Here is a 127,337-nt window from a genome sequence, read left to right as displayed (position 1 = left end):
CAATGCATTATGGATGACGTGCTTTTCCCAATTTACCAAACGAAACCTCTGCGTCCCATTTGAGGACAATTTTCTGTACTGTAAACGGTAGTGTTTTGCCATTAAATCAGCGGCAAACTTATTCATTTGTTCACTCTAAAAGCAGTGGTCAAGAATCAGCCGAAACCATATGTCACCGCGTCTCTAATTGCCTCAGCCGAGTGCAAACAAAATATTTACGCATTTCAGGCATTCAAATTGTTTATAGAGACGTGTTTCGTCCTATGCTGGCCTTCGAAACGTTCGAGAATATTCCTAGTATAAGCTTCGTTAACTGTTGAAGGGAGCTAAAGCACAGTCAACAAAAAAAAAAAAATTGACGGATTGATTGGAAGGGTTTGACCGTGTCTAAGCGGAATTTGTTGCGTTGCGGCTTAACCCGTTCGATTTCCTTTCGACTTAGGAATTTTTAATTTTTAATTTCTTTAAAGAATATAGAATCCATCCTGCGCATGTATATAACGGGCGTGTAAAAATATTTTTTTAATAAATAAAACTAATTTGAAGAAAATGAGGCAATATACGTCAAAAAAATCCATTGCTTCGTTTTTTTAATAAGAATTTTCCCCTATTTTTTCAGGATACTGTCGTTATTTTAAGGATTTGTAGGACTACAAGAAACTTTTGCGTATTTTGCATATGGTGAACAGCTGATCCACTCGTAAACTACTAATTTTTAAGCGAACCATAAAATTTGACTTTTTTTCAACAATTATGAGAAGAGGGTTAATTTCTCTTTGAAAACTTATTATAATGACAACGAAGAAGACAGGTAAAAAGCCTGTTACGAAAAATTGAATCAAAATCAATAGGTGGAGCATTATTGATGGATTTCAACGCGTTCAAATCCTTTCCCGTAGGAAAAATTGAGAGCTAAAGAAGGCTAAAGCTAATTAAGCACTAGCAAAAACTTTGTCCAGTTAATTATCCGCTTTTTTAAAACCATTCACTAAATCTTCATTCCCAACAGTAATTTTTTTCCCAAAAAAAAAATGCTTTGCTAAAATTTTTATGCATTTCTGAGCACATTTAGCAAAGTTCTCTTCTCTTTCTTCTTTTTTTTTTGCACGGAGAAAATTCGCAAAAATCGATTCTCGCAAGTTTTTATTAGCACAAAAAAAAAACTAAAATCCATCCTAGACACGAATAAGCGAACATAGAGGTCTCACGAGGAAATACATAAGGCCTCAATTACTTGTAAGGTAAAATTTGATACGACTAGTCTTCCGGAAACAAAGCAAAAGATCCATGGAATTAAAAAAAAAGAAGTGAAGTACCCAACTAATCACTTTGAAATAAAAACGGAACGAGCGAAATAAAATTCCTAAAACTGTAAGTTTTGTGCTTTTGTTGTAGAATGGAAAAGATAAGCATGGAATATTACGTATTTTTGCAGTGAGAGAAATATAATCATTATTATGATGCTGTACATTTCAAAGCATTGTAGAATTGTGACTAGCCTAGCTAGACGTGGAAATCGATTGTGAGAAGATCAAAAGCACTGAGAAACATGATCAATTTACTATCGACTACATTTCTGATGGGTTCACGTGTTTCAAATATAGTTTCCATATTGTAGCTCCGTATCGTGCCATACAATTAAGGTTTATAAATGAATATTCACACGCTTCCAAAGAATATCCATTAACTTCATATGAGAACAATGCATAATCCAATCTGAAACAAACATCTATTGAGATCAGTGCTGAAAGCTTATAGTTTGGTGTGAAAAATGTCTAATTAACACACAAATCCGAGCGTTCAAAGGATATTACCGATTAAATACAAATAGTAATGTAAAAATAACAAAGCAATCTCCGGAAATCAAAAAAATGTACGAGATCTTACCACTTTATTATTAAAGGCAGCATATCACGAAATTAACGCTGCGGTATCTGTTGGACAATATAGAGTGCAGGTTACGAGTATTGATCCTCAATTCCTCAAAACATCCTCAATTCCTCAAAACCAAAAGAAAAATGTATGAGATCTTACCACTTTATAGTTAAAGGCAGCATATCACGAAAACGTTCAGAAAAAAATGCGTGGGAACAGCGTTCGTTCCTACGAGGTACGTAAGAACGCTCCACCCGACTATACGCCCCGCGCCCGCGAGAGGGCGTTCAAAAATCAATAAGGCCTCCTCAGCAGCCCGTTCAACTAGAATCAATGAATAGGCTGCTGAGGGAATCGGAGCGTTTACTAATTCAAAAACACCTCGTAGAACTCAGGCCGTTATTAGGGACGATTTGGGGGCAGAAGAGCAATTGAGTGTGGCCACGTTCACTACTCGTAATCTACAATCCGAACACTATTTTGTTCCACAGAAACACCAACATAAAATCTTACATCTTACATAAAAAGGCCAAAGCTGGACATCAGACTTCTGGTACATGCTCGTTCCCACTCGCTGATGAATGGAAATCAAATGTTGTGGCATTATCCGAAAGTTTAAAGCGGCGGGTGATTCCGTCCATTTCTTCCTAATTGCCGTAAAAAACGGCCCGGAAGATACGGCTTCAGGCGTTCTGGCGCACTATTTTCTACAGGGAGTTCGACTGGAGCGCGCCAGCCTTGTGCGGCGCCGCATCTTCCGGGCCGTTTTTTTACGACACTTAAGAAGAAATGGAATCACACCCCTCTCCATAGTCTCCCATTCCGTATACAAATACTCCACCTGAAATCTGCACCACCTCAGATTCATGGGGTGATGCCTTTAAGCATTTACGAAGTGATCATGAATTTAAGTAATGATTTCATGGTCTTCTACCTAAGTATGTCAGCATTACATCTGGAGAGCATTCAAACTTGATTTTACACATATACAAATACATTCTTACGGTGTCGAAAGAATACAAATATATTCTTTCGACACCGTAAGAATTTGGGAACATAATTCGAAACATGACTTTTTCTTCTCTTTTTCTACAACAATTAGCGCAGAGTAATGTGCTGACGTAAAAAGACATCAACGTCATCGTCGTAATGATAAAGAAGTTTCCGCGTCAGATTATGTAAACTGTTATCTACAACCTAAACAGCCTTTTTCATGTGTATTTCCAATTACTGAAGAAAGAATAGGACCAGCCTGAGGAAAGCGGGCGGTGTGAGTAGTTATGCGGAACAGTACAGGGGTGAAATTGTAACAACAGCTTCCATGCGCACAACATTTCGTTTACTGCGGTACTACAGTTCTCCGGCGCTGTAAGACCCATGTGGTGCATTTTGCTATTTTCTGACGCTGGCGCACTAATTCTACATCGTGGGATCCGTAGCACCACACAATAATGGTTATTCGAGTCGGTGCACCAATTTGACGCTGTTTAACCCATCCCACCCTATTTCATAGCTTTTCGGGACATTAATTCGACGACGTGGGACCCGTCCCACCCTAATTTACCGTTTTGCAGCGTTAGCACAACTATCTAACGCCGTTGAACACGTCTCACTTCGTTTTGGAATTTTGTCAAAAAAAAACACACACACACGTGACAGAATAAGCTCGTTATTGTATAGCAAACTGCGAACTACTGACCGATAACGAATATATGAACTAACTCTGCGATTTGATGTAGTAAGGTCACGTGCTGTATTGGTTTGCCATGTATCTCCAGGAGTATCTAAAACTGAAAGGTCGGAGTTTGAAGGAAAAAAAAAACTTCAAAAATTCAGCAAGAACGAGATAAACTAATAAAAAAAACTTTGTTCAGATTAAATCTTTTCAATAATTTCTGAAATTCGAATCTTCGTGACAATCTTTTCAATATCCTAAATTTTTATCCTTCATTGATAGCAAAAAATCGTGATTTCTTTTCTACATACGACGAAAGTCGTCGCTCACCTGACAAACTGAGAATCTTTGTAAAAATGGTATCAGTGTTTTATGTTCAGCATATTCTATGTCCATTTTGAGAATCTCTGCGTATGTATCCTTGTTCTTGATTAGAAGATCGCCTAAATAAAGGTGGAGATTATTCTTGGAATTCGCTAGGATTTAAGAGTGGTAGATCACTATCTTATTAGCCAAAAAAAAAGCAAACGAAAGTTGGTAGCTAACCTTTTACATTATATTGTGGCTGAGGTTCCGAAAGTCCTCATTGCTATTGTTAATCCACTCTCAACCACTTCCATTACATTATTGCAAGGAGAAGATACGGGCAAAGAAAAAAATGGTGAAAAAGAAAGAGAGAGAGTTATAAGGAGAGATTTCACATCTTTCTCATACTTTGAAAGAATCTTACCAGTACTTTTCTCAACGAAATTATCCTATTTTGAACGATTTGTAACTTCCCATATAAAAAAAACCGCAAAAATACACGTAATTTTAAATTCCAAATATATAGTGGAAGTTTTTTCTTCATGCACGACCTATCTTTGAATCCCATTGAATGGATTTGCGAACTTCCACTCACCGAGAAAATACTCATTTTTCGTAACGTTTGTCTTCGGTGATATTGTAACACTTTCAACTTCCCCATTCACTTCTTTGTAGCGTATCGAAATTTCAGCTGCTTGGATATCCTGAAATACTGTCTACCAATGTTTCGGAGTACCGTAATGCGATAAGCCGACTGAAAACAAGATCACACTATTTTCCTCACCCTATCGTATCCATATATCCGGCAAGTATAGTTATTGAACTCTTGGATGTCCACGTCAAAAGAAATTTCATTGTTCAGACCAAGTGAGTATATACTAAATACCGTTCTTACGGAAAAACCACCACCAGTACTGAAGAATTTTGCGATGAAGGTGAGCCCACCTACAATTTTTTGGCATATCGTGCGGATTACATACAAATTTTCCCCCATCCAACACAGTGCCCACTCGAACCAAAGCCGGGCAGTACACCTAAAGATGAAAAAACTACGACACAAAACTGAGGAAAATAATTCCAGACCTCTAAGGTAAAAGAAAAGGCGAAAGGAGGAGAAGGGAAAGCCGCCTGAGAAAAAAAAAACAAACAGATTCAAATAAACCTAATTGTTGACCACTTTAAAGTACTTTGAAGTGATACCTGTAGCTAAATTTTTGTAAATTACTTACCTCAGGTACCATTGTGTTGTACAATGAAGCAAAGTTAGTAATGCTCCCTGTAATTGTATCCAAAGCACGAATTCTATCCGCTGCTTGTCTAGAATAGTACTCCCTGACCCAACTTCTGGTAGTTTCGGAATCTTAATGTAAAGGAAAGATTGATTCAAAGAGTAAAACTATGGGTACTTCCTTGCTGATTCTGTTTGATGCAAAAAAACCCTAATCTACTGATTAGAGGTTAATTTTGAATAAAAGCGACTATTACAGATTTCTGGATAACAACGATAAACTAGGCGAAGATGACAACAGACCCACCAATGTTATAGAAAATATGTCTTGATTATAAGTTACCAGTCCGAACGGACTTGAGACTTCTTGCGGTGCTTCACTGATCAATAAAAATTAATAGAGGGATTTTCTGTAGGGTGAAATTTAGATTTCTCCCAACAACGCTTTCTTCTTTTTTTTAAAGAAGTTTAAGCGAGATTTCATAGCTCTCTTTCCGAATACATTAGTCCTGCGTTACCAAAGTGTTCAAACTTGATTTTACACCTATATTCCTTTCATTCTTTATTCTAAACAAAATCTGAAAACATTATTCGAAGTATGAGCGTTTATCTCCTTTTTTTCCTTAACAGTTAGGAGAGAATGATGTGCTGACATGAACATTATCATCTTACTGATAAGTTGTGGTCCTGCGCCGTATCATGTAAACTGTTAGCTACTGATTAAGCAGTTGTTTACATGCATAATTCTAATCTCTGAAAAAGGATGGTACCAACTTGAGGCCAACGAGCAAGGAAATAGATATCCGAAGGAGCAGAAAGTGGTGAACCAAATGCATCCAGCTGTCACGCCAAGAAACGGTTCGAAAAGCATTATTCACTCCTTACCAAATATAAAGTGTCAATGAAGGCGAACACGCATTACGTGGTACTGGTTCTGTTTTAGGAGACATCAAAATCTTTAGATGAGTGGGAATTTTGGAAGAGCCGTCATCATCTTCACTGATGACGCGGTGCCATATCGCGAAAGCCACTACGTGCAAGGCGTTGCAGTTTTCAAGCACTTGCAAATGTGAGCTAACTGTGAGCTGCGTAATGTGACTAACGGCTTCCATCCAGTTGGACAGTCAAAGATTGACGAGATCTCCACATCATCAATTAAATAATCTGATGGGGGAACCGCAACGTGTAGGTGAAGGAGCGTTCAAACGTACCTCGTAGGAACTAAAGCAGTTTCTACGCCGTTTTTTTTATGTTGGAGAGGGAGAAATGAGCGGAACCACGTCGGATACCTACCAATCTGCAACCCAATTTCTTATTCTTCCTGCGGACTCGTTCATCACGTCAGATTCGTGGTATGGTGCAGTTCCATAGGGAACACGCCTATTGTACTAGATGTATAGAGAGTACAGTCGAGCTAAGCATGTACAGGGTGGCGAAATACAATAGTATGAGCACGAGAGTTAAGACCAATTTTGCTTTTTAGAAATGACATTTTGGAATAAATGCTTATTTAATTGACAATATATATCTTAACTATCACCTATCCTCCCAGACAAGTCTGGTACCAATTTATTGACCCCGGAGGGAAGAAAGGCTTGGTGAGCACTAGGGCGGATTCGAACCTCCGATCGATCGTGCAGGAAGCGGAACCTCTAACCGCTACACTACACCCACCCCTTAGCTTTGATACTGGCGTAAAAACGCTTCTTCAGTTAAAAGCATCACCTCACGAATCTGGGATGGTACGGGTTTTAAGTGGGTTATGTCTGTAAGGGCCGTAGATTGTGGGAAGAGGGTGATTCCGTTCATCCCTTCCTAATTGCCGTAAAAAACTGTCTGGAAGGTGCACAAGGCTGGCGCGCTCCAGTACAACTCTTCGTAGACAACAGTGCCCCGGAATGCTGGAAGCCTCATCCTCCGTCGTTCTTTACGGCGATTAGGAAGAGATGAACGGAATCGCCTTCTTCCCCACAATGTACGACACCGTATAGGCATAATCCACCTAAACCCGTACCAACCCAGATTCGTGGGGTGATGTCTTTGAGTTAAGCGGTGCGCCGAAGGTATAAAGGGTCAAGATCGAAATTTTGTCAAGCTTCTTCTTCATTCTTAGTTGTTCTTCTATTCTTCCGTTCTATTCTAAAACCAACTGAATTCCTATGAACTGAGATCCAGGAGTGTTGTGGAGTACAGATCCTTGGTTAGATACGGCCCAATTTTCGTTTTTATACATTGTAATGTCCTTTTAGCACCGTGTGCAGGAGCACGGTCTTGTTGGAAGATCAAGTTTTCGTGGCTTTACTTCAAGGCAACACAGCCCTGTCGAGAATCTCATTTTGACAAATTAGAGTTGGAAATCAACTGGGTCTTCCGGTTGTCGCCCCGTACCGTCGAACTTTTTGAAAAAAGAAAACTCCTTGTAGTAACTCTACGGGTATTCTTCAAAGCTGGACTGAGAAGCTGTCGATGATTTTTTCATCTCCTCTTTCGTGGTAAAAACCGTCTCTTCGTCTTGTCTTCGATGCGGCGCTCAAGCAGTTTCTTGGATTTATCCTTCTTTCTTCCTTGCTTGATCGCTGATAACTTGTTTATTGAGTAGTCGACAGTTTTTGAATCCCAGCTCTTAGCGGACCATCATCCAAAGAGATCTTCGTAAAATTGCCAACACTCTATCCATTTTCGTGAGACTGATTCCATCATTTCTTTGAATCCTTTTTTTAGACGATTCCACGTATCCTTATAAAAATAGCAGCCACTGGGCGGTCTGATTTCTATTTAACGACAATGTTCCCAATGTTTAATAATCTTTTGGAAAGTTCGAAGCGGAGGCTTGAGTCGACTGCTCACTTGCCGCCAAGCGAGCGATCGCTTCTAGATTAGGAGAAACACAAATGTCAAGAAAAGATAGCAAGTCAAGTACATCCGGAACTAAATCTCGGCTCAGAGATCCTGAAGAGGATACGGGCCTATACTTCTTCGCTACCCTGTATGATACGGTTTTTCTCTGGGGTGCAGTTAAATCAAAACGATCCAGAGCTTTGTGCATTTGCTTGGGCGGGTGCGGCTGCAAGTAGTGCAGTGGAACTAGCGGATGCGACCGTAGCGGACCTTCACTTGCTTCAATCGAACTGGTGGGATGAGTAGATCCATGGTCCAACAGCTTACGTAGCCGCACTTTCTGGTCGTCTTGACCCGACTACAGCACCAAAAATGAATTAAACTATACTTTCTGCTGCCTGGAAGTGTTATAGTAATTGTCATCTCTTTGATTACAAGATATAAAGCAATGTTGAGAATCAACAAGAAATCACCATTTGCTGTTTGCGCCACTCCGAACATTTGCGTCAAGTTGGAAAGTCTTGTATATACCGAATCGACCGCTGCTAGTCGTTTGTCGCCGTGATAGGTTAAAATGATAATGACAGCAAATATTATCAAAGTTGCTCCTAAAACGACACCCTTTCTAGTCATCTGAAATAGGAGTTATTTACTTTTAGCTGGGACGATAACCGCTACAATGAGAAAATAGAACACGATGAAAACTTGTCGAACAACTGCAGTCACCATTAGTCATTCTTCTAGATACCTGCACAAAGACATTAAACGTCACGAAAAGTTTCTGCTATTTGGTAGTAATAAGTTTGTTCTTAGCTAGATAGTAATATGGCCCGTCTTCACTGGACGTGCGGGCCCCGGCATCTTCTCCACTCGTTTCGTTCCCTCGTCATTGTCATAAAAGAGGTTCTCAAGTTGCGGGAGCGACGTTGACGAGTTCCATCAGCCGTATCCAGCTGATCCACGATATCACACCGTCTCGTCGGCGACCTTCCCCGAAAGCATTTAGCACATCTTGGGGTCCACTCTAGCGTTCTTTTAGTCAATTTATCGTCGATTATTCTTTCAATAATCAGCCCATCTATGCTTTGCTTTCGAATTATATTCCGCGGGGTTGCGAAGACGGGACAATGCTCTTGATTCAGAGCTCCGAAGATCGGCTAGGTGTTGTGTGCGTCACTTAATCTTCAGAAGACATCCTTTAAAGGATCTGTAGGTAGTGAATAGCTTCCTAGACGTGACAGCAGTGTCTGCCCTCCTTTCCGCTGCGTAATAGAGCGTCAGAAGAACTGTGAAGGCAAACAGATGTGCAGGGAGATCTTGATCCTTCAGTTGACCCGTATCTTCCCCTACGGCTGCGAATGTTGCCCACGCTGCTCCCATTCTTCTATTTAGTTCCTTCTTTGCTCTCCGCATTCACAGAGCGTCCTAGGTATACATATGACAAAGTTCACGTTTTGAGAGCCTTCAAGTTGTACTCTTTCATCCTCGCAGTAGACATTCTTCATGAACTGTGTCTCCTTTCTGTTTCTTCGCAATCCTATTCTCTTCCATGCTTCGTTGAACTCCTTGAATATCGTTTCTACTTCACTGGTACTTCTCGAAAAGAGAACGATTTTGCCCGCAAAACGAAGGTTAGATAGTAATCTTCCGACAACACGTATCCCCTTTCTTCCCGCGCAAGTGATTTCATTATCCGTTGTAATGCAGCCGCAAACAGCTTCGGCGATACAGTATCACCTTGTCGTACACCCTTTCCAACAGATATGGTGAGGGAGCGCTAGAAAAGCTGTATCGTAGTGGTGCATCGATCGTAACAATTGGCTAATGTCCTCACTTACAAACCACCCCCACCTTGATCGACAAGCCCTGACAGCATTGCATTCGTTTCTACGCTCTCGAAGGTTTCCAGCTCCACCTTGTTCTTGGATGAAATCCAGCTTGTGAATATTTCGAATGTTTTGTGGATATTTTGAATATTTTGTACAAGACGCTCGTATTTCTTTAGACAAGTTCTTTTTTGTGCTGATTCCAGAATCATCCTTCTGCCTGTACCTTGAAAGACTTTCCTGCAACGCCTTTCTGCAGCTAGTGCTTGCTAATAACCGCACAATGCGCGATGCATTCGGACGTTCAGCATGCTCGCAGTCCTCTGAGCAGCAGCTCGTAGTCCAGATTTGAATCCTCCTCGATGCGTCAGTCAGCGTGGGTCAAAGGGTACTCGAATATGCGATAGTCGTATACGACTTCTTCCTTCCTTCGTTACCGATAGCAGATGTTCTTTTAAATCGTGTGGTTAAGTCGTATTTTCGCACGAAGGAGATCATGATCAGAACCTTTGCAAAAGGATGGTGCTAAGAGACGTCAAGGAGACACTATCTCCGGTAGTATGTGGTAGATCTCCGCACGAACCGCGGCGTTGGGCGAATCCCATATCCACCGACGATGATCTTCCTTTAAGAGAAGAAAATTTCTGTGGAAGTGGCGAGGGGCGGACATCAGCACGGCGAGACGATTGCCCTTTTCATTCCGGTCTCCTAGTCCAGGTCACCCACGCCTGTATTCCTTTTCTGTTGACTTTCCTTCTCGTTGCTGATGTTGGTGGCAGAACTAAACAACCATGTCCGCACAAAACATCCGTCTGTACAAAACAACGATGAGTTGTCAAAACTAAACAACAAAACGTCAAAATAAAAAGTGAAAAACATTAAGTAACCGACTGCAAGGATAAACATTGAATTAGCTTTCGACACTGTTTATATAGGCCAACTTCGTTATCAACGTTCTCAAACATGTTCATCGCTGAAATCCCTGCTGAATCAAGTATAGCTAACGGTGAAAGGAGAATTATAAAAGACAGTAACGAATAATAATGCAAAGAAGAGAAGACTAGAACAGAGAACAGAGCTCAGAATACCACAAAAGTCGCAAAACAGGAAGTTATAGCGCAAAAGCAAAGGACAAAGTATGAAATAAAGGTACGTCCACAAGACACAGATCTCAAAGAAAAGAAGACAGAAAACGATCCGCAAAGAATAAGCTGTTTCACTTTAAAACTCTATTGATGATCTATTGTTGATCGATTGAGAAGATCTATTGTTGAACTATCTTCAAAGTAAAATAATTTATTCTGAAAATACCGCGCGATGGACACGACAACACAAAATTCTGGTTTTGATTAATGCTAGACAGTTGCGACAATGGGAACTAGATAGTGGCTCTAGAGAAGATCAGTGTGCTGTAAACAAAATTCTGTTGAATAATTCTATTTCAGTGTCGCTCATCGCTCGCCAATGCAATGACTTTCACGACTGCAATATTAACTATGAGTCATTTTTGCAATGACTTAGATGAGAACAAGTGAACACATCAAAGGAATTGAAATCAGCGTTGAAGGAAGCGCATCATGAAATTGACGATGCTGGGGACTCTGTGAGCAAATATAAAGTTTGGGGTTCCACGGGTATGACGTGGCTAAGCTTAACTTTTCCTGAAAAACGGTATGGGAACCGAATTAGTTTCTTCGAAGTACCTTAGAAAGCGCCACCTATCTACGCGCTCCAACTCTCTCAGCTGTTCATTCATTGAATATACCTGAATAGGCTGCTGAGGAGACCTCATTGATTTTCACCTGCTCGCTCATTGAAGCGGCGCGTGCGCAAAGGTCTAACGTGTCTCGCACGAAAAAACGCCGTTTTTCAGAAATACAGATGAATCAAAATAAGTAGAAGAAAAGTAGAAAACTGACTTGCATTCGCTTATCATACTCCTTAGGATCAAAATCCCCTTCCAAATCATCGACGCTTATTGGAATGCCATCTCCAGGCATCATTTTGAGCCGTTCAAGCTTCTTTCTCATTTCAGTCTTTTCACCTTCTTCATCTCATCCTCTAGAGAACAGGGATTATTGGCATTGATCTAATAATAGACGAGAATTTGAAAACACTTGTTGCATTTCCTCTTCTCCTCTTTTCTTTCCTCTTGAAATTACTTCTCCTAACCGACTCTCCAACTGTCCTCGGAAGGCAAAACGTAGTGGGTAGGGGAGGCAGCCCTCAACCCTATTGTAATCGGATTGCACTTTGGCGCACGAAAAAAAAAAGAAGTTCCAAAAGCACAAAGACCGTTCTTAGCTGTCAAATGTGGTTTGGGGGGAAGTCATATCTCAAACCATTTTCGGTTCCCTTGAAAGTACTGCATGGGAGGACTTAGCTGTTCACTTCCAATAAGCCTCTCTAGAGAATCTCTAGAGCCTCTAAAATCAAAGCATTAGTAGTTCTACCCCTATCTTCCTTTTTTCTCTTAGTAGCTTTAGTCTACATGTCACCAATCATCTAAGACTAATGCCCAGGTTTTAGGGCTCTGATTGACTCAGCTATTTCATCCCATTAATGCACTGTCGATTGATGAACTATTGCCTTCTCAAATGGGAAAGCCATCTGTCAGTTAAGAACGGTCTTTACGCTCCATGGAAGTTTTTCGCGATATAAGTGCAGGTCGAGTACAGTTCAATTAGAGCAGGGTTCGACTCGCGACTAGCTTTTGCCCATCAAATATCATTTTTGCAAACTACATTGAAAGCAATATACCACAAATCTGACGTGGTGGGAGAATCCGCGGGAAAACCAGGAGATTGGGTTGTAGATTGCGGTGGTTCCTCACATCTCTCCCTAATCGTCGTAAAAAAAACTTCCGGGAAAAGTTCCAATTTCTATAAACCACGTTAAAACGCGCACTCTTCTAAATCCTGCCGTTTCCACAGCAGCATATCCATTAGTCTCACATGAATAAGATGGTTGTATCACTTACGACCGCTCGCACTTCGATGCGGCGCATGCGCAAGGGTGGCGCGTTGCAGCTGAAACCGTGGTGAAAAACGGCCTCTCCCGTTCCATTTTTTATGGCGATTAGGAAGAGACGCGCAGAACCACTTCGGATCCCCAATCTACCAACCAATCTTTCGCTTTTCCTGGGTGTTTCCTCACCAAGTCCGACTCGTGATATGTTGCCTCTAAAGTTGATTATGTCGAAGCAACTTCTCACAGAGACGCTGTTCCCGAGAATTTTTGACTGATAAGGCTGTTATAAATTATGTTCATGTTGTAATTCATGATCAGGAGGATGGACGTAGCAGATCTACTGATGTCATGCCACACCTACGTCAACAAATATCTAAACGAAGTGGTAGTAAAAAAAACACCATTGCCGGGTCATAATAACATGTAACTCGGTACAATTACTTATGCGGCTGCGCTCGAAACAGGGCATTGGAGCGTAACGGTTGGGATTGAGGAGGGACCTTTGCTAGCACTGCTCATCGCTACAGTTCGCGGTGATCCCACCACGATCCCAACCGTTACGTGACATTCATCGCGCCACATCGAGCGCACCCGCATATACAACTACACCGAGCTTCACTTCCACTCGTTTTGATCCGACTCGAAAGCGTGCTAGAAGAAAGAAGCTACTCGTGACGAATGTTTATTTTCCATGCATGGAAATCCAATACATCATATGCAAATTCGTGAAATAGTTTTTTTTTTTGCTGTTAGATGTTACTTTAGTATCGTCTTATTTTATATGGGTGCAAAAAAGTGCAGCAGCGCTTTGACATGCTCACGGCCACTGGAACATAAACAGTGGATAGTACTGTAGTTAGGCTTTAGGGTGATCAAACATAACAGCTGTCGTTCTCGTGAAAGAATCAAAGTTTGGTCATTCGTTATTTACCCTTTTACTTAATGTTTTTCAGATGTCTATGAGTGATATATACTGTGCAGATGAGGAACTCTACGACTCGCTCAGCTCTTTTTCTTCAGCTCTTGGAAAAACAGCGAAACACGGGAAAAATGCCAACAGGGAGGAAATCATAGAAGTTCGTCTGTTTTTCAATGTTTTCACTCTTTAATTCTAATTTAATAGGAGACTATTAGGACCAAAGTTCAGCGCTAACACATAGTCACAGGTAGGTTTTTCATCTAATCATCATTCATTCAATGTATTTTTCTCATGTAATTTTATATTGGACTCCAACTGCTCCACAATATCCATTCACAATCCCTGTTTCTGATTTCTTCTTTTTTCTTTTTTTTTCTGTTTCTCCGCATGACAGAAACAAAACTGCGTATGATCCTCATTTCTAGTGTGTCATTCTCTATTATCAAAACCTTTCAGCTGATATGCTCTCTCGATTCTCTCCTCAGTCGCATTCAGCAGAGTGAATTTCATAAACATCATCTTTCTTCGTTGCAAGTAGCGCGGGAACTTCTAGAAGCCACACTTCATCAGCATGATAGAAACGTGAGTTTCTCTTACTTCCATATAGAACTATTTGTACAGCTATCCTTGACAGCAGCAAACATTCCACTTCATTACTTTTTTGAAGTACGCTTGCACACAACTAATTTCTATCAGAGTAACATTTCAAGATCATTTGCTTGCTTCTTCGTAGTTCTGTCGAATTTCAAGACTTGAGTTAAAGTGCTTAGCTCATACTTCCATAAATATGTTGTCAGAATCCAATCTATCGAATTCTGATTTTAAAAAAACGCAGACATTTTTCTGATGATTATAATCAAGCCTCTAGCAGCTAATATGGGCACAATTCGTATTTTACACTATATAAGATTCATATTTATTCTACCTGCATTGATTTGCGTTTGGTTGCAGTTGACGTCCGATTCTGATCAAAAAATTGAAGCAGGCAGCATGAAAAGTGACGTTCTTATGGAACAAAAGGATTTTCATAATTCTCAGAACACGAGTACTGGTTCATCGAGGTAGTTCTTTTTCTGCTTCATGTGGATTTAGGAAGTTTCTTGTAATCCAACGTTGTTTACGTACAATAATTGTGTGTATCCTAAGAAATTTAGGATGTCTCCCTCTTTGGCCGATTCAAATAACAATAGCTCCAGAAAAGAAGAGGAGCTGGACAATTTTGCCGCTAGTCGCAGGTTAAGCCCAGTTCGCTATTAACTTAGTTTTCGGATAGTCCGCCCTACTTACACATGGTAGAATTCAGGCAAGCTATAGAGTCCACTATTCTGCGGGATCTTGATAATATTCCGAAATTCAGTGATATTGCTGGTCTTGCTGAGGTATAACATCATTAATTTTATTCAAAACATTATAATTTGTTTCCTTTGCAAGTGGACTGTTGATTTTTTTTCCTCTGGTGATGCTGCTAGGAATGCATGCCGATTCTGTTTTCAATTCCCATTTTCGTAGTAGAGTTTTAGGCGAAATCTGCTCTTTTCGAAGCATTGGTAGATCCATTTCAATACCCAGAATGGTTCAAATCTTCTGATTTAAAACCGTGGAAAGCCGTGTTACTGTATGGGCCGCCAGGAACTGGTAAGTTTGGAATTAAATTGCATGATGCTCCGCCTTAATCTTAATTCCTTTCCATATTTAGGAAAATCTGTACTTTCACAAGCCATCGTGCGAGAGAGCAACTCATTATTGTATCAGGTACATTCTTACGCTCTACACTTCTTATACATATGATAAGTGTGATTTTTTTTACGTGAAGGTATCATTGAATATAACCTCCTCCTAAGGTTTCCTCTTCGGATCTTATTTCAACCTGGAGCGGGCAATCCGAAAGGCTTATTCGAGAGCTCTTTGATCATGCTATTGCTCAAAAGAAAAGTTAGTTTGTCAAGGACTCTTTATATTCTGGAGAAGTTATTTCAATGACATATTTCATTATTAAGCCTTTAATTCTCTTAATCTACAAATGCTGAATGGTTCCTACTCAGACAAATATAAAGAATACCTGAAAAGCTTAGCGAAATCAAATAAACACAGGCTTTAGTGCATGTATGACTTCAAAGAAGGTTACGATGCTGAAAATTTTATATATATATATATATATATATGTATATATATATTAATTATTTCTGATTATTACTTGTGCAAACTGTCTGCACGGAATGCAGAAAGAGGAGTAGATCCTTTCCGTTTGTAAATTTTTCCTCAGAAGTGGACCGTAGATGAACGGATAGAACAGCAATTTTTGGAAATTTCCACAAAATGAAGACTAACATCATCTTCTTGTTTCTGTTTAATTCGCGGGTACTCTCAGTTTTAACTGCATCGATTTTTGCAGTATCTTTATTCAAGCACGTTCGCAGTGGCTTCAATCGTATTATAGAATATCGAGAACAGGCATGTTTTTAAGCTTGTTTCTAAGCTTTCCTTGTTTCAGCCGCTGTAATATTCATAGATGAAGTGGACAGCCTATGCAAAACGCGATCAGCGGGCGAGGATGATGCCAATAGAAGAGTGAAGGTACGGAAGGGTCAAAACGACATGAAGCACGATACAGTACGATACATGAAGCGTAAGCGGCTGCGCTCGACCCAGTGCGGTGGGGTGTAACGGTAAGGATCGAGTGAGGAGCTTTGCTAACACCTTTCTTCGCTACAGTTCCCAATGGTCCCACCCCGATTTCAACCGCTAGCTCCACCGCGCTACATCGAGCGCAGCCGCATAGGCAACTGCACATGCTTCGTGTCGTTTTGACCCTACTGTAACAGTAGAACTTTACTGCAGATGCTTGAGACATGCTAGAGTTCTTGATGCTGGCTCTGTTCATCAATTATTATTTGAAATAATCTTCCTACATTAAGAAATTCCTCACGCCGCAGCTGTTTTTTTTTTTGTATGAAAGAAAATATTTATCTCGTTGATTACAGACAGAACTTCTCGTACAACTCCAGCGTCTGCAGTCTACGTCGAACATTGTTTTGGTATGTGCTACAAATTGTCCGTGGGATCTCGATCCAGCTTTTCTGAGGAGGTACACTATAGTTGAGTCAAAACGACATGAAGCACGGACAGTTGCGCAAGCGGCTGCGCTCGAAGCAGAGCCGTGGAGCGTAGCGGTTGAGATCGTGTAAGGATCCTCGTTACCGCCACCCATTTCTGCATTTCGCCATGGTTCCTCGATTTCAACCGCTGTCTCCATCGCACCGCTTCGAGCGGAGCCGCTTGTGCAATTGTCCGTGCTTCATGTCGTTTTGGCTTGGCTATAAGTTTTTTTTTTTTAATATGTGATCATTCGTAATGTGCCCATTCAGGTTTTGTTTTGTTCAGATTTGAGAAGAAAATCTACGTGGGCCTTCCAGATTTTGAGGCAAGACTGGCTATGATAACTCAACGACTTTCGGTGAGTCCCAAAATAACTCGCTTTTGTTGCCTCTATCTCTTAACGTTCTTGCATATATCAGGCTAAGAGACACCGAGCTATAATACTAACGGATGTTTTTCTTATTCTTCCATAGTAAGTAGTTTTTCTTTCATAGTAAGTAATTTCTTTTTGTTTCATAGTAGTGTCGGTGTGTGGAAGCGGTTTTGTATAATAGCTTTCTCCTTATCTGTGTTCATTGTGTCCAAGTCATTGTATAGACCAACACGCGTTCCAAAACCTCAACGATTACGAATTCCAGTAAAACGCGTTGGCGCATCTCAAGTGGTTTGATACGCCAGTGACTTTATCCCTTTTTTATCTGTGTTCAGTCTCAATTACACATACTCACGTCGTTTGTCTCATTGTCAACTTATTACCGTCTTCAGATTTGAGTGTTTGCGACACTGCAGTCCTCACGCTTGCGTCACTTATTTCTCTTGTTGCTTTTCTCATTGCTTATCCATTTTTATTTTGACATTGTGCAATATTAGCATCCCCTTCTCAGCATCACTGGCGTGTTTCTGCTTGTTTTTGATTCCAAAAACTTTATACAATCTTTCCAGAACACAACTATGGAGTCCGTCGTTTCTAAGGAATGGATTGCCGACATGACAAATGGCTTCAGCGGAGACGATATTCGAAGATTTGCCAGTGAACTAGCATATACTCAGTTTCGATATTACAAAGTCAGTTATACAAAGTGAAACATCCAAGACTTTCTAATTTTTATGCATATCAATGTTTTAAAATGTTGTTAGTTCAGGAAAGCATGCAACACAATGCCGGTAACAATTTCCGTCGACCTCTTTCGCGTCAAGACATCGAAACTGTACTGGCTTCATTTTCTCCATCTGTAAATGAACATCATCTGGCTCGCTTTGAAGAGTACAGAAATAAGTAATGCTTTGTTGTTCTCTTTTATCTTTCCATTCTCGACATAATATTGGAACGCGCGGAATTGCAAACTAAGATTTGTAGAAATTGATTTTGTTACTTTTATAAGTTCCCTGGTGAATCACTCTGTCTCTTACTAGCAAACAGAAAAAAAAGAGAAGAAAGAAAAAACTATTCACTATAAATTTTGCGCTGTAACTGGTGATTTTACTCGAATAAGTTTAAGATACCAATAAATATCTCAATATTCCCCTATAACACTAGATAAAAAGGATGTCGTAGTCTTAGAAGCACTACTGATCGATCTCTAAACCTACAAGGTGATCTCTTTGAATTGTAGTTATGATTCATTTCAAATAACACTTTGTGGTTCCTCGAATTGAGTTAATCGTATTGTATCGCAATCGCCTGCATGCATTTTGTGTATTGTATCAAATAGGACAACTATTGTTATGATTGCTACGTTTATAATTCCAACAGTAGAGAATAAAGAATGTGGAAAATGCTTCCTGATTTTTCAAACGTACTGCCTTTGGGACGAGGGCAACTTTTGAGAGCTGGAGTAAGTGCAGCTATCTGAGTGTTTTCTTTCTCGTTTCATCCTTCATTTCATAAGCCCCTGTGGGTCGAAACGATCTGGAGGTTGATAAGGGCAGCGCAATAGATCTAGCGATTGCGATCGAGGTGGAATCCACGCCACCTCCACTCGGACTGCAGGTACGAGTGAAGCCACCAGTGGTCTCATCTCGATCGCAACCGCTCTATTGTATAACTCCGAGCGCAGCCGTTTACATAACTGTATAGTTTGGTCCAAAACGACATGAAGCACTGACAGTCACATAAGCGGCTGCGCTCGAAGCGGTTGAGATCGTGTAAGGATCCTCGCTACCGCCACCCATTTCTGCATTTCGCCATGGTATCAGCTCGATTCCAACCGCTGTCTTCACCGTGCCGCTTCGAGCGCAGCCGCCTACGCAAATGTCTGTGCTTCACGTCGTTTTGACCCCACTACGTAGGCCTTCGGGTCATTTTGACCCGACTACAAAGATAGCGACCGTACTGCAAGCGGATTAAGGTTTTCGTTGATATTAGAAAGTTTTTCTGTTCAGCACGAAGACGTGAGCTATAGAAGTAAGAAGAAGTCGATGTGTTCGGTTTGAATTTCTTATCTCCCGCTCTTGCTTTGAGTTGTTGGTTAAATGATGACGATGAAGTTGATGTGGCCATTCAGGCCTTCCTCGTTATTCCGAGAGAAATATCATCGTATTAAGAATTTTACTGGAGAAATGGGGAAATGCTCATATTGCACGCAACATATCCTTCACTTGTTGACCGTCAATTTTTCCTTGTTGTGAAGGGTGACTGATAGTGGCCATTTGTTTTGTCGAAAGCTAACTTCCCGGTAAATCTCCATTTGTTAGTTGGAACTTTGGTGCACGGTATACCATGGCAGAAACCTCCCCAATTATTATTCAATTGGACATAGGAAAGGCCGTTGACAAGTACACTGTAGCCAAGAAACTTGGAGAAGGCACATTTGCAGCAGTATATGCGGTACGTTGGTGGCATTCACTGGGAATACGACAAAAGTTGCTTTGTGTTTAGGTCCAAGATGCAAAAGGAAACAAATATGCTTTGAAAGCAGAAAGTGTTAACGAGAAAATCCCGGTACAATCTAATTTCAGGAAAATTCTTTCATTAGATACGAATAGGTGACAAAAGTGAAGGATAACAAACAGAAGTGTTGTTTCAGCTTCTACGCCTTGAACTTTTTGTTATGCAACGACTTCAAGCGAAAAATGCTGTACATATGGCCGATTTAATCGATAAGGGCCGCGTTGAGAATTTCAACTACATCGTAATGAAACTTCTAGGGAAGTCTCTACAGGTGTAGATGATTTGCGTTCTGTTCACATGTGATCAGTGCAGAGAATCTGTGTTATGTGCAAAACTTCAGGTTGCAAAGAAAACAGGTCCGGATCGGCACTTATCACTTGGCCCAGCAATCGGATGTGCTATTCAATGTTTAGAAGCTTTGGAAGAACTTCATTGGATAGGGTTCTTACACAGGTCAGCGGCAAATACTTATGGACATGTCATTCTGAATAAAATCAAATACGTAATCTCCTCTGGGTCTTCCTTCTCCAATGTCCATGGCTGATGTACTTCGGTCGAAACGACATGAAGCACAGTGAAGTTGCATAGGCGGCTGCACTCGGAGCGGCGCGGTAAAGCTACCGGTTGGAATCGAGCTGGGACTATCGCCAACTACAGCGAGCAATCCTGTCAGGAAGCGTCCCCATTAGATTCTAACCGCTACGCTCCACTGCGCTGCTCCTAGCGCAGCCGCCTACGCAACTGCACCTTGCTCTATGTCGTTTCGAGCCGACTATAGCACGGTATAGGTATAAGAATGAATAACTGGATGAGCAAACCAGCAAACTTTCAATAGTTCATTCGCAGCATAACTGATAAGACGGTTGGTTGAATTCTTAGAGACAATTACAAAAAGAAGATAGAAATGCACTGTTCTAGAATCGAAGCAAGATTTCTGCTTTGTTTGTTTTTTCAGATATAGAAAGATCAGCTCTGATACAGCTGTATGTATTCGTACCCCTATATTTATGGGGTGATAATCAGTTCGTCCCACTCTCACAAAAGGTGGTTTCCCAACTCAGAATGAATCAATCAAGAACTCAATCAGAACTCAGAATTTCAAAGTCAGTATAATCAGAGCATGAAACTCGTACTAATCTCAAGACGACAAGAACTCGTTTTGGATTCCGGGCGAACGACAAGCCGGATCTCAAGCTTCATCATTTTTCACAGTTTTGCTTGTCATAAAACCAACCACTACAGTCGGGTAAGCGGCCGCACTCGAAGCGGTGCGGCGAAGCGTGGTGGTTAGAACCTAACGGGATACCTGCTGACAAAATTCGCCACTGTAGTTCGCGATGGTCCCATCTCGATTCCAGCTGCTATCCCCACCGCGCCGCTTTGGGCGCGCACTGCTTCTTGTCGTTTTGGCATTATCTTACTACATATAGTGGGGTCATGGACCACGTACGCAGTTGCGTACGCAGCTTCTCTCGAAGCGCTTCGGTGGAGCGTAGCAGCTAGGGGCGTGGTGAAACCCTTGCTGACACCACTCATCGCTGCAGTTTGCGACGGTCACCTCGGTTCAACTGTTGCCTCCACCGCGTAGTTTCGAGCGCGTACGCAAATGCACCGCAACTACACTCGTGATTCATGTCGTTTTGACCCGACTATCTCTTGTGATGTGAGGGCAGTCTTTTCTTTTACAATGCGGACGGGATTTGCAGTCATAAGTCCATCTAATTGAAGCCAGCACTCCATCATATTTGAGCTCCCAAGCCGACGTCAATAGAACTACAGTATAGACCGTTCAGTAACTAAGAGAAGATTAGTTAGAAGATAAGGGAAGTCAAGAACGGGAAAAAAGCTTCGCGGGATTAAAAAAAAGTAGATTGAAGCAAGGAAAGCATTACGGAAGATTCGAATAAGTTGGTCGTATTTGATTGGTCGGACGTATCAAGTGCTGAATGTATATTGGTAGTACGAGCGCGTAGCTGTCCATCGGACGAACGTATTTACGATTAGATAGAATATTAAGCACAAATCCACTCGCTGTAGTACCGCTAACACATCAGTTAGTAATATATGGCAGGACAGGTTGGTAATACATGGCAATCCGCAGCGCTCCTTTGGTGGACAGCTCTGTAGTGTACTTCAACGACGTATTTTGTGTTTATCCCTGACTTGAACAATGAAAGGTCAAAATTGAGAGAAAAGATGGAATCTTGTGAATATCGCACTTTCAAAATACTTGCTTCCTCAGAGATGTCAAGCCAGGCAATTTTGCAATTGGCCGAGCAGAAACGGGAGAACTCCGAAAGTTGTTTATTCTTGACTTCGGCATGTGTCGAAGGTTTGTGAATAAAGAGGCGAGTTTTCGGATGATATCTCTTTAGAAAAAACATTCGTCACAGAACTCTTCTAAATTATTATGGGATCGTAAAAAGAAGTGTTATTATCTTTAGAATGTGATGCTACAACCAAGGAAAAGAGCCCCGTTTCGAGGCACTCCCCGATATGCACCGATTGCATCCCACCTGGGCAAAGAACATTGCAGAAAGGACGACATCGAAAGCTGGTAATCATCGAAATTCGAACGGAACTTTTATTATTTTTAGACTTATAAGATTCCAAAAATTCCCTCAGTTCAACAATCGGTTGCGAATTCTTTAACGTATAGTTGACTCAGGTTCTATATGCTCATCGATTTTACAAACGCCAAACTACCATGGAAAGGCACTACGGATATCAGAGATGTAATATTCGAAGCACTTCAAATAGCAACTAATTTCCTAGAATCAGTCAGTTTCAAGGTTGGAAAAATGAAAATGGATTCGCGCCAAGAGCCAGTTTTGAGCGAATTGATGCAATTATGTCCGGTAGAGGAGTTCAAGCAGGTCCTCGAGTAAGTCGTGTAGTAGATTTCTAAACAAAATAAGCCAAATTGGTGCGATTGAACCCCGATTCTATTTAGTCAAACTAGAGCAAAAGGTAGCCGATTGTACCACATTGCAGCTACATTGATGGGCTTACTTTCTTTGACGAGCCAAACTACGATATGATCTACATGACGTTGCGAGAGGCAATGAAAAAGAAAGGAGTCAGCGAATTCCCGTACGATTGGGAGAAAGAGAACGTTATTTCTTCGTGAATACATACATAGAATTCTATTGAAAAACTAAATATATACTTATTGGGAATGAATAAATTGTCTCCATTTGTAGTACATCTAATGTAAAATTTATTATGAACAAATAAAGCACAACTGTAGAAGTTAACGTTAGAAATCTGGGAACAAAAACTACAGAGCAATAGCTTTAGGCTGCTTCCGGGATTGGTTTCATCTTAATTGCAGCTGCTTCTGCCTGGTGCTCAGGATGAGGCAGATCTCGGCAAATAATCGATATCCGTCTAGTCTTCTCAACTCTCTGCCCATTGAACATGGATTCCTCGTTAGACAATACTTCATGTGTGAACTCATAACGACCTTCCTCTCTGAACAACGATATCCATTCTCTGGTAGCCTCTCCGAATTAGAGCACTAACTACTTAAATTTAATTACCCCATACGATACAAGCACCGACGAGGGAGCATTAAATCAACAATAAGCTCATTTTTCCTGTCTTTATGTCGCAATCGCATCACGGCGTCAGATAAAAGACATACACCGGTGATCACATCACCGCAATACTGCAAAATACTCTTTTCATGAATAAACATTGAAAAATAAACTAAATAATTATTGAATTCAGTCTACAGTCAATTAGTCTATCTCTCTGATTGTTGAGACACAGCACCACAAACGAACTGCTAAACTATAACAATAAATAGATAGGATATCCGTGATCACAACTTATCCTTATTTACTTACTTGAGTAAAACTACTTACCCTAATACTATCAATGTGAGGCTTGATTACACCATCTTTGTGGAGGTCAAGAATGTGAACATAGGTCAAATGCTGGGCGTCTAGTGGAAATGAGGCATCACTACAAAATGACAATTTGAGGTTAAAATGCAGATAAAAGCATCGGCGAGCTTGTTTGTCTGGACAAAGAGAATGGCAAAGAAGTGGACAACGAGAATGGCATAGAAGTCGTTCGGGAGCTGCTGCGGACGCAGTCGTTCGGGCCGTCACAACGACCACACAAACTATTTAAACATTTCCAACACTATTTCAACACAGTGATTTAAAAATATAACAGTTTGTGCCTACCTGCCTATAAAAAATTGCATTTTATGTTTTGTTTTTCTGCTGTATCAGACCAGGAAAAATGTGGGGGTTGTCACAAATGAAGCAATAAGGAAATTGCTAGCTTGCATAATAAAGAAATTGTTGCAAGGTAAGTGAGGAAATCGGCTTTTCAAATTGATCCCCAAAAGAACCTCGCGAATGTAGCTCAGGTGCAGTTCAACGGATGGCTCTATCCTCTAGAATGTTTGCTAGGTGACAGTCTAACTCCTTGATTAATAACGTTCGCGTACAACCATTCTTTCAGTACACGCTACCGAAACAACAGAAATAAACAAAACCAGCACACGAAATTCAAAATCGTAAGAAAAAATAAAGAATGAAGTTCCTGGCGTCAACTGACCGCTTTGAGGGAAGTTAACACTTTTGTTTCAGTAGAGGGTCAACCGATTCGTCGAGTCAATCCCCTCTAACAGTCAAGCAAGCTGACATCAATTTATTGGCCAATGAAATGGCGAGAAGTTTAACTGTCATAAAAGGGCTTCCAGCCATCTACCGTGCCAACACTGTGGCACTGTAGATGGCTGGACAATACTTCTTATACTCTACCCCCTCCTTATTTAAAAAAAAGTTATAGAAAAAATGAACTCGCGAAAAATTCCCAAAATGCCACAGGAGCCGCTAGTAACGTTACACTGATATTCATACGGTTGCTCACGAACGACTAAAAGTATCTTTCTGCTAGAACTGCCACGCTATCCTGTACCAGCAAAAGAATTTAAGTCTACAGCTGCCCTCTATTGACCTGGTCGTTTGGCTTAAAGACGAAATTATCCAAAAAGCTGCAGTTCTGCGGGTTTTTTTTTCTACGGAACTGCTCGAAAATGCATTATACAGATATTATTTGTAAAACATGAGTGGTGGGATCACGCACTTCTCGGCACACATCTGTAGAGCCTCAAATCGCACGTTCCTAAACACCAAAAAGGTACAAGGGTACGTCCACATCTATAGATTAACCCGAAGGATAACATGATGCCAACATGAAAGAAATCGAAACGAACCGTATTCGTTGGATGACAATTTCATTTGCCGGCGACCATTTACGTTGTTCACGTTCTCGGTACAAATGTATCGCCTTAAGACAAAAAAGTCCCAACAAAGTTTGAGGGGGAATGGAGGCACTACTTCTTAATCATAAAAAGAAAACTCGCTAAACACTTACATCATCCCAGTGATTCTTCTCGTAGCGCAATCGTTTCATATGCGGTTCGACCTCGCGTAACAGTTCATTTTCTTCTGCTTCGGTTATAAACGAAGGAGTGACACGACAACTGGTGGCTACAGCAGCTCTTAACTCATTTGGCCAAAGTGTTGGATTGTGAAAGTGCACCAAAGCCGAGCATAGCCGGCTGCAGATACGCATGACCACACTGAAATGAGTGGGTTCAAACTCAACTTAGAAGCTCTGGCCTCTGTCGTGACATATCGTACGTGGATGTCGGTCGAAGAGTTATTACTATTGCAGCAAGGAATAGAATGAAAATGGATGCTATCAGGGACCACAACAGGTGGTGGTAATATTATAAGGGTAAGGCAAATAAAGTGGTCCGGGGAAAAGAGTTCCAGGCTGCAAAGAAACTCATCAAAGGAAAGGAGATAGGGGAAAATGTAGTTGGGGAAGGGGGCGCTCAGAGGCGCTTCAGCTTACTTTTTTGTTAGTAACTTTAGTTCAGTGTCATAAATCCTCTAAGACTAATGCTTAAGCCCTAGGCCCCAATTGATTTAATTATTTATTTACCTCCAAAAATAATGGCGCCACTAAGTGTCCCCTACCCCAATTAGATTTTACCCGGAGATAGTTCGCTAACCTGCTTATACTGTAGCAGATGCTGCAAATGAATGTTGTTCGGACGACTGGCTACACTTGGAAATGGATCTTTTCTTTACTTCTGATGAAGCCTGGTGTCAACTGAGTGGTTATATCAACTCATGGAATGACAGGTACTGGACAGCGGATAATCTGCATAGCTTCCACCATACACCATTGCATGATCTGTAGGTTGGTGTATGGTGTTCAGTGTCTGCGCGCTGCATCATTGGTCCCATTTTCTTTCATCAGTCGGTGAATTCAGAGTGTTACAATTCCAACATTTTGAATCCATTTCTGTCAGTTTGACTGAGATTGCAGCCATTCCAGCAGTCCAGCTTCGATCTGTCTTCCGCAACATGCTGATCAGAGTTCAAAGGTGCCAAGAGAAGAATGGTGGTCATTTTCAATATCTCCTATAAGCAGGTTAGCGAACTATCTCTTTTCCTTTGTTGTGCTTCTTTGTAACTTGGAACTCTTTACCCAGGGCCACTTTTATTTGCTCCATACTGAACCGAAGACAGCAGCAACCAAAATGTTCAGTACTGACTTGTAAAGTATTCCAGCAAGAATTTTGATAGAAGCCTATGCAGGAGAAACAAACCACTTGAAGAACTACTTGCAATTAAATGTCAATTAAAAAATAAAGACGTGCCGTATCTACGGTCGGTATAAAACATGCTGCAACACCACGACGCGACACGTCTTCAGTGAGGGCAACTTTCATTTTTCGAGTAGTAGTACGAAGAAAACTCTTTTTCACCAGGATCTTTTTTCGTTCAGAAATTTCTATTGATTCCAAACCACATTCTGTTCGCTGTCATAAATAGCGAAAAACCATAAAAAGCAAAAGAAGAGAAGTGGCAGGTTTTCGCATACAGTAGAGGCAGCTCTGTGTAAGCCTTCTTCATCAAGGACGCGTCGCGCCATCATTTTATAGTCGGATCAAAACGATATGAAGCCCGGTGGATTTGCATAAGTGGCTGCACTCGGACTGCTGTGGAGCGTAGCGGTTAGGATTTAGTGGGATTCTTGCTGGCACCACGTACTGATGGAGTTCACGACGGTCCCACTTCGACTCGGACTGGCAGCTCAACCGCCCTGCTTTGAGCGCAACCGCATACGTAATTGAGTTCCGGTTGTTTTGAGCCGAATATGGTAGTTTAAGGATGGAAAAACTGATCAACTCGTGTGAAGTTGGCGGAGTTTGGGACCCGTCCGTTAATAATCGTAGAGAAATTTGTCTCGCGTCGCCTTAGTTAAACTAAAACGAAATCTATGTCGTTTCGACTAAACAACACATTTTACGTCTACTGTACACAATTAGGCCATTATGTGAGGCTGCTCATTTCGAGATTCTTTGAGAACAACCGCACGTCATGTGTCACACAACTTAATCATTAAATCCCTTCATCATATAGTAGGACGCAGAATTTATACGAATTCCACTAACGATTTCATTATTAAGTTCAAAACTTAAAAACAGATGTCAGCTTCATGCATTTGGAAACGAATTGTCACAAATGTGCAGCTTAAGAAGGAGCACGAACGAAAAAGGATATTGGGGCCACCTCAAAAGGTGCTCCAATCGCTACCTATGCAGGTTGCTTGTGGTCTGAGCCACTAAACGGGGTACGTTGACTTGATCCATTCTTTCAGTTTTAGCCTCTATCCTTTTTCTCAGTGACATTTTGGTTAATACGTTAATTAGACACCTAGATTGACCAGTTATCTTTTTTTTTTGTCAAAGTTCGACGTAATGGCTTCCTAACCCTCTGTTGATCGCGAAATATTTTCGGAAATCGTCGTATACAAGACGGAATCAACGGAATTCATTTGCAGAAGGGTAAAAATGGCTGCTGCTAACTTCCTTACTCTTCGTGAATTCACTCTGATTACTATGTGGTTGAACTTGCATCGCAGTCCAAAGGGGAATTCAATGAATGGCTTGCGTGGATTCCTGCGGAACGAGTGACCGTGGCCCATCAGTGGAAACTTATGGAGCGGGCGAGCACGAACGGTGATGATCCGCAATGGAAGCTCGAATGGGTGCAGACACGATTTTATGTTAGTTATGCTAGGTGCTAAGTAAACTAAAACCAACCAACCTTGTGTAATGGCTCAGACCTCAACAAACTTACTTAGATAACGACTAGAACACTCTTTGGGGTAGCCCTCCTTAACTCCCTTTTTCCGAAGCAAGCCTTTTAGGCAGGTGATAAATGCGATAGAAACGGTTTAAAAGAAATGGTTGATCAAGTGTTTGGCTCGTTACAAACTCTCCACGATCACAAGAATCACAACGTTGAATCATCTGCTTTTCTTTAGTACAACAAACCCCCGCTCCTACAATTCTGTTTGGAAATAAGGATGTCCGTTGGGTTCTAGATCGTTACAAAAATAGCATCAGATGTTCAACTGTGTGGAAAACAACAAGAGCTACATGTATTACTTTATCTTATAAACAGTTTTTCTCGCTGCCAACGTACAAATTACAGATCTGTGGTCAGAAAACAATGGTTTGCAATTCTATACCAAAAATTTAGCATGTAATTATGCACAACTGCATCAGAAAGTAAATTAAGTATACCAGTGAAGCGACTTCATCTTTGCAGCAATATGAATGAGTCATGTGTGAAGAGCTACGTGGAACTAAACGACAATGGGTGAGCACAGTAGTGTCAAACATATAACTAACGCAAATCTGCGAATTGATAAAAAATCAAATACATTAAAACCGCTTAGAAACTCCCGAGAACTTATGGCACATAAAAGAGATGAATCTTATGAAACTAGTATGTACAATCATTACAAATTCAAAATTAAAGACTGGCAATGCATTCTCAGAACTATGAAATAAGAAATCATGACATTTTTCGAGGTAGTGCTCGATAAGAACTTCATTTAGCTGGTTCCTCGAAAAGAGCTTTCATATCTCTTAGCGTGGATTGTAACTCCTCACGGAACTGCTTCGAACTCTGGATACAAAGTGGATAAGATCAATTGAAATATTGAAAAACAAACATGAATTTGCACGAAAAATTATCCAACAAAAGATACCGTATTATCTGCAGATCGTTTGCTAGAAATATGGAACGAAATTTGATGTTCACCAGCAACAATGTAAGAAACTCCGTATCCACGATCAGCTACTGGTCCAAAGCCACCTACAAAACAAATTTGAATGAAACTCGATGCCCAATCCCTGCTTAGAAGAACTTCAGAACAAATGTCTAGTTGAATCTTACCACCAGCCGTTGTGAGTTTCAACTTCTGCTCCTCACTCATTCCGTACATTTCAGTCTCCACTTGATTCAGTGGGGTTTGACTTGTCGATAATAAGTACATTGGAGGGAAGATTTTGTCGAAAAACGGTGATTCTTCTTCGAGATAGCGCTTGATCACGTATCTGAATTTCCGAAGCTAGTAAAAAAGGGAAATCATGTTAAAAAAAAAGGAAAAAAGGGGAAAAAAAAAACTAACAGTGCAAATAAATGTCGGTCTACACCTTTACCGCACATAGCATCCCTATACAGCTGTTGATGACGATCGCACGCTGTTCTGAGCAGATTGAGACGCTCAGCACGCTGAACTTTTGAGAAACACATTTTGAGAATTACAATCACACTTCGAATAGAAGATCACTTGTTCGATACACAAAAACTCACAGTTTTTGTGGGGTCCATCATGGCTTTTACAAATGCTACCGACTGTATTGTACACGAGCGGACTGTTTCAGTGCGACCCTCACGGTACAAACGAGTCATAGATGCCTCGTAAGTCAGGGAGAATTTGTTTTGATTCTAAATATGAAATGTTTGCACATTAATTAGAGGACTGAAACTAATTTGCAAATCAGTGGTTCCAAGAGTGGCATGAAGTAATAGCCTAATTTAAAAAGTGAAAATATGCGAAATAATTGTTTAGTTTAGCTTTACTCCTCAAAACAAACCTTGAAGTAAGTGTATTGCAGACACATCTGAAGGAAAGCGTCCGGAGAAACATTCAGTTTCTTTATGAAACCTTTCCCATAATCTGTCCACACTAGAAGGGCCATTTCCACATCATCGATCAAATTCTGCGCGACTTTCATAGACACTTCAATTGCATCCTATAAAAAAAAATTTTAGATACTTAAAGTACCCGTCCCTAAATCCTGACCAGCTAGTCGTTAGACAGTATTTTGCATACCAATGCTGCCTCCGGAATATTCCACTTCAGGCGCTCGGGTTTCACGCGAACAACAGGTTCTCCCTTACAGTTTCCATTCTCGTCGTACCCCAAAGACATAATGTCTTTCAACGACATATATTCCATGAAGTGAGCAGTCACTGCAGCATCACCCCTAAAAATTTTCTCACATTAGATTCCACTGTACTGCTTACATCTTGAAAACCTTGCTATATTTTAATTTTACTGGTCATAGCATTTCGCTCCCCAGAGCTCCAGCGCCAATAAAAAAACACAAGCGCACTTCTTATGGATGAACACTGACTGGGTTTCAAACATAATCACAGACAGCAACTACAAAAGGACGAGTTTGCGAATGTCCATGGATACCGCAAAGCTAGATGGCGCAGGAAATTACGAAAAAAAAGTGATGTTCCTAGGAGATAATGCGATACAACAGTAAATGCTATCAAGGGTTGGTTTGCTGGCCGACTCCCGTCGGAACGCAACTCTCAACCAATATCAGTATTCCTACTGATCTTGGTTTAGAGTTGCGAATGCACAACCTCCTCAAATGAGAGAAGAAATTAAACGGGTAATGCTCTTAGAAAGCAGGACAATATTCTTATAAAAGATGATACATTTACATAACATATAGAAAAACTTCCATATAACTCATGAAGAGAAGTCTGAAGCGATACCAGAATGCGATAAAGACGTACCAAGAATGTTCAGTATTACATCCTATACGGGCATTCTTCGAAATAATGATATTGAACGATTTGTCGAACCATCGATCGTATCCTTTTCCATGGAGTAGAACATGTGCCCAACGATCCAATTTGGTGGAGTCATTCTAAAAATCTCACGAAAATTTAGCATATATAACATTTTGCAATAGTCTAATCATCATTGATAAATTTTTTGAACAAAGAAAAAGATAAAAGAACTTTAAGAATTATTTGTGACACAGCTAAGAGTTGAATGTACAGAAAACAGCGTAAAAGTAAGCACAGCAGGATGATAGTGAAACATACTATCGGTTCAATAAAATTGTAAGGAATTATGGATGCAAGTGCAGAACACACGATGTCACCTATATAACGGCACACAAACCTTATCGTAATAAACTTCCTCATCATCGAGTATAACAACGAACGCAGCTCGCTCAATGTCATTCAAACTGGTTCTATTGATACCGGAACGGAAATACGCTCGACGAATTTGTGCCCAATGTGTGCGTTCTCCAGCGGTGAGAGCGGCTAGATGTCTCTGCAAAGAATCTCCGAAATACGTTGGGTAATCAAAAGCACCGGAAACTTCGAAAGCTAACCTACCTCCAGTGGAAGTGGCTCCACCTCTTGATTAAGAATGGCATCATATTGGTGTTGAATCTCACACGGTTCCAGTAGCCTACATTAGGGAATTTAAGAAGCAACATCACCATCTACCTCTACGATCATTGGTGACACCGAAATATTTCCAGGAAGATCTACGCATGTCAATGTGACTTGATTAGCTGTTAAAAAATGAGACCAATGGGCAAAAAATATGCCTACCTTTTTCCATTGTGCACAATTACTTTGAACCAGCACCCTCTGTTGTACACGGCTACATGCTTAGCATCATCCCAGTGGAAGAACTGATCGCACTAAAAGTAGCATTGAATTTGAAGGAGATTTCAAAGCCAAAGATTTTTGACCACGGAAACAACTATTTTGCCGGAAGCTTTTAAATTTTGCACCAGTCTGACAAAAACTATATTTACTAGTTAAAGAAGTTGAAAAAAACGGTCCCATTGACTTGTACAGTTAGTACTAAAATTCACTAATATATAAGGTGAATTTCTAACGACAAACACTACTTTCGCTTGCGGTTATCACTATGAACAGAAATAATTTTCTCATAATAATAATAGACAAGTAGAAGTCTAATAGTAGACAAAGGGAAAATGAAATGAAAAAGTAACAGGCACTGTTTAGTTACCGTATACAGCTGGGAATTGAAAAAAAAATGCAACATTTTCTTCCCCGTTCTCTTCACAATTGTTTATATCTAAACCTCAAAATTTACCACCAAAAATATGCTCAATGCATTATGCCACGTGTGCCTCAAGCAATGGTAGCACAAAAATGGAAGATTTTCAGAAGCTATAAGTTAGCTACAGACAATTATTGGTAGATAAAAAATTTGCTGTGCCAATAAATTATCTGGAAAGGAAAAGGGCATGTCTACTGTTTTCCCTCTTCGCCTATGTTATCCATCAGAAGTAAAATACGACGGCTTATTTTCTTTTCTTTTAATTTTTTTAGAAATATCAACATATGTACCATCATATCAAATTGATGGATTTCAATGACCAAGTTCACAGTTGTCCAACATAACATCGAAAAATACCTCTTCTCCAGGCACACGGCAACTGTTAAACAGTCGTTCGTACTGCATCGTACAGAATGGGACCTTTGTTCGAGGTGCGATGGAGAACTAAATTGTGCCATCATTAAATCTGACTTCGTTACTAGAAGAAGCCATAATGTTACTAACAGGTGACACTTCTTGTCGATCCACCTGGCGACGGAATTGCAAAGCAGCGTAGGTGACGTTTGCGGCGCGAGCACCTTGATTCATGGTTGGCTGTTCATGCAGTGTGCCCTTAAAATGCGCAGGTGAGGTGTTTTTTTTTTCGCTTGGTAAAAAAAAGAGTGTGCCAGAATTACACGAAGACAACTCACGAAACCATAGTAATTGCTGTTGATCATTATAGGGCTACGCTGGCGCATATATACAAATTCCTCCCACCAATCGGTGACCTTAAAGTGACACACAAACGGTATATTATTCACGAAAAAAAATATTAAAACGACTTACATAGTTAGTACTTAGCCAAGATTTGAGCGACAAATATCTCTGCAGTCTTCTACCAAGTCCTTTGCGGAAGACTTCTGACAGATGTTCAAGCTCCTCGTACTCCTCATCATCCAGTAGTGGTCTCATTGAAAGCAGATGCTAAACTATCCCAGTAAAATGGTATATTTTAAAGCTCGTGATTTAAGAAAAAAAAAACATACCCTCTCTATAGTTTCATTAAGGGATGGCAGGGGTAGATGAGGTAATGCTCCTTGATAAGAATGCATCATGGGTCCAGATTTTGACATTAGGTTCAAAACACCCTGAAAGAAGTATTGAAAATGACCAATGAAAATGTTTTTCGTACTTTCCTCTAGTTGATCATTCCAAAGTAAATTTCGAAGTGTACCATAAGTAACTTTCAGAAATTGTGCGAACAGAAAATTAAGAATATTCTATCCCTGTTTCTCTTCAGATAACAAATCTTGCAGTAGATGCTACTACTATTACAAAACATTATATAAGCGTGGAAAAACCAAATTTTGGTCCAAGCAACAAACCCCCCTCCCCCACCGAAGTATGATCAAAACGACATGAAGCACGGTGTAGTTGCGTAAGTGGCTGTGCTCGAAGCGGCGCGGTGGAGATAGCGGTCGAAATCGAAGTAGAACCATCGCGAATTAAAGCGAAGAATTGTGCTAGCAAGAGTCCTCCTTGAATTCTAACCGCTACGGTACGCTTTCGCACTGCTCCCAGAGTTTAGCAACTGCTTGTCGTTCTTCATGCCTTTTTGACCCTCCTATACCTTACCAGTTAGTGAAATCGGATTTAGTGTAGCTTGATCTTGAGCTAAATAGTATTTGGGAACTCTGGAAGAAAAACATACCAGCCATAGTTTAGTAGGAGTAGATATCGCTTTTCCAGGTTGTTCATACATCCATCCCTTATAGGAGAGAAGTAGCTTTGTTGTTAGTCTCAAAAGTTGCACTAACACAAACCAGACAAAAGCGCCTGAGATTAAAAGCGAAACACAGAAGCCCAAAATACCATCTCTGAAAGGGAGACATTGGAAATAGTAACATCTAATCACAATGTGAAAAACTAGTCCGAATCTAAATATAATTTACCCAAATAGGAAGTAGAGAATGTGATACTCTATCAAAGGAAGTATTCCAAACGAAAGGTCGTGATGAAACATAGAAAAGATAGAAATGGCACCAACTACCAGTGAAATCGTGAGCGAATTGGCCGGAAACATTCCAGCCATAAAATTATTCTGAAAAAAAAAGCGAAGGTGAAGAGACGTCAAAGGTGGATGAGATGAAATTTTACCTTAAAACGTCCAATTCTTCTTTTGTACCCGCGTTGAAACGCATGCCAGATGTCGTGCAGTAGCTCTTGATCATAGCTTACAGAAACACCGTCGTGAGTGACTGAAAGATGAAAAAACTATACTTGAAATTTTATTCTTAAAAGAAAACTGAAGCAACAATGTCCCAGTGTTTTTCTTCAGAGTTAACAAAAAAAACGCAGATAAACTAGTAGATTAAGTGTGACTTTCTACTTTTGTCATCAGTAATTTTCGTTGAGGAAATGGACAAGCAATTAAAAAGTAAGTGGCTTCGAAAACCCGTAACTCTTAAACTAAATGTAATTAGCAAAAAGGGAATAAATGTATACACATAGTTCGAATTTCCTCACTTATTTCTTTTATTTGTATGAATGTTTATGTAAGAGGAATTTCTTTAATGTTTTGCTTGCTAAAATTTATTTCAAATATTATTTTTTCAGCTTCTCCAGTATTATATTTTTTCGGCCACGCCTCTGAGAAGAAAAATTATGTGATCGCACTAATACATTACATATATTCATGACATATAAAATGTATGGAACACATTATGCAAAGAGACAACGATCAAAAATTTTGACTCATAGTGTAACATCATGTGATCGGAGAACACGCAGTGGTTCACAAATATTTGAAAGAATTGCATATTTCAGAGAAAAAAAAAAGTACGTGCATCATCGAGAAAGAGGGAGAGAGAGGAAGAGAGAGGGAAAGAGAGGAAGAGAAAGAGCGTATGAACGAAGATCTAATATGGAAACTGGTGAGCTAATGGTTAGGATCACTTCTCGGATGATTGGAGAAAAACTAAACGTGAAAGGAAACTAGTAATAAATAGAAAAGCATTTGGAATTTGCACTCATTAGATGTAAACATGTTGGTAGTGATAGAAAATTTCAAGTTTCAATGACAACCAGTTGCAACGTGACACGTTTTTCGACGCTGCGTTGCCTACTCACAACCAAATTTTTTGGATCGAAAACTTTGAATTCATTCATTGTTGTGTCCAGAAATGTAGATAATTAGGCATAAGCGGTCATTGTAGCAATAGCAAACTTGTAGTGATTTTTACTGACTTGGTACTGGCTACCAGTTGAAAGCTTAGGTTCTGTACACACACGTTTAGCAAGTTCAACTTTTCAGATGGGATAGAAGGAATTCAAAAGAGATAAGAAGAGCTAAAGGAGAGATGACAAGAACAAAAAATGAAGAGAAAAGTCGAATAATTCTAACAGATACGAACAAACTTGATGACCTTTTCTTCGTTTAGCACATTTCACAGAACTGTTTATCGCAAAAATATTTTGTCAGTTACGGACAACCGTACTTCATTTCATATTTTTCGAGGACAAAAAAAAACCGCCAACAACTTTGATGTTAATTTAGAAAAAAAGACATATCTAAGCGGAATCTTTGGCTTTGAATCTTTGTTATTCTACTATTCTGTAGTTCTTCTATGAATATTCTGTTTGACAAATTGTTCAGCACCTCTCTAAAGACTATTATTAGTGGGCAAAATGTTGTTAAGTTGTTATCGAAGGAAGCGTTTTGATCAATGATGTGGTCGCTCCCCTCAAAGAGGTTCTACAAATCATATGGGGAAACACCTAAAATCCTTAATTTCGACCTTTTTCTTTTAATTTTTCGTCTTGAAAAATTGTATTGTCGTATTCAAAAGTGGAACTTCCAATTGGATTAGCAAATAAAGTACAAATGATAAAAAAGCTAGGAGCAAATCCGGAAAAAGGGGAGAAATAAACACTCACCGGTGAACGAAAGTGCAACAGCACTATGGGCTTCAGCCATTGTTACGTCAAGTTGCTAATTTTCTTCTGACAGAAAACAGAAGGAGGTGTTAAACTGCAGTACGTGAGCGAGACGTGTTGAATGATAGTGAGGACGTCGATGTCTGCAAAATACGACAACGTAGTAGTAGTAAACAACCAACGAGCAAAAAAAGATCAATAAAAGTGGTAGACGGATACATGCAAGCAGCCGAATTGTCAACCGAACCGAACCGAACACAACAACATGGAAGTGACTGGAATTCGAGGAGGGTAAAAATGCGTAATGACCGACAGAGGACAAAGTACAATCGGCGAAAAGTGGGTGGATCCTCGCGAACGATCATCGGGGTTGTGTGTGTAGAGGACAGGTTATTATTATTGCTCGTGCTAACGAGAGAACGATAGATAAGGATCATTTCAAAACATTTATTTCCAGGATTTGATCCTTATAGAGAAAAAACTGAGGACAAAGATTAGTTCCTATGACATCATGTAAGAAATCTTTTTCATCTTCCGTTTTTTTTTTGTTCCAGAGTAGAACAGTACAAAGAACGCGCACATATGGGCTATTTACACTCCTCTTATAAGAGCGCCGATAGCACAGCGGTCGAGGTCAAGATAATGTCTATGGAGCTCGGACAAAGTCCATCCTGTCAAGGCCAATGTGTCGTCGAATGATCGTTAATTTTAGACGGAACGATACGCGAAGAGACGTAACGTTAGTCAGTAAAGTTCCGCCGCTGTAAACAGATCCAGCGTTGCGCACACTCGACATCGGGACAGCAGCCGCAGCGTAAATGACGTCGTGATCAAAGTACGATCGGGGCGGATCCATGGATCATCACGTGCCGACATCGATCTTGTTTACGACCTCTTTGATTGCTTGTCGTTGACGAATATCATCAAACGTACGTATCTGCTATACTCATAGCTGTTCTATCCGTCTTAATAACCTCAAAAGATCAAAAAATCAAAGATGAGAACAACTACGAATCCAAGGGAACAATTGGAACAATATTTTCATTTTCTTATCAGTATTAATTTTTATTAAATTTAAAGTTATTGAACCGAAATATTGTTTTAAACTGGTTTAAAATCCTGAGATATTTATTTGCTTCGAATACACCCTCAATAGAAGAATAAATACTAAATGAAACCGAAAATGAAAAGAAGATTCAGATTTACTAATCCTCACCCCGTCTATTTGTTCTTTCTTTTTTTTGATATCGACTAACGTCGTAAAGTTCTATTATCGTTCTACGACGTTGTTGCACATAATTCTGCCATAAAAATCTGATCTATTGTGCAATATTACGTGAACTTTTATGCTCGGAGCAGGTGCGGTTCCTTTTTTTTTTGTAGACTTGCTGACTGAACTGGATTAGAAACAGTTCTTTAAATAGGTGTTTTTTTTTTCTTTCAGTTTTTTTTTCGTTACAAACCACAAACACCTAGCAAGAAGCGGAACTGCAGCGGGCGGTATCCCAGACCCCTATCTCTGCGCGGTCGATTCGCGTAATATGGACACGTGACAAGGGAAAATAGCACAGTGACCGTAAACGTATGCTGGACTGTAGCTTATGTCACCGCTCCAGAAATTTATGACATTGTATAATTTTCACCGTCTATAGGCATGGTCGACCTGATAAGTTGGTGGTGATAAGACCAAAGGGAACTGAAGAGTGAAACACTCACGACTTTGTCGCCAATTTACGGAACGCTTCACTTATAGTACATGGATATGATCAGGTAAACTGTCATGTACGGTTGCGGATAAGTTCTTAGTACCTTAAATTCAGGAGACTGCCTTGTGGGTTAATTGAGGAACACGATCAGGGCTCCAGTAGATCAGCAGATCAAAAACTTTCGTTCGTTCGCTATTCTGGCTACAATGTCATCGCTGTATTCCTGGATTCCTAAGAAATTCTACCTATCGCCGTCTCTAGTCTCAGCCCCATTTTATCGAAGCGACCAACGACCTCGGAAAGATTGGACAGAGATCACTCGCATATGATGTCTGTCCAGAGACGTTTCGCTCGGCTATGAATCCATAGGGAAATTGACTCATTGTCAGTGTAATAAGAGATGGTCGACTAGCACGTTTGAAAACTGCACATTTTCAGTTCGAAGGATTTTTTCGAATAGACAGCACTTGCTTGGCTAGCCAACCACAGGGTCGAAACTGAACTTGCCGTCGCGCCAGGACATTAAGCGTCTCGCTCATAGAAGAAGAATGAGAAAAACTTGTTTGCAACGGGACAGCTGTCTGGATCAACAACTGCAGGCTCTAAATAATCATTGAAGGTGTTATAAATAAGTTAATTGTGTTCCTCACATATGACGTTAACAGAACGTATGAAACATCCTGGGACTACATTCTCTATCTCAAAATTATAATAATAATAATTAAAATCGCGTTTTACACATATTTTTTTACGAAGCTTTTTAAGAAAGATACAAGATGATACATCGCCGCAATGCTTTTATAGTCGGCTACATGCGGATTCACCCAGACGAGCGTGACGCATCCACCGCAACGCGGTGCCAAACGCGTCTGGCGCCGACTCTGCACTACATATCGCTTTACCTTTATCTCATGAAACCTCGAGGTTTTGGTAGTTTCACATACTAGACAATTTGCTTGATCAACGTACTTTTGTAACACTTTCTCTTTCAACACCGTATCGAATACCACTTGAATTGGCCCGTGTCTTCTGGAAGGTTAGATTAGTCATGAACGACATTCGCCCATCACAATAGAGACAGACAGAAAATTGGCATTCAGTTTACAGCGTTTTTTCTTCTTGAAAAAAAAGGAAACTGGAAGTTCTGGGGTGTTCTTTTGGAACAATAATCTCACCTTCAGAACACGCGGAAATAGTGATTCATCATTGATGAACAGTTGTTACTTTTTTCAGCTGTTGACATTGTTTTTTTTTCCTGGACGAATGTGAAAAATCTCACGAGAGATCATGTTGTGATGTGTTGCAAACTCTATTTCCTACACCAGATTGTTTACAGTGGAAAGTTTGTTGTTGAAAAGGTTTAATCTTAATGCTCGCTCATCCCGTATGTTTTATACCAAAAAATTACTTGAAGGAAAACCAATAAAATTCGTCTGGATTATTCCCGGCAGCGTAGCGATATTCGCTGTCGAAATTGTCGAAAAAAAAGCAGGAAGTGCTGTTCTGCGACATTTATTCTTCACAAAACGGTTCTCACCGCTATTGGCAATCCACAGACACTGGAATAATGGTTGGTTTGGATTGTTCTGACGAGAAAATTGTCATTTCTAAGATCTCTCGTGCAGCTAATCGATATACTATAGACGCACAGACGCCCACCTTCAACAATTTGCTGGAATTTGAAAAATAGGCCGGTTCTATTCGTACACCTTCCCACCCATCGTGCAAATGATCGTTCAACAAAGCGTTAATTCATGGACATATTCGAAAAAGGAACTACCAATCCTAGAATTAATAGACACGCGGAAATGTACACGGCCTACTGCAAACAAGCACCGAACACCATTCTCGGCCTAGTTCTTCGCTTTCGGAGCAGGTTTAGAGCAACTTTTCTTTCTGGGAGCCAAAGAACATCATCTATAGTAGGGTCAAAACGACATGAAGCACGTACGCAATTACGTACGCGGCTTCTCTTGAAGCGTTTCAGTGGAGCGTAGCGGCTAGGAGCGTGGTGAAAGCCTTTGCTGGGCCATCCTGCAGTTCGCGATGGTCCCACCTCGATTCCAATCGCTATCTCCACCACGCCGCTTCGAGCGTAACCGCTTACGCAACTGCACCGTGCTTCATGTCGTTTTGACCCGACTATATTTACTTTCTTGAGGTACATCACTCAGCACTATCATTCGTCCTACGCCAAACCTTACGTGTGAACAAAGTAGGAAGTACAAAGTACAGTGCAAGACACTCACAACCGGCTCATTCTATGTAGTCGTAAAAAACTGCTGTACTTTGATAACTGTAGCGTTACATCAACGTTTTCAAAAGAGCTTTTTACATAGTGCAGGGAAACGTGCGCGATTGCGTACAAAGTGACGCAGCTCGTAGTTGTTATTTTCCGTGACTACACAAGGTCTTAAAGGCATCACTCTACGAATCTGAGGTGGTACAAATTTCAGGTGGAGTATTCGTATACGGGATAGTAGATTATGGAGAGGGGGTCATTCCGCCAATTTCCTCATAATTGCCGTAAAAAAACGGCCCGGAAGATGCGGCTTCAGGCGTTCTGGCGCGGAATCACGGAAACGGAATCACCCTTCTCTTCATAATCTACTATCCCTCATAAGAATACTCCACCTGAAATCTGCACCACCTCAGATTCGTGGGTTGATGCCTTTAAGGGAGTGATCACTAAATTCTAACAGTAGGTCCTTCGAATGTAATAGAACGAAAATCGCGAATCCTCGCCAATTTGGTAATTTTACATTACAGTTTCATTAAAGAAAAGAGAACTAACGCATAATAATTGTAATAATAGGGTCCCAACGCGGTTTTAAGCAATCGAACGTCCACAATATAGCTAACTTCTTGACAAAATCATTCCTGGATAAACCATAGAGTTCTTAAGCACTAGTCACACAACTGATAAGATATTAGTAACAAACACGTTGCTGCACTTTCTCATTCCACCTGGCGTCACCTTCTATCTACCATAGCGCGAAAAAAAAATGTCTGACACGAAAGCAGGTGAAGGACCTGACCACTGCTTTGCCAGTTTCCTTTCACCCTTCCAGAAAATATCAGCTAAGGGAATCTCCGCTCGACCCAGACCTCACATGCCACTTTTCCTATAATCTGATACTATTTCCCCTAAGAACCATGTTCCAATGTTACAATTGCTATCCATCGTACCTACAACTAATTATCTGAAAACGTCGATGCAAATCAACCGTCGATTTAATTAGTGAGAAAACGAAACAAAAGAAAAGAAAAAAGGCCTTTTTTTAGGATGACTGGAAGGACTTGTACCGTATGTAACGATAGAAATGCAAGAACCCAATCAATGTGAAAAGCAATGTGGTGGGTCTAATTGTAATCAACTATAAACAACAACTCACTGGAATGTTGCCTGAAAGACAACCAGGCAGTTGCTAGTGAACAACAACAATAGCATTTGTCAAACCATGAGGTTGTTCGATGTTGATTCAACACTAATCATTACGTGCCCCATTCCCGCTAACCCTTTGAGAGTATACAGAACAAAAATAATGAGGAAAAAGAGATATGCTATGCTAATATAAAGAAAACCTTGAGAAAGGTGATTGTACTCGATGAATGTACTACTAAGTAGAAGAATACTACGCCCTTAGACATCGAGGTAAAAATTACTGAACATGCGGTTACAAATCAATGTTCTCTGGATCGACTTCACTGAAGGAAGAATCTGCACTCTGCTCTCTATCAGAGGAGTTGTCCTTTAACTTGGAGTGCTGAGGTACTTCTATAGGTTCCGAGCGAATTGAAGACAGGTATGGTACGAGGCGAACGTGAGGCGGAATGTAGAAGGCTCGAGGATTTCGGAATTCGGTAAGACGTTCTCCGCTTCCTCGCACTGATATGCCTAAAATTATTCACATGCAGATATTACTCTACTATTTAATAAAAAAAGAGCGCTGGCTAAAAATCTGTTCTGCGAAGAAAACAAAACCACGAACTTTTTGATTTCAACATGAGAAACTGCGCCACGGCATGTGCTAGTGCTCTTTCCAGAGAGTTCTCAAAAACGCCAACATAAACGGCATCATCCTTGCCAGAATCGGGAGAGGTGGAGCAGAAGAATGACAACAGCTCACCTTCGAGTTGATCGATGAAGCCCTTAAAAAGTCGTTGAAAAGATAGAACAACTCTCTATTTCTCCAAAAATTAACGGTGAAATACCCAAGGCAGGCGTTTTTCGGAAAGTAGTCGTTTACTCCGGCTGCTCATACGGTCGAAACAAGCTTTGCCATAGTAGGCAGGATGATCTAAAAGTCCAGATGAGAAAACATAAAATGGGTAATAGGGTTAATTCATTACTTCTAAAACCAGGAGAGGCTTTGCAACTCAATTTGTAGCAGGCTATCATTTATTTTCAGTCAACACGACATGTTATGTCGAAGCGCTGACGGTGTTTTTATGTGCTAGTGATTGTTATTTAACATAAACACCCACCTAGTGTTTTAATGCCGTACAAATTACAAGATTAGTGAATATTGTGGCAAGAGCAATAACTTATCTACTCCTAGTTTTTCTATTCACAGTCACAGTTTTCCTTATAGGCTTTTAGCACACTGGAAGTAAACTCATATTCTAAGATAAATACGATCGGAGGTATTTAATCTTTCTGGCGGCAGCACTTAGGTGGATAATTAAGAGCATACAACGCTTGTCTCAAATTTCTTAGAAATATGCTCGTTAAGTTCAAAGGGATAAGTGGAAATCACGAATATGCCTTTATAATTATTATAAAACTACATAATATATGTGGTTTTATATAACATTTATAACTATACGAAATTAATTATAGAACAACAAAAATAGAAAATAAAACAAAACAGAACCAGGGTGTAATGAGGTTAGATATGAGTTAAGTGAACAGTTCTCACGTTTTCGACCATCCACGTCCAAGGATTTCGGCGATTTTGAAGTCCCCGGCTTTCCACCAACGACGAACCACCCGCATCCATCGCTGGATTTTAACTCCCCTTCCTCGAGAATCTGCCGCTGCTCTTCCTCATCACGTTCGATAAAGTCGTTCCACATCTACAACGATCGGCAATTCAATCTCTGCTAATATTTTGGGGACTTATCCGGTTGTAGACTTTTTAACACACAGTATACATTTTACCTGCATGCTCTTCTCATCTAAGAACAGTCTTTCGAATGCACTGACAGTATGTGGAACAAGATCAGAGAAGTCTGTACAAATGTCATCCTTATCCGCAAAACTCATTAGAATGCGGACTGCAATAGAAAGCCTAGGAATAATATATTTCAAATTAGATTGAAAAAAAAAACGTAAGCGTAAGCGTAAGAAAGTATGCAAACGTAAGCGTAAGAAAGTATAAACGGCAACAAATAAAAACTAACCACTTTCAAGGCGTCGCTGTCTTCTCGATCCCATGGAGCTCTTCACAACTACCCCAGTACTTTCAACATCCAAAAAACGACGCATCCTGAACATAACTCATGGCTTGAGGTTTAAATTTATTAGAACAATAGCATGTACATGGAGTAATGTCCTGGGTGACAAATATCATTAATGAAAGGATAACTGCAAAAATCCTAGGTAGTTCTAGTGTAAAATATTCAATATGGATTTTCTTTGAGCGGAAATCTCTTATTCTGAAATGTTAGCCAAGTATATAAATAAATGTACACAAAATTTTTTACTTTCTTCATGCTGTCACGGACCAGATATTTATGTTTTTATAGAATAAAAAAGATAAGGGCGCTAAAGCTATGTAACACACAAGAAAATTTTCACATAGTGTGCAGTAAAGAAACTGCTGCCGCAAAAAACTCATGTTACACAAACTATAAGTAGCCTCAATGATCAAAACAAAGCTTCCGTGAAAAAGTACAAACGACTGTGAAAAATAAATATATTACTTGCGTTCGGCTCTTCGCTCCTTATTTTTTCTTGAACGAGAAGCAGGAAATTCCATTGAATGTGTGAGATCTCGCACATTGTCAGACAACTCGTCGCCACTTTCCGAGAAGTCAAAACTAGAAATATTATGTCAAATAATTAGACTAACAAATCCGTGTTTCTGTGCTGCTTTGATCATGTTTCAGTGAAGGAGATCACTGAAAAGAAAATAGGGAAAGATTCCCAAGAGAAAAAAAGATTCAAAAAAGTATGTTTTGAGTTTAACGTGAATAAACTGAATCATAGACGGTACGTGAAACAGAAAGCATTGCAGCTGAGTGCACGGCAGAGAAGTGAGTTAAATGTGAAAATAATGGAGACTCCACACTTTCTCTTTTCATACCATGCTCAACGCGCGTGAAAATGTTGTCATCATCCAGATTTCGAGCATATATACACAATCTAATACATAATCTAGTGGACCTGGTAGCTCTAAGCTTGGCAGTGTTCGCTATTTACAACTTGTGACATCTCGAGAAGTAAAACAGTTAAACCACACTGTAACTGTTTTGTACGCGAAGATTTCTTTGAAAAAAGCTTCGAAAACAGAAGCACTCATTAGTTCTAGCTTGCTAAGGTAGAATCCTGCAACAAAAACGTGACTTCACACGGTACTCATAAGCATGCTAGGTTTGAGTTTGCGGTTGGAACATATTTCTACCTCAGAAAAGTCCCAACTCAGCGGAATACACTAGGATCGGAGTGAGAGGTGAGAATTTCAGACAGCTTCGTAGAAAAAGATGAAGGAAACCCGTCAAAACTCGATAAAGGGTAGCACACCACGACTCTGAGATTAATTACATAGGTTATAGATTGCAGAATCTGGGGTGGTTCCACTCCTCTCTCTCTAACCGTCGTAAAAAAAAAACGGTGTGGAAATGTTTTAGTTCCTACAAGGTACGTTAGTCTGTGCACACGTCCCGGTCCCCTCAGCAACTTCTTCATTGGTTTCACTTGAGTTGGCTGAAGAGAAGATATCATTTATCTTCGACCTCTCGCATGTGAATGCGGCGCGTGCACAAGGGTGATGCGCTGCAACTGAAATCGTTTTGATGAAAGGCGTCTTCCACGTTTCTTACGACGATTAGGCAGAGATGAGCGGAACCATCACCGTCTCTTCTGTCAGATCCCTGATATACTGCCTTTAACAACTCCTAACAGGAAATTCACTGACGAAAAACAATTGCTTTGAAAAGAAAAAAAAAAACACTGCAGAAAAAACGCCTCTCAAAAATAATGAAAAATGCAAGTAATACGGCAGTTATTCAAGGCAATTTAAAAGCAGCGTTCTGGGAATTTTCGATGTTGAGTTCTCCGCAGTAGTGAATAGGGATCGAGAATTAATTTGCAATTATCTTTACCGCGGGACACTCTCCACAAATCAAGAAGTCAGGTGGGTCAGGAGCTTCGGACTGATTATTTTACCCTTTCTGGATCATCAAAGGATGCTTTGGTTTCTTGCTGTGATACGTGCAAACTACATCCCGAACCTTCTTTGTTATCGGAGAGAAGTTAACATCGAAAATTTTCGAGGACACTACACAAAATGTGAGAGCGGATTCCCATTAAAAACTGACAGGATTAGAACCAGTTCCTAACAGAAAACAACAGAAGAAAAAAACATACTCGGCGTAATTAAATCTGTCGACCACGCCTTCCTCGTCTTCGTCGACTTTGATCGGGCGAAGTAAATCGGAACGGCGAGTGACACCCATCGATGATAGCACAAGAAAACTGAAAATAGTAATGGAGTTTAATGTGCATTAGTTATTTCTATCCTTAATAAACTCAACTAGATTTTAAAATCTATACGTCCTAGAGGTTATGTTTATCGAGAAAAAGGGAATCACTTTCGAGTAAAGAAAAGAAAATGAGTTTTGAAAAAAGGACATCTTCTCACTGAAATAACAGCAAATATTTCTAGGGACGTTCCGAAAATTTTTCCATGAAATATATCCGTTTTTGATTCTTAGCCGTTCATGCCACGTTATCCACGCACGAAGATGTATGATACATGCAACAGCGAACGCTGAGCATGCTGGCACAGACAGGCACGACCAATTCCAATGGAAAAAACAACAACTCTTGGTTCAGTAAACATAACTCTATATACAAAACTGGATATTTTTCGTTCTAGGACGATTTCCCATAAATATATACATAGAGCGTGGGAATTTTTTGTTGTTTTGCTATGTCATACAACGCAAAAATTCTCAAATGGAAGCGAGTTCATAATAACATACACTATTTACACTATGTAACGTGATTGTAAAAGTATTACTCAGATTACTGATGGTATAAATTTAGCAATCTCTCCAATTAGCTCGATTAGTGTTTCCCTAACCATATTTATGAACGTATCAAAACGGCAAAACCATATTAGTGCACACAGCAAAGCTTTTTTTTTACAAAAGAAAAACCATCACATTCTAAATGCGAGCACATAATGGAATGTTTCACTGTGTTTTGTTCCAAATTAAAATATATTATGCAGGTAGAGAATGAATTGAGCAGGCAATGATGGAATTATTGAATGACAAAATTTCGACAGAACGTTGTGAGAGAAGTTTTTGTTGCATTTCACCACTTCACAAACGAATTGAACACTTAATTTTGCACTCATTCAAGCCACCAAGTATCTAATTAAAATTTTCTAGTCTACAATACTTCTTTCTAATAGCGATGCAGGAGTTAACGAAGGTTTCCTTTTCGAATAAGCGGTTATATATTCATCTTCGATCTAAGTTGCAACGATAAATCAGTTCTAAAGCGACGAATTTGTCCTAGAGCGAACAATGAGATATATTTAGCATTGCAATTTATGCTTTGAAATTTCCATATTATTATTTCTCTTCTCCATGAGTGTTCAAACAATTTCAAGCAAGAAATAAGCCTCAAAATAGCAATATGAACTAGTAGAAACTGAACTGGCAGGACTTTTGCTAATTACTAAAACAATATCAAGAGTTTTTTCTTCATGAAAAGAAATCAAAACGTAGTGCTCATATCTAGATTTTGATCTTTAGCTCCATACAGTTGATATCTACTGTAGTTTTGCAGCTATGGAATCATTTATGGAAGTTTTGCTTTTTTCAGCAAAATAATTAGAATCAAATGAAACAAATAGAAGTGACTTCGACAGTGAAAAATTCAGGGGAAAATATACTTGGGGAGGGGCACTGGGCACCTAGTTCTGAAAGCTCTATCTTCCTTTTTTTCTCTTAGTAACTTACCTTACATCTCAAAGATCTCAACGCCTAAGTTTCAGGTCTCCCCGCTGATATAATTATTTACTTCCAGAAATGAGTACGCCACTGAGTGCCACACCACCCCAAACTATACTTTCCTAAAATACGTATGATGCGTGGAATAGAACGAAGAAAAGAAGGATATGCGGTGTTCTGGGAGATCAAACGCGAAGTCATACGGATGTCAGCTGGTCGATATGTCGATACGTGGAGCGAGTGGTGGTGAGAGGTGCGAGCGAGCGAGCGCCGACGTCCAACGAAAGACCGCTGCAGGACCGGAGAGTGCGATCGAGTCGCGTTTCATCAACGCTCCGACGACGAATCTAAGGCGGTCAGCTGTGAGAAATAAATATTTGTCCGTAATTAACGATCAGCTGACCCATCCTACGATAATCAATCCGTGTTCTCATGGATCATCGCTTTTGTATGGTTACGTGTTGTTTCGTGAGGCCGATGTTTACGATGTCACGATAAGATACGACAACATTAGCTGTCTTTCGTCCTCCTTCTGTCTTTCGTCTTCCTCTCATTTATTAGCTTCTCTTCCACTGTTCCATTCGATATGTCGTTTGTTATGCTGCATCCATCGATTAATCTCAAAACAAATCGCTAACAAACGAATATTTGCACCTTTAGACGTTATTTTTATCCGCCTCAAGTTTCCTTCTCTCAGATTTTCTCGAATGACGAATGAAATAGTTCTTTTACTGACTTTGCTTTACTTCTCCTACTGAATAGAGTTGATGGAAGAATTCTGGTGCTGTTAACGTCAATTTAACCCCATCAAAGATGCGCTTATCCAGATTCAATCCGAATTTTAAAAATTCTACTTGAGTAGGGAATGCTTTCATAATAAGCTATTGATAATAAGTGGCTCTCGAGTAGAATGTTACAGCCGAGCATGTGGAAGGTCCTTAAAGGCATCACTCCACGAATCTGAGGTGGTACGGATTTCAGGTGGAGTATTCGTATACGGGATGGGAGACTATGGAGAGGGGGGTGATTCCGTCCATTTCTTCCTAATTGCCGTAAAAAACGGCCGGGAAGATAGGGCCTCAAGCGTTCCGGCGCGCTATTTTCTGCAATGAGTTCGATTGGAGCGCTCCAGCCGTGCGCACGCGCCGCATCTTCCGGGATGTTTTTACGGCAATTAGGAAGAAATGGACGGAATCACCTTCCTTTCCATAATCCACGACCCCGTATAGGAACTCTCCACTTGAAATATGTACCACCCCAGATTCGTGGGGTGATGCCTTTAAATTTGTATCTGCTGACGCAACACGTTGGACGAGGTTTTTAGATGTGCATTCTTGTGTAATCACAGCCTCGGACGAGTTCAGACATTGTACGGGCGAGATCAGACACCAAAGCAGGGACGAAATTAGAGCGTAGGGTGCACACGTGTCCGGAAGTATAGTACAGTATGACAGTATTGAAAGAATGAGAAATCTGCGAGCAAATGTGCATTTCTTGGGTTGCTGCTATGTTGTTGGTTTCAAAAATAATCCAGATAATTGGTCATGGGCTAGTTTGGAGTTTTCGTGCGCATATGAGTGCATAGTGCGACGACCAAAATCATTATACTGGTGGCACGGATTTCAGGTAGAGTATTCGTATACGGGATGGGAGACTATGGAGAGGGGGGTGATTCCGTCCATTTCTTCCTAATTGCCCTAAAAAAACGGCCCGGAGGATACGGCTTCAGGCGTTCCGGCGCACTATTTTCTACAACGAGTCCGATTGTAGCGCGCCAGCCGTGTGCACACGTCACATCTTCTGGGCCGTTTTTCACGGGCAATTAGGAAGAAATGGACGGAACCACACCCTTCTCCGTAATCTACTATCCCGTATATGAATACTTCAACTGAAATCCGCGCCATCTCAGATTCGTGGGGTGATGCCTTTCAATTTGCTCACTGTTTTATTCGGGTGATGAGGGATTTTTGATCGCGCTGTCTGCATCTACTTTTTGGATTTCTTGTACGTTATGTTACTTGGAGGTACCTCGGTCACAATTTGCTTTTTGAAAAGAAAAAAAAAACACCATTGCGAAGGAAAGGAAATTCCCCGTCACCTTGAATTAATTACTTGGCGACGTAACGATTAACACCGCGCATTTTGATAGCATGAATTTTGACAGTAGATCTTCCCTTAACTGTACGTTGTTATCATTTGTTTGCATCGAATGTAACTCTCACATCCCCATTCTGTAAAAAAAAAATATTTGCGGTCACACCAGTCTGCTGTTATTGAAACTGTCTCCAATATTTACATTTGCACATGTACGAGGGAATCGAGACATTTTTTTTCTCGTTTTTCTCGCGTTCTATTTCAATACGTAGTCGAATCGGCCGCTTACATAACTGCACCGAGTTTGAGGTATTTGACCTGAGCACAGGTAGAAAAAACTGGTTGAAAAAAAGAAAAGAAGTTGATAGAAATGGATCTACTTATTAATAGGAAGATAGATGTTCCAAGCACCTCTGTGGTAAAATGTAGTTGGGGCGAGGGACACTCAATGGCACTCTTTTTTCTGGATGTGAATAACGGAATCAGTCGGGGCCCCTAATACTTAAGAATTAGTATTAAAGGATCTATGATATGTAAGCTAAAATACCATCGATAATAGTGGTCTCAGTAGTTATCCATTTAAGCAGAAACAGGAAAAACCACAGAAATGTTTCAGTGCACAGAGCTCCCTATACTGTGTGTATCCTCGGAACTTTTCGTTTTTTTTTTCGTGTTTCATATTTTCATTATTCATTTCCATATTAGTGTGATAATACAAAGATATTCTCAACAAAGTCCTTTCTTATTTTATCGTTAGTTTTGCTGTTAAGATGTCACTAAGTTAGTGAATCCCTTAGTTTAACGGGATACGATAAAATGGTTTCTGTCCCATTTTTGTGTAATCGTGCATGTTTATAGTTGGCTATAATCGGATTCATAATAAAGTCACAAAAAATCCGCCCTAGAGGAAGACTTACTATGCACAACACGCAAGGAGGGACGAAAAAGTCAAGAAGTGATTTGGAAGAGGACTTCACTAAGGCTGTAATTTTATTCATGCACTGTTGTAGAGAAGAATAAAAAAACCATAGAAGAGTTAAAAGAAAGGAGGTCAAGGTGGAGTTCTCCATTCTGTAGAGAGTGCTCATTGCAAGCTTTCACCGAAGACACGTTGCGCCGTCATTTTACTAAACGTTCTACCCCAACTGTAAATAATATTGAATAAAATGGTGGGAAGAAGATGCCGATGATTTTATTTCACTCTTATCTAATTTCAATTTATTGTATGCGAGGTCAGTAATCTTTGTAAATACCAAATGTTGAAGAGCAAAACTATCCATTTTTTCCCTATTTACTCTCTTTTCTTAATTCATTTTGGGGAATTTGCTATCTGCAAACAAAAGTCCACCTGCAAATTGCTGCGTTCAGCTCTTATCAGTTAGACGGGTCGTAAACTGAAACACCCGAAAGTTCGGATAGCCTCTGTTGAGAAAGAGCACTGCTTGTATACCTGTCGTCCGAGGGAAGTCATTATGCTACTTCGAGCGATTGCGACGCGTTCACAACTCACATTATCTGCCAGACTTCTTCGGCCCTTTCCCGTGCTCCAGTCGAACGTGTTCTGCGGTTGGCCACCCCAACATAAGTATAGTCGAGTCAAAACGACATGAAACACGGACATTTGCGCAAGCGGCCGCGCTCAAAGCGGAGCGGTGAAGCGTAGCGGTTGGGATCGTGTAAGGATCCACGCTACCGCCACACACCTCTGCTGTTTGCCATGGTCTCACCTCGATTCCAACCGCTGTTCCACCGCACCGCTTCCGAGCGCGGCCGCTTGCGCAATGGTCCGTGTTTCATGTCGTTTTGACCCAACTACAGCGAGCAATAGTTCTCCTGTAGAAAAATGATGTAGTTGAATCAGCTCCTCCTCGTTAAGGCATTTCTATGCTTCTTCATTTCTACTGTCTTCGTAATTATAGACTGTGTTTCTCAATTTCTGTCATTTTTTTCCAGATCAAGTTTAATATGGACGTGTTGCATAAGGGATGGTTCACAGAATTTTCACCAGACGACTTGGAGCGAATGAAACAGGAAGGTGAGGTGTTGTTCTAAACTGTTGTTCGTAAAAGTGGTAGTAGTATGATAGTGAAAAGAAATTGATGTTAATGTGATAATGAAAAGCCCTTGTTAAAGGCATAACCCCACGAATCTGAGGTGGTGCAGATTTCAGGTGGAGTATTCTTATAAGGGATAGTAGACTATGGAGAGGATGGTGATTCCGTCCACTTCTTCCTAATTGTCGTGAAAAACGGCCCGGAAGACGCGGCGCCGCACAAGGCTGGCGCACACCAGTCGAACTCCTTGTAGAAAATAGTGCGCCAGAACGCCCGAGGCCGTATCTTCCGGGCCGTTTTTTACAGCAATTAGGAAGAAATGGACGGAATCACTCCCTCTCCATAATCTACTATCCCGTATACGAATATTCCACCTGAAATCCGTACCACCTCAGATTCGTGAAGTGATGCCTTTAACTCTGTGGAGAGTCACGGAATGACCGAATTTGTTATTCAAGTTTTTCAGAGACTCTATCTTGTCTGAAAATTTGTGATATTCTTAGGAAGCAACGTGCGATGAATATTTTCAGGATCGGGTGACTCGAAACAATTGAAATCAGACGGGATTTCGATGGGTGGAGCCTGGCCTGGTCAGGCTTTCTCTCTCAAAGTGAAGGAGATTTTATTCCATGAGAAGAGTGAATACCAGGATGTGCTTGTCTTCAAGAGGTAGAGGTACTCTTTTTATTCTAAAAATTTTAGTAGGAATTGAAAATGCCTCTAGTTTTTGTAGTGGTTACTAGTGCTGAGTGCTAAACCTGGATAAGGATCAACCAAAATAGCCAGCCAAAATTCATATGGCTTATCGCGCCTTAAAGAAGCCGCAACATCAACTTTCTTACCGCTTGACACCCACCCCGCGGTCGATCTGTCCTTGCGCATCGCGGCCGTTCGAGCAAACATAAGTCCTGGCTCCTGTTTGTCTTTTCCCCTCTATGAACAATTCGTGTTGGTCAAGCATAAGTAGGAATACGCATAACACAAAAGTGCCTATTAATTATTATGAACAGTAGAACTTTTCGATTTGTGACACTAGAAACTTTTTTCTTGAAATTTCGCCCTTGCAGATTGATGATAAATGTTATGGTATATTGTAAAAGGATTTAGTTTCAGCAGTCAACTTTTGATCAACTATTTTCAGTGAAACATATGGAAATGTCCTGGTTTTGGACGGAATCATCCAAGCAACAGAACGAGACGAATTCTCTTACCAAGAAATGCTCGCTCATTTGCCTATGTTTGCTCATCCCAATCCAAAGAAGGTAATTGACTCATTTTCGTTTTTCTGGTGCATTGTAACATTTGAAGAAAATGCCTTCTCCTCAGCCCACACTTCCTCGATTTTCTGTGGTTATCTGACCCCGCTTCCACGACCACGCTCTTTCGATTGTTGTGGGTGCGAAAGGGCGAATTTGACGAATAATGTAAAGTAATAGCGAGTAAATAAGATATTAATTCAGGTTTTAATCATTGGTGGTGGTGATGGTGGAATTTTGCGAGAGGTTCTGAAACATCCAGAAGTGGAGCACGTGACGATGTGCGAAATCGACCGAGTTGTGATTGACGTCTCAAAAAAGTAAGTTTATGATCTCTTTCCAAGATACAAGTTATTTCGTGAAACGTAGGGGACCTAACCCGGCTGCCACTAAACGCTGTGTTATTCGTCGTATTCGTTACCTAGTTGCCACCTTACCGTTAGTGGTAGATTTGGTTATCGCGCGAACAGCTCATCAAGTCGACTTTAATTGAAATTGACGGATTCGCGCTCTTTGCAGGCAGCTTACATTCCTTCTGATAACACTAAAATAGATGCCATTGTGATCACAATAGTACAACAGATGCAATCTTGTAAGACAGCAGCGGAATGGAAAATCTGCTTCTCTGCTGGGAGAAACGGATTTCCCACTAGGATTTGTACAATCGTATCGAAACAAAAGAAGCCTGATTTGACTGCGGAGGTGACCGCACTTGAAATGGCGCGGTGGAGCTTGTGGTTATGATCGAGGTGCGACTCTCGCTTGCTGTAGTCGGAAACTGATCATTCGAAACAAAAAGACCATACTGTGATGAGCTTCCAATTAAAAACTGCATAAAATTGTAACGAAGAGTAGTTCATCACAAGAAAAAAATTTCTACATCAACATTTCAGGTTCCTGCCAGGCATGTCTTGCTGTTTCTCCAGTCCTAAGCTGAATTTGTTTTGTGGTGATGGTTTCGAGTTTTTGAAGAAGCACAAGGTGGTTTTTGGTGGAATTTAGGATAAAATAAAAGAAATGAAGGTTGCAGGGCGTTGTAGAGTGGTTGACCGAACTTATTTCTTTGAAAGTGTTGATAGGAGATTTTCTCTGCCTTTTTTGAAAATCGCCAAAATAACTGGAATCATGTTGATTTTTCGGAAAAAATTTGAAATAACGTTTTCTCTTGTCGAATATTTAAGTATTGACTGGCTGTAATCTCAGTTAATAGAATTTGTTTTCTATGGAGTTAATACTGCACAATGCGCACTCTTGTCGTTCTTCAATCCCATTCCCCTGTTGTAGGGGTTCTGCTACGGAGCTACCATTTCTTCAAATTTTTTCGATGAGAAAGAATGAGATTGACGTTGGCTTGACTTGAGTTCAGACTGACGTTAGCAAAATGCGCTATTTTTGCACCGATATGTCGATTTTTTGGGAGTATTTTCATGTTCGAGATAGGTAATTCTGATACCTTTTGGTGTTTTGTACTGGTATTATTTCTGTTTTTTATTTTTTTTAATGAGATTCATGACGCAACAATTCGTTGTGATGCGTCGCTTTGCAATAATTCTCTCAAGTACAAATGAGTCTTAAATTTTCGAAAATATAAAGGTTGTAATTTCTTGGTTGCGACACACAGATTTCTCAATAGTCCTCATTCATTTTCGGCGCTGTGACGAAAATCCTATAATTATGCTTTATTGTTTTCCCAACAAAGTTTTAGTAAAACTTTGTTTATTGTCTGACGTTTTGGCAACTTTGTCTTCGTAATAGGCCTGAAAGCTGTTTGAGGTTTTTGATGCTATCCATATTCCATGACACCTCTCTCTGTCCTCATCTCCATTAGTGCACCGCAAAAATGAGAAATATGATGGAGATGTGTTCGAATTAGCAGATGAGAGAGAAATATCTGGTTGAAAGGAATTGGAAGTATTCTGGATTTCTGCCAGAAATAACAGAACTGAACGTTTATCAATCACTAACGCTTTTTTGTCGTTCGTAGCACTCAGTGAGCTATAAGATTTCCTCCCATACAGGTCCTTAACGCTATCCAGACATCAGTACTTGTGCAGTGCATAGATTATACTGCACAGTGCGTAGATCTTATTCGCTTTGGTGAAGGTCTCTAAGAACGCGGTGGTTCACTCCAGCACGGAGCGGACGGTGAGACTAGTCGGTTTGTTTTCCTGTTTGGAGTTCTTGCATTATGTACTTAAAATCATATCGAAGCTTGGCAAGGAGAAAGGAGGAGTTTGTAGAGATGTGCTTTGTATCAAAAACCTCGAACCATTCTAGGGCTTTCGATAAATACGAAACGTCTGGTCAATAAGTTTTACCTCGTTGGCAAAACTAGAAAACATGAATCCACTTCACCATCTCGAGTTTTCACGAAGAGAGGACTTTTAGATTGTTGAAACTATCAGAGTTTTCTGATTGTTCCTTTTTCGCTCTATATGTGCGCTGTTCTACGGTATAGACATTTTACAGAACGAATTCGATGTGATTATTACCGATTCCTCGGATCCAGTAGGACCGGCCGAAAGCTTATTTGGACAATCCTATTATGAATTGTTGCGTGATTCACTTAATGAGAATGGAGTGCTTTCATCGCAAGGTATGTCTGCTATTAAATCATTTGCTTGTTTGTTCATATGAAACAAGGTGTGTCATTCAAAAAAAAAAACAATGCTATAATTGTGCAAATTATAATAGCCTGTACGAACTTATAATAGCTCACAATAACGTGTATAGATAACAAAATTGCTGTGAGTTATATTCTATAGGAAGACGATCAGTGAAAAAAGTTTGATTGCCAGCTTGTTCGGGCTTATTTATATAACTTGATGGGGTATAAAACTGTACGTTCAATCGTAAAACTTTAAAAAGGGAGGACATATGAGGTTAGATAGTAGGAACCTGATAGAGATAGTGTACCTGACAACTTTAATACCTCTTTTTTGATAATTATTAGACTTGAAATGTTGAAACGAGAAATTTTCACACCGAAGTCTGTCTAGATACATAATATGATAATATAACATGCATCCTTTGCTTAAATCCATAATTTCTTTCTAATTTGCATGTATCATGTAATTTTTCGAACTTTCTTGAATAGACAGCGAACCAAATGCATCAACAAATCTGACGATGTTCAAAATTTTGGAATCTTTAGTAGGCCTGCAGTTCTTTTATAGAGGTTCTTTTTTCCTTTTATCATTTGCTAACAGTGTAACCTCTAGCGAACATCCAGAAAAAATGCTATTACTCAAAATATCAATTAAGGCGAATGTCCTTGGTTAGATCTTTCCCTTATGGGGAAAATCATTCACAAGTACTGCTCTCCCATATTCCCCGTTGCCCGTTACGCAATTGGGTCTGTGCCTACCTACACAAGTGGTCTAATGGGATACGTCGTCTGCAGCAAATCTAAGGTGCTGCATGATGCTGTGTATAGTAGCCGACACCTATGTTTGCTTGGAGGACCGCCACGCGTTTGCAGTAACTCGCACTCTACTTGGCTTTAAATGCTAAGACTCTTTAAATCTTTTGCGTTACCACATTAGTGAACGTGCATAGTGGTCATCCGCTCAAACCTAGGTGCCGTCGCCTTTACGTAGTCGTTGTCAAAGATTTGAATCGGCGTGGGCAGAGACATATAGAATTCCTTCGTTAGTAAATAGAATCTCTGCCGTTATAGTTCGTATGGTGTTTAGATTGATGTGGACGATTTTCTCCTTTTCTTTTTCTTTCACTCCTTCATTTTTCTTGCTTCTAACCTATTCTTTGCAGTGTTGTAATGTGTTGTAGGTGAAAGTGCTTGGTTGCATCTTGGCTTGATTTCTCACATGGTTCGCTTTAACCGTACCTTATTTGCTAACGTAAGGTACGCTCAATCACCTGTTTCCACGTATCCTTCCGGGACGATGGGCTACATTATCTGTTCGAAATCGGTGTGTGGTTGAGTGCTTCTTCTTCGATGTTGAGCGTTGTAAGGGAAAAGAAGCAGCGTGCCGTCATCATGATTTTGCCAATTAAACACATCTATCTCGCCTTTTTACTAGGGTTTACGTAGCTTGCATATACAACATACAATCATATTGAAAGGGCTAAAAAGGACACCGAAAATTCAATCATGACGACCTGCTCCGTCTCCTTTTCCCTCACAACGCCTCAGGTCCTTTCTTCATTCATGAGGTAACTGTCAAATTTTCTCTATAGTCATTCGGAACTTTTGTGTGGGATTCGTTACCAAGGCTCAACTTGCTGAGATCAGTACTATGCTGCATTCATACAATGTAACGACTACCGATATACCGAAGTAAATAAAAGTCGGGAGAAACATACTGAGATTTTCCGCCATCGAAGAGTGACAGTGTACACCTCCGAAAGGCGAAATGCTTCAAGAAAAAAAAAAACAATACTTTGACAGTCACCTCCGTTCTGTTCTTCTGTTAACCCATGTAATTAGTAACTTCACTGAGCATGTTTGCGTTTGTGTGTTGGAAAACAGATTCGTTGTGCCCGCAGATATTTTATTCGATGTGTTAAGGATCTTGACGTAACCACTCCGTCGCGTACACTCTCGGATGATGATGTGAAGAAGATGAAATTACGGTTCTACAACTCTCAGATGCATTCAGCGGCCTTTGTTTTACCTCAGTTCGTTAAGGAGGTGAGCAGAACTCTAACTTTTCTTTTTTTCTAATATTACTCAAATTTTCCTGTATTGTTATATTGCCTAGGTTTAAGATTTCAACTTTAGTGTACATTTTATAGGAACTGGAAAAGAAGTGATGTCTCATTGCGCGGAGAATCTTTCGTAATTTTTGTTTCTGTTTAATATTTGACAAATTAAATATATTAATTATTGTTATGCAATTAGCTACATTGGGATCAGCTAGGTTGTTATCTCATGAGAACAAATCTCCACATTTTCATACTTGAATGGTACTGCTGGTTTTGGCATATCTCTGAATTTTCGATAACCTGATTAGAAATATTCGTGGAATGCTGCAAAAATTGCGCGAAACCATGATTCGTAGCAACATCTATGCTAGTTTTGGATAGGTAGTAGCATCTGCAAGGTTTAGGACATGCGTTGACTCATCGATTGTACACGGTGCGCGCGTGAGTTAGTATGGTTCACGATAAATGGAGTTTTAAACCCAATAAAACAAAGAGTGATTTAGTGAATAGAGTTTGTTGAGATGAAGCTAAGAGCTCACAGAAATGCCTCCGACGTACAAAAGAGCAGCTATTGCCACAAACGGGACGCTTCCCTGCCATGATCCGACAAGGAGAGGACAATATGATAACATAAACATTAGAAATTATTATGTTCCGGGATCGGAACACTCCGGCGACACAACAAAAAATAGACCTGTACATTACTCAAGAAAACTTGTCACAATGACTTTGAATTTTCCAATTCTTCTTCCCATCCTAGAGAATGTCGAATCCAGAATTCACTTTGAGTTGACGAGTGGAGGAAAAGCTTGCAATTCGGTGTGGGAGGAGACGAGTAGAAAATGTTTGGAAGACTCCGGATGTTGAACAAAAGCGTGTCGGGCGGTAAACCACAATGCGCGCAATTGATGCCACAGTCCTTCGTATCACGACCTGTCTTTGAACCCGGCCGGTGCACCAGAAAATTGTGCGCGTGAGTTGGGTGGCTTGTAGTGGTTTTAAACCCAATAAAACATACAGTGGTTCAGTGGATAGAGTTGATTGAGATGAGGCTAACAGCTCACAGAAATTGCCAGCTTTCTCCGGCGTATACAAAAGAGCAGCTCTTGCCACAAGCGGGACGCCTCCCTGCCATATGAGCCGACGAAGAGAGGACATCATGATAGTGTAAATATTACAAATAATTATTTTCCGAGATTGAAACAGAGTGAGATGCATTGAATATTGTAATATATAAATGAATATATATAAATATATATATATATATTGAACATGCTTGAAATATCTGTAATATAATTGTTATAATAGGAATATAACAATATAATAATAATAACACCATATAAATGTGAGTATAATGTGATGTAGTTAGTAATAATAAGATATTCCTTTTATATTCTTCTTCTCAGGTAAGATACTCACAAAAAATCTTGAAAAAATTGATTTGTACGTTTAGAAAAACCGCATTATTTTTGGGATGACCGAATAAAATGGGGAGATAAAACAGAAAAAGCAGAGAAAAGAAAAACAAACAAATAAGCATGGAGAGTCTTCTTTTTTGAACCATGGCGCTGAACAAACATGGAATCCTAGATTTGATAGAGTAGAGTTCAATTTTAGGATTGTTTTTTCTAATTGTTTTGGGTTACCCGATTGTTGATTCCACAATTTTCGGTCTCTTGGTGCTTTCGTATCCCGTGATAATTTATCAACCGATGTGGAAACGACCAAACATGAAGCTTATTTAATAAGGTAATCGAAGATGTTGCAATTGTTTAATTATAAGTGGCTTACTTCAGAAACTGACTCAGAATTTCTGAACTCCTGTTGTTTCTCTTTATATCTGTTCTTTTTAACATTCTTATATGAAGTCAAAAAGAGTGAAAAGAGAAAAAAAAAGATCAAAGGATTACAAAGTTTGTGGTGTCCCTTGTTCTTGGACGGTCACGTTAGCTTGGCTTATTGGTCACTGCTACTTCCCAACTTTGTTCTAGCAACAAAGTCAGGAGATTAGCTGGAAAAGTTGATGGAGTAGCAGATTTAGCGAGAGGATTTCACGTAACGCATCATATCATGTCGTAACATATCGCTCCGTTTGCTATCCTACCTGTTCCATTAGGAAATACTTTGTAGTTATTAATCCAGGGTCTGGTTTCCAAATCATTTATCGGGTATTAGTTTTTTTTTCGTTACGAAGCTATTTTATGCTTTTAAAGGACATAGAACAGAATCCTACGACTGCACAGTGTATTCTATGTTTTATTTCCAACCAGCCTTATCTTCAGGCGGGTGAATCTTTTCTGGAGATCGTGTGTGAAGTTGGGGCATCTCGACGCGAACACCAGTTCCAAGATAGCGTTGGGATTTGTGGTTGTTCTTGGTACCGCTTGACACACTACCGGCAGCTACCACCAGCTTCGCTGCAAAGATTATCTCTTAAAATTGTTGTAACACGGACCGGATATCCAGAGATGCTGTTACCTCGCATAGCGTCCTTGAGACCGATATAAACGCCAACAACTGATCTTCTTACCGCTGAAGATAAAAGAAGTATTGACCATCCCGAGAAGAGAAATGCTGAAATTCGAAGTTCACGGATCAACACATCATCTACAGTAAGGTCGAAACGACATGAAACACGGTGTAGTTGTGTAAGCTGGTGGGTTCGCCCAAACAAATGCGGTGGAGCGTGGCGGTTGGGATCAAAGTGGGACCATCGTGACTTACAGCAAGGAATGGTGTCAGAAAGAGTTCCCTCTAGACTCTTACCACTACGCTAAGCCGCATCGCTTCGATCGCAGCCGCTTACGCAGTTGCACCGTGCTTCATGTCGTTTTGACCCTACTATATGTACAATCTCCGCCAAGAGCTTCGTGTCCCTCGTTGCACTGCAACCAACTGTTCTTGCTGATTCACTTGTATGCCGTGGACAAGTGGACAAATGTGGACAAGCGGTAGTTGGGCCACATTGCCGCAACGCACAGATAGTCGTAATGCGACCGTGCGTAGGGACAAAGATTTTGACGTTGACTCTACATGGACATTTGCATTACTGTATTAGCAAGTGACAATAAACTTACTTAGGTCAATAACGATTTGTTTTACGCAGATGGCAATGAAAAAATGGGTTCGAGACATCACACTGTAGTTAATCAATAGGTACAACGGTATCTAAACTTCAAATAAATTGTGTATATCCATAGAGAGCACGCGAATCATCTCTCACCTCAGCAATAGCCAATAAGAAAGTAGTAAGTGAAGATGTTGTGCCCACAATCATCAAATTTTTATCAACTTTACTCCATCGCCTTACACTGCTTGTGTAGGAAAGAAATTTGAAGTACGTCAATATAGTAGTAAATAAGATGATTAGTGCACAAATCGATATAACAACCATTGTTGTGAATGTGATTGAGCACTGAAAAAAAAAACTAATCCAATAAAGTTGACTAGCTATACATAAAGAAATGATACTTTTCATTTTTCATTACATATTCGTTCTAATTAAAATTTCATTTTAATTAAAAAGAAATGACACATGATCATTTCCGGCAGGAGCAAAGATGATTTGTATAAAAATCCAGAAAGTCATGAGCTATGATTTAAATTGATAAACGAGGGAAATATCTGGGAAAGCTGTGGATAAAATCTATCAATGTCGGGCTACGTGGACGAGTTCACCCGCTCTGATCTTCACAATTACCGCACGTCAATAAATGTGTGGTTGGGTCAAAATGACGTTAAACGCGGACAGTTGCGTAAGCCGCTGCGCTCGAAGCGGTGCGGTGGAGACAGCGGTTGGAGTCGAGGTGGGACCATAGCGAACTGCAGAGATGGGTGGCGGTAGCGAGGATCCTTACACGATCCCAACCACTACGCTCCACCGCGGCGCTTCGAGCGCAACCGCTTACGCAACTGTCCGTGTTTCGCGTCATTTTGATCCTACAATATTTATACATATACAAGTATTTTTATGCGCGATATCGACAACTCGTCCAAATGCAAATTTATCTGCAGAAATGATTTTACCAGGGTTGCTATCTTCGAGGGTAATGGGTAAGTCCTTTTTTGCATTTAATTTGTGTTCGCATCCAACCGGACCTTTACTCTTAAAACACATACGCAAACAGAAATAATGAGCTAGAACCGATACGACGAGCAACTCTCATGGGATACCTTAGCCATTGTTAGTGAAAGGTGTCGTAGACGATTACGGTAATCTTCGATCAAAATGAAAATTCGTGGATTAATAAAAGTAGCAGCAAAGCAATTAAATAGAATGCGGATAGAGACAGCATGCGGAAGTGTACTGAAAGTTCCCATCAAACAGATTTTTTTTTTAAATTTTGAGACTAAAATTCTGGTAAAGGAAGGAGGACAACCTTAGGTTACCACTTCTAGTATGAAAGCGAAATTGTTAAATTGTTTTGGTCATTTGGATGGATTTTGAGACCTACACATGTATGTCCCAATCCTGTCTTCCCACATATATCAGCTGAACGCTGATAGGTGAAGCACGTACAGGAATCAAAGAGAGGAATCTAATGGTACATAAGTTGTCTTGAAGTTTCCACTTTATGAGCAGTTATGAGCAAGCGACGGTGGCCGACGGTGCCGCACCGTCACTCACCGTCGGTTTTTCAATGTTCATGCAGAGTATTGTAATTTGTGAATTAGGGTTTTGCTGCCAATTTACCCGGGGAAAAAAATAAATTTTGACTAGGTTATACATACATGTGATGATTCTAATGCTCATCAGACTTTTTCTTCTTGAAAATCAGAAAAAAGTGGATTCGGTGATAAGTTTCTTTTTTTTCTTCTTTCTTTTTTAGTTTTTTTTTCAGTTCTTTCACGAGTTAAATCATTGATGCAAGTTACTATTGCTATTTGTGCAAAAAAAAAATTAGGAAATTGGGATAAGATTGGATAGAATCACTGCGACACCTCATTCTGGTGATAGATTCGAATAACAGCTTATTTTGTCTTACAAATACAGTCTCCGCCAGAATTTTTGGCAAAATGGAGACCATAGATGAAAATAATGGCCTGTTCCATATCTTTTTCTCAGTAATCCAAAAGTGAAAACAAACGCCTCGAAGGCATTGTGTAGATTTTTTCCTTATATTCCCTCTAAAATTAACCTTATTATTAATTAAATTTTACTAAAAAAAAAAACTCACCAATAGATTTGGTAGTATCTTAACATATTTTATGGTTAGACCTCCTAATGTATAAGGAGTAAGAAATGATTTAGTAGGTAGCAAATACCAGGTAGAACAAAAAGGTAGTAGGAACGTTAACAACATAAAGGTCTTCCAACGTTTCTCCCATATCTGAAAAATATACTTTTAATAAAGAAACAAATAAAGTACTATTAGACTAAAATCAAAAATACAGGCTTTGTAGTATGAATGAAACAATAGCATCCCTCTGAATTCGCTATTTTTTCCTATCTACTGTTCAGGAAAAAAGTAAAAATTATTTTTGTTATTCCACCGAATCCAACTGTTCTCATAGACCTACTATGGTTTTATGTGATCTTATAATAAAATTTCACATCTTAGCAGAAACACAGTTATAAAGTTACAGAAAAAAGCACTACAAATTGTCATAAGTGAGCCAATTTTCAAAAGAGAAGAAATTTTTGCAAACGCTTCGGTAGAGAATGCTGTAGGACATTGTTATAATTTTAAATGGCTTTCCATCGAAAAAGGAAGAAAAGTATATTCTTGAGCGATTTACTTCAATTTGCCAGGATAAATTTCTATGGAAATTGTTATACGCGATGATTATGATTTTTTATGTGTGCTTAAAGGCACCACCCCACGAATCAGAGGTGGTAAGGATTTCAGGTGGAGTATTCGCAGGCGCGATCGTAGATTATGAAGAGGACAGTGATTCCGTCCATTTCTTCCTAATTGCCGTAAAAAAACGGCCCGGAAGATGCGGCACGTGCACAAGGCTGGCGTGCTCCAATCGAACTCGTTGTAGAAAATAGCGCGCCAGAACGCTCGAAGCTGTATCTTCTGGGCCGTTTTTTACGGCGATTAGGAGTAAATAGACCGAATCGCCCTTTGTTCCATAATCTACGATCCTGTATACGAATACTCCACCTGAAATCCGTACCACCTCAGATTCGTGTGGTGATGCCTTTAGGTGTTATTGTGCTGCGAGAAGGGAAGTTTTTCATGGTGTTAATTGTTGAAATGTGTTCGTGTGGGAAATTGTTTGAATCGTAATTTTTGATTTTTAATGTTCACTCTTCAATTCACATGAATTTCCAGATGAGCCCTTTGTTAGTGCTGTTGATAAAATGTCACGTAGCTTTTTGTTATAGCTAGTAGTGTTTAATTATTTATCTATTTAGTAGGAGTAGCTAAAAAATATAACATGGTGAATGGTCTCTATCAAGGTCGGACGGATCAAATGAACCATATTTTTGTTGTCCGAACCAGGATTAAAGGATTAAAGAACAAAGTATAAAGCGCACGGCGTTAATCAATCCTTTTGGAGGTACACTTGACTCCAATTTAGAACCGTTTGAGGTTTACGAAGGCGCATGCAGCCTGACAATGACTTGCGGTTGGTTGGCACAAGGACGGATTCGAACCACTGACCGTCGCGGTAGAACCGATCCAGAAGTGAAAAATGAAAATGAGAAATGGATCAAAGCCTGTTCAGACTCATCGTTGTTATACTTTATTAGATTCTAGCCACTCTTAAGTTTAGCACATCAAAATATTATTTATATTAGTGGTCGCTATTCAGCTTTATAACATTTTATGTAGGCATTTTTTTCAAAATTTCATTTTCGTTTCAAGTAATAGAAAAATTTTATCCCACTAGGAAATACAACACAAACACCGCGACTTATGTTTAGGCGGGCGAACGTCTCACTTTCCCTCTTTCTCTCTGCTCTCCATCTCTGTGCCTCCTCTCCGTCCATGCTCTCTACTCCAACTTCAAACCCGAATCGCAGTTCTCCAGGGTAGATACGAGCACTCTCGTTCATGTATATACTTTTAAAAGCAAAAAAGAAAAAAAAAGTAGGAACCAACTTGTTTATAGGATGTAGGATAGACGACGGCAGTCATTCTATTAATAGAAAGCACAGTAGCCGCATAGAACTGAGCATGTCTTGAGAAGGTCATGACAAATTGCACCCCGGAAAGCGCATACGATCGTTTTCCCCACAAATTCAGCAACTCTGTGCAGAGATAACCAGTTCCGATAAAACGAGTGGAAAGCATATCAAAGCACCACATCACCACCATCTGCGTCAACAAATTATTTTTTTTCTTCGGAGCAAAACAGCTAAACACAACCGTATCACTCACCGTTATTGAGTAAGCAGTGTAGATTTTGAAGAAAGCCGGCTTTAAGGAGGCATCATTTCTTTTCATAATAATAACCACCACAATATTCATATGTAAATATACTGTAGGGATACCGTAGATTAGAGGTATAAAGAAGAATAGTCGTTCTCCAAAAATATATGCTCTATCTTCACATTTCTCGATTAAATCTGGATCTATGGGCTCAGATGTTGCCATAATTCCTTTTTTTTTGTTCTCTGGAGCGGCGATGGATGTTAGAATCAAAGATACACTGCTGCAAACACAAAAACTAACTTAGGATTTTGATAACAAAGAAAAAAGAATTAGGACCAATCAATGCAGAAAAATAAACAGGGACAACGATGCATTTTCGTCGGAACCAAGAATATTAGTCGTTGCGTATAGCATCGTACAAATTCAACTGGAAAATATCAGGGAAATGAATTTTCAGTTTGCGCCAAAATCTCTGTACCGTTTCGTATGATCAAAAGGCTCAGCCATAGTTGCGTAGGCGGCCGTGTTGGAAGTCGCGTTGACGAACTAGCGGCTACAATCGGGGTGGGACCCGCATCGCAACAGTCTGAGTGGAACTAGTGAGGATCACAGCTCCATCGCTACCCCCTATTGTGCCGCTTCCAGCGTAGTGGTCTGCGCAACTGCACCGCTGTTTTAAGTCGACTATTGTCGTTTCACGACTTCCCCTATCCGATTCTATCAAATTCTTTGTGAGTTGGCGTGAAATAACCTCTTTCTGACTTTATACTAGATCCCTAAATACTGGAGACCGCATTAAACCAAAGCTAGGATCAAACTAAACTAATAGTAATTATAATGTAATTACTAATAGGTAATTCCAAACATAGCATAACATAGCACACACACACACACACACATGTAACATAGCATTACTTATGCGTACAGTTCTATTCGATGTGTGATGTGAATAGGCAGAAAATAATGAGGAGGGCTTGGTTGGCTAGCAATAATTAATTTTGTCAGGGGACCTGTAAAAGCAGCTCACGTGTTTGCTTCAGTTTATGCGCGAGCCTTGCGGAAGAATAGAGCATTGATCTACCCAGAAAGAAGTGGATCGATTCTATCACAAAAATTTGAAACCTGGTCATGCTGGTAATGGAAAGGAAGATGAAGATGTAAGCAATGAATAGATGATGAATGGTAAACGATTTCTGAAGCGAAAAAATTGAGTGGAAAAATTTCATTGTGACATATAACAGAGATTCGGATGCGTCCAGGGTGTGTCTAGCGTCGATGTCTGAGCACAGATAATCAAAGCAGTCGCATAAAGTTTTTTTTTTGTCGCGCTATGAAATATCCGCCCTAGACGAGATGGCCGGAAAGGACGAGATAACGAAGCGAAGGGTTAATTGCGTTATTAGAGGGAAAACGTCTAGCGTAGGGATTTGAATCTATTCGGTATTTTTTGCGATTCATTACGTTCCATTTGATAGATTTCAAGAAAAAAAAACGTTTCTCTAAAGTCTCTTCCATAAAATAATCTAAGCGAATTGATTGCAAAAAGAAGACATCTTATATTCCTAAAAAACCAAAAAAAAAAAGAGATAAAAATTGAACCGAATAAGCATGTGTAGATGGAAATTCCTCTGAAATATTTCTTTTTTTTTCGATGACATAACATGATCGATAAATGCCAGGATACAAAATTTTGTATCCAGCTATTACCATATTTGACCACTTTAACAGAATCGTAGCAGCACTTTGAAACTACTGGCCGTATTTTTCTAATGCATAACTTTGTATGTTATGTACATATACGATGCGAAATTCACACTGCATTTGAACAAAACAAAGGTTCGTTTTTAATTGTTTTGAAGAACGCCCACGAATCGCTCTTTCATCATCATGTGATTATTTTTTAATAGAATACGAATAAACAATGCACAGTGGAGAGGAAAAAATACGGGAAATTGTACAATGACGTTATTAATTATTAAACAGTGGTACCATGCCACTAATACTACACTGCATTACAGTAATGTGTACAGTAATTTGAATAAAACATTCCTGACAACTTACCGGTGTTTTTAGCTAGAAAACTCTCTCAACAATGTACTCGATAGATCGATTGACGGAGATCATTGACCATTTTGACGGCTATTGAAATAAATGAAAATCCCGAAACGATTAATAGCGAGGAAGGAGCTTACAGAACAATTCAATCGTATTGGCAATACGAAAAAATATAAGGAAAATAAAAAGAAGGACACTAAAATGGAAACGATAAAAGTAAAGTAAAGGATAAAGTGTCTGGCGTTAATCAATCCGCCTGGGATTGGTTAGTATATGCCACCACCTTTAGTTCAATTTGAAATCGTTTGAGGTTTACGAACGTGTAATTGGCTTATACAATGACTTGCGGGGGCTAGTCGATGTGTCAAGTCACTGACTATCACTTTTTAAACATCTGGACAGCTGCCTAAGAGGTAAAAGCTTGAAAAACCAAGATGACTGAGTTTTTTTTTATATATATATAAAAGTTTTTTTCCTCATTTCTTTTGGATGAGCATTGATTGGTCATAGGTAAGCGATTATTGTTCAGCTCTTGTCTCCTATTAATTATTAAAATACAAAAAGAAAACACAAAAAAAAAGACGCAAAGTGCGAACATATCCTTCAGTACTACGACAACTTTTAACAACAAGCACGGTAACAAGACATCTTCAACCTCAACAAAGCATCAAATTTGACAATCTATTCAACATCAAATTTCCGTTGCTTTTCGGATCGCTTCTTGTGGAGAGCGCTTCACTATAAACCATTTTCTCCTAGCCTCTGTTCTCAGCCTTGCTTTTGATCATATTATTGATTTTAGTAGTAGTGGCAGCATTATCCGCTGTTATCGTTCTTCCTATAAGAAATGTTAAGAAAAATGGTTTTTCTTCTTACAAAATCATTTCGATATGTTACCTCGCATGGATTTGAAGTATATTTGAAGAATTGAGCATCGAACGGATGAGGAAAGAAACGTTATTGACCATGCAGAGAAGATAAAAGCTGCAATTCGAAGCTGTTAGAAGCTGTTTGAACTTATGAAACAGTGGTACTTATGTTTGCTCGAGGAATTGATCGAATGGTAGATGGATTTGTAATAATTGCCCATCTTTCCGCTTAGAAGCAGTATACCACAAAATTGACGACGTTGGCATCTCTCCAGAAAAGGTGGAGACAGAGGTGTAGATTGCGAGCGTCGGATATGCGCATGATCACATCGATTCCCTTAGTTGTCTCGGAAAGTGGTACGGGAAAGTGGCACTACTGGTCGCTTTTTTCTTACGATGCAGCTTAGAACGCCACTTTGTATGCGCATATCTCTCAGCAGTCTATCCATTAGTTTTACTTGAACTGCCTACTGCGAAAACCTCACTGATTGGGGAAAGACAAAGAAGGTCCCGGCGAATTCGCGGCGAATGCCTCCGAGACATGTATAGCGTTTAGTGGATATCTCGAGGGACGCCCGAACATACTTCGACGAACCCACACTCCATTCGTTCGTAGAGACCCAGACAACCGTCTTACATGCTATTTTGGCCATAGAGAAGCAAAGAACTGCACAGTTATAAGGAAATATATAAAGAAGACAGGTATGAGTTGTCGGAATTACGCAATCAATTTAAAACAATGTACTTAATAATATATGTTGCTTTGTGTGGTGGTCTACTAAGACAACGAAGACCAAATTCGTCTAGATGTTACCCTCAGAGGTCTAGAAATTTCATCAAAGGCATCACTCCACGAATCTGAGGTGGTACGGATTTCAGGTGGAGTATTCGTATACGGGATAGTGGATTATGGAGAGGGGGTGATTTCGTTCATTTCTTCCTAATTGCCGTAGAAAACGGCTCGGAAGATAAGGCTTCGAGTGCTCCGCTGCGCTATTTTTTTTTTACAACGAGTTCGATTTGAGTACGCCAGCCGTGTGCACATGCCGCATCTTCCGGACCATTTTTTTACTGCAACTTGGAAGAAATGGACGCAATCACCCCCTTCTCCATAACCTACTATCCCGTATACGAATACTCCACCTGAAATCCGTACCATCTCAGATTCGTGGGGTGATGCCTTCAAGTGAACTCTTTTTCTCCCAAGTGGTCAGATATAGAAGGTCCCAAGGTCGGAAAATAAATTAGTCTACAAAACAACTTGGAAATTACAAAATAACGGTGATTCTCATTCCCGGTGATACAGCGTATGATTAGCGGTATATTAGCGTTGTCAACAATTTAGTCCGTAACAAAGGTGAACCCCTTCAGGACACTCACCATCGCTAATTGCTCTCCCGAGGCATGATCTGGGCATGCTCGAAAATCGGCTCGGACCCTCTTTACACACATCCTCAGTGATTATGCAAAGGCGTTTACAAAGGCGGCGTATTATGGAATGACTCATAGGAAAATTCGTGCAGGAAAGCCGTTTTCCAAGACAAATAGAGGGAATTGAGAGTGTGTACACTCAAACTCGTTATCTGCACTCCAAACCCTATCTTCTCTCAGAAAGATACCATTATTGTCATTCGTGGTATGCCGCCTTGAACATTTCCTATATCAGTTGAAAAGTTCGACTTTCAAGGAAGCTCAGCATAGTTGAATGTAGTATCGAGTTTGATAAGCTGTACACAAGTTGGCTAAATAAATTTATTGGCCAACGTTTCGGCAATATCGCCTTCTTCAGAGCCTGAAATGGGCTATTCAATCTACGATTCAAACGACCAACCTCTCCACAACTAAACTGATAAACTCCACGCCTCCTTTCAATCACCAATTTAGCGACTACACTGACTGTTCACCTTAGATCGGAGACGGCTAACATGGACCTCTGAGATCGATCACGAGGGGGAATGGTTCGAATGTCACATTCGGATCGGAAGAACCATTCGAGATATCGCACGTGTTCCCGCGTTATCGACAGACATTCGCATTTGCGGTTCATTTTAGGGTTTTTGGCTTGGATCCAAAAACCCTAAAATGAGCATTCAGTGTGGTCGCTAAATTGGTGATTGAAAGTAGGCGTGGAGTTTAATGTGGAGAGGTTGGTCGTTTAAAGGCATCACCCCATGAATTTGAGGTGGTATGGGTTTCAGGTGGCGTATTCGTTCGCAAACCTCAAATGATTTTGAATTGAAGTGAACGTGGAGACACATTCCAAGTGGATTGATTAACGCCAGAAACTTTATCCTTTATCTTTTATTCTTATACGGGATGGTAGATAATGGAGGGGGGGAAGGGGTGATTCCGTCCATTTCGCACAAGGCTGGCGCGCTCCAGTAGAACTCCTTGTAGAAAATAGTGCACCAGAACGCCCAAATCCGCATCTCCTGGGCCGTTTTTTTACGGCAATTAGGAATAAATGGACGAGATCACCCCCCCCCCCCCCCTCTCCAAAATCCACTATCCCGTATGCGAATACTCCACCTGAAATCCGTACCACCTTAGATTCGTGGAGTGATGCTTTTAAATTGTAGATTGAATCGCCCATTTCAGGCTCTGAAGAAGGCGATATTGCCGAAACACGTTAGCCAATAAATTTATTCAACAACCTCGTGTACAGCTTACCAAACTCGATACTACATCCTCTATATCGCTTGCATTGCCGCAGTCCTGCACACGGTCGTTCGAGTCGACATAGGTAGTGACGTTTCTATATGAGTGCTAACCAATTACGTACTGATGTCAATGACGATTTGTTTCACACATATACTAATGAAGAAATGTTTAGGAGACAGTATAGCGTAATTGATTGACAAATACAGTGGTACCTGTAGATAAAAATTATTCCATTATAGGTAGTGTCCTCAGCAACAAACTCACCTCAGCAATCGCCAACAAAGATGTGGATACTGAGGAGATCATGCCTATAATCAATAAATTCTTGTCAATTCTGCTCCCGTGATGATTCTTATGCGAAGCTAATTTAGAATAGGTAACAACAGTAGTACATAGAATGATAAGAGCAGAAATAAATGCGACAAGCATTGTTGTAAAAGAAATCGAGCACTGAAATAGTAAATGTAATAGTTGTGAAATGATGTTGAGGCTTCTTTTCTCCCTGAAAATTCCTACGTTAGTCAACCTTAACAGAACTATATTTCTTATAGAATGTTTTGGGGACTTAAAGATTGAGGATGGCGGATGAAGTCTCTGGCTTATCTCTTGGGATGCGTCAATGCGTTTGACTGCAATTGGGAGTCGTACCAATCTTCCAAATTAGGAGGGATGATAGGTTTGGTTGGCAATATAATGGTTTCGAACCAATCAGAACCGGACCTCTTACCGACCGCGCTACACCACAGCGCGAAATAGACGAAATTGATATAGCGAACTTCCTTCGCTATTGAATTAATGCCATCTCATTCTAAATCTTAACGTCATCGAGTGAACTTCTTGACAAAATGCCTAATTATCCCGAGAAGAGTTCATCGGCTTGTCGATGCAGATGATACGCTATAGTGTTCATGCAGACGACTAAACCGTGAATCGCCCTCCGTATTGGATTTCCACTGACTCGTCGTGCATTGTGGTCCAGCTCAGAGCCCTTGTTTCTTGATTCTCCTTTATAATGGGATTCCACTAATTTGTCTTGTACTCTGGTCTTCCTCTAGGTTGTTGTTTCATTAATTTCGCCATATAATTGATCTCGCTTGGTCTTTCATCTCAATCTTCCTCTCTTATGAAGTTTTTTTGTGCTATACTCACACGTGTCCTTTCTCATAATATTCATCGCGTTATACTTATGTGCGTATTTTTCTGTATATTATTTCTATAATAAAGGTTTATCTAGTTACACAAGTAAGAGCTGTGCAGTCACTGCCCCGAGCGGAACTGTGAGTTAGTTTGTGACTGGGGGAATATGGATCTGATGACCAACGCGGCGACTAACCGAGCACCTGGCTAAGATATTCGACCGTTTTCGGTAAAGGGCACCACACCACGGCACCAAACTGACGACGTCGGGATCTATCGAGGAGTAGATAGGGTTCGATTAGATTACGAGTATGGTCACGCTCAATTTCCTTCATCTGTCCCGAAAGACGATGTGGGGAACGGCCTTACTTACCATTTGTTTCCACGAAACACTCAGAAACATACCAGCACTGTGCATGTGCCGCGAGGGTGGCCAAAAATCAATTCAGTCCCCTCAGCATCCTATTCCTATAATGAGTAGGCTGCTAAGAAAATCGCATTGGGTCTCGATCGGACTCGGTGGCTCTACACAGGCCGCGATGTATGCCTGTCCTTGGGCGTGCACGAGTTCAGGGACTGACAGCGCTTGTCGGTTCAGAAAGGTGTTGAAATTTTCCATCCATGATGGGTGGGGTTGACTTCCCGACAGCGACTCCGTTAACAGTGTTAACAGTACTCTTCATCTTTCCGCTATACAGCATATGCAGAGTATAAGCTCTTACCGGGCTCTTGTCCTCCCACGCTTTCTCAAACTTCTTCGCTCTAAACATTCGTGCATTTGGTGAAAGAATCAAAATCATCCATTCTCTTTCTGGTCCGTAATCCAATATCGATCGACACGATAAGCACGACCACCACTTGCAGGTAGCAATCAGACTTGTATACGTGGTTATTGAATAATGGATGTATAGAATTTACCAAATATATAGTTCAAAAGTAAAATCATTGATAGATTCATTTCTGTTATATTTATCCTCGTAAGGAAAAATACATTGGATGTGGAGTTTGCGGCCGTTCTGAGAGGAAGTATTGCTACCTTTAATCTCCATAAGAATGCGGTGAAAAATAAGTTATTCCTACATTTCTTCAAATATCCAGCCGCAAAACAATAAACTGGAAGTGGGAAAAGGAAGTTCAAGTCACATACCAGAGGGTTCATCATAATTTTTACATATTTAATTGTTAGACCTCCCAGAGTATAAGGAATGAGTTTCGTTAGTGTAGATATTAAGTACCATGTCGTAAGAAGAGGTAGCAGAAACATCAACATCATAAATGTAATCCAATGGCGTTCCCATATCTGAAAACACTTGTCCTATGAAAAAAATCACACACACATATAATTTATTCATTTTGTTATGAAGCTGTGGTAGTATATTTTATCACAGTCCACAGAAATCCAATAGATTTCTTAGTAATTTAAAGACAAACTTATACTAAAAAAAACAAACACTTTTATATTGTGCTGGAAATAAGACAGCAGTCATTCTATTGATCGAGATTACAGCAGCACCGTAGAATTGAGCATGTCTTGAGTAGGTCATGATGAACTGTACAGGAGAAAGCGTATACGATAACTTTCCCCATAAATAAAGTAGATCTTCACAGAAGTAGCCGATTCCAATGAAACGAGTTGATACCATATCAAAACACCACATTACCACCATCTAAAGAGCAATTCTTTTCTTCGGTGCACAACCACATCTCTCTTCTTACTAACCAGCATTGAATAAACTGCGCAAATCTTGAAGAAAGCTAGTTTTAGCACAGCATCATGTCTTTTAATAACGATAACCATAGCAATGTTGACGTGCAAGAATATTGTTGGAATACCGTATATCAAAGGGACAAAGAAGAATAACTCGTCAGCAAGTTTGTAGGTAGTGTTCTTACACCCATCCACTAAATTCCAGTAGTTGGCTGGAAGGTTAGACATGGTTCTGTATCAGTGATCTACACAGTCGCTGGTTTTTGGTGCCTAGAAGATGTATTACGAATTGTTTAAAGGAAGAAATCCCAACAAAAATTTGGAAACGGTTGGGAGGTAAGTGGGACGATGCTTTCATTTTTTAACAAGACCAGAATTCTTTCTAAGAAACAAAATGTGAAATTCAAGGTTTGAAAAAAAAGGAGCCGTGAAATGCTTTCAACACAAATTAATAAACGGCCATCTTAGTAGAGATCGAAAAATGTGATTGGACATCGACTAGGATCACAGCTGTCCAAGAAAAATCTGATATAGAACCTTGCAAAATATAACGCATAGACAAAACAACATAGACTGGAATTTTTCAAGTTATGAGCAAGAAAGAATAAAAAATAGAGTATAAAGTAAACGGCGTTGTTCAATTCCTCGTGAGTGCGACTTCAGTTCAGGATCTTTTGAGGTTTACGAATGCGTGGGCGGCCTTACAATGACTTGCGGTGGCTAGCCGATATATTTTTTGTTTTTATCCTCTCTCTCTACAACAGTTTAGTGGCGTAAAGGTGACTCTGGGCGTCGAACTGCGATGCATAGTGGAGGCACGTCATCTGCCATGGCCTCTTAAGCTAAGAAAGAGTTCGACACTTCCGACGTTCCGAATTCTCGGAATTCCTAGCTAAGGGCATACCACTGCCAAGATTCACCACCGTTTCGCCAAAATGTCGCAAGGTGGCTCCCTGATCCATATTTTTTGCATGATGACCTGTGGTGAAAGCTAAGCTCGCCACGGCAAGGCTGCTTACTCCACCACATATTCACCAACCGAAGATGGTATTTACTTGACGTCTATGTGTTAGCATCTTTTTCTAATGGTTCTTATCTTCGTGCAAAAATGCGACATAGCCACACGATGGAAAAGAACATCTGCAATCGGCAACGAAAAAGGATAGTGGTCGTGTATGACGATTGCATATTCGAGGACTCCTCGTCCCAAGGTGACTAACACATCGAGGAGGACTCAAACGTGGACTACGATCTGGAGCTCAAAGGACCACGAGCCTGTGCTGAACGTGCCTCAAAGGCGCGCACGACATGCATAGAACTAATTTCGAAAACCACTGAGGAATTGTTAGAAAGAAGAAAGACTTTGAGGCTTGATCCGAATGTCCCGCACATTGAGTGATTAGTAGCAAACACTAGCTGCAAAAAATCACAAAGAAGAACGAGTCTAAAGAAATGCCGCGGGACCTTCGTGTATGTAATATTTTGCTGACAGCCTCACTGAGCAAAGAGGCTGAATGAAGCCTAATCTCAAGAACAAGTTAGATTTCATCTGGATTTCGGCTGCATGGAGCACATCCAGACCGTGCCGAGGGTCATAGAGGTTCCCCGGGAAAACCGCCTGTCTTCGTCGACTGTGAGAAAGCCTTCGACAGCGCAGAAACAAATGTTGTACTGTTAGCGCTGGTCGATCAAGATGTGGACGTGTCATATATGAGGACCTTAGCCAATTGCTACGAACGATGCACCACCACGATACGGCTTTTCGGAAGTCCTCTCGAACCCTCGTTTTCGCAAGCAAGAAGAAAACGCAGTGAGCGTCACCGAACGCCCAATTGAGAGAGTGATGCTAGGAGTATCCCCCTTAACAGTGAGAGACGGAATTCGAAGTTCTCTCCCACGTCAGCAAACGAAGATTAAAGATGCCGCTGCGTTTGGCTAAGCAAGCAAAATAGGGTGGGTCAGGCACGTGATGCACTTCAACGACAACCGTTGGACCAGAGTCGCGAGCAACGGGGATATAAAGAAATCTGGCCTAATGATTGGATTTCTTCAAGGAAAATTTTGATGCTATTCGTCTCTATCGCGGAAGGAGAAACCAGTAGACGACTCTTTCACACGATCACGACAAATGGAAAAATTACTGGCACCCTCCGGAACCGTCCGAAGACCAATGTGAGTCAAGGTTATCAACGTGAATAAGACTGAGAGACATGACAAGATGTTTAAGCAAAGGGGTCGTAATCTGTGGTTTCAATGTATTAAGAAAGAACGCTAGAGTGGATCCCAAGAGATGCTAAACGCCCTCGAGGGAGACCGCCAACGAGATGTGGTGACGTGTTCGCTACACGGATGGACCAGCTGAGAGCTCAGCTGGATACGGAACATCTTGGATGACAATGGCGAGGGAACGAAACAAGTGGAAGAGATGCTGGGGCCCACACGTTCAGTGAAGACGACCCATCTAAGTAAGTAATTAATGTGTTAAGAACTTATTTTTCTCTTAGACATAACGAGAAATGATTAGTTAAGGAGAAGTAGCTCAAAAAATTTGTGGTAGTTGCTGTAAGGAAAGTTATGTTCTCAATTTCTGTACTCAGATGGAATGTAAGAAACAAGAATCGATAGGAAAGATTTATGAAAGACATTAGCCATTTGCTACGAACGATCGAACGATGCACCTATGGTTGCAATAATACGGAAAATATGAGATAATTTCCGTCACGAAATTATTTGTTGTTTTGAAAATATGAACCTATTTAATGATTGAAAATGTGTTGAGATGTCTGAAATATTATAACAATAAATTATTTTTCACTACTGATCATTGTCATGGTTACAGTTTTTACCTGATTAAGTTTTGCAAGAAAACACGCAACAGTTTTTTCAGGAGTAATTCGTTCATCTCAAAACAATTTTAAAAAAAAACAAATAAAAAAGAGGAACGAGAGCGAATGAGTCTAAAAAGATGCAAATTTCTTGAGACAAAAAAACTTGCTCCACAGCTCAATTCACATTTATTAGATGCCTAACAGTTTCCTAGTAAATGTGAGTGGACTTCAAGGATTTGATCCACCGTTGATTTTCTTTTTTTTACGATAATATTTTTGTAAACCATTTTTCACATCGAACTTTTATTTTTTGAAGTTGGGATTTGTAAGTAAGGACCAATCTGAAACGGTAGTTGTGATAGATGAGAGAACATGCTGCGAAAGTTGTAATCCCTGCCGGATCACCTGCAATAACTTTTCTTTTTTCAACAAAAAAAAACAGCACTAGAGTATGGGGAATAAATAAGCAAATACGATAGAGAAAAATTTATTATGTACACATAAAAACCATCTATATACAATAGATAATGGGAAATTTTGAATTATTATTATTATCGTTTGAGAAAGGAATACGATAGGAAAACTCTAGAAAGTTTCATGTTGCGATGTTTCTGTGGGTGCTCAGCGGAATCAGCGAATTTGTTCGTTTCGTCAGCATAATTCGTGGCTTCTGAAATGAGAGGAATATTTGAGAGCATAAAAATATTTCTTTGAGAATTCTCGCGTAGACATGAGTTTTGTTTAAAAGCATCACCCCACGAATCTGAGGTGGTACGGATTTCAGGTGGAGTATTCGTGTACGGGATAGTAGATTATGGAGAGGTGATTGACTCCGTCCATTTCTTTCTAATTGCCGTAGAAAACGGCCCGGAAGATACGGCTTCGAGCGATCCGGGGCGCTATTTTCTACAACAGCACGGAAGACGGTGATTCCGTCCATTTCTTCCGAATTGCCGTAAAAAAAACGGCCAGGAAGATGCGGCGCGTGCACAAGGCTGGCGCGCTCCAATCGAACCCCCCTCCCCACAATCTACTATGCCGTATACGAATACTCCACCCGAAATCCGTACCACCTCAGATTCGTGGGGTGATGCCTTTAAGAAAAAAGAAAAAGCATTGAGTAAGTTCCAAGTTCGACCTTCTTTGAATCTTGGCATCGTAGAGTTTGATTGTGTACTACTTTCTTAAGCTGAACCAAGATTGTTATTGATCTTTATTCTGGCTAACGTTTCGGCGTCGTCGCCTTCTTCAGAGCCTGGAAAAATCAAAGACACGTGTAATCTACTTCCTCAAACGCCTCGTCATTCCACAAGATATGATTTAGCAAACAGATTATTTAAAAGCAACGTCAGAAAAGCAGACCAGCGCTCACCTTGATAGCCACGAAATCGTGATGTTAGCGGACCACCAGTTGTGGGAGTTGCGCCGCTAGTATTAACTAGTAACGATGCCCCCGCCTCTGACCCCGTAGGTCAAAACCCGCAAAGGTCCTGATATGGCGCCAGCTCGTTGGTCACAGCGATGCATTCTTCTTTACGATTCATGATAGGACTTTTTGGCCGTGATATAAAACGCTTCCAATGTTTTTCGTGCTAGAACGTCTGATTCGCGTGCCAAGATAGTGACAGCTATCTTGAAAGGGGTGTTGTCATGACACTGTCTGCGATGAGCACCTAAAGGGGATGATGTTCTTGATTTTACGAGCCCGTCTAGGTGCTCCTTGACGCGGATGCATAGTGATCTTCCTGTTTCGCCAATGTACTCAGCCCCACATAACTGACAGGTGATTAGGTAGATGACGACAGGTGATTAGGTGACGACAGGCGGGTCTGCAAGACTCAGTCAGAGTAGTGGACATACCACCTGTAAACCTGAAGCAACAGCTAGTCCGCAATCGCGCATATGACAGACTTTGTGAGACACCGAATTGCATCGTTTGTCCAAACGGGAGGCAGGGTGATTGCGTGGTATCGGGGGTTATCTACCTAATCACCTGTCAGTTATGTGGGGCTGAGTACATTGGCGAAACAGGAAGATCACTATGTATCCGCGTCAAGGAGCACCTAGGCGGGCTCGTAAAATCAAAAACATCATCCCCTTTAGGTGCTCATCGCAGACAGTGTCATGACAACACCCCTTTCAAGATAGCTGTCACTATCTTGGCACGCGAATCAGACGTTCTAGCGCGAAAAACATTGGAAGCGTTTTATATCACGGCCAAAAGTCCTATCATGAATCGTAAAGAAGAATGCATCGCTGTGACCAACGAGCTGGCGCCAGATCAGGACCTTTGCGGGTTTTGACCTACGGGGTCAGAGGCGGGGGCATCGTTACTAGTTAATACTAGCGGCGCAACTCCCACAACTGGTGGTCCGCTAACATCACGATTTCGTGGCTATCAAGGTGAGCGCTGGTCTGCTTTTCTGACGTTGCTTTTAAATAATCTGTTTGCTAAATCATATCTTGTGGAATGACGAGGCGTTTGAGGGAGTAGATTACACGTGTCTTTGATTTTTCCAGGCTCTGAAGAAGGCGACGACGCCGAAACGTTAGCCAGAATAAAGATCAATAACAATCTTGGTTCAGCTTAAGAAAGTAGTACAGAAAAAGCATTATTCAATCACATTCACTACCTAGAAATTTCAACCCTCCTAACATCCAGAAATTAGCTATAATACATTTTAAGGACAACGGAGACATTTCGACGCTTGGACACATATTAAAAGTTCTATAGTGTTGGCTATGAACGGAAATAAATAGTGGATTATCAGAGAAAGTAAATATATTTTCCTGTTCACACGTTCCCATCTAATCTCAGGGATTTTTTTTTTTGAGGGAGAAATTTGTCAGTACTTATAACTAATAACTTTGGCAAAATTCTGGTGAGTTCTGCAGTTTTCTGTTTCTCTTTGCTGTTTTATGGCAACCTGTGGGTGTTTTCAAATAAATAAATAAATAAATACACCGCATACATGCCGAAAATTCTCAATTTAGAGTGCAAACCACGACCGCTCACACCTGGCTCATGGCGGCCAAAAATGAGTGACCTACCGGTGCATCACGATATCGCCAACATGATGCGAATCCCACTCTCAACTTCTCAAGAACTCAAAGAATGAGGTTTTTTTCGTAAAGTAATGAGGGAATTTGAAGAAGAGAAAAAAATTCTCAATCCCTAGATTTAAGGGGACTAATTTAACGCATTGAAACCAAAAAAATTCACTTAGTTATTTTTTGTTCAGATTATCCGAGTTCATTCTCAACTTCAAAAGAACTCAAAGAACTAACATTAAACGGTGAAAGGTTAAACATGAAAAATGATAGTTGTTAAGAAATCGAAATTAAAATATTCTTTAAAAATGTACAAAGGGATTATAAGAACAGGGGATGCAAAAACAGAGAACAATTGAAAAAAGGCGCTTATACGTGTTGCACTCACATTTGTCTGGACTCGATGATGGCGTGGTGGGGTCGAATTTGAGACTTCTCCTAGAAATTCATGGATTTCGTCTACAAACGGCAAGCTAAATTATTAGAATGGAAATTATTAGGTTTTGAACAGCCAAAAGTGCTTTTACAGAGTTGTTGTTTATTTTTCTGGTTTCTTTTTGATTTGATGTTTTCTATTGTTTACTTATTTATTTACTCATTTACTCAACTATTTACTTTGCTCATTTACTTATTACTTCTTATTTTGTTTTCTTAATTTCTAAATTACTTATTCATTCTAATTTTATCTACTTTTTTCTACTTGTCATCGGATGAATCCTACTATGTTTCACACTACATATTTATTGTATTAACGAGAGACAATACGTATGGAATCCTATTTATTATTATTTATTATTATTATACTATTATTTGTTAGTAAATTTACATTAGCACATAAAGTAAGGATTAGAAACTAACAAAAACGATGAGAAAGAGCTATAAGGCGAAAAATACTGCCACTGGAGACAATGCGATCCACGGATGGTCGTAGTCGAACTTAGATAACGGTCTAGTGCAATACTTCAGGAAAATCAAAATCGCATCGATCGCATGAATGATCAAAACGATCAAAATGATCGGAATGATTATAGTACGAGTTAGTGTGTTAAAGCACCGCAAACGAACAATAATTATCATCTTTTGCCATCTCTCCCTCATCTCCTTCTCCATTTCACGAGTTAGACCGTTCAAAAATTTCTATTAGTAGAGAGTAGAAATTCTCTGAGTTTCTCAATTTTATGTAAGTCTATTTTTTCTGAGGGCAGGGTTTGTGGACACAAAAAACAATACATCGGTTAGTGGTTACATCATGCATTGAAACGACATGGACCACAACTATGGGTGACAAGCGGTTTTTTCCCCATAAGAAACCTATCGTCCCACTCTGTAGATCAAAATCCGCCGAGATCTTGATCTGGAGCTGGTTTATTTATGACCGCAATGCACTCATTCTCTTTTTTCGTCTTTAGACTTTTGGCAGCTATCCAAAATCTCTCTAGCGTTCTGCTTTGTGCTACGTTCTTGGACACCAGGGAGCTCTGTGCTATGTTCTTGGACCTCAGGGACAGCATCATAAATTCTATCCCTGTTTCGGAGTTGTCATCACATATTCTACGTTGCTAGAAATATTTCTTATTTAAAGCCAAATTATACGTCGGGGCGGGTGTGGCGCAGTCGGTTAGAGGTCCGTTGTAGCCACACGGTCGAGGGTTCGAAATCGCCCTAGTGCAAACCAAGCCTTTCATCCCTCCGGGGTACGATAAATTGGTACCAAACTTGTCGGGGAGGATAAAAACACTGACTTGATCATCGGCTGGCCCCCGCAAGTCATTGTATAGGCCAACACGCGTTCCAAAACCTCATCGACTACGAATTCCAGTAAAACGCGTTGGCGCATCCCAGGTGGATTGATACGCCAGTGACTTCATCTTTTTTATACGTCGTTATCGTATTTCTTTTTGTTTCATAACACATGTTACAATTCGGGGAGTGAGTAAATAAATAAATAATTCGCGTGTCTTGCGGCTATGCGCACCTACTTATTAGGTTCTCCCGTAAGTTTCTTTCCACAGTCGTCCTCAGTCACCCGAATCCTAGGTCAAAAAATCAGAATCACATGGATGGACGAATGGTAGAAATCTTAAGGATAAAGTGTCTGAAGTTACTCGATCCGTAATCCGTTTGGGATGTGCCACCGCATTCACTTCAATTCAGAATCGTTTTAAAGTTTTCTTCACCCTACGAATCTAAGGTAGTGCAGATTTCAGGTGGAGTATTCTTATAAGAGACAGTAGATCATGGAGAGTGGTGTGATTCCGTCCATTCCTTCCTAATTGCCGTAAAAAATGGTCCGGAAAATACGGCGCCGCACAGGTGTCGCCCTCCAATCGAACTCCTTGTAGAAAATAGTTCGCCGGAACGCTCGGAGCCCTATCTTTCGGGCCGTTTGCTGCGGGAATTAGGAGGAAATGGACGGAATCATCCTGCTCCCCAGAATCTACGACCCCGTATACGAATACTCCACCGGAACACCGTACCACTCCAGATTCGTGGGGTGATGCCTTTAAGTTTACGAATATCTACCCTATACAGCGACGCGGGGCCTACCCGATACGCCAAGTCAGGAAGTCAGGAGTTTTATCCTCCTAGACACGTCTGGTACCAATTTCGACCCCGGAAAGATGAAACCCCTAGTAGGGACTAGGGCGGATTCAAACCTTCGATCGGTCGTCTGAACACGGGAGCCTCTTACCGACTGTGCCACACCCGCCCCCGATGAGCGCGAACACTTTTGACTAGTCTGACTATAGTACTGATTCGAATATTTTAGTTGTTTGAGCAAAAAAAAAATCAAAGAAGTAGAAAAAGAAGTTATGGGACAACCTAATACCTCTTTGTTAATGTGTACATTATTGCAGGTATTGATTGGTAGCAAGAAATGTATCAAAGGCTACAATGTCAAAGTGACTCTCTCGGTTGTTTTTCACATTAACACTAGAGGAGAGGGATGCGGAGATGTTTAGCTCATTCCAGAAAAACGCATACATCGTCAAGAAGGCGTCGGCTGAGAATAATTTATGGTGGTGTTTGACATCTGACTATACTGACGTTTCATGAGAGCATTTTTTTTTAAAGTACCGTAAATTTATAGTGAAGGAAGTATAAAGACAAATGTGGCTTTTTTGCATCAATTTTACTGAAAACCACCTTTTTTAGCAAAAAAAAAGTTCAAAATATGAGGAGTGCAGGGTTTGAATTTCCAGTTGGGAACAGTTCCAAATCTTTCCATCCTGCAAGCTGCCATCCCACAAAGTGGTGACACATCCATTCCTTCGTTTTTTTCCCAGCGAAGGATCTCGGAGGAAGAGGAAAAAAGAAGAGTGACATCATATGGATTTTATGCGTTTCATGCATTTCATTCTAGAATGGGAAAATCAACTAATTGTAAAAACACTGTAGAAAAACATAAGAATTCTATAGTACATAAATATCCAAGCTTCTGATAGAAAAAAAGCAGTAGGTCAAAGTTTTGTTTCAATTTTTTTTTATTTGGCTGCTGGATTCCTAACTCAAGTCGGCTCCTTCGATGTGAACAGGTCACAAAAAAGTGTTAGACCACTTTACTGGTGTTTCCTATTTTTTTTTTTGCTTCTAATCGATAAAGTCGATCATCTACGCAATAGGATAATCGATTTATTGGAAGAATGAACAGTTGTTGTGAACTTACGTCTCATTGTTCCTTGCGATTGTGTCCTCTTTTTCGGTTTTTCATCATCAGTTCTCATTGGAGGATATTTGGATACGACATTTTGGCACTGAATAAAGTTTTTTCTGTCCAGGACACTATAGAAACACTCAGCAAATCGTACTAACAATATTAGCACCGTCAAAATCAAGTAAAATAATTACTGTAAGATCAGAACATTATAATATACTCAATAATAATATTATTATTGAGACATAGTAATTATATACGACAGATGTATGCCAAAATAATCGCTAAAATTATGGTAGAAAAAAATAGAGTCATAATATTAAAATTCATATCCACAATGATAATATTATTCAAGTTATAATATTAAATTCTCCAAATTGTAATTTGGCCACATATTAAGCAATCATAACGACCACTGCAAATATTATTTTGTAACTATAATTTGTCATTTATTTTCATTTTTTTTTCTCTTTTTTTCTACCGTTATTTTATCACGTGTTGGTACAATTTCTCAGACTACATCACAAAAAAGTGCACATTTCTGGTGCTCAGTGTGTGAAGAACAATTAGCAGGGGCCAGTTCTCGCACACGGAAAAAGCCCTACAGATTGAAGAAATACTTCAAGGAACTGGGAACCACTATACCCCAAGTGCAGAAACATGAGATTTTCGAGGGAAAAAAAACTCTCCAAAAACAAACAAACCTCAGAGTGCAATTCAAGTAATCCTCGATTTGCTTCCGGTGAACTTGACGTTAAGCACTGTAACAGTCGAACGAGGTAATCGTCGCCGAGCTCGGCTTCGATTTGATCAACTTCCTTCTCAAACTTCAATTCATCGGCCGCTGACATCCTGGGAGAAAGGCAGAATTTGATATAGAGACTTGAATTCGAGGAAGAAAATTCGACAGTGGGACAAGAACCTAAAAAATGCATGAATTGAATAGGAAAATAGCTAACAATGTTAACGTCGAATACGTCGAAAGCAACAAGTATTCAGAGATCACTGTTCAACACTTCGAATGACACTTTGAACGTTTCCAAAAACAATTTGGTAGAACTGGGGCGTTTTGACTTCTTTTGGACCACATATTCCAACATTTTAAAGATATTAAATATATTTTGTTACGTTACTACATCACAACAACCTTTTTTAAAGAAGTAATGAAAAAATTCAATTGGTGTGCACGTTCAAGCAAAAAAAAACACGCAGAAATGTCCATAATTTAGCGCTAATAATAAATACTAATAATAAATATTATAATATAATAGGTATTGGTTGTATAATGGTATAACAGTAAATATTTAGTACCAATAATAAATATTAATAATCGAATCGTAATCCACTAATGAGTCATCAATATTTAAATTAATAATACATTTAAACGAGGTTCTAATCGAATTTGGGTCAATGCAGCTCATCTGGGCAGATATTTGAATGAGGGAAATATTCAGTCGAGGAGCGAACGCTTTGTGCAATCTCGCAGAAAAGAACGAGAAGGCAGCGCTGCGGGCGCCGAGCATTTTTCCTTAAACGATCAAAACGAAGAAGAAATTTTATGTTTCTGTTTTGTTGAACAATAAATCAATCTCGTGTGTAATAGTTTTTAAAAAAAATGGTTAACATTTGATGGCCACAAATGAAAAACCAATCCATATTTTAAATTTTAATTTATTATTTTTCTTAATGCGAGAACTCGAAAGAAAAAATTTCAATAAGAATTGATACAGGAAAGAGATCTGGATCATTCGCGGGGAAACAAAATTTGATAGAAAAAACATCGAAAAATTGAACAAACAAAATTTTATCGTCGAAGAAAACTTTAGAAACGCAAAAAACAGAGAACATTTTGGTGAAATTTTCGAAGGAAAAAGAATTGACAACAAATAATCTGATAATCCAAACAAGAACTAGAATGGAAGCATCAAAAGTGAGAAAAAAGTGAGTGAAGAAATTGAGATCCAGGTTTTCCTAAAAAAAAATGAAGTGAAATAAAATGAATTTTCGTAGTAGAATGCATATAGTGCAAATAGTTTCATAAAACATTCATAAAGCAACCTTAATTTTCAAAATGTGATGTCTCTTTAAAAAGAGGTTCGAAGAATCACTCATCAGACATTTTAACTGTCTTTTTTCTCAAAGAAAAAAACATATTTAATTACCAAAGCATAATAAATTATATATCGCATCACAGGATTATTCCAATAAATAATTCTCCCAATGACTCCCACTTTCGTACTCTAAAAAAAAGAACTAAGCATTTTTTATCTTCCTGTAAGTAGAGGAAATGAAAAACCACTATTAAGGAAACGCCATCGACTGTCCATAAGTTCTGCCTTGTCCAGAACATTCTCCATGCGTTGAAGACGAGGAAAACTAGAGAAAAAGGGCGGAGGGAGGGAAGAGTAAGAAAACAGGAACTCTTTCCCGGAAGATTTGTTGCAGGTGAATCTCGTTAAACACACAACAAAATAACAACACGCAAATAGGATTACACAGAGCAATCGTGGAGTGCGGAACCATGGAACAAAAACACGGCGCGCATGTAGTTCCCCTACGGCGGTGGCCAACATTGGCGGGAGTGTTTACCAAGAACAACTATGCCTGAATTATGAGGCACATTCGTTGAGCATTCGACTGTGGAAAAGAAGGATGTTTATACAAATCTTTCCTGGGAGAGGTTCGGAGGGGAGGTAAGTACTTTTTTTCAGCGATGAAAAAAGAAAACTCTGGGAAAAGTACTAGTTTTGAATACGTCTGCGTTCAGCGCTAGATTTTCTGGTAAAGAAGAGCGGGGGAAGTTTTCTATGGATACTATTAGATTCCATAAAGCAGACAGGTAACAACTAAAAAACCAAGCCGACCAAAAACAGGTAAAAATAATAGATAAACATTTTAAGTAAGAAATTTGTCTCTGTGCCGACTGCGACGTTATTGTTTTAAGCGAAGGAGACTTCTGGATCAAATGAATTTTAATTGAAAAATAAAATAATGCAGAAAAATAATATAATATAATTAATAAATTTAAAAAATAGTATTAAAAAACTAAATAAAACTGAAAATTAAATAATTAAAAATACAAATAAATAAAACATAAATAACAATAAAAAAATTAATAAGATAACTTAGTATAAAAATAAAATCAAAAAAAATAAATAGTCAATAGAAATCAAATGTTCAATAAAATAATCAAATAATAATCAAATAGAAATTACGTGATAAGTTATAAAAAATAATTAAAGAAAAAAATCACTTATAAAAAGTTCAGAAAAATTTTTTTTGAAACCTATTCGGATTTTGGAAGTGGATATTTTCCATGAATTGTAATCAATCCGGCTTGTTAATTTAAAATCTCACCTTAAAAAACTAAAAGATATACCGAAGGTCGGATGTTCACTGTGTGAGGGGATCCAAAGTGTCGTGCTGAGGCTGCTGCCGGCTCATTATGGATCCCGAAGAAACATTTAGGCGAGTAGTATCTACATATATATAGTAGGTTCGAGCACCAAAAACATGCATATGTCACGCAAATCCTCGCCGTTTTCCTGCTCTTCATAGCCAGTAGGAAATAGAAACAACATTATGCATTCTAGAATTCTTTTATAGTCCCAGAAAAAATGAAAAAAGTCCTTGAAATCGAGAATGCGACTACTCCCTGTTACAGTAATTTCTTTCCATCCTTTTTTTTTCCTCTCTTCTCATTTGCTTCCTCTTGTAGTTGTCGTCGTAGGTAACCTTTAAACTGCTGCCACTAAGGAAACAATGAATAGAGGACAATAAAGAAGCAAGGATATCATCGGATAATGGTCTCAAAAAAAGAGGACCAATCTCCACAAATAGTTTTTTTTTTACACTCTGAAAAATGTTGTGTACGAATGTATGTGAAAAAGTACGATACATCTGCATAGAACGCAACTCTAAAATCCCCCCAGGAACGAATTAAGTAACAATTTCAACATGAATGACTGTTTCCTCCAATCAAGAGAAATTCAAGAAAAAATCAAGAAAAAGATTCAAGAAAATCAGTACTTGTAATAGGAGTTTAGAACTATCACTTGTAGTATGTTTTGATCCTGATATAAAATATAACAAAATAATTTTTATGGTATGTATTATTTTATGGTATGCCCTATAACAATGCACTTTCTCTATTCTGATTTTAATGTTTCAGCGAATATGTATTTTTCGCAAAATTCCCCAACACAACCTGTTCTGGATCTATTTTTCTTGGATTGCTTTTCTCATCTTAATTTTTTTTAAACTTTTCATATTTATATTTCAAGTTACACGAAAGCCTGGGAGTCAAAAAAAGAACAAAATAATAATACGGCAGTAGATTTTTCTTGCAGTATTCTAACCGTAGTCGAAGAAAATTTACAAAATGGCAAATTCCAGAATAAAATGACAAAATGCAAGTGAAGGCGTTCGAGATGAAATTTTCCAGAATTGCTCAAAGAGAATTAGGAAGAGTGTACAGAGAGAGGAATTTGTATGTACACCAACGTTTACATCTGATTCACGTGCTCATTTCGGCACAATTTTAATTTCTTCTCAATGGGAAAAACAAACATCAGAATTCATTAGACGATTCTGGCCGCGAGACCGAAAGTACGACATCAAGAATCTTGTTTGCGGTTCGTTTCAACATCCCGTCACAAGGAAGTCTACGAGATTGTCAACAATGTGGAATCGCCATGATCTGCGGATGTTTTAAGGGGAGTATCGGGCGTAAAAGCACTGATATATGGATTATTTTGGAATTGGACGAGTTGACATGTGTTCCGTATGAAGATCAATCGATATCGCATTAAAAAAATCCGGTTCTGCTTCATTGAATTTCGCCTAGAAAGAATCGTTACGTTGAGGAAAGGGACGAGTCTACTACGCCGTACACTGCCGCTACATACACCCGTGCGATCTTCACGTGCACATGTACTATCGGGTACTGTAGAGATGAATAGGGAGTACGGTATTCTCGTCCAAAGACACGAAAAATTATCTGAAAAATAAATAATCGTCCAGACAACAGAAACACTTGAACTGCTATCTGGCAATTGTCGTTGGAGCTCAACATTAATTCGCTGTTGCATTTGCAAAGGATATTCGTCAAACAATTCATGAAGTATCGAAATCCATGAAAATCTCAAAAGCGCTTGTCTCCATTTTTATCTCAATTCTATACTATAATTTTAGGTGATTTTTTACCTATTCAATTACCTCTATTGGTACCACAAACTTAACAAAAAAAAAAAAAGAAAAATCAAAATCAAGACTAGAAGCACTAGAAGTCGGATATAAAATCTCTTGTGTGAGATGTACACGATGGGGAAAGGTCCCAAAAACTGACGCATATCTTCAACGCTCTGATAAATTGACGATTGATCTTCCTGCAAATAAGGCGAAACCATGAAAGAAACAGAAGATTGTATTTCTACCGTCGGCGAAATTCGCCTCTTTCCAGAAAAGTGCAGCAAAATTTGCAGCAAGATCACTTGTCAATTTAAAAGAGATTTCTATTAAATCAATTTCTATTTATTTTTTCAAATGCATCAATGTTTCCAAAAAATTTGAACAGAAATTTTGAAAACATTGAAACATTTGAAAACATTGGATTTTTTCACCCGCTTTGCTGCCTTCAAATCGAATTTGAAATTGAATTCGGCTGGTTTATTATATTATTCAGACAGACATATGGGGCTATTGCATCTACGAGCCTGATTGCTACCTGCGACTGGGGTGGGGTTGCTTTTATCAAATCCAATCAGTGGGTTTCAGGACAATGCATCCCTTGGCACGTACAAGCTATGTAACCGGCAAAGTTACATGTCCAGACATTGCAAGAAAGTGATGTTGGCCAACACATTGCCAAAGTTCAACCCAAATAGGTCAAATACCCAGAGGGACCGCGTAACAACTCTGCTTCAACACTCTGAAGCGCAGACATTGGCGTATGAGCGGTCTGAGGAGTCCCGGAGTTCAGCAGAGACGTCAAATGTTTGCAGGAGATGAAGCAGCGACGAATGCGTTGCAGCGCAAAAGAGAATTGCTCGAAAGACTATCAATCACTCGAAAACTAGGAATTAAGCTTAAATCTAATTTGGGAAATCCCGAAAATTCTTGCAAAAGAAATGGAGGAACTCTTAAAGATCATCCAATATGTGTATGGATTCGGAACCCTTACTGTAGATCGAAAAGTTTGGGCAGATTGTTCAGAGGCAACAAGGTACACAGATATTTTCGCGGACCACCTACGTTATCGGAATATTCGAGAAATCTCTGAATCGGTTTCATTTTTACAAAACGTAGACGGAGCTAATGAAACAAAAAAGTTCGAAATTCTCGATTTCATGCATGAGCAACGCTAGAAATAAACTTCATTTTCTGGATTAATCTTCGAAAAATTCATTTCACGGCACTGCTTTGTCTGAATGGACCTGGACCTCGGTGAAAAAAAAATCAAGAAACAAACATCAAAAGAAGCAACAGAATGGCTGATAAATGAGAATGACCAGAAACCAAAAGACACGAACGATGCTTTTCGAAACCGCTCCCATTGCGGCCGGGGAAGTGTCAAAAACATGTCGTTAATCCATCAGAATTTACAGCACTCCAGCAATCATTCACCGCAGACATTAGAATATTTTCTCGAATGTTCATAAAGAAATATGCACCTCCTCGCCCATATCTTTCCCATCCCATCACCGAGTATTGAACTTTTTTCTTCGGATATGAAATTGTAGCTATAACATTGAAGAGGCACTATCCTATGGTCTAATACACGAATGAATAAAATAAATAAATTTCATTCTGAATACTAACGGACTAACGTTAGGGAATAATTACATTACGTTACGGACCACTTCCTAACGGATAATTGACGCTTTCAGTACAGCGCTGCGCTGATGTTGAGAGGTTCAAACTTTTCAAGTGTTATTTTCCATAACTTCCCATTTTCTTCAAAGTTCTTTTTTGCACTTAGTGGGCTTATTGTCATTCATTATTATTTATTATTACTTCCTTAATCAAATATGGGCGGTAAAAGTCGATTGACGCCAGACAGGGGAAAAAACGCGCTATCGTCAGTGGGTTAACAAGTAATCCAGAAGGTAACAGGAGGGCTTAAAATATGAGAGAAAGAATAAAATAGAGAAAAAAAAACAGAATATAACATAAGCTAGTGGCGTAGTAGCAATAGTAGCGAACACTATTCGCCTTCACTCGAGTCTTTGATTTACGCAGACGGCAAAAGTGCAAAGTGATAAAAGTGCGGTGGAATGAAAAAGTGGATTGCTCGGAAGACTATTAATCACTTGGAAAATCAGAGTAAAGCTTAAATCTAACTGAAAGCATTCAATCTATGTAAAATCTCCAATTCTAACAAAAAGAAATGCATACAGAATGAAGTGCACAGCGTTGATAATTCCCTATGGGGATCCCACCTAACCGTTCGTGCTTCAATTCAAAATCGTTTGAAGTTGATGAACTCGAATTCACCTATGTAGTGACTTACAGAGGGTAGCCGCTGTATTAAAGGCATCCCATGAATCTGGAGCGGTGCGGATTTCAGGTGGAGAGTTCCTATACGGGGTCGTAGATTATGTGGAGGAGATTGATTCTGTCCATTTCTTCCTAATTGCCAAAAAAAAAACTGCTGGGAAGATGCGGCGCGTGCACAAGGCTGGCGCGCTCCAATCGAACCCGTTGTAGGAAATAGCATCGCGAAACGCTCGGAGTCGCATCTTCCGGGCCGTCTTTTACGGCAATTAGGAAGAAATGAACGGAATCACCCTCTTCCCCACAATCTACGACGCCGTATATGCGTTGCCCTTCTGAATCCTGCACCCCCCCCCCCCCCAGATTCGTGGGGTGATGCCTTAAAGTCAGGGTTTTTAGCCTCTCAAAAAGGTTTGGCATCGAATCTCGACCATGGAGGAATGAGAAGCTCGATTGCTGACACTAGGGGAGTTTCGAACCATCGATGTTGCAGTCGCAACGGAGCCCCTTTCTGATTGCGCCACACTCGCCTCAAAATAATACTAAAAATACTTAAAGCTCGGAAGAGTACTTAAAGGTCTTTCAAAATAGAACGACGTCTACTAAGTCCGCAACCTGAGTAGTATGCAGAAGTATGTAGAATAGGCACTAAAATATTGTCTAGAGATAACTGTGAAATGTAAATAAATGCAAGTAATCAAGAATATTTCTTTTCTCATGATTTTCTCTTCAATTTTCTTCTTGTACCATAGCTCCTGTACGTGAAATAAATAAATAGTAGCATTTGGAAAATCATGTGAGATCTCACAATACAATAATTTATTTTATACTACACTGTAAGGTGTGTCATTTAGATTTAAAAAAAAAGTGTGAACGAAGTGTAACTCTGACGATAATAAAATCAAAATAAAATAACAAAATCGTTGCATGTTCTGGTAAAGAGTTGAACACCGTGAAAGAAATGTGTGATTAGATTTTCAAATGCCAAAAAATTATGACTAGGTCGGAGTCAAAAGTGATTGCCAAATGAGGTATCAAATTATTTATTAAAAAAGCTCAGAGCAGAATGTCTTGCCAATATCAAATTGTAAGTGAAGGATAGACCACCTCTGAGAAAGAAAAACGAAGAAACACCTTAGAAAAAGAATAATAAACACTTCAGAGTAAACTATGGTTCAAGAGTAAAAGTGAAAATATGCGTAGAAAGTGTGACTTTTTAAAAAGTATTGGTAAACTACTCTTTAAAAGATAATATATTAACAACCATATATACAGTTATGGGCCAGGTATGGCGCAGTTGGTTAGAGGTCCAGTGTGGTCGCACGGTCGAAGGTTCTAGACCGGCTTAGTGCCGAGCAAGCCTTTCATCTCTCCGGGGGTCAATAAATTGGTATCAGACTTGTCTGGGAGGAAAAAAAAAACGCTGACTTGATTCATCAGCTCGCCCCCTCAGGTCGTTGTAGAGGCCAAAACGCGTTCCAAAACCTCAACGATTACGAATTGCGGCAAAACACGTTGGCGCATCCCAAGTGGATTGAATACGCCAATGACTTTATCTTTTTTACTTTATGCAACTAAATCCCATTTGTCAGTGAATCATCTGGAATGTACTAGAATAAAATGGAACTCGCAATTATTTATTCAGATAAAAGGACGCAGAAGTAGTATTCCATGAAATTAAGGATGTTCGGATCTCCTCAAAAGAAAGGATAAGAAAACAAAGACACGAACGAACAAGGTTAGGAAGAGAGTTCACAGTTGCATTCAATTCCCCCATGTAATTCAGCCCTTGTCGCACCGTACCTAATAATCGCATTCCTCTAGGTATATACAGGTGCGATAGGGAGAAGTGGGACCCTCCTCAGGTGAAGGGGGCTTAGCTCATAGGGTGCAGCTGAAGTGAAGGGGGCGCTTTCGCTAAACGCTCAAAAGTGAAGGGGGTAATTTCGCCAACCGTTCAAAAGTGGAGGGGTTAGAGCACCGGCTCTGACTATCGCATCTTTGACCGCCGTTTGTCGTATACACAAAAGTCGACCCGAAGAAAAAAAAAGAAAAAACAACAACATGAAGACACCCATATTTTGAAGATTAGTGGAGATAGAATAATATAATAGTTATTTGGTTAGCTTAAGTCGAATGCGTAGGCGCACGTCAGAGGGATTTATGAGCGTCGTGCAGCTTATTCTTTATCCTTTCGTATCGTTAACTTCAAAAAATGTCGTAAAATAAATGATGCTGGATAAAACGAGGTGCATAGGAAATAGGATTTGTATAGTTGGTGTACAAAGCAAAATATATGACGTTTATCATGGCTAGAGCTAGGTAGATTATTGAAATGTGCAACCAGGACAATGGGTGCGATAGGGAGGAGCCGGACCCTCTTCGAGTGAAGAGGTCCAGCTTGTTGGGGTGCAGCTTAAAGGCATCACTCCATGAATCTGAGATGGCACGGATTTCAGGTGGAGTATTCGTATACGGGATGGGAGACTATGGAGAGGGGGGGGGGGGGGGTGATTCCGTCCATTTCTTCCTAATTGGCGTAAAAAAACGGCCCGGAAGATACGGCGCCGCAGAAGGCTGGCGCGCTCCAGTCCAACTCCCTGTAGAAAATAGTGCGCCAAAACGCCTGAAGCCGTATCTTCCGGGCCGTTTTTTACGGCAATTAGGAAGAAATAGACGGAATCACCCCCCTCTCCATAGTCTCCCATCCCGTATACGAATACTCCACCTGAGGTCTCTTCGCCAACCATACAAAAGTGAAAGGTGTTGGGCCATCGTGTCCGACTATCGCATGTATGCCTACAAGGCATCTAGTGCCGTGCTGCACATCTGCGAGAGCAGCCGTACGCGCCGCCTCTGGTGGCGAGCAGATGTGGCAGCATCAGCAGTGCATTAGCTGTCCGCTCGCAAGCACGGCGCATACGTGAGCTCTCGTAGACATGGTGCGTTATTTGGTGCCTCGTTGAGAGATCCGGTGTGACGGTCCCGTTTCCCACGCCGGTTTTCTGGACAGCTAGGATGGATCGAGCGAGATCGCGGATCGTGAACCGCTACCCCTACATATTCGTGGACAGATCCGAATACACTCTATTTCGTGATATGCTAACCTTAAGGCGAATTAGTGTAGGATTTCATTTTAAAAAAAGATTTAAAAAGATCTCCATACAGTATTACAACATGAGAAAATGTACCTCCAACCCTACCTTCATTTCGCGGACTGAGATTTACTGATAATCCTGAAACACTGAAATATTGCTGCAGAAACACTATTTATTGAAGTTTGAGATTTGCTGAGCGAACACAAAGGCAACAAGGGAACAGATTGATGGAAAACATACATTTAATCGCACAAAAGAGTACCGGAAAAACATTTATTCGGGAAAAATCCCTACATTATACGAAAAATAGGGCGCAAGATTGGTATTATTAGTGAGAAAACGGGGAGTTTTCACATAAACGATACCCCCTGCTGAGCGGTGTTTCCGGGAGTTGTTCGAGTCAAAACGAAGGCCGCAATGAAATTGTTCGAGGACAACAGTAAAACGTTAAAGTTCTAGAACACTGAACTCGTATTCGTTCGTCTGCTCATAAAAAAGGACAAGTTCTGCAAGTTTGGAAAGAATTTTCCCTTCATTAAGAGTGCAGCATCTTGAATAGCTCCCAACGGAGTCCAATTAGAACGTTAGTTAGACAAAAATTCATTTTTCAGAGAGCAATAAAGAAATAATTATCGGCTGGTCCCCGCAAGTCATTGTATAGGCCAACACGCCTTGCAAAACTTCAACGATTATGAATTGCAGTAAAACGCGTTGGCGCATCCCAAGTGGATTGAACACGCCAGTGACTTTATCCTTTATCTCACTAATGAAGGGATATTCCAGAATTAAAATTAAAGTAAATTATTCCAGGATTAAAACTATTACAACAAACCATTCTAAACCTTCGCAACACATTCCATCTAGGACCTTACTCGCTCAGCTGTAGAGAAAAAAAAAAACTTATCAAAAGTGAAATTATCAGATTAGAACATGTGCTTTATTTTCCTACTATCCACAATTATACGAGTTTTTCTCTCATAGTTCTCCGTAATATGGATTTGATTTCCTTACCATATTTTCTTAGAAACAGCTTCTATAAAATTGATATTATTATACTAAATTAATAATAGGATTTTAAAAATATCTTTAGTGAATACTAAGGATATTTCTGTACAAAAAGCAGAGAAATAAAAAAAAAGGAAAAGAAAAATAAACACGGACGCAATGGCTAGAAATATATCTGAACTGTCTCCTGTAGATGAATTTGCATGTGTAATACAATAGTTTATGTATGTACGGACAAAAGTGGATGAACGAATGATTAGATGAATTAGAGAATGAAGGAGTGGGCGGATGAGCAGATGAATGGACGGATGGCCAAATGAATGGACGAATGAATGAATGAGTGAAGGAATGAATGGAACGATGAGCGGTTGAATGGGAGAATGAGTGAACACATGAATGGACGACCGAATGAATGAGTGGATGAATGAATGAATAAATGTATGGATGATTGAGCGAGCGAACAAATGAGTGAAAGAATGAACGGCAGAATAGCAGGATGGTGGATAGACAAACTAATAAATGAATGAACGAACGATTGAGTGAATGAATGAATGAAAGAATGAATGATCATTCAGCTATAAAACTATAATGTAGCCTAAAATACCCTTTCCCCTCATTTGGCCACGATGTTTCCTCAATTAGAGCGAGGCAGATGAGGGTGCGCGTCAAGCACAGGAAGTTTGTGCGCTGCGGCAGACGCGTCGCGGTCACCTGGGCAACTATCGGCGACAATGTGGACTATGTGCGTCCGGATATTCACCGAAAAGAGTACACGTTTTGTAGTACATAATGGACCTGCTTTGAAGAAAAAACAGGAATTGTGACCGTAATATCGTACGATCTATCGTAGTTTGCTATGTAAGAAACAAACATATCTTTGGAATGCCAGATTTTACAGTCACATTCAGATGTCTGGTTAGGAAACTTGTAATCTGGCGATGATCACAGATTATAACGTAATAGCGATAGCAGATCATCATAATAGCGTTTTAAGTCCTTCTTGATCTTATGAAGTTAATTCAAATCAATCGGGCCCTTAAGACCTTAGCACTAGTCATTAGGGAATCTATGACATGTAGGTTAAAGTTACTAAGAGAAAAAAGTAAGCTAGAGCGTCGAGAAATAAGGGCGCATATCGATATGGAAAGAAGAACTATAGTTGGATCATAACGACCTGAAGTTCGTTGTAATTGGGCAAGCGATGGGGCAGGGAATTGCGGTCGCAGCGGTACCATCAACAGTACCACGTATAGTCGTGTCAAAACAACATGAAGCATGGTGCATTTGCGTACGCGCTCGAAACGGCGCGGTGGAAGCAGCAGTTGGAACCGAGGTGGGATCATCGCAAACTGCAGCTTCTAACTGCTACGCTCCACCGCACCGCCTCGGCAGAAGCCGCGTACGCAATTGCACCGTGCTTCATGTCGTTTTGACCCTACTATATTATCGCTACAGTCCGAGTGAAGTTAGCGAGAGGGTCCCAACTCGATCCGAACCGCTGGCTCCATCGCATCGCTTGGAGGTCAACCACTTACGCAAAGAGCACCGAGCTTCAGTCCGACTATAACTGCACTGGGAAGAAAGGTCCTTGGAGCTACGTAATTGAGTGCAGGAAAGAAGAAAAGTGTTCGAAGACGCTCAAGCGAAGATTGGTCCGAATTATGCTAATTGTGCTCCTAAAGGTACGTCTTTGTATTCGTTATTTCCTAAAAAGTATACGCTTCGCTGAGAAACACTGCTAAGAGCACTTCAGCTCAGAGAATCCCAAATTACTGGAATCTTTCAATGTCGAGAAATCCATGAAAATTAGACTTTAAAGCTCCCCATACACCAGAAGGATAACGACATGTTTTTCCCGTCATGTGCCCAATAAACTAGAACTAGAACTAAACGTTAGTTAGCAAAGGTAAACCACAAGAAAATGGAAACCTATCCATAAACATACGTGAAGACTAGGAACATTCAAGAAATTTTATTGCAGTCAATCCGTCATTCTGTTTTCCTTTTTTCTTCTATTTCTTCGTTTTTCTCTTGTAGGAAAATCATGCCCAAATCTTCCCAGGAAATTTTTCCAGGATATGAAGATTTGCAATTTCTGAATATACGTACCATTGCCGCTTATGTATTGCCCTTTTTGAATGATCTCGAGCTCAATTACAGACTCATTTTGACAAATGATCAAGGAGAACACATTAAGGATTATGCGAATTGCTAATGTTCTCTCCTCAAACATTTTTTTTCTTATTAACAACCTACCGAATGTATTATGAGAACCTAGGATATAAAATGAGCGATAAAGCATAACCTGTTACAAAAAACACGTCGGCGGTTCAGTAGCTGCTGACAAACGTGGTGTTTTCATTAAGGATGGTCCCATTAGACTTTTTAATATCGGAGTTGTGTCGCAATAATGTGTGGAGTCAATGACTCAAAACATAAAACCAGATATTGTCATTTAATACTAAATTATATAGTGTTTGAAATGAAAAACTATTTCGGAGGGGCCCCGAAATGTCATAGTGAAGAAATGATAGTTTCTATCCAGCTTATGTCCTAGTATCGTGAATGATTGGAAGTTCTTTCGAAGCAGCTTAAGACATCTTATAAGAAAATGATTTCATGGAAGTAAATCTAGTGAACGCCGGGTGTAGCGCAGTCGGTAAGAGGTTCAACTGTAACTGCACGATCGGCTGATGTTTCGAAACCGCCCAAGTGCCAACCAAGCTCTTCATTCCTCCATGTTTGATAGATTGGTACCTAACTTGTCTGGGAGGATAAAAACACCGATTTGACACATCGCCTCGGCGGCGCGAGTCAAGGCGGCACACGAGTTTGTAATTCTCAAACGATTCTGAGTTGAAGTCGAACGGGTAGGCGAATCCCCATGGGGATTGATCAACGCTGTGTACTTTATACTTTATTCAAATCTACTGAAAACTCGACAATATGAATGTTCGGCAATAGCCGCGGAACCTGTACCGTACTTAATTATCATCGTAATGCGTTGTTACAAATATATTGCTGTCGTAGTACGATTGTGTAAGAGGCAATGCATCAACTGTCCTCAATGTATTTTTGTTGGCACACTATAGTTGGGTCAAAATGACATGAAGCACTGACCGCTGCGCAAGCGGCCGCGCTCGGAAGTGGTGCGGTGGAAACAGCGGTTGGAGTTGAGGTGGGCCCATGGCGAACTGCAGAGCTGTGTGGCGGTAGCGTGTATCCTTACACGACCCCACCGCTCCGCTTTGAGCGCAGCCGCTTGCGCAAATGTCCGTGTTTCATGTCGTTTTGACCCGACTATATATCAGAGGCAGCATGCCAGCTGACCGGCATAGTGTGCGTATTCGTGTTAGTGTCTGCCACTATTCCATTATTTTTCGGACCAAACGTCCTACCACTGATAAAGTATTCCGCTGAACCACCTTCTACAAAAGGCACTACACCAATGAATGGTGAAAGAGAATCAAAATCTTCTCAAATGTTTTACAGTTCTACACCACGCACTGTTCATCCTTTCTCTCGCGTCATCAACAATCATAACCAAAGTGAAAACCACTTACGTTGGAATAGTAAAGAATCTGATTACAGGTATGAGAATCCGTCTCCTCACACTTCCTAAGATTTCTGGATCTGGGGATCCTGCTTACAAATTAATTCCCTATGTACGACATTTTTTGTACCTATTTTTCGTCAACAACTCTCCATGCATTGAGGAAGAGCTCCCGGTATAGGAAAACTGTAGGTGATGATATTAGATACAGTTGTGATTAGATGCGAAGACAATGTAGTGGTATTTCTGAAAGAGGCCCAAGCAAAAGGAAAGGAGACTGCGAATGATAAGGCAAAGGACGAGGTAGCCATGCAAGTTGAAGAAAGTTAACTGGAAAACACCAAAAACACCGTTGTCATCACCAAAATGTTTAGAAAGGCACTAGATCCTTCTTTTCTGGAGAATAAGTATAGTAGCTACTGCTTCAAATACATCTTTCACTCATTGAACAAAGAAACGTACCACACTTTGCGGGGACGGAGAAAGTCGACAAACACATTTCCCTTCACATTCTTCATCACTGCAATGTGTGAGGTTTGACGTGAATCTTTCGAAATTCATGAGTCGATATCCACGAATTACCCTACCTCGAGGTACTCTACCTCCTAAAAATAATGGATTTCAAGCGATAACCTCCTAGTAATATTAAGAAGAAACGTTTCTTCTTTTATCGTTTTCCAGTATGCTCACATTATTTTGTTAAAGCAACAAACCACGAATCTGACATGAGAGAATCCATGGGGGAAGCTAGAGATGGGGTTGTAGATTGCGGGATCAGGGGAGGTTCCGCCCATCTCTCCTTAATCGTCCTTAAAAAAACGGCGTGAAAACCGCTTTAGTTCCCACGAGGAACGTTAGAACGCTCCTCTATGCATACGTTCCGGTCTCCTCAGCAACCTATTCATAGGTTTCACTTGAATAATCAGCCGAGGAGAACGCACTAGCTTTCGACAGCTGTATGCGGCGCAAGTACAGGTGTAGCGTTCCAGCTAAAATCGTCGTAAAAAACAGTCTTTTTAAAACGATCAGGGAGAGATGAGCGGAACCACCCCTGCTTCCGCCATCTACAACCACATCTCTAGCTTCTCCAGCGGTTTCAAACCACTACGTCAGATTCGTTGTACGCTGCTTTTAACAGAAACTGTAGGAAATATCCTCTAGAATCGGTCTTTCTCGAATCATCCTAGATGAGTGGATCAAAAACAGCAGTATTTATACTGCAAGAAGTCAGAATCCCACATCTCACAAACTCTGGCTGTCGTGTCGTCGCTGTGCATGGACTAGTTCTCCTGTTTCGGAGGTACGTCTACCGTCCCAGCCGTCTCTCTCTTTCTGAGGTAAACACAGTTTAACCGCTAACAACTAACAACAACCGGTTATACATCTCGTTTTTTCGATCCTTCAACGTGTGGAGACCTTAGTTTCTGATTGCAGATCTGCACTTATATGTGCTTGTCTTTCGTTCGTCTTTGCATCAAGTTATTCCTCTTCGACAATTTTCATGAAATCACCAACAACCATTCCAAAAAAACATCACTGAACTTTTAAACATTGGGAATTGAGAATATAAAGTGTTAAGTGCCATAACAGGTTGCTCTGAAGCTGAACACAAACAGAATGCAGTACAGTAAATGAGTCAAATTATGATACATTGGTTCCAATTTTATACCACAGAACCAAGTCAAAGTAAATACTACAATAGAACAGTAATTATTAACAGGTAACCATGGACAACCGTTGACAGGCGAAGCTCCTGCTAGTCGCGATCGCGAGGGCTGACAGAGCGCGAGTGAGTGCCACTTTTGGATCTGTGTTCTGAGCCGTCTCGTTCAGGGGATGCATCCTTGCCGTTAGGGGACGCTGATCGACGATCGTTCCTGGGACTTCCACTGCGAGTTCTGCTACGACGTGGCTGAAAGATTTCTAATTACCAATATAATAGAATCACGAAAAGCATCAGCTCTTGCACAACTTATATGAAATGTCGGGAAAAGTCATTTTCGCTTACAAAGCTCTAGAACTACTTTCACTTGCACACAATCAATCTTCATGCTAATCCCACACGATCTTACTTTCGTTTCAGCGGCACACTTTTGTTATCAGTTCTGCCACACGCTTTTCTTTTTTTTTTGCAAATTACACTTGCACATTGGGCAAAATAAGCAATCTATTCAACAATAAAAATCATTAAGTGTGGCAATGCCCCTGGAACAATTCCGCAGTTACTATCATTTACATGTAGTATTCTTGCCGATTTGTAAGAATTCTGAAAAACACAACAATGTATGGTGCTGAATGAAAGGTAGTCAAAGGAAATCCCGTTACGTTTGGGGACATCACCGAGACAAATCTAATCCTGTAACAAACCTATGATCAGCACTAGTTACTCTACGATGAGTGCATCTCACTGCGAGTTTCAGTAACTAGAGATATCTCTACTTCTTGCAACCAGCGCATACGTATGCGCAATCAAAAGTCGGAAAAATCGAAACAAAAGAAGCTCTGGTTGAACTGACTCTTCTGGATAATATTCCGAATCTCAGTTTAAAAAATAATGAACTCGTAGTACAGACTTACCGAACCACTGCGGCTCCTACTGCGGGGCGAGCGGGACCTCGAACGACGGGGTGAACGGCTGCGGCTGCGACGACGAGGAGAACGTGAGCGTGATCTAATCAGAAAGTATACAATTGACTCAAGTGCTATCGTTTTCCTTTACTACTTGGAATATGTCGTACGAAATAACATTAAATTTTGCCTACACAATGTAGAATAATTACAACACTTTCCATCCGACACTATGAATACGATCAGCAACACGAAGGAAGCAAGGTGAGCAATCCAATGCACGACATCACAACCACATGCGTTTACGCTTGGCGCTTAAACAACGACAACAACTACATGGCAATGCGAATACTGACCCATCCAAGTGCTGTGGCCACTAGTTCCTCATTTTTACTTAAATAAACTATGCAAAAAAGAAAGATCTAATATGCATTCTTCTCGGATAGCAACTAACAATTGCGGGAAGGTTCTCCTCCTATGTCAGGACCGTTTCATGTTCACACAGCCACAACAACTGATTAATTCTCATGCTTACGGATAGTAAAACTTGAAGGGAAGGTTTTAAAAAAAAAAAAAAAATTTTTTTTAAAAGAACTCTACTTCGCGTCGAAATTTCTCGAAATTAGCTTATGGCTGTTTCACAGACACTTATTAACCATCAACTTCTCAACCACTTCACAGAAATACTTGAGAAAACCTAGGCGCCAACTTGAAATGACTAATGTGAGCAATTGTCTGTTTCAAACCTCATAAAACTAATTAAAAGAATAACTATCGATCAACACAGCTTTACCATGCGAAGTAAGCCATAAATATGCGAAAGCAAAACTAGCACAAGAATGTCAGATGGTACCGTCGTAATGTTTTTGTTAGTATCGTCCGACATATTCCAATAAATCTTCACATCTACTCTTTTAATCAACAACAGACCAAAAATATGCAGCCTGCAGTGGACAAAAATGTACGGGAAGCGCTGCGACTTTTAGACGGACTGCCGCCTCTGCCATAGGATTGGCTAATATCAGATTCGTTCAGCAACAGATATCTGGATCAGCACACCCTGCCAAACTGCTGGGGGCTCTGCTCTGCTACCGATCACACAGCTGCACTTCTGGTCAGTACTGCTTCTACTGCTGTTGCATTGCTGTTCGGCTTCGACAACATTTCTGCTAGAAGCCGATCACTGCGGCTGCGACTGCAAACTCAGCTACGGCCAACCTGCGACAAGCACTGTTCAAATACTCCGCTTTCCAAACACAAACACCAAAATTCTTAATATTGTAGGCAAAAAAACTCATGAAAATAGCTTCCAAGTACTTCCGATTTCTTAAGCAATGAATATGTGATAGTGCCAAGTTCACAAGACATTTTGTCCCTACAGTAGGATGTATAGCCGGCCCAAAACGACTTGAAGCTGTCTGTATAGGCTGCTGAGCTCGAAGAAGGTGGAGCGAGCAGTTGTAATCGGCGAGGTGGGACCCGCTAGCTCCACTCCTCGCCGCAATCCGAGTTTCTGGCAACCGTCACCTCAGGCTGTTTTGACCCGACTATATCAGATTTCAGAAAATACTAGCTAATAATAGCAAGAGACTCAAAAGAATTTAGCTGCAGCTTTTCCACTAACCACTGCCGAAGTTCTTGCCTCTTAGGATCCGGAATTTACACAAAATGTTCACTTGATACAAAAGTGAGGATAAAGCGAGCAAACGCTTGGCATCACTGTTTTCATTTTAACATTCGAAACCAGAGGAAATTCATTTTTTGGAACATTGGCATTCTTTCTTTTGTCATCAAATTCCATTTTCGAGTTAAACAAAAATGTCCAAAACGATCAGCAGAATGAAAAAGTACTACCACAATCATTTTTCAAGCTTGGATTCAAATGACGTATATGACACCCAGCGAGACCCTAACTTGCTTTTTCACTAGACAGTAGTACTTGTCCGGGAAAGGAGGACTATTTCAATATTTGTTTTACTCAGAATTGACAATGTTCGTTCTTCAAAATTATGTTAACACCAGAAACAATGTTCTGTGTCTATCTTCTTGTGCAGAAGTGCACTCCACGTGAGGCTGAACTTTATCTCATAATACGTTGACCTTTTCACTTCTTCTTAGCCACAGAGCTTCAGTTTTTCGAAAAGAAACACAAAAATATCAGTTATTCACCTTCCACGCCTTGTATAAGCTCCTCTCTCATCAATTGGTCGTTCATATCGTGCCATAGCAACACGAATTTCACGACCTTCTACCCAACGTCCATCCGTTCGATCCATTGCATATTCAGCATCACGACGGCTAGAAAAATTTCTGTGGACTTCTTCATGACTTATTTGAGGACTTTCACTAGTTACTGTAGAATTAGTTACTGATATGCTACTGGAAAAACCTCTGGTCATTTAAAACGATCTTGACGAAAAAAAAAACGTACCTATAAAAGCGCACAAATCCAAAACCTTTGCTCTGACGAGTATATTTATCTCTAGGTATGTGGATATCTCCGATTTCACCATATTTATCAAACATCCTTCGCAAATCGGCCTGGGTTGTGTTGTAGGAGATGTTGTCAACCTGGAAAAAGTAAAATTAGTCAAAGAAAACCTCTTTTCTCTAAAAAAAAAGCACACCTTTAAGGAATAGAGTCCATCGATCGGTGGAGGAGCACGACGTGACATAATCTGAAAGAACAGCAAGCGTGAGAAGAGACCAGAGTACTTCACGAAACAATAAAAAAAAAAGAAAACAAATCTACTCTATAGCCAGAACAAAAGAATTCCAAGCACGACTCAAAAAAAAACTGGTTCGCGTAAGAAATCGAAATGACATCAGCGGCGCCGCACAAATCAAACGCGCACGCGGCGCGTTTGCGAACGCGGTCCGCACGTATGGATGCCGAGCAGATTTGATTTGGATTGAGCCCCAGATGTCGATGTGGAGTGGACCAGGACCAGGGCGCGATGCTAATCCAAAAGCCTGTGGATGAACCCTTGGGCAGAAAACTGTTGCTTTTATGTTATACATACGTAGTGAAGGGGACTGTAGTTCTTTTCCAGCAATTTCATTTGTGGCGACCTTTCCAGTAGCTGGCTTTTCATAAAATTTCAGCCTTAACTCTGAACGGGAAAAGTTCAGGATAGCTTCTCCAAGAAGGTTAAACATTTATTCACTGGCTTGCATTCCACAAAACTGTCAATAACTCATTAAAATAATAAAAGTGACAAAAAAGGCCTAGTGGTTCAGAAATGAGTGAGTACTGCCTCCTTTGCTTTAATACGATTAAAACGACATGAAGCTCAGTGCAATTGCGAAAGCGATTGCGCTCGAAGTAACAAGGTGAAACTAGCGGTTGGGATCGAGATGGGACCATCACCAACTACAGCGATGAGTGGTGCTAACAAAGGTCCCCATCGATCCTAGCTGCTGAGAAGCAGAACCTACTTTTAGACGCCTATTTTTAGTACATACCCCTAGCATAGCCTGAGGATAACTAATGAGAAGTGAAAAACTTGGATTTAGAAAACCATTTTTTCGGGTCAGTGAGATTATGAGCGAAGAGAAGGGTAAGATGTAAACGAATAATTTTGGCTGGACATTATGAAACACTCGAAAATCTCCTTTGTTCTCCTCTCATTTCTCTTAAAATTATTATCCTTTCATCTTCCGTTCCCCGAAAAATGACCAAATGGAAATTGCCTGGGCAAAAGAAAAAACTGTGTCTGGACACCTGCATGTATACATACAAAAGTCTGCTTTATAGACTCAATAATTGTAGTTCTGGGGATTCGAAGCAAATCCAAAGCTAAAGAAACTATGTTGGCACAAAGGATCATTTCAGGACAAGATTAACGTGCACGTCGCCTGCATTCCGGGCACTTATCGGAGCCCTATAACTTGACCTACTGCGCCTAACTAATGAGATGTTACCATTCAGACAACACCCGTATGCTGTCCCGCAACAAAATGGCTAAGGGATTTCCGAACTGATCGTTGGAGTTCTAGGAGCATGAGTTTGGACAGAATTGCAGTATTGGTAACTAATTTTACCATGCTATACTATGCTAACTTCATTAATATTATATGTAGGCACATAAACAAATAGATTATTCAACAAATACTTTATTTTATGCTATGAACTTTTTTCAACAACGCAATGAAATCTGTATGTGATGCATATAAGGGCTCATTGGAGTCGACATTGATCCATCTGACATTAACAGCATCATCTCCAGCCTGAATATGAAATGAGATGTTGGGAGTTCTATATCCAAAATCATACAGCAGCAACATATATTTTAAAGGCAAAGAAAAAGATGAAAAACCCAAGAAGGACGCTTGAAAGTCACGCGGTTAAATGCATTAGAAGAGAGACCAGGGAAATCATGTACAATTCAACAAACCTGTAGCTCCACTTTGTCAAGAAGACCACTGGCGTCGTGGAAGTTTACACACGTAGTTTCCATCCAGGCATTATCCGTATTCCTGTGGTCATCGACATAACCTCTAGATTATTATTTTTTCAATTACATGAACAAAATAATAACTTCATCAGATTCTCTCCTACCTATACAATTCGCGTCCTTTTTTCCAAAGCTGCTCCAGTTCAGAGCGTACTTTACCACCCAAAGTTTCTTCAGAAAATTCCCTTTTCAGCGTTTCTGAGACTTGTTCACCGGCATCTACCATTCCACCAGGTATGGCCCACTCACCTAAATAGACAAGCGGAACTTTTCCAGACTAACGAAATTGAGGAAGAAACACAAGAAGGGAATTACCTTCTATAAAATGGAGAGCAGACAAATCTGACACCTTCTGGCCCTTATGTGTTCTGGGGACATCAAAACTATTTGCACACAAAAAAATTAACTTATAAACTTATGCAGTCAGGCTCAGCGAGTGTGCAGTTGTTGTTCTCGAGAATCACTGTGGTTAGAGGCAGGTATCAAGATTTTGCTGTGGTGTGGAACCCACAGTGAAATCGTAAAGTTCGGGTAGACTGCGGAGCTCACCATGGTTTCGCTTCCGCTTTTTTACGATTTCAGTCACAAACAGTCACGCCTGTCCACGCGCAGTGTCCAAGTGCGGACGGTCGAAGATTACTGATGTCGTTTCACCAGCCTATTCAAGCTAGACAAATCAGTAACCTGCTGAGAGGATCGGAACGTGTACATAGAAGCGCGTTTAAGCTTACCTCGTAGAAATTAAAGAGATCCGCGCACTGCTTTTTTGACAACGATTGGGGAAGGATGAGCGGAAACCAATCTGAGTTCCATTATCTACTGCCACGTAAAGCGGTAGTAGATAATGGAACCCAGAGTGGCTCCGGTCACGAAATCCACTGTGAAAGCGTAGCGTAACTTTACGCTTTTACAGTGGATTCCGCTCCACGTCAAAGTCGTGACACGCTGAATTAAGTACTTGATTACTGATCTTGCGTTGGTCATTAAATATCAAAGAAAATTAAACAATTCGCGTTTTTATTAGGAATGTATAAACCCAAGCTTTGCTGCGGTGCATTCCAAGAAAAACTCAACCTCGTGCTCAAATCGAGCAAAAAAACAACTCTTGAGCGGACTCTGATGGAAAAATACAAAAACAGTATCAAATCACTGGAGGAACAGGAGTTATCTTTAGGAAAACGGACCTGTGTCACCACGTTTTATGGCCACAAACTGCAACTTTCCATTTTTCAATCTCGTAACTAAGGGGTCAGCTGCGTGATTTGGACCCCACCTGAAAAGTCCTGCAAATTACAACAATTAAATTTGAGCTTTACTTCGAAGTAAAATCCATTTACCTTCCTAAGACACCTCTGCCGCGAAGTCCAGTTCTTCCCATTGGATTTATTGGCCGTGAAGAAGTGTCCAGGGAGTAATCACTGGAAAGTACATTTGCAACCATTTTTGTGCGTTCTACACGTACACACAATGTTCTCATTTCCACTCCATTACGACAATAATGTGCAAAACCAACTGATTGATGCAATGAACCACTAGCACGGTTAGGCATCAATTCAGTCAGCCTTAGCCGCACGCGTTGCTTGCGGCTAATAAGAAAATAATGTGCCAATGGAACAAAAAGAGCAGAGATTGTACGTAGAAGCGAATACGAACGTATTGTGCGGCCTGAGACTCTATCTCTTAGGTGCAAAAGGGTGTCCGTACGTCGTTGCAGCGTTCTAGGTGGTGGCGAGCCGACACCAATGTGTCAAACCCGTATAATAAGTTCGACGCCACTATAATGTTTATTAAATAATTCTTCATTGTGAGTTCTTCCGAAAAGTTTTATCTGATTTTCTTCTGAAATTCAATCTTGAGGCTTCTATAAATGCCACATATAGCAGAGTCAAAACGACATAGAGCACGGCGCAGTTGTCCGGTGGAGCGGTTGCGTTCGAAGCGATCCGGTGGAGCGCAGCGGTTAGGGTCGGGTGAGGAGCTCTGCTACCACCGTTCATTGCTGGGCGATGGTCCCACCTCCATTCCAACCACTGTCTCCACCGCGCAGCTTCCGAGTGCAACTGCTTACGCAACTGCCGTGTTTCATGTCGTTTTGAACCGGCTACGCTTCTAATCATGTGAATTTGTCTCTGAATGTCCTCGCTTCTACCCTTCTATTCCATCTATCGTGGAATGTTGCATGAGCGCAATTAGACGGTACACTTCCAACTTGTAAGGACATTGCGCCACGAGTAGCTTGACTTTAAGCGCTAAGGAGGCGATAACCGTATGCAGAAGTGACGACCGGACGCAGCAGTGCGATCGCAAATTCTTGAACGGACAATGTTTTGGATAATGCACTGGCTTTTCGTCAACGTTAGCATGCTTCAATCAATGTTATTTTATCGAAAACAGTGAGCAAATCTCCCAACGCATAGCATTTGCTCAAGTCGGTCGAGACTACCTCAATCCTGGTGAAATTACATACTGGCTATACTTGAAGTAGTGTAAGTGGTGGTGGTTGCGACCGAATTGAGGTCCTCGTTTGTTGCAATCGAACTGCCGAGATGGGGTCCTAACTCGATTGCAACCTGACGAACTGTAATTGTGTCCCCTTCAACTTCAGTTGAAGAGGAGCAATAGTACGTAGAGTACTTTGCTTATGTGACTTCCGAAATGAAACTGGAGGTTTTGGACTAACAGAATAATTAAGGGGAAACAAGATCTTGCCCTTTCATCGCTCATCCACAAAACTAAGAACGGTTATCCTTACCACACAAAGGAAACGCGGTTGATTTTCCCGTCCATGGAATTCCACTTAAACTCGCCAGATGTAGGTTCGGGGTCTGCCCATTTTCTGGATAGTGTACTTGGATCTGTGTAATCTGGAGGATTGTAGTCAGGAAACTCTACTGCCCAAGGAACTTTTTCGTCTGGTACATTAAAGCGGTAGACGCCATTACTTCGTAAATAAGGAGCATCTGAAACGATACACAGTAAAGGATCTTCAAGAAGATGTACAAAAATCGAGCTTAAACTAGGGTCCGAACGATCTATATCTGATACAACTGCATGAACAGCTGCGTTAATGGTAAGGTGGAGCTAACGGATTTAGTCGAGGTAGGACCTCGCTTGCTGCAACCGAACCACAGAGATAAGTGAAGGTCCCATCCCGTAGCTGTTTATGCAAGTTTACCAAGTCCCAGGTCATTTCTACCCAAATATACTTAGAACTATTAGAACAAGCAACTTACCGGTAACACGACACTTCTTGTGAATCATTCTAGCGCGACAAAGAAGATGATTCCAGACGGACATCGAAGGTATTACTGGAATTATGAGAGTACGGTCCTACACCACTGCGGTGTGTCTATTTCAGTTACGTAGGATACCCCTAATATTACGAGCAATGAATGTACAAAACAGTGAAAAACAGTGGACTGGTTGTTGTGAAGCGTTGGCCTGTGGTTTCTGTAGACTCTGGTTCTTTTAGCGGTTTAGTAGTTGTTGCCAAATAAAACGAGTGTTCAAGGTCTATGTTGTTTGCAGGGATATATCACGTGGCATGGTTGTGGAGGCAAACGATAAAGAGAAGGTGGATGAAGTGGATCTAATCCTTGCGGCTGAAGATGGTCAAATCAAACGCGACCGTGATCCGAAGATGTGTCATCATAATGCTAAGCAGAAATGCGCTCACTGCCTGCCTGTAGATGTATGTTATGATTATATTCTTTTAATTTCCATTCTTACATTGCGTTTTATGCTCACAAATGCCTACCGCTGTGCTGGTGCCTTTCGAAGTAAACCATAGCAAGAGGGGAAGAAGTCGCTCCCATTTTTTGCCGGAGGTAGAGCTGGATTTTTTGCGGCAGAAATACAGAGTCCAAAGTTGCGAAATCACACCTTTCGGCCGATGCAGCTTTAGCGAACAAGAAGGCATAGATAACAAATGATAATTATTTCTTTCAAGTGGCAGTGGATATAACTTTTTAGTGGTGTTACATAGTGCAGTTCAATCATTTTGAGACAATCAAGTGATCATGGGTCAAACTCATTCAGAAAAATACCTCTCTCATTACCAGGGAGATGTTCCTATTTTCACCGTCATTCCGTCCAATTATTCGATTGCCGAGACGTCCACTCCATAATATATTTCATTTTGAGCTTCAACCATAATATATATTTCTATTTTGCAGCAGCTTAGCCGGATCGAAGATTTTTGCTGAAGGGTTTGATATACTTCAATTTGTTGAAGTTGCTCATTTTCTTTAGAAACACGTGCAGAAAATGTTTACTTGAAATACGAATGCTAGAAAAAGTGCCTTTTATTTTTTTTTCTTTCACATTAGCTAAACATGTTCACGTCCGTTTCCTTCATGAATATCCTTCACTCAGGCACAAAACAATCCTTGTCTAAACGAAAATGTACGTTATATGACTCTTTTCAATTACCTGTTTGCGTTTCAGCCCTATGACGAAGAATACCTCAAGTCGAAGGACATCAAACACATGTCATTTCATGCTTATGTAAGAAAGTTAACGTCAGGACACGGTAAGGGCTCACAAGTGAAGCGACCATTGGAAAATATACGGTTTGTCTTCATGTTAATCTTTCTCATTCCTATCGCGCAGCATCTTTTATGAGAGCAACATCCACGGTGAAATCAATCATATTGGTTATTACGGATTTGAAGGACTTATGATACATAGTGTAGGATTTCTTTCGCGCAGTTCCCTTCCAATCTGGTGGATGTTGCTGAGAAAGATTTTACGAACTTACAGTATTACCACTTCATGAAATATACAACTGGAAAAGAGTGTTTGGATACTGACGTGTGCAAGTAGGAAAGAGTAATTTTGTGAATCTGTCACCCAGTTCAAAGTGTTTACGCATGGAGATCCTTTGATGAGGATTTCCTGTGTTTGTCATCACTTTAAAGAGTCCTGCGATCTTACTGTGGATGCTGCTTGTATTTTTATTTTTCTAAATGTTTTTTTATGCAGTTGTACTATCAATCTTCATTGCCCCGCTCATAAACCATACCCGAAAGGAGTTTGTACAAAATGCAAGCCGCCGATGATGACACTGAACCGTCAGGTTTGTCTCCTCGCTTGAATGCATCTCTTTTCATCTTTCATTTCTGTGTTGAAGCCATTTTGGTTTGTATTCCATGAATTTCCAAATAACTGTTTATTTCAAGAAATATCGCCATGTCGACAATATTTTCTTCGAGAATCAGGATCTCGTCAACGATTTTCTGAATTTCTGGAGAACTACTGGGAATCAGCGCGTTGGATATCTCATTGGAAAGTATGTTGTTGTCTTGCTTATTTTCCTTTTCATATTCTTAAATAAACTCCTTAAACAGATATCAACCTTTCACTGAGGTTCCTCTCGGAATAAAAGCAACTGTAGCTGCAATCTACGAGCCACCACAGACCTCTAGTCCTGATGGAGTGGAGTTACTCGAGGATCCCAATGAGGATGTATTACTTCATAATTTAACTTTAATAACGAGTTCATACTAATTTGTTTGTAAATCTCCGCTTTTGAGGCAGTGGACCAGCTTTGCTCGTGGTTAGGATTGCGACGTGTTGGCTGGATATTCACGGATCTGTGGTCGGCAGATCGTGTTAAGGGAACGGTTCATTGTACACGACATAAGGTACGTTTTTTCACGATGCACGCACTATTTTGTTTTCAAGGAAAACGAAGTTTCTTCATTTGTGTACGCTTTGTTAATGTGATAATGTTGCTAAGATGCACAATGGGCCTGAAAGGAACACTAACCTCTGCACTTGGTTCATGAGCAAAACTATAGATCGTATGCTACCACAACTCCAATTTTGGAAATGGATGAATAAATAACAGTTCTAAAATGACAATGCACAATGAATAATTCTATAATCAGTTCCATAACTCTCTGAAAACTTCTCATGGCGTTTGGTAACCTTTTTCGAACACATCATTCATATTATCAAACGTAATCTACAAAGAAAACGTAGTAGTAACTGTTCTGCGTACTAGTAACTCACTTTTTCACTGTACAAACTGTAGGTTCTTATCACGTGCATATGCTTTCGGCTTCATCAAGAGTGCAGTGTACGACCAATCCATCATCACTGATGATTACAACAAAATTGCAATTTTTCACTTCAAACACATGTGCAAATTATCTTCGGGGAGAGATCTCATTAATTTTGGATGGATCAAGACGAATTCAAAAAAAAAGGTGGTTAGTACTTTGAAGGTGAAACAACGAGGCTTTCTCAACCATTTGTTAGGGTTAGAGTTGCAAATGGTGTCGTGTTCAGCCTCTGAAGACGACACCATTTGCAACTCTAACAAATGGTTGAGAAACAGTGTTTGAGTGGCTCGAGGCTCAATAACGAGTGCTTGCAAAGTCCAAATTCCTCGAAAGGACTTTTTGTATCAAATAAACCCAGCAGAAGATTATATGATATTGCCGTTTCTGCTGACCTCATGTCACCTTGGAGTGTGACACATACTCTGACAGGTTTGGTATTTCGAAATTTTGCTCACAGTGATTTTAAAATGGGTCTCAATAGTTTTTTTTTTGTTAACAGCGTCTCTGATTGTTTCAAACCCACTGCTTTTCCAGGATGCGTTTTTCCTGTCGGCTGAAGAGTGTATCACCGCTGGATACTTGCAGTCGAAACACCCAAATGTTACCGATTATTGCTCCGAACGATATTTTGGCTCGAAATTTGTGACGGTAGTTGCAAGTGGGGATGAGCAAGAACAAGTCAATTTTCACGGGTATCAGGTGAGCATGGAATTTAAGAGATTTCAACCGACAGGATGCGTATGTAAAATTCAATGCTGACGAAAATAAACATTTGTTTGCAGGTATCTAATCAATGTACCGCATTAGTCGAAGCACAACTTCTTTGCCCAACAAACCATCCGGAGTTAGCCTACATACGGGACAAACCATTGGCTGAAACACAGTACTTGACAGATGTTCAGTACACAGTAAGTGTTTATGTTTTTACACATGTTTTTATCCATTTTCGTAGTGGCAGGTGAAGTTTTTGTTTTTCGTTGTAATATACATTAGTGCCATCGATTTATAGGAGAAAAATCAATACGGCGCAGAAGTGCTGAAGGACGGACGTCCTCTGCCAGTCGAATTTCTGCTGGTAAGCGTAACGAAATGTTCTTTGTTTGAGGTTGTTCTCATTCTTATCTTTTTCTTAACATACCTCGAAATTTGATGAAATATGTCGATTTGTTGACGTTGTGCTTTTTTGGTGGATGTGCCTACTGGAATGCCTAAAGATCCACAGTACACCTTTTCTCCACACAAGAGTTCGGTTCGATTTGCCATAGAGAACAGGGATACCATGGGCGAAACACAGGTATTGTTCTGCTGCTTTGAAATTTACATTTGCACAAGTGATCAAAGTCTTTTTTTAAGGGCGGTGCGAACTTAAGTGCTTACTGCGCCGAATATTCGCTAAACGATTTTCTCGAACAAGCAACGAATTTCCACTTCTTGCTTTACCTTATGACGAACCATCTCGTACAGTTCAGTGAAGTTGAGATGCAGGTCCGTGTTCTCTTCATTTTAATCCTTGTACTATTGCACCATATTTGTAATGGATAACTTCGTTTCCACTGTTGTTTCTTTGTTTTGCTTTTTCCTGATTAATACCCATTAGATTGTCGAAATTGAAGTCCCTATACTTTCTAGAAACTATGTTTTGCTGTATGTACCCAGTCACGGGAAATGGCAATTGAATGGGCAGCCGAAACGCTTAACTGGCAGCAGCTCGTAGCTCTTTGCCACGAACAGGGACATAGTAAGTTCATCAAATTTTCTTTGTTATCAGATTTCATGTTAGATGCGTCGAGTATTTCTATCCGAATGTTTCTTTCCTTCCTTAACATATTTGAGCACTTATTCCCGATATATATCTCTCTCGTATGCATCAATGTGGTAAGTAGTCCCTACACATCAACTTGTTCTCTAAAATATCAGAAAGAAATTCCCAAAAACTTGCCAAATAGGTTTGTTTCATTGTAGCTATGTTTAGGATCGTAGTTGGACTAATATTGGTGCCGTTATTTCTACTGAGCTCCGATTGTGCATAATCAGGAAACTTGAGATTCTGATCACAAAAAAAAATCTGCTTTGTTGTATGCTGTTATTCTCATGAAGTAGGGCACATGTCCTACGTTCAACTCTTGTGATGTTGGTTTTCATAAGCGTTTGAAAATTATATTCATGAACTCGTGCTGATTTGATGTGTATTGTGTATCCGAGTCGGTGAGGTCAGTCACAAGTTCAAGTCAATTTCTCCTTCTAGGTCACGCCTCAGCTGCCGCTCCAACGTGGTCTTGCAAGCATTGCACATTCGAAAACACAGAGCAGCGACCTGACTGTTCTATGTGTGGTCTTCCGGCGAACACATGAATCTTGTAAAATAATGGTCATTGCAGATGTTTGTACTCATATAATGAAGCCGGTGTGTACTACTACTACTACATGCGAAATCCTATTGTTCCTCACGATCAGAATAATAGATTTTTGCATAATTTTTGTTCAGTTAGAGAAGGGGCTTTGTGTTTTGCATTATCACTGCTTTCTAAGTGTAACATATTTACTGAACTCTTGTTTTGTGGTTATGTCAGTACAGCTGTCTGAGGAAAGAAATACTTCAGTATTATTTTTTTTTACAATAAACAGGAACAAATGAACACAGAATAGAAAATTATGGCTTAAGGGCTACGATAACATAGCAATTCAACCGGGAAATTTCACAAGGTATGACATCAAAGTGTAAAGCAGAAATATGATGAGTCTTGACAGGAGAATCTCGGTGAAATCTCTGTGCTGACTAGTCTGACATGAGAATCAAGGCCTGTTGAGGAGGTAATGCGAATACTCTTGAAGCAGCACCCACAAAAAAAAAAAACTCAACCTTTGGGCTTACTATGGGTTCGGACGAGATGCAATGCGTTTTACTAGTAGTGTGAAAATCCGAATTTACGTCGCACATAACTTCTAGAAATGGTGGAATTTCGTCGGGGATCGGGGTCAGATTAACACACTGCACGAATTTAAGGCAATTCGAGATGCCTGCGATTCACATCTACTTTACCTGAGCTCAAGGGTGAGATACCTTGTCCTAAGCTTTAATAACTGTGAGCGGAATATAGGATAAGTAGATTTGAAGATATCAAGTCGCGTTGCTTTCGTAGGTGCAGCCTTTAAAGCTGTTGGAATACTGACTGATGCAGTGAAGACATAGTCAACATGAGTAGTGAAAACAGCAACATCCAAACATAGATGCAACATAAAAGTCAAGGAGGCGCGACAAATTGAGCTTTCATAGAAGATGAAATGGCAAATGAATCAAGGCGAAGGAAGGCATTGTCAGGAGCAATGAACAGAAAGTATTAGAAGGAAAGTAGGCTTACGATAGAGTATAGAAAACGAACACAGGGGTCTACAGAAGTATGAACCATGTTGGCATTCCAACTTCTCCGGACAACCGTGGTCAAGATCAGAACCAAACGACTTTCACAGAAGGAAAGAAAAATTCGACTGTCATCGATTATGCATATTGTCTTGACTGCAGCAAAAATAATTAGACTTACTATGTCAAAGAAAAAGCTGAAGTTGAAGTTCGCATGCAACATGAACCATGGAATACACAAACAGTTAATTTTTGTACTTGCGGACATCCTTCGAATAGAGCAAATGTACAGCTTGCTGGTTTGCTGAACGATGCAGGAGATAGAGAAAAGAAGACTGCTGAGGAAACCAGTGATACTATTATATTTGTCCCAGATCATGGCGACCCCATTAGGTGCTTTAGAACGGTGCCTTCTGACTAAATAGCGTTAAGCAGCAACAACCACAAGTCAAAAACGAACACCTATTATTAAGCGAATTTACAGCAAAGCGTGATAATAGCTCTAGAAGCAAAAATATACCGCTGCTGGATAGTAAAGCCTAGAGGGATGCGATTAATAAAGGTCCGCAAGTGTATTAAAATCGTAGCATAGTATGATTATGAACATGATTGCTTAACGATTGAGCATGAACATAAAACACTGAGTTTCACGAAGAATACAACTCAAAAAACATGGAACGAAAATGATTCAGAAGAAAGGGACCTATCAAGGTAAGGCCGCATCGTCGGAACCAGTCACATGATTGAACCAATGCCATTAAGTCAACGAATCAACAGAAACTTGTAAAGTGAACAAAAAAGTTGGAACTCAATTTAAAAATCGAAAACACTCAAAATCTATAAACCTACTTACTGTTTCAAGATAGAAAAAAAACTAAAAGAAACCAGTCACATATCAAAGACTCGTCAAAGTTGAGACTGACGTGATCACCTCAAATGATTATCAGTGCCCTGTAGGATTCCTTCGCCGTTCTCCGTTGGCGGCTTGCAGGGCTCTAGTCTTCTCAGCATCAATCAGGGTGTAGTTCACAGCGCCGTTATCAACGTCTGTTCGTTGGCCCACAGAGGAGCATCTTAGCACGTTACAATATGGTAATTACTGTATTAGAGGAATTACTTAAAGCACGATACGATACCTGCTAGGTACTCTTTCCGGTTCTGTTCCTACACCTACTTCAGCATAATTGAGTGGGCGGGGCGAGTTGGTCCCATCTCGTTCGAGCAGTGGTCTGCCTCCTGCCTAGAACCGAAGAATTCAACAAGGAAGATCCACCCATCCTATTTATGATATATGCTATATCATAAATATGATGGGTGGATCTATTTATATTATATACTATGTTTGCAATAGTGTATACTCTATTCAAATTGTCAGTACGGTCCATTTTAGATTAGATTTCTTACTGGAAGGGATTGATCATGCTAAATAAAGTTTCCATGCAATGACATCTTTGAACCTTCAAAGACTTTAACTTGGAAAAATTCTAAATGAACAGAAACAAGGAGAACAAACCCCTACTTCAGGGTGGGCCACAAAGATTTCTCAGACTTTGAAGCGCTTTAGAGAATGAAAAGAATCTACGTAGGCAAAAACCCGATATAATCCTGAAAAGTACATGAAATGTCATCTGATTTCTTGAGTTTTAAAGTTTGGTGTGATTGGCCCACACTTTTTCCAAGAAAATGGTGCAACGGTACTGTGACTGGTGAACGGTATGCTGAAGTGCTGCAGATCTGTCTGCGTCCCAAGTTACCTGATTTGGATTCATAGTATATGTGGTTTCAACAAAACAGTGCAACAGCTCAAACATCACGACTTTCGGTTTAAAAAAGTTGAGAGAAATGTTCTCCGTCTCTCTGAGGAGATACGTAGACTGACTAGCACGCGAAAGGAAAAAAAAAGAAAAAAGAAGAAAATTGGCAAAATGTCGCAAGGTGGTTCCCGGATCCATATAGGTTGGGCGACGACCTGTGGTGAAAGCTAAGCTCGCCATGGCATGGCTGTTTAGTTTGGGAAAACGTCTCTTTGCCACTCCAGCATATTCACTGCCTCAGTACCCTGCACACTGGACCCTGCTGTCTCAGACGTCGGACGGTATGGCGACCGGTGAGAGGCGATCAAATCTCAGGTTGCTCAGGACGTCATTGATTCTGGAGGCGACACACGCACGACTCGCCATGGAGACTGTCTCAGACTGTGTACTTACAACGCGAGAACAGTTTCCACAGACGCTGACCTGCATGCCCTTCTCGGAGCTGCAGAGCGTATCAAATTTCACGTGATTGCTCTGCAGGAGACCAAGTGCAGAAGGATCGACGCACGACAGATGAATGACGGTACACTCGTCATTCGTGGAGAGAAGGTTCCGTGGCAAAATGTAGGCGGTGTTGGTTTTGTTGTGCGTCCATCTCGTCGATTCTCACGAGATCCTGTCACCTCGTCTGGCCATTCTTCGCCTCCGCCCTCTGCGCCAAAAATCCATCAGTATCATGAACTGCTATTCACCAACATCAGCAGCTGATTCCGAATTGGACGCGTTTTACGAAGAGCTGGAGGAAGTAGTCGGCAACGAGAAGTCCTTCTACAAATTCGTTGTCGGAGACTTCAACGCAAAACAAGGAAAGGCCACAGAAGAGGAATACAGGATTGGAAGATTTGAACTAGGGGACCGGAATGAAAATGGCAATCGTCTCGCCGGGCTGTTGTCCGCCGCTCGCCTCTTTCATGGGAACTCTATTTCATGAAAAAAAGATCATCGTCGGTGGACACGGGAATCGCCCAATGGCGCGACTCGTGCGGAGATCGACCACATACACACCAACCGGAGGTGTTGTCTACTTGACGTCTCAGTAGTACCATCCTTTTGTAGTGGTTCTGATCTTCGTCTCCTTCGTGCGAAAATACGACATAGCCACACGATGGAAAAGAACATCTGCTATCAGCAACGAAGGAGAAAAGAAGTCGTCTACGACGATTGCGTAGTCGAGGACTCCTTGTCCCAAGGTGACTGGCACATTGAGGAGGACGTGCACTACGAGATGCTGCTCAGAGGATTACGAGCCTGCGCTGAACGTGCCTCGAAGCCGCGCACGACAAACTTGGATCGAATTTCGAAGACCACCAAGGAATTATTGGAAAGAAGAAGGGCCTTGAGGCTTGATCCGAATGCATCGCACATTGAGCGGTTAGTAGCAAACACTAGCTGCAGAAAAGCGTTGCAGGAGGATCTTTTGAAGTACAGGCAGGAGAAGATCCTGGAAGCAGCACAAAGAAGAACGAGTCTAAAGAAGTGCCGCAGGGATCTCCGCGAATATAATATTCCGCTAGCAAGCTTGGTGAGCGAAGACGGGACTCGCACGTCTTCTCGTCGTGAGATGGAAATCATTACGGAGAGGTTCTACTCGAACCTTTTCCGTTCATCAGCTCCTGTGTCAAGCCCAATCATCCCCACTGGCGAAGCTCCACTACGGATTCTCCCTTCGGAAGTACGAGTCGCTATCAAGAGCATGAAACCTAGCACAGCCCCCGTACCTGATTTTACATCAGCAGACTTTCTTCGGGCTGGTGGCCATCCGCTTCATGTAATCTTAGCAGCGCACATGACATCCTATCTTCAGAAAGGAAGGATCCCAGACCAGTGGAAGACCTCGCGAACCGTTCTTATCCATAAGAAAGGTGACCGAGAGGACCTTCGGAACTACCGTCCGATATGCTTGCTGAGCGTGTTATACAAAGTATTCACCAAGATCATCCTCACACGCATATTTAGGACGCTGGATGAAGCCCAGCCCCAAGAACAAGCTGGATTCCGCCAGGGGTTCTTGGCTGCTTGGACCACATCCAGACCGTGTCGAGGGTCATAGATGTTTGCCGGGAATACCGCCTGCCCCTTGTTCTAACCTTTGTCGACTATGAGAAAGCCTTTGACAGCGTAGAAACGAATGCAATACTGTCAGCGCTGGTCGATCAAGGTGTGGACGCGTCGTATGTGAGGACATTAGCCAATTGCTACGAATGATGCACGACTAGGATACAGCTTTTCCACCGCCCTCTCACCATACCCACTGGAAAGGAGGTACGACAAGGCGATACTATATCGCCGAAGCTGTTCACGGCTGCATTGCAATGGATAAAGAAATCACTATCCTGGGAAGAAAGGGGCATACGTGTTGATGGAAGATTTCTTTCGGACCTTCGTTTCGCGGACGACATCGTTCTCTTTTCGAGCAGTACCAATGAAGCAGAAACGATGCTCAACGAATTGAACGAAGCAGGGAAGAGAATAGGATTACGAATAAACAGAAAGAAGACACAGATCATGAAGAACGCCCACTGCGAGGACGGAGGAGTACAACTTGAAGGCTCCCAAATCGTGGAAACTCCGTCATAAGTATATCTCGGACGTTCTATGAACATGGAAAACGACTTGAAGGAAGAACTGAATAGAAGAATGAGAGCAGCATGGGCAGCATTCGCAGCCGTCAGGGAAGCTACGGACCAACTGACGGACCAAGATCTTCTTGCCCATCTGTTCGACTCGACAGTCCTTCCATCGCTCTGTTACGCAGTGGAGACGTGGGCAGACACCGCAGCCACGTCTAGGAAGCTACTTACTACCCACAGAGCCCTTGAGAGATGTCTCTTGAAGTTTAACCGGCGCACACAACACCTTGCCGGTCTTCGTAGCTCCGACTTAAGAGGAATGTCCCGTCTTCGCGACCCAGCGGAATATGTATCGAAAGCAAAACATAGATGGGCCGGTCACATCATGAGAAGAATCGACGATAGATGGACTAAGAGAACGCTAGAGTGGATCCCAAGGGACGCTAAACGCCCCCGAGGGAGACCGCCAACGAGATGGGGTGACGTGCTCGCTGCACGGATGGACCAGCTGAGAGCTCAGCTGGATACGGCTCAAGGACCTCTTCAACGTCACTCACGAAGCTTGAGAACATCTTGGGTGACAATGGCGAGGGAACGAAACGAGTGGAAGAGATGCTGGAGCCCGCACGCCCAGTGAAGACGTCCAGTGAGGGCCATCTAAGTATCTAAGTAAGTATTCCGATCGCCATCTATTAGATGAAATTTTCAAAAATCAGTAAATAAAATGGCAACTCAAGTATGTTTTAGAAATATATTCGGTTCTTTTTAATGTAAATTCTTACTTTATAGCTCTACAAAATGTTAGATTCATTATGTCCCACTCTGCATTGTCATTGTCTAAATAAGGTCTCGTTTTGCTGACTTACGACTCAATAAACTCTAATCATTCCGCGAAAATCTTAATTCTTTCTCTATCATAACATGACAGGGCTCTTGGTTCAAAATAGTCGTTCAAACACACCGTCGTAAATTTATTTAATATTCTATCTGAAACTAGTAATAATTTATCGACCAAACCTACTGTGAAAACATCTGCGAACTCTCACCTCTGTAACGTTCACATAACGTCCAGGTGGTATTGAAGTATCACCAGAAGGTGTATTGTTGCAGTTGTTAAACACAGATGGCGAAGGGACTGGCTTGGTATAACAAAGAACGTTCGTCGAGCCTGCTCCGGTATCCCTAAAAATCTATTCAGAATGAAATTAAACATATTCGCTAATACAGTAGTACGATATTCCTGGTGAAAGAAAGAAAGCATGCGGCCAATGTCGTGTAATTCATACCATCTTAACGGGAAAACAGTTCGTGTTGGTGTGGTAGGTAAACTGCACTGACTGCTGGACGATGAGACGCCACGACGTCTCATCGGTGGCGAAGCTGTAAAAGTAGATTCTACTTCGGAAAAAGAGCTATTTGTTTTTAGTCAGAAAATGGAGAAAATCTTACAATCACTGAAAACTTCTTGCGGGGAAATATTCACATATGGAACCGAAAAGACACCATGAGAAGAGTGTTGACTCGTCGATGAAGTCCTTCTGCCTGTCACATCATCCACAGCAGACGGATTTGTGCTAACAGAGCTGGAAATGTATCCGTCTGGTTCGAATAATTCAGCTCCAACTGTACATTCAGAAATTATTTGCTTCAAAAACTAACACAATGTTTCCGACTATTCGTTGATCCACAAACGTGTTATGACGATGTGGATGGAAACTGTCAGGAGGTAAGCATGAAGGTTCGGCTTCTCCTACGCTTCTAAATACCCGACAATTCGTTGCACTTGCTAAGATTCTTAATAGAAGTGGGGTGTAAGGAAACCTTGGTCTGGGGGGAGGCGGTATAACCACGTTACGAAGACGTTGCACTGATCCACGATGGTAAGAATTATAACCAGCTGGTTGAGCAAGGTATTCCGATCCCACGCCAGCTCCTCAAGTAGAAAAAAATGTCAAAACTGAACAGTTCTATGAGAAAAATGGGACTGGCAAAAAAAAGAGACAACTACCAGTCTATTAAATAGAAGTGTAATAACCGAGGGAAAAATCAAATCCGAATAATCTAGTACATTGAAACGAGAAATTAAAAAGGAGAAAAAAGTCTAACACTAACCTTCGCTCCCATATCTTTGTATAGGATTGATACATCGTACTGAAACACCAGTTGCCATGGTTGGGCCAGTGCTTCGAGCTCGTTCCCCACGTCTCATGGTTTCGGCGTGATGTGTATTAGCATTGTCTTGAATTCTTGACTGCACTAGCTAAAGGAAACAGTAGATAAGCAGTTGCAGAGCTCTGAAACCGTGTTTAAACATTATAACATCAATAATGGATTACAATATGACATTAGCACCAAGGACAACGACTTGCAAACAATCATCTTCACGGTCGGCATAAAAGAAAAAAAAAACAAACGATCGCACCTGGAAGATAGCATCCGCGTTTTGACTTTGGAACGTATGCAAACCTTCTCCAGTTGGACAACGTCGACCACTCTCGAAAAAGAAAACGCCTAAAAAGCACAGCATGCATTAGCATTTGGTAAAATCTAGAAAGGTTGGATTTTGTGCAAAAAAAAAGCTCAGACAACAACTCCTACTACGACAATCCTGTCTTTGTTCTTAACTGTGGCGCGTTTTTCAAGTGAAATCTTGAGTGCATAGTGACAAATTATTGCAGAAAGTGCATCGCTTTAGATCTCAGCTTTTCTGCTTTTTTTTCTTTTTTTCCTTTGTCGATAAGCCGATTTTATGCATTAGATTGGTTTTTTTCTCAACAGATCTCTTTTTTTGAAGAGACCGACTGAAACTGTACAAACTGTGACTACGTTTTGGGTACACGACAAGAAAAAAACAGCACCGTAACCGAAATCGTGTTACATCACATTATTATAATAAAAGTAGCTTTATAAACCTTGTCAGCAAAGCCCAAAGCCTCATAGTTTCTCAAAAAAAAACCACAGGTAAAATTCCTCTAAGGGCTAAAGTTGAACGAACCTGCCGACGTATAGCCGTAGCGTCGAAGAAACTGTAGTGGCCATACAACTATGTCTGTTTTAGATCGTTCTAACGTCACATCATCAGCAGAAATCCGTAACCATGCTTAATAAAAAGAATGTATGTGCTATAATCCAACAAGATGCATAGAAAGCAGCACAAAATAGCAAAAAAAAAGTTGCGTAAAGTAAAGTTGAGATCTCACCGTGAATGAACTTGTTTCGCCGATGTAAATAGACTCGGAAAGAGGTGACCTGCTTTTCTGGATCACATTTAACATTTTTCAGAAAATCTTTGTGACCTCTCTGAGCATCTTCACTAACGCAGTTGCCCATCTTGAATATACATTTCTGAAAAAGAAATTATTTTGATGCGTATACGGTCGACGCACGAAAGAGGCATCCAAAATGCAGGTTATGGAGAGCGAACAAACAGGTTAAGTACCGAACGAGTAAGCAACATGAGGTAATCATTTAAAATACGCAAAGAGTGTCATCTTCATTTGCACATATCAACAAATCACAACCACAACAATAATTTATACCTCGTAAAAACAGTGCAATTTCATGTTTCAACACTAAACCGCTCTAGAAACTTAATAAAAACATCTTTATGCTTAGACATCGTCGGTATAAAATGGCCACCATCATGAACAATCGAAACACAATCACAGAACATCGCTTTAAGTTTCTCACTATTCGTATAAGCAACGACCTGATCACCTGTACCATAGATATGTAAACTAGGAATGTTCAGTCGCAAGGACGTATAAGAATTATGAACGGATGATAAACTCAAAAAACTGGAGAAGAAGATTGCGAAACGAAATCCAAGACTAATTTCTCCAAGCTGTTCCATCGCTAGCAACAAGTGGGTCATTGAAGCCCCTTGACTAAAACCGAGTATTCCGTCGAAGGGGCCATTTGAATGCACATAGTCACGAACTATTGATACCTAGAAATTTCATAAACATTGTAAGCGCATCTCACTTACAAGAGCATCACTATATGTTCAATCTAGAAATTACTCTGAAAAAAAAAATTCGGACTAGAAAGATATCAATTAACGATGTTATTTTTTAAGATTTTTTTTTCGATAGACCTGTCTTTTGGTGATATAATTTAAAGGCATCACTCCACGAATCTGAGGTGGTACGGATTTCAGGTGGAGTATTCGTATACAGGATGAGAGACTATGGAGAGGGGGGTGATTCCGTCCATTTCTTCCTAATTGCCGTAAAAAACGGCCCGGAAGATACGGCTTCAGGCGTTACGGCGCGCTATTTTCCACAAGGAGTTCGATTGAAGCGCGCCAGCCTTGCGCACGCGCCGCATCTTCCGGGCGGTTTTTTACGGCAATTATGAAGAAATGGACGGAATCACCCCCCGCTCCATAATCTACGACCTCGTATACGAGTAATTCAGCTGAAATCTGCACCACCTCAGATTCGTGGGGTGATGCCTTTAAAGTAACGGAAGGGACGTTCTACTGGTAATAAGAACTCTGTATGGTTGACTAGTTAGGTCGTAGAGAGTTCTACAGAAACATGGAATAGTTCCAGCATTTGATAAAGTAAGAAAAAGAACAGAAATGAACTCAAGTGGCAAAAACAGAAACGATCGCAGAAAATGTATAGCACGTCCGCTCAGCGAGATAATCTTCATGCGAAGAGCTCGTAGCATTTCTCGAACAGAAGAAAAATAAACAGCATGAGAAAAAAGGATATCTTACAAAGATCTCATAAAAATGTCTGCAACAGAAAAAAAAAGAAAAGTTATACGAAAGGATATAATGCGATGGCGATAGAATATACCCTATGAAATATGATCACACGGCAGTGTATCACCGAAGAAAGTGAACCATTTTGTGTTAGACATCCCATTAACAAAAAAAATCTTCGTGTACTTCAGCAGTTCAGCATTATGTTTCAAAGCTCAAAGAAAAAAAACACCACAAATGTGACCACACCTCCCATGATCACGTGGCTCTTGTAACATAGAGTGGTTCAACCGGAGACAGACCAATCCACAAAGCAAGTCGAGCAGACTTTACGAACGTCCAGAGCGGGACAAATACATTACAGTTGTCTGCAGCTATATAATCAGGAGTATTTCCACTCTAGAAAAAATTACTGTCCACACCCGATAGAGATGACAACCCGTAATTTTTCCTAGATGACACTAAGGATTTAGCGCTACATTTGCAGGATAACTAACGAGTTAAGAAAGAACTAACTAAGAAGTGAAACACATTTCTTTTATAGATCACTATGGCTAATGAAAATGATCACTAAGACCGCGAAAGTGAAAGTAAATAAGTTCTGGAATGTGATAGCGACAAAAAGTGAAAAAAAAGATGATGAATTTACACAAAGTAGGCAAACCACTTCGCACGCGACCGTATCCAAAGGAACGTGGAACAGCTGTTTGGTTGTACTTTGAAGTATGCAATCGTTGAAACTAGCAATAAAATGCAACTCGTTTAGGAGCTTGTAGGAGAGAGCAGCGTTTCGTCGTCACTTCACGCATTATACATCTGGCGGAGATTTATGAGACTACGATTAAACAGAAGCCGCGTAGTAAAATGTGTCAAAAATATGCTAGTATGTCCTGCGGTGATATTAGAAAACAGTGAAATAATAATAGGTTAGTTAGACCAAGAAGAGATAAAATTTTACAAGCCTTTCCATTGAAGGAAACATCTGAGATGTTTTTCTGTGCTTTTTAAATCTTAACAATGATTCCAAAGGGCAAAAAAGAGAATTATGTATCATTGAAAAACTTTCTTTCCCAGTTGATTGGGTATCAGTGAAAAAATAAGATCAGTGAATGATCCGTATACTACTATAGCTTGTGGTTTCCAGTATTTAAGGTGGTTAAGTTCTGATAAAACCTTGTGTGCTATTTATGCGTTTTATTACATCTTTTAAATTTCGTTACAATCATATACATACTGTCATGGGACAAAGCATACGTGCGATAGGAAGAAGCCGGACCCTCCTTAGGTGAAGGGGGTTAAGCTCATGGGGTGCAGCTCAAGTGAAGCGAGTCCTTTCACAATGATTCAAAGGAAAAAACGGAATTATGTATCGCGGAAAAACTTTCTTTTTCAGTTGATTGGATATCAGTGAAGCCAACGGCCCAAAAGTGAAGGAAGTCCCCTCCCCAACCGTTCAAAAGTGAAGGGGGTCAGAGCATCGGGTAGCACGGCGTGAGATAGACGAAACACAACAAGGTCCCAGAGGTAAGAATTCTTGGTGAAGTTCCTCAAAGGAAGATACGATGCTCTTCGTGCTCCTCAAAAGGCGAGAATATGCAGCACCCGCACACGATCGGAATGGGAGAAAGTATCACTGGTGCCGGTTCCGAGCGAATCAAAATCTAACAGGAAGACAGATGATACAGGTGACACGCTGTTGATATTAGATCTAATGAGATGCGTGATCGTTAATCAAAAGAAAACGAGCATAAATGCGCACATATTTTGATAGAGATAGCGAGAGGATTTAGAAGATCAAGAGCTTATAAAATGTAAAGGTAGCACTAAAAGACTCGAATGCCGAGTATCGAGTACATCCTAAACATCTGTGATTCTCAAATCTCTATTTATATCCGAGGGTATGTCAGTTATTGAGAATGTGTACCATAAAAAAGGGTTAGGAACCGAATTATTCAAAGTTTTAACGAGCCAAATAAAAACCTGACCCAGAGTGCAATTTAGGGGTCTTTGAGAAAAAAAAAGATGGAAATTTCAGGTATATTCAGAGTCTCCGTATTGTGATAAGGTCTTTTACATAGCAACGGCAAGAAAAGGACTGAAAAAAGCAGTGCATAATCGAAGATGTAGGCTTACCGACTGTTCAAATCCTGTTGCGATGGAGCATATATCACGTGAGCTGAACTGATTGTCTTCCCGCGAAAACCACCAGCCCCGCACGTCGCCCCTATCTTCTGAATCAACGTTCGGCACTAGAGGAGCACATATGAACTCAAAATCTGCGTATTTCTTGAACTGCTTCCTGAGACTTCCCGTCTTCTCACGGAATAGCACGTCGTTTTGCCGATATCCGTGTAGACAAAGTATTCGCAGCTTTTTCGTGGCTGTCATCACTCAAAAAAAAAAGAAAATACGAAGATTCTAATAAATTTCTCGGAAATTCTTTGGAAAAAATTACAGAAGATGAGTAAGCTTCACTCCACAATTTATAGTAACAACAATGCTAAAAAAGATCAGTACTCGGAGAATGAAAAAAAAGAGCGCCAGGAAAGCAGACACCTGCTCCGGCGCAAATATTTAAAGCAAAAAAAAAGCAAACTAGGAACTGCTGCGGTTTAACCGATAGTTTTTCGAACACCCCAAAACATCAACTTTGATCAGAATCTAAGATAAACCGAACTACCTTCATGTCTAATAGAAACAAAAAAGACAACAAATATACCAAAGAGAGCAGCATTCAAAGGAATGCGAGCAAGAAGGAAAAACAGAGGTATGACGCAAAGAAGACAAAAAAAAAGGTAGTTACAAATAATGGAACCTGGCAACGCACATAAGCGAAATAGTAAGGTACTCTTCTCAAACTTTATATACCACATCATTCTTTTTTTATATAAATTGACACAGCTTCGTGTCATAGTGCGCCTTCCCGCAGCAGCCATAACAAAGTCATGCTTTCTGACGATTAAATTGTGCACCGTTACAAAACTCAACGGATTTGGATCAGGAACGGCTGATACGAAAGGGAAACTTCAAAGAACTGACCACCTGCGCGGTCCATATAGATCATGAGAGAAAGTAGAAGATAGAGAAGAAAGTCTGCTCCCTCACCTGTTCAGCACACTTTTTCTTTCCGTTACCATTGAAATAGTGTGCTGTTAAGAGAGAGGAAGCTCAGAGAACTGACTACCTGCGCAGTCCATATAGATCATGAGAGAAAAGAGAAGAGAGGGAAAAAGAAAGATAAGAAACGATCGTTGCGCTATGGAACGACAACAATGCGAGCAAAAAGTGAAGCTGTCAGCTGAAAAGAATTCCACAAACTTATAATGTTAGTTCAGACCCTTCAACATGAGCACACACGACCTTGAAACTGCAGATAAAGGAATTATGTGACGGTTTACATCATATCTTGTTTCTCATTGCATTTCCACTTTTTGGATCTTATGAACCTCTGTACCAATCATATAGATCTTCGAATAAGCATTCGTTTGAACTGAGAATGAGGAAAATATTTTGATCTATCCAGTGGAAATACCTGGTTCACGGGTTGTTTTCCTCTCACTTCAAATGATTGCAAAGGTGTTCTAGAGCTATGTAAAACATTTCACCCTCATCGATTTCTTAGTTCCTCGCTGTTTTACAACTTAAAAATTATAAAAGAAAAGGCATAAGAACGAATATCACCGGAATATATTTATTAGCAGAATAAGCAGTTCGCAACAGGATTAAGGTAGTTCCGAGAGAGTTACAAAAAATTCTGCGACTATAAAAATTAGACTTTATGGCTCGAAGAAAACGTTGCTCTACGGCCGTAAAAGTGTTTGTGGAACAATGAGGGATATCACTTTCGAAGATCTTACACGGCACGACGACTCAACGCTCGGCAGAAGCCTACACACTGTTATCGATTTTATTTAAACTACGTCTGTGTGTTAGAACGCTTGACAGGTGTTGCTGTTTCTGCCACCACCGGCTGCAGTCATCTCTTCCCATTTAATGACTCGGATCACTAGAAATGATCAGAGCGATCATCAGGACACAAATTTCGGACAACATCCACGAGAACACTACGAAGAACATTTGATTATAAGGTAAAATTTACTCCAAAGCATTGTAAATGCATCCTATACTGCTCCCCTCTCCAAAGTAAATCAGCTAATTCATTCTAGTTCACTTTTATCGCTTAGCTGCAATTCCAATAAACGTTGAAACAAGTTTCTCTTCTTAGTCTCTGTCTCGCCGTTCTACGTGATCCAAGAGAGTCGGCAAGCCTGTCAAAAACCGAAAGCCCATAAGAACTCGCCGCTAAGAACCTGAATTTAAAACTCGAAACTTGAGAGAACACTTCAAACGAAAAAAGAGGACACTGAAATGTTAGTTTGTGCCGTGTGCAGCGGTTCTGCGCCAAAGAGAACGTGATCTCACCAGCGAGTTGAATATAATATACCTATTTGAAGGTTTCAATCCATAGAATATCATCCATTTGTTAATGCAGGGCCCAATGATTTCCAGAGACGTGGTTTGAGAGCAGCAGTATCAAGAAATTGACGTTGACGATGTTGGATTCTCTGTGTACAAATATAGGG

The 127,337-nt window shown here is 40.4% G+C and overlaps 15 protein-coding genes across 29 annotated transcripts; 7 read left to right on the top strand and 8 right to left on the bottom strand.

The window, feature by feature from the left end:
* Window positions 1-1,568: 1,568 nt before the first annotated feature.
* On the bottom strand, window positions 1,569-11,778 carry RB195_020167 (uncharacterized protein; the record flags this gene model as incomplete). The annotated part of the gene is made up of 9 exons (XM_064188353.1): window positions 1,569-1,716; window positions 3,598-3,659; window positions 3,881-3,993; window positions 4,452-4,560; window positions 4,641-4,734; window positions 4,802-4,890; window positions 5,086-5,216; window positions 8,396-8,555; window positions 11,668-11,778. 9 exons carry the CDS (start codon window positions 11,776-11,778, stop codon window positions 1,569-1,571), a joined length of 1,017 nt encoding a protein of 338 aa, XP_064044234.1.
* A 1,893-nt stretch (window positions 11,779-13,671) lies between these two features.
* RB195_020166 (uncharacterized protein) lies at window positions 13,672-18,013 on the top strand (the record flags this gene model as incomplete). Its single annotated transcript, XM_064188352.1, has 13 exons — window positions 13,672-13,794; window positions 14,094-14,219; window positions 14,589-14,698; window positions 14,792-14,872; window positions 14,941-15,016; window positions 15,158-15,272; window positions 15,334-15,389; window positions 15,479-15,569; window positions 16,129-16,211; window positions 16,619-16,722; window positions 17,019-17,091; window positions 17,676-17,798; window positions 17,876-18,013. The coding sequence occupies 13 exons, from the start codon at window positions 13,672-13,674 to the stop codon at window positions 18,011-18,013; spliced, it is 1,299 nt and encodes a 432-aa protein (XP_064044233.1).
* A 445-nt stretch (window positions 18,014-18,458) lies between these two features.
* On the top strand, window positions 18,459-22,753 carry RB195_020165 (uncharacterized protein; the record flags this gene model as incomplete). 2 transcript variants are annotated; one of them, XM_064188350.1, is made up of 10 exons in its annotated part: window positions 18,459-18,529; window positions 19,428-19,560; window positions 19,612-19,674; window positions 19,760-19,894; window positions 19,964-20,076; window positions 21,866-21,971; window positions 22,068-22,180; window positions 22,292-22,358; window positions 22,416-22,507; window positions 22,618-22,753. In XM_064188350.1, the coding sequence occupies 10 exons, from the start codon at window positions 18,459-18,461 to the stop codon at window positions 22,751-22,753; spliced, it is 1,029 nt and encodes a 342-aa protein (XP_064044231.1). The 2 variants fall into 2 exon arrangements, with proteins under 2 accessions (XP_064044231.1, XP_064044232.1); XM_064188351.1 differs by lacking the exon at window positions 18,459-18,529 and having other exon boundaries at window positions 19,453-19,560.
* Window positions 22,754-22,919: 166 nt separating this feature from the next.
* RB195_020164 (uncharacterized protein) lies at window positions 22,920-27,651 on the bottom strand (the record flags this gene model as incomplete). Of its 2 annotated transcripts, none has more annotated exons than XM_064188349.1 (6): window positions 22,920-23,097; window positions 23,166-23,293; window positions 23,493-23,592; window positions 24,860-24,933; window positions 25,021-25,228; window positions 27,533-27,651. In XM_064188349.1, the coding sequence occupies 6 exons, from the start codon at window positions 27,649-27,651 to the stop codon at window positions 22,920-22,922; spliced, it is 807 nt and encodes a 268-aa protein (XP_064044229.1). The 2 variants fall into 2 exon arrangements, with proteins under 2 accessions (XP_064044229.1, XP_064044230.1); XM_064188348.1 differs by lacking the exon at window positions 27,533-27,651 and adding an exon at window positions 24,730-24,768 and having other exon boundaries at window positions 25,021-25,221.
* Window positions 27,652-28,565: 914 nt separating this feature from the next.
* Window positions 28,566-35,833, bottom strand: RB195_020163 (uncharacterized protein; the record flags this gene model as incomplete). The annotated part of the gene is made up of 20 exons (XM_064188347.1): window positions 28,566-28,643; window positions 28,726-28,832; window positions 28,914-29,074; window positions 29,149-29,252; window positions 29,334-29,468; window positions 29,618-29,776; window positions 29,857-30,010; window positions 30,558-30,691; window positions 30,952-31,107; window positions 31,173-31,248; window positions 31,395-31,486; window positions 32,233-32,319; window positions 32,380-32,487; window positions 32,568-32,645; window positions 32,704-32,841; window positions 32,904-33,005; window positions 33,569-33,734; window positions 33,810-33,958; window positions 34,015-34,115; window positions 35,794-35,833. 20 exons carry the CDS (start codon window positions 35,831-35,833, stop codon window positions 28,566-28,568), a joined length of 2,325 nt encoding a protein of 774 aa, XP_064044228.1.
* A 5,343-nt stretch (window positions 35,834-41,176) lies between these two features.
* RB195_020162 (uncharacterized protein) lies at window positions 41,177-45,182 on the bottom strand (the record flags this gene model as incomplete). The annotated part of the gene is made up of 8 exons (XM_013448855.2): window positions 41,177-41,397; window positions 41,492-41,651; window positions 41,715-41,800; window positions 42,422-42,578; window positions 42,664-42,779; window positions 42,906-42,991; window positions 43,428-43,544; window positions 45,094-45,182. The coding sequence occupies 8 exons, from the start codon at window positions 45,180-45,182 to the stop codon at window positions 41,177-41,179; spliced, it is 1,032 nt and encodes a 343-aa protein (XP_013304309.1).
* A 1,642-nt stretch (window positions 45,183-46,824) lies between these two features.
* On the top strand, window positions 46,825-56,871 carry RB195_020161 (uncharacterized protein; the record flags this gene model as incomplete). 4 transcript variants are annotated; one of them, XM_064188346.1, is made up of 11 exons in its annotated part: window positions 46,825-46,937; window positions 46,989-47,046; window positions 50,739-50,820; window positions 51,370-51,508; window positions 51,981-52,101; window positions 52,300-52,415; window positions 52,989-53,076; window positions 54,565-54,691; window positions 55,885-56,027; window positions 56,627-56,749; window positions 56,854-56,871. In XM_064188346.1, 11 exons carry the CDS (start codon window positions 46,825-46,827, stop codon window positions 56,869-56,871), a joined length of 1,128 nt encoding a protein of 375 aa, XP_064044225.1. The 4 variants fall into 4 exon arrangements, with proteins under 4 accessions (XP_064044225.1, XP_064044226.1, XP_064044227.1 ...); XM_064188345.1 differs by lacking the exons at window positions 46,825-46,937; window positions 46,989-47,046 and adding an exon at window positions 48,996-49,094; XM_064188344.1 differs by lacking the exons at window positions 46,825-46,937; window positions 46,989-47,046 and adding an exon at window positions 50,567-50,569.
* A 2,148-nt stretch (window positions 56,872-59,019) lies between these two features.
* On the bottom strand, window positions 59,020-82,906 carry RB195_020160 (uncharacterized protein; the record flags this gene model as incomplete). Of its 3 annotated transcripts, XM_064188341.1 has the most annotated exons (14): window positions 59,020-59,180; window positions 59,242-59,337; window positions 59,841-59,931; window positions 59,987-60,178; window positions 63,819-64,034; window positions 64,098-64,198; window positions 69,798-69,888; window positions 69,941-70,126; window positions 71,395-71,575; window positions 72,002-72,113; window positions 72,327-72,480; window positions 72,534-72,715; window positions 82,068-82,155; window positions 82,760-82,906. In XM_064188341.1, the coding sequence occupies 14 exons, from the start codon at window positions 82,904-82,906 to the stop codon at window positions 59,020-59,022; spliced, it is 1,998 nt and encodes a 665-aa protein (XP_064044222.1). The 3 variants fall into 3 exon arrangements, with proteins under 3 accessions (XP_064044222.1, XP_064044224.1, XP_064044223.1); XM_064188343.1 differs by lacking the exons at window positions 69,798-69,888; window positions 69,941-70,126; window positions 71,395-71,575; ... (3 more) ...; window positions 82,068-82,155; window positions 82,760-82,906 and having other exon boundaries at window positions 64,098-64,187; XM_064188342.1 differs by lacking the exons at window positions 59,020-59,180; window positions 59,242-59,337; window positions 59,841-59,931; ... (8 more) ...; window positions 72,534-72,715; window positions 82,068-82,155 and adding exons at window positions 76,001-76,019; window positions 78,789-78,838; window positions 79,259-79,276.
* Window positions 82,907-98,961: 16,055 nt separating this feature from the next.
* Window positions 98,962-107,527, bottom strand: RB195_020159 (uncharacterized protein; the record flags this gene model as incomplete). 3 transcript variants are annotated; one of them, XM_064188340.1, is made up of 12 exons in its annotated part: window positions 98,962-99,117; window positions 99,783-99,876; window positions 101,943-102,071; window positions 102,205-102,344; window positions 102,401-102,451; window positions 103,908-104,003; window positions 104,171-104,273; window positions 104,335-104,479; window positions 105,415-105,503; window positions 105,568-105,648; window positions 106,983-107,190; window positions 107,464-107,491. In XM_064188340.1, 12 exons carry the CDS (start codon window positions 107,489-107,491, stop codon window positions 98,962-98,964), a joined length of 1,320 nt encoding a protein of 439 aa, XP_064044220.1. The 3 variants fall into 3 exon arrangements, with proteins under 3 accessions (XP_064044220.1, XP_064044221.1, XP_064044219.1); XM_064188338.1 differs by lacking the exons at window positions 98,962-99,117; window positions 99,783-99,876; window positions 101,943-102,071; window positions 102,205-102,344; window positions 102,401-102,451 and having other exon boundaries at window positions 103,890-104,003; window positions 107,464-107,527; XM_064188339.1 differs by lacking the exons at window positions 103,908-104,003; window positions 104,171-104,273; window positions 104,335-104,479; ... (2 more) ...; window positions 106,983-107,190; window positions 107,464-107,491 and having other exon boundaries at window positions 102,401-102,448.
* A 91-nt stretch (window positions 107,528-107,618) lies between these two features.
* On the top strand, window positions 107,619-112,650 carry RB195_020158 (uncharacterized protein; the record flags this gene model as incomplete). Of its 2 annotated transcripts, XM_064188337.1 has the most annotated exons (14): window positions 107,619-107,692; window positions 107,759-107,921; window positions 108,677-108,801; window positions 109,214-109,307; window positions 109,411-109,520; window positions 109,579-109,696; window positions 109,765-109,875; window positions 110,833-110,997; window positions 111,081-111,206; window positions 111,308-111,373; window positions 111,521-111,592; window positions 111,652-111,783; window positions 111,928-112,036; window positions 112,544-112,650. In XM_064188337.1, 14 exons carry the CDS (start codon window positions 107,619-107,621, stop codon window positions 112,648-112,650), a joined length of 1,572 nt encoding a protein of 523 aa, XP_064044217.1. The 2 variants fall into 2 exon arrangements, with proteins under 2 accessions (XP_064044217.1, XP_064044218.1); XM_064188336.1 differs by lacking the exon at window positions 107,619-107,692 and having other exon boundaries at window positions 107,775-107,921.
* Window positions 112,651-114,599: 1,949 nt separating this feature from the next.
* On the bottom strand, window positions 114,600-115,467 carry RB195_020157 (uncharacterized protein; the record flags this gene model as incomplete). Its single annotated transcript, XM_064188335.1, has 3 exons — window positions 114,600-114,729; window positions 114,793-114,896; window positions 115,411-115,467. 3 exons carry the CDS (start codon window positions 115,465-115,467, stop codon window positions 114,600-114,602), a joined length of 291 nt encoding a protein of 96 aa, XP_064044216.1.
* Window positions 115,468-115,648: 181 nt separating this feature from the next.
* Window positions 115,649-116,401, top strand: RB195_020156 (uncharacterized protein; the record flags this gene model as incomplete). Of its 2 annotated transcripts, XM_064188334.1 has the most annotated exons (3): window positions 115,649-115,785; window positions 115,851-116,019; window positions 116,084-116,401. In XM_064188334.1, the coding sequence occupies 3 exons, from the start codon at window positions 115,649-115,651 to the stop codon at window positions 116,399-116,401; spliced, it is 624 nt and encodes a 207-aa protein (XP_064044214.1). The 2 variants fall into 2 exon arrangements, with proteins under 2 accessions (XP_064044214.1, XP_064044215.1); XM_064188333.1 differs by lacking the exons at window positions 115,649-115,785; window positions 115,851-116,019 and having other exon boundaries at window positions 116,147-116,401.
* Window positions 116,402-116,575: 174 nt separating this feature from the next.
* Window positions 116,576-117,520, top strand: RB195_020155 (uncharacterized protein; the record flags this gene model as incomplete). Its single annotated transcript, XM_064188332.1, has 1 exon — window positions 116,576-117,520. One exon carries the CDS (start codon window positions 116,576-116,578, stop codon window positions 117,518-117,520), a length of 945 nt encoding a protein of 314 aa, XP_064044213.1.
* A 545-nt stretch (window positions 117,521-118,065) lies between these two features.
* On the top strand, window positions 118,066-118,677 carry RB195_020154 (uncharacterized protein; the record flags this gene model as incomplete). 2 transcript variants are annotated; one of them, XM_064188330.1, is made up of 1 exon in its annotated part: window positions 118,066-118,677. In XM_064188330.1, the coding sequence occupies one exon, from the start codon at window positions 118,066-118,068 to the stop codon at window positions 118,675-118,677; it is 612 nt and encodes a 203-aa protein (XP_064044211.1). The 2 variants fall into 2 exon arrangements, with proteins under 2 accessions (XP_064044211.1, XP_064044212.1); XM_064188331.1 differs by having other exon boundaries at window positions 118,072-118,677.
* Window positions 118,678-119,015: 338 nt separating this feature from the next.
* RB195_020153 (uncharacterized protein) lies at window positions 119,016-125,142 on the bottom strand (the record flags this gene model as incomplete). Of its 3 annotated transcripts, XM_064188329.1 has the most annotated exons (13): window positions 119,016-119,027; window positions 119,087-119,222; window positions 119,327-119,420; window positions 119,490-119,623; window positions 119,700-119,798; window positions 119,862-119,973; window positions 120,153-120,300; window positions 120,463-120,551; window positions 121,036-121,140; window positions 121,241-121,385; window positions 121,642-121,757; window positions 121,872-121,989; window positions 124,888-125,142. In XM_064188329.1, 13 exons carry the CDS (start codon window positions 125,140-125,142, stop codon window positions 119,016-119,018), a joined length of 1,563 nt encoding a protein of 520 aa, XP_064044208.1. The 3 variants fall into 3 exon arrangements, with proteins under 3 accessions (XP_064044208.1, XP_064044210.1, XP_064044209.1); XM_064188328.1 differs by lacking the exons at window positions 121,642-121,757; window positions 121,872-121,989; window positions 124,888-125,142 and having other exon boundaries at window positions 121,241-121,370; XM_064188327.1 differs by lacking the exons at window positions 119,016-119,027; window positions 119,087-119,222; window positions 119,327-119,420; ... (5 more) ...; window positions 121,036-121,140; window positions 121,241-121,385 and having other exon boundaries at window positions 121,600-121,989.
* Between the last annotated feature and the right edge of the window lie 2,195 nt (window positions 125,143-127,337).

Source organism: Necator americanus, chromosome II, assembly GCF_031761385.1.
Source record: "Necator americanus strain Aroian chromosome II, whole genome shotgun sequence".
Taxonomy (NCBI): domain Eukaryota; kingdom Metazoa; phylum Nematoda; class Chromadorea; order Rhabditida; family Ancylostomatidae; genus Necator; species Necator americanus.
Note: the sequence above shows the minus strand (reverse complement) of the source record. Positions and strands in the feature narration are given on the sequence as shown.